At 37.4% G+C, this 144,179-nt stretch overlaps 5 protein-coding genes, 1 long non-coding RNA gene and 1 other non-coding gene across 9 annotated transcripts; 5 read left to right on the top strand and 2 right to left on the bottom strand.

Annotated features, from left to right (window-relative positions):
• The first annotated feature begins 14,460 nt into the window (after positions 1-14,460).
• LOC111893199 (uncharacterized) lies at positions 14,461-15,947 on the top strand. The gene is made up of 2 exons (XR_006186123.2): positions 14,461-15,400; positions 15,630-15,947. It is a non-coding gene; the product is annotated as an uncharacterized LOC111893199 (long non-coding RNA).
• LOC111893208 (small nucleolar RNA SNORD25) lies at positions 15,040-15,122 on the top strand. Its single transcript, XR_002850837.1, has one exon. It is a non-coding gene; the product is annotated as a small nucleolar RNA SNORD25 (small nucleolar RNA).
• Positions 15,948-43,924: 27,977 nt separating the features above from the next.
• On the top strand, positions 43,925-45,342 carry LOC111893168 (ran-binding protein 1 homolog a). The gene is made up of 4 exons (XM_023889233.3): positions 43,925-44,219; positions 44,299-44,450; positions 44,530-44,655; positions 44,749-45,342. Exons 1-4 carry the CDS (start codon positions 44,074-44,076, stop codon positions 45,000-45,002), a joined length of 678 nt encoding a protein of 225 aa, XP_023745001.1. The 5' UTR covers positions 43,925-44,073; the 3' UTR covers positions 45,003-45,342.
• Positions 45,343-59,335: 13,993 nt separating this feature from the next.
• LOC128127813 (uncharacterized) lies at positions 59,336-60,160 on the bottom strand. Its single transcript, XM_052766512.1, has one exon. The coding sequence runs from the start codon at positions 60,158-60,160 to the stop codon at positions 59,336-59,338; it is 825 nt and encodes a 274-aa protein (XP_052622472.1).
• Positions 60,161-65,601: 5,441 nt separating this feature from the next.
• On the top strand, positions 65,602-67,312 carry LOC111893153 (transcription termination factor MTERF6, chloroplastic/mitochondrial). The gene is made up of 2 exons (XM_023889217.3): positions 65,602-65,946; positions 66,223-67,312. Exon 2 carries the CDS (start codon positions 66,228-66,230, stop codon positions 67,218-67,220), a length of 993 nt encoding a protein of 330 aa, XP_023744985.1. The 5' UTR covers positions 65,602-65,946; positions 66,223-66,227; the 3' UTR covers positions 67,221-67,312.
• Positions 67,313-80,587: 13,275 nt separating this feature from the next.
• LOC111893202 (E3 ubiquitin ligase PARAQUAT TOLERANCE 3) lies at positions 80,588-93,740 on the bottom strand. 3 transcript variants are annotated; one of them, XR_002850835.3, is made up of 14 exons: positions 93,385-93,740; positions 93,125-93,209; positions 92,768-92,820; positions 92,615-92,702; positions 92,378-92,508; positions 92,121-92,291; positions 91,774-92,025; positions 91,614-91,660; positions 91,433-91,523; positions 91,154-91,346; positions 90,922-91,044; positions 90,212-90,828; positions 81,001-90,012; positions 80,588-80,925 (listed from the first exon to the last, which is right to left on the bottom strand). XR_002850835.3 is itself a non-coding variant. In XM_023889270.3 (12 exons), the coding sequence occupies exons 1-12, from the start codon at positions 93,560-93,562 to the stop codon at positions 90,285-90,287; spliced, it is 1,956 nt and encodes a 651-aa protein (XP_023745038.1). In that variant the 5' UTR covers positions 93,563-93,739; the 3' UTR covers positions 90,037-90,284. The 3 variants fall into 3 exon arrangements, 2 of the variants coding, with proteins under 2 accessions (XP_023745038.1, XP_023745039.1); XM_023889270.3 differs by lacking the exons at positions 80,588-80,925; positions 81,001-90,012 and having other exon boundaries at positions 90,037-90,828; positions 93,385-93,739; XM_023889271.2 differs by lacking the exons at positions 80,588-80,925; positions 81,001-90,012 and having other exon boundaries at positions 90,037-90,828; positions 92,615-92,696; positions 93,385-93,739.
• A 6,907-nt stretch (positions 93,741-100,647) lies between these two features.
• Positions 100,648-106,108, top strand: LOC111893206 (F-box/LRR-repeat protein 15). Its single transcript, XM_023889276.2, has 17 exons — positions 100,648-101,471; positions 102,032-102,254; positions 102,341-102,473; positions 102,552-102,651; positions 102,736-102,933; positions 103,034-103,304; positions 103,443-103,541; positions 103,617-103,705; positions 103,794-103,893; positions 103,974-104,144; positions 104,241-104,393; positions 104,469-104,629; positions 104,711-104,909; positions 104,987-105,393; positions 105,487-105,550; positions 105,638-105,724; positions 105,806-106,108. Exons 1-17 carry the CDS (start codon positions 101,119-101,121, stop codon positions 105,884-105,886), a joined length of 2,889 nt encoding a protein of 962 aa, XP_023745044.1. The 5' UTR covers positions 100,648-101,118; the 3' UTR covers positions 105,887-106,108.
• Positions 106,109-144,179: the final 38,071 nt, after the last annotated feature.

Here is a 144,179-nt window from a genome sequence, read left to right as displayed (position 1 = left end):
GAAAGTTGTAGATCTTGATTTTACCTACGCGTTGAAAAAAAGAACGTCGAAAACGGAGCTCGTATGCGAGAGTTATGATTTTTCTAAGTTTGAAGGATGATACGCGATAGGGGGTGACGTGGCACCACCAGAAGGCTGCCACATGCCCCAACTCGGCGAGTAGGTCCTCCTACTCGGTGAGTCCATCAGGAATTCACACAATAAATAGAGGTGTCGGGTTCCATTCATTCTCACACCTTCAAACCCTTCTTTCTCTCTCTAGAACTTCTCTCTAAGCCTCCCTAACCCCCCTAAAAGCCTAGGGAACCTCCCTAGCACCCGAAGGAAGCCACGAGGCTCCTGAAATCCCGAGAAAAGAGCCTTTCGGCTTGAGAACGGCGCTCCAGCGAAGCCCGATTTTCGAGAAAACCCACTGTAAGTGAGCTGTACCTATCCTATCTTTAGTATAGCTTATGTTTCAATATAGTAATGTTATTAGGACCTTATAAGGAGTATTTGGGCTATTATTATGGGTTATATAAGTATTGTTTAACGCTTATATAATAGTAATAATAGATAGACTATTAAATTAGTCTCGTCAAGCGTTAGACTAAACTCTAGTGGTATTGATACTAGGTTTTATCGAAGGAAAATTGTTTTAAGAGTATCGAAGCGCTGTCCGAGTGCTGAGTCACCACCTAATCAAGTGAGTGCATAGTTACTTTCATCTTACACATAGATATGAAGTATTTTAAATAAATTACGTGCTATGTGTGCATACTATCTGTATACTTGCTATCTATGTTGGATGAACGATTTTATACAAGTTTTACATGATTTAAACTGAATATGTATTTTATATCTACAAAATGTGTTGGGTAGAACATGGGTAGATGTAATAGTTTCTGTGTGACCAAATAATATAACGAGAGGCCTCGATATAGATGTTTTGATGATCCAATCATCTAGTGGAGTATAGATGACGACCACGGACTTTTCTAGAAAGTCCAGTGGAACACTAGCAGGCTCGCAATCTGTAAGTGTTTATTTGAACTATGTGTTTATTTGATATGTGTGAAATACTCCATCCCCCACATGGTTGCCTTATTTGACATGAATTGCTAAGGAACCCCCGCAGCATGTGTTGTCACCCCGATGAAAGTCCTTAGACTAGGTCCCTTGTGTTAGATGTCTTAGGGACGTAAAGTGAGGATAACGGGAACGGGTAATCGGGTTTGTTTGGTTTGATAAAATTAATAAACTTATTTATTGTGGGATGAAAACCCTTTGTACTCACCAGGTTTCCCAACCAGACCCACTCAGTTTATTTATATCACAGGTGTTGATATGAAGTCACATTACACTGAGAGATTAAAGAGATGTAGATCACTAGTGATAATGAATGTAAGTTCTGTTTATGCTTATGTATTTGTATTAACGATGACATCCCAAACGTTTTAAAATGAATAAAAATACATTTCTTCAAAAATGCTTTGATAACGTATTTATCATGTTTTACTGGGAACAAATTCCGCAACATTTTTATTAAAAGAAGTACTCTAATTTTTATAAAATATAAACAAAAATCGGTCTTTTCTGGCCCTAAAAAATGGGGATGTCATAGACTTCATCTTATACATTTCTATATAATTAAAATTATAATAATAGTATAAGGGTGTATTTTAAACATTTAAAATACTTGGTGGTTTAATCTATTAATTAAACTATACTCTTAATTTAATTAAACTTAAACCATGTCTTTATGAAATCATTAACTCTTTTAATCAAATACTTTAATTAATTTAATGAAGTCCATAAAGTTTGAATTTTAACTTTAAAAATTCTAAGGGTTCAATTTGGAATTAAAGTATACATTAAGAGTTATTTTACAAATTCCAAAACTTGAGGGCAAGTTTTGAAACTATTCAAGACTTTTCATTTCATAACTTATGAGTTTAATGTACATAAAAATGAAGACTCTTCATTTTTATGTAACTCCTTATCTTTTAATAACAATTTTAAGGAAGTGACTTTTCAACATCCATAACTTGAGGACAAGTTATGGAGTCATAAAACCATTTAATGAAAAGACTCTTCATTTTTATGTAACCTATGACACTTTTATGAGTTTTAAGATTCATAAATATGACTTTTCATATAACTTGAAGACAATTAACAAAAACATATTTTATGAACTAACTCTAGATTAATTTGGATTGAAAACAACTAAAACACAATTTTTTTTCATTAATCTAAACTAACTCATAAATCAAGGAAACACAAAACTCTTGGTAATCCATAACCTGAGGACAAGTTATGGATTCCATACAATTTCATTGAGATCAAGAATTATACTAACAAACAACTTGCACATAATTTCTATGATCTACCAAAACTCATAAGCATGAACATTCATAATCAATATTTTTCAAGAATTACATAAACACAAATAAAACTTAAAACTTTGATTATAGCATTGAAATTGGTTTAGCATAATCATTACCAATTAAAAATAGGTTTTATAAGTCCAAAACAATCAAAGGTAATGATTCTAGACCGATTCCAACATCAAAACTCGAAGATATGTTGTCATGGGGTCCAACTCGTCGAGTGCATGAACAAACTCGACGAGTTGGATGAGTTTACACTTGGACTCGTTGAGTCCCTTTATGGACTCGTCGAGTCTGTTGTGCAGACAGCACCAAAATTCGATTTTCAGTCAATTTGCATCAAGTACAAGTGAAAACAAACCTAGGCTCTGATACCACTGATGAGTTTTGAGCAATCTAACACTCCTATAGTGTACATGCAACCCTAAATACCTTGGATCTATGTTTTCTCTATTATACATGCAAATATCAATTTTCCAAGGTATTATTCTAACTAGCATAATATAAAGTACACATAATATAAATTCTAGTATAATTACATACCTCTTGTTTGGTGCTTGATTCCATGGAGCTCAAGAGCCTAGTGCCCCAAATGTGACACCTCAAATGGTTCACACAACATCATATGCACTTGGAATAACTTAGAGAGAAATCATCACTTCATGAAATCAGCTTGCCCTCCACACATAGACTTAGTGACCGATTTTGACATGAATGATATGTTTATATAGTATGACACAATTAGGGTAAACCCTAATTGTTGGATCCATGGGTTCAAATACACCATGGATCATCCTATGGGTTTTAGCCCAACTTGATAATCCATGGAGCATTAGTCCACTATATAAGTATGGATGATTTATACAATCAACACATATAATTAATTAGTCTTCTTTTGATCATTTAATTAATTCTAGATTAATTCTTGATCAATACTAATTAAATAATCTTATTAATATATTAGAACTTATAATATATTAATAAACCTTAAGTGTTATTTCTCTCATTTTAGTCTATCCAAATGCATGATGTCGTGCAACCCAAATGGACCATGTCGGGTCGGGTCAAGTATATACCAATTATAGTTTTGGACTTAGACACTAATCCAACAGATAGAACGGTTTGATTGGATTATGATGGTTAGATTTTCCATTGTCCGAATGTTGTTTTCTTTGTGCTTTGTGGGACTCTTTGTGATGTGAGTTAACTACTAAGTGAATATGCTAAGTCACATGGGATACAGGCCGGATAATATCAGAGTGATGGACTTGACCCTATTGCATAGCTCTTGTATGAGTCCAACCGTTCTAGGGATGAGTCTCTTACTCGAAGGATTATCATATCTCTGTTGCATGTGGCTATATTAATAAGGTAGCTAGTTGACATTACTGGGAATCTTTCAGCAGTTGAGGACTGGGTAAGTTCGGGAACCTATCAGTGGGTTAGTAGTGAGGAAGCGACTTGGATGATTCGGGAGGATTTCTGAGGAAAGTATGGATAGGTGTGGAAGGTAGTATTGGGCCCGTATTACTGAAAGCACAGGATCCATACTCGAATCGGTAAGAGTCTTAGAGAATCTGAGAAGCTTCGGAGTGAAGTTTGTGATCCGGTTTGGGGACAGAGGATGTTCCAGTTGTTACAGCTTAGTCATTGGCAAGTGAGTTAGTGAGTGTGGCAGGGTGTTAGACCCTGAAGGATATAAATTCCAAGAGGTTGCAAATGCGATATCGATTTGGAGCACTTTGAGAAGAGAGATTCGTGCTAGGTACGTATAGTAGAGGGTCCCGGGAAGAGACCCATGACTTTTGATCATCAGGTGAAAGGCCAGTAGTGTCGGAGTCAGTGCAACACGTACGAGAAAGTGCCCGATGGAGTTTGTCACACCAAGGGTTTAGGCTGCTACAAGTGTGGCAGGGTTGATCATGATAGTTGAAGGTGATCAATATTCTTTCATATGATGCGGGTATGTAATCTTCTACTGCTGCTGGATGGTTGTTGGGAATATGTATCGCTTTGGCATTGTGAGTGAGTTGGATAAGTCAGACCTCGGGTCGGTTTTCTGCTGGTGTCTGGGTTATCAAGGATCATATATGTCATCCTACATGCCGAAAAGTCCTTAATGAACCCACAGAGGGACGCATCTTACGGAGTGGGCTCCGCTTGTACCGTTATCACTCCAGGTCTTTGTCGGGATCTGTGCAGGAGTATTATTTAGAGGATACTCGGTCAGGGTTAGAGCGATAGTTCTTCAGTGAAGTCAGCGTTCAGTGGTTCTATCATAGTTCAGGTATGGTCGATAATTGCCTATGGAGGAACTTTGGAGTTCAAGGCACTACCGTTGCTAGGATAGGATTGATAACATGAAGAGGGTAGTGTCAGCTGCGGGTGTTAGACGCATAAGTGGTTGGTCATTGGATGTTCAAGAGAATTGTATTTTTCGCATGGGTTGTGTTCGGTTAGAGTTTAGTGGTGCTGTGAGATTGGAAGTGGGAATGAGTACTTGTCAGCCAGAGTGAAGATTAAGACCTCTAGTTGTCAGCATGGGAAGTGGATTAAGGTGTCAGACTGGACCAGATTTCAAGAGTACTCTTTGAGATTTCAGAGGATGGGTCGATCTTAAAGTTTGACTGGTAACTAATTGTTAGCATTGGTAAGCTCAGATTGTCGACAGTGGACTAATAAGAAGTAATAAGGATTGGGAATCCTTCAATTCTTGTGTGCCGTGAAGGCTTAGTCGAATCTAAGTGGGGGAGAGACTTTTTATAAAGTTCTCCAAATGTGAGTTCTGGTTGCGTGAGGTGCAATCTCTTGGGCGCCTTGTCAACCAGAAGGGTATTCTGGTCGATCCGACCAAGATAGAGGTCGTGATGCAGTGGGAGATTCCGAGGTCTCCAGCTGACATTCGGAGTTTCCTGGGTCTAGTGGGTTATTACCGGAGATTTATACAAGACTTCTCCGAGATTGCAGTTCCTTTGACCCGACTGACCAAGAAGTCGGTGGCCTTTCGTTGGGAGCTTGAGTAGCATGCAACCTTCAAGACTCTCAGGCAGCAGGTTTCGGGAACCAGGGTAGAGCTCCAATTAGGACTCAAGTTTAGTTGTGTGTTAGGTCGAGTGCGTGTTTGACCCGGTTTGGAAAGTGTTGTAAGACTACGGGGTTAGCCTTTGTTGGATTAGTGTCTAAGTCCATAACTATTATTGGTATGACTTGACCCGACCCGGCATGGTCCATTTGGGTTGCACTTCACCGGAACAATTTGTATGGATAGACTTATGAGAAAGAGGATATTTATGATTTATTAATATATTATAAGTTATAATATATTAATATGAAATCATATTATTTAATTAGTATTGATCAAGAATTAATTTGGAATTAATTTAGTGATCAAAAGAGGCTAATTAAATATGGACTCTTTTATATATATATATATATATATATATATATATATATATATATATATATATATATATATATATATATACAAGCCAAGGTTTATTTAGGATGGGCTAAAAGTGTATGGAAGTCCATGGAGCTTTTAACCCATGGATCCTATGTAAATGAAAGGTCATGGGTATTAGGGTTTACATGGATGTAACCCTAATTCTTCATAATATATAAAGGGGTCCTTGGCTCACAAAATTGGCACTAGTGTGTGTGTGAAAGAAAAAGGTGGCCGATTTTAGTGAGCTCCATATTCTCTCAAGTTCTTCTAAGTTGTTGATGGTTATTTGTGATTCCACTTGAGGCTTCCACGCTATTGGGGATAAGCTCTTAAGGCTAGATACATCAAGACTTCAATCTCCACTATAAGTTATGTTATCCTAACTAGTTTCATTTGTGGTATATGTCAATTGTATGCTAGTCATAGGTTTCATACCTTGGAAACACCATTGCATGTATAATTAGTGAAAACATAAATCCAAGGTATTTAGGGTTGCATGAACACCTTAGGAGTGTTAGAATACTCAAAACCCAACAGTGGTATCAGAGACAAGACTTGTTTTCAATTATACTTGATGCAAATTGCTGAAAAAGCTGAAAAAAATCGATTTTCTGGCTGTCTGGGAACTGGACTCGCCGAGTCCACTGATGGACTCGCCGAGTCCACTGATAGACTCGCCGAGTCCATGAAGAAATCATCCTACTCGTTGAGTAGGTTCATACACTCGACGAGTAGGAGCCCCTGACAGCATATTTTCGACTTTTAAGGATGGAATTGAACTAGAATCACTACCCTAAGCTGTTTTTGAACCTATAAACTTGTTTTAGATGTGGTAATGTTCATTCTAATCCAATTCAAAAGATAATTGTCAAATGTTTCATGTTTTGTATTAGTTTAATGATTAGGCTGATTACATGAAAAGTTATTTGATGTAAATTGTCTTGTTCATATGAGTTTAATCAAGATTATGAATATTGCTAGACATGTTTGTGATAGTTGTTTTCAATCCAAATTACTCTAAAAGTTATTCATAATATGTGTTTTTTTGTAACTTGTCCGTAAGTTATATGAAAAGTCACATTTTAAAAAAGGTTATTAAAACCATAGGTTAAGAAACTTGAAGAGTCTTTTCCTCATAAATAGTTTTATGAACTCCATAACTTGTCCTCAAGTTATGAATGTTCAAGAGTCTCTTCATTAAAAGTTTTAAAAACCTACATTAAACTCATATGTTATGAATGTGAAAGGTTTTGAATAGTTTCAAAACCCACCCTTAAGTTTTGGAATTTGTAAAGTCTCACACACATTAATGCTTTAATTCCAAACCCTAGAATTTTAAAAGTTAAAATTAAAATTTTATGGAGTTCATTAAATTAATTAAATTGTTTGATTAAAAGAGTTAATAGTTCCATAATGACATGGTTTAAGTTTAATTAAATTAAGAGTATAGTTTAATTAATAAGATTAAACCACCAAGTATTTTAAATGTGTAAAATACACCCTTATACTATTATAATTTTAAAAGTTAATACTTATATATATATATATATATATATATAGGGTTAGGTTATTTTGTTTTCACTATCTATTGTGTGCATGTATGACTGATTCTGGACCAATCATTTTAGTTATTTTAAGAAAGTAATTAATGCATATTACATGTTGAAGATATAATGAATATTAACTACATATTCAACATTTAATATACATTAATTACTTTCTTAAAATAACTAAAATGATTGGTCCAGAATCAGTCATACATGCACACAATAGATAGTGAAAACATTTGAACCTAACTCTCTTTCTCTCTCTCTCTCTCTCTCTCTCTATATATATATATATATATATATATATATATATATATATATATATATATATATATATATAAGAGTAAAGTCAATCTTACCGTTAGTAGGCCTCATTTACGAAGCCAGTCTCTAAGGGGGTTATAAGGTTATTGCCTATCAAATGGCAGTTTAATGGGTGTCCACTCTCACCCACCGCTTCCTTAACTGGTAGAGGGTCGTTAGCCGAACGGGTAGGAAAGGACTATAATTCTCCCTTCATTAAAAGTATAATGATAAATAGTAAGTAACTAAACACTTATAAATTCTCAATCTTAGTTACTTAGGAAAATGTGAATTTGGTGCTAACCCATGAAATTACACTTTTCACCCTTGTTAAGTCGTTAGTGGAGCGTGTGTGGTTAATCGGCACACTAGCATGAGACTAACAATGTGTGGCAAAGGGTGAATTAAGTTTTATCAAAGATCGGTGGAGCGCGTGTGGTTAACCGGAACATCGGTTGGGTGATAAAATTAAGGGTATCAAATCAATTTGCATGGTTATTCACACCTTGTTTGTGATCCTTGACATCCCAGTCACAAACTTGAGAGGGCACAATCGAGATTTAAACATGCCGTTGAAAGTTCAATGAATCTCAAAAGATCTAGGATTTTCAAATCCAATTAAAAATTAATAATTTATTTTGTTTTTCATGGTGGAAATTGGTAAATCGTACTTTACCTACCTTCAAATATTTTGTAGCTTTGATTACGGCATCCCTCTTCCAAGTTATAAAATAGTTTGTTGGGTCCTAGCCTTAATATTTCATATTGGGTGTTATGTTAAGGACTTAAATCAACTGAAACTTGAATTTCTCCCTCATAGATGTCTAAGTTCAGAAAACTATGGTCTTCCTCATCCTTTTGGATAGAGCTTCACTTCCTCCACCTCCTCCAATAATTCTCCCTGACCCACCAGTTCAAGCTCACTCGATCCCTATTTGGCAAGCAAAGTATATATGTGCTTACACCTTGGAGATTAAGTCACATATTGGCAAGCCGGGACAGTTGGGTGTCAAAGTCTTAAGGAAGTTGACTGTTAATTGGGTTCTTCAGTCACTTCCCAAGTCATATAGTGAGTTCTTTAAGGACTGCTATGTGACAGACCATGACATGACCCTTAATGATCTTACATATTTGCTCGATGCTACTGAATCAGCAATGATTTGGAGCAATGGTAAAGCAAATTTGATTGGAAGATCTACTTCCCATGCTTCCATGGACATTGGTAATGGTAACATTGAAAGTCTAGAAAAGCTTTCTCTTCCCAATGGAAAGGGATCGGCCATGGTCAAGTCATTTGACCTAATGGTAAAGAGAAGGCTAACTCTAAGATAGTCTCGTACACCATTTCCAAAGAGTCCATATGTTTCTATTGCCAAGAGAAGGGACATTGGTTGCAAAGTTGCCCATTTTACCTAAAAGATCGTAAGGATGGTAAAGTCAAAAAGGTTTGACTCTACTTCAGGTAAATTCCACTATCTAACTTTATTAAGTTTTGCTTTGGAGATTCTTAATACATGATGTAATGTAATTACATTTTGATGTTTTGAAGAATCTAAGAAAAGTAAGGAAGCCTAAAGAAAGAGTATGTTGATTCTGATCGCGAAAATGGTTCGGTGATCAGAATTTTGAGTAACGGCTTAAGAGTTATGATAAATTGCTTAGGAATAGATATCAACATAGTTTTCATATGTATTTGCATCGTAAGGATAAGAGTTTTCGGCAAGTTTTAAAATAAAAAAAGGTTTTTATTTATTTATTTTAAGTATCCTTACAATGACATTTTTGAAAAATTGTTGTTTATATGTTTCCATCGAAAGCAATATTGGAAAAGAAAATTTGATTCTTTCATTTATGGTAGTGTCATAATTTACCAAATAAGGAAAGATTCTCATCACCCAAGTTTCAGTTGGATAAAAACTTGGAATCATGCAAGTTGTATTGTACGATAAATGAGAATTTTCTTCTTTGGGAAATTAAAACTAAGACCTTGTTCACATGTATGCGCGAGTCAAGTGAAGGACAAGGGGATCAGGTATACTTGGTTGTGCGATGGTCAAGTCCACCACAAGGAATGATAAGATTATTCATCATGATTTGCTAATGTTTAGTAAATCTGGTTATGCTTACAAGTTTAAGTGTAATTCTGAAATATTGGAAAAGTTTCAATGTATGGTAGGACGGATAAGAAGAATCAAATAAGGCAGAAAGATAAAAGTTTCTCCAATCTGAAGAAATGGGGGAGAACTTGAGTATCTTGTTTTATGATTATCTTAGTTATTATGGAACCATACCACAATTGATCCTCTAAGAAAAACCTTAGTACATTTGTTTGGCTAAGGAGAGGAATCGTGAAGTGTGGAAATGGTCAAATCAAAAAATAATCATACTTTGTTCCAAAACAAGTCTTAGAGTCATACTTTAAGACTGTAACTTGAGTGATATAATTTTAAGAAAGGTTTCTAGCACTTATCAAATGTAGAGTAACATGTTTCTTACTCTTGTACATTTTAAATTGGTAAGTTGTGATGTTTTGGATAAAATAGAGACCAACTAAGACCAATTGTGAGAAGTGTTTATCTTGATAAGAATCCTCAGTAACTCTTGAATATTTGTTTTGTCAAGGAATGGTTCTTGACAACAGAATCTCATATGCCAAGAGGACAGTGGGAGTCTTAAAGATCTTTGAATAGTTTCAAGAACTAATCAAGAATAAAACATATTGTTTAATCGCTAGCACACAACTTGAAGTTTGTAACCCATTATGTTGACATATTTATGTTTATGTGCCCATTCCAGATTAAGTTGACTATGCTTGTGAGTTCTATAAGTCTGGAATAACTTGGGCCCCGCCCACTGCATCGGGCCCCACCCGACATCAGACCGAAGTCCGGAATAACTTGGGCCCCACTCGGCTTCAGACCGAAGTCCGGAATAAAGTGAACATAACATAAGCATGAACATATAACATAATCCCATATAATGCATCAGGCTTGCCTGACATTAGACCGGAGTCCGGATCATATACACATAACATAAACATGCAGGAATCACGAAGACATCACGCATTCATAACTACTTCTTGGGACCACCCCGACATCAGACCGAAGTCCGGAACTACTATCATCTAAACGAGTCGGCATTGTGGCCATAGACCTGTTTCTACTGGAAGGAAACTCACCTTGTATGGCTGACTGCTGAAAAAATGGGTGAGGGATCCCTATCTGCTGCTCCGGCGACTCTCCGGCAATAATTCCATAACAACACTTAATCAAAAACTAATAATCCCTCTTAGGGTAAAATGACCATTTTACCCTTCGATCAAAGTCAAAGTCAACTCTTAGTCAACCCAACTCGTCGAGTTCAAGCGGTCATAACGTCGGGACATCTCGATTCTACTTGTCGAGTCTCTCCTTGGACTCGTCGAGTTCTTTTGCTTCCGAGTCTCACTCATTTCTAACTCGCTGAGTCATCTCCTTAACTCAGTGGTTTCACTCACAATCAAAGAAGGGTTTGGGGACATTGATCCGACTCGTCGAGTTCCAAGAACAACTCGGCGAGTCCATTGCATGCTCAGATTATATAATTGATCATAGGTGATCCCACTGCCTCAAATTCATAGATCTGGACTCCTAATGCTAGAATAACACGTAAAGTTGCTAACTTTACGTGCATGCATGATACTATGAAGCTAAATCACCCAAAACAAGCTAGAAATGAGAGTCTAGGGCATACAATAGGATCTTGGCTGAATAAAGGTGGCAACTTTGAGCTTCTGGAGCTCAATAGTGCCTAGATCTAAAGTCCTTACAATCCCAAAAGCTCTCTCTCCCCGAATTTAGCTTGGAAAGAACCCAAAAATTTTCGAGCAGCTCTTATAAAATGAACATTTAAAGAATTACTTCCGTACCAGGGATAGGGCGTTACACATAACTTTATAAGTAGAAGTAAGATATTATTTCAAAATTGAAATTTAGTTTATTTATGATTACACTTTAGGTTTGATATTTATTTAACCTTATTAACTAACTCATAATGATTATTAGAAATGCATTACAATTTATCATTTTAACTATTTATAAAATATTTTTGGGTTGTTTAAGTTAAACTAAAATTTATATTTAGGTTGACCCTATAATGTTATGTTCAAATTAATAAATTAAGTATTTTATACAAATTGTTCCAAAATTGTATGTTTAAAATGATAATGGTTTATATCCAACAATATATTAAAACTAATAAATTAAGTATAATATGTTAAAACTTAAAAAACATCACTTAATAAGTAGAAGTAATATATTATTTTAATATTAAAATTTAGTTTATATATGATTACAATTTAGGTTTGATATTTATTTAACCTTATTAACCAACTTATAATTATTATTAGAAAGAAAGTGACAAGTCATGAAGTTTCAAATGAATTTGGTTAAAAGAAAATTGCATGGGAGTTTCAAATGCATGTGGTGAAAGGAAAAATGATTCTTTTATAATATAGTATGATTAATCGATTCAAAATCAAGTATAATTAGTAATTATCGAATATTAATGCAAACATTTACACTTTAGACCATACTTTAAACAAAAAAAAAATAAAAAATGGTTCGTATAGTCGTCAAAATTATGTGGTTTTGTTCTAAAATCGTTTCGTGATGTCTTGATCGTCCAATTGCGGATACCTTGTGTGATTTTAGTCCCCATGGTTGGTATTTTTGTATGTTTTTTTGTCCATATCCAACGTGAAATGAAGAATATGTCATTCATTAATTCTTTTTTAATTTATTTTAATTATCTTTCTTACTATTTTAATTAAAAAAACACCATAGAAATATCACACCCACCCACCCACCCCACTTCTTAGTAACCCACCTGCCCTCTTTCTCTCTTCCCCATGATCTTATCAATATCTTCCTCTGTGTGTGTGTGTGTGCGTCTTTATCTCTCTATCTTCATTGTTGTCGGACACCATTACTTACCGGACCACCGCAGCCTGTCGGACACCATCACCACTATCAGACCAGCACCACCACCAACTATCGAATTTTCCAGGGAAAGTCCAAAAAAAAACCTACCAATTTTCTTTATTATCCATCTTTGATCAACATCTACGAGAACGGAGTAGGCGGCAGCTCAACAACCGGAGACCTGATCTAATTGTCACTGCACGCTACCTCCGTCGATCTCGTTAAAACCCACCATTATTAGACCTCCATCATTGCCAATTTACACCTACCGCCACCGACCCTTGTATACACTTCTTTCTCCCCCTCTATCATGAGCTTGATCGGATCCACCTATAACCCCACGTACTTCGTTGTAGGAGGCTCGATATGGTGTTGCTCTGTGGTGGTTTTCGGCTGAAGTGGTGCTCAACAGTGCAAAGAGTGTTTTTGGTAGGACAATGAAGGTTTATGATGGTGTGTGAGGCTGTAACAGATGGAGATTGAGGTCGTCGAGGTGATGAATATCATTGTTTTCGGTGTTGTTATAATTTAGTGGCATAAGGATGACGTTTTGTGGTGTATCAAGTAAGATGGTTGATGGTGGATTTAATGGTGGTGAGCACCGACGGTGATTGCAGGTGGTGCGACAAGTAGTTATAGTGGTTTTTAATAGGGGCGAGGGGCTTGATTCTGGCGAGACAAAGGAGAAAGGACGGTATGGATGGGGAGTCTGGCAACCAAATGTGTGGCAGATGTGGTGGCGGTGACGATCTGGGTGAACTCCGACAAGAATGGCGGCTGCCGACAGTGATTCTATGTTATTTTGGTTATATATTAAATGAGATACTTCGACAAGAATGGCAGTTCCCGTTAAAGCCCACCATTATTAGACCTCCATCGCTACCAATTCCCACCTTGTAGTTCACAACTTAACACACTGTTTACATAGTTTATATGTTATTTTGGTTATATATTAAATGAGATACAAGCCCCGAAACGAGGGGGTATTGAAGCTGAGTTTTCTATTTCAACATGTTTGTATAATTTTATGGCAACTTTGAACTGTCATAGTATCTTCATTATTTTTCCAATTTTCCCGATTTTGTTTACAGCTTGTAGGTCATAATTTAAACTATTGTTTAAATAGTTAACATATATTTTTTTTGTTGTATATTCAATGAGATCCATGATCCTAAACAAAGGTTATTAAAGTTGTTGTTTTAAACTAACATTTACATTTCTAATACCTTATCTAGTTACAAAAACAATCCCTAAGTTTAAAGATAAAAGTACCAAACAATAAGGTTTATTTGGTTCTTTTCCGGTTCTTAATCATATTGTAAATATTATCTAGCTTATTTGGGTAATAACCGAACCAGATTGATTAATATTCGAACCGAATTGAAGCCTTATTGGTTTGATTGGTCCGGTTTTCAGTTCCTCCAATTAGTCTTATTCGGTTTTCGGTTTATTCAAGCCCGACCCGGTTTGGTCTAATTCCGACCCAAATTACATCCTTATTATAAAAACTTGATAAACATAAGATGCATTTGGTTGTGGAAAACTGTTTTCATTTCTAAGAAAATGTTTTCAAAAGATAGAGTTGATTTTTCATTTTCATTTTTCAATGAAAATTTTAGAAAATGTGTTTTGTAAGAACCGGTGAAGTTTTATTTTTCATCTTAGAAATTTGGAAAACTAAAAAAATCATTTTTCTAATTTACATACAATTTGAAAAACTTGGAATTTTCAAATTTTTAGTAAACTTTAAAAAACTGAACGAACCAAACGCTTTTCCTAAATTTACGTTTTATCTTGAAAAAATTCCTAAAGAAATAGAAAATTCTTCGCGACCAACTCGACCCTAAAAATCCTTAAAATCTTAAATTAGAAAAAGAATCACACAAAGGCCTACGACTAAAGTCCTACAAATTATTTAAATTGGGCTGTTAAGCCAAAAACAACTAATGGGCCTAATATTGATTTTCGATATACGAATATACGATACCTTAGGGTTAAAGAGTCGTTACAGTATCAGCCGTTCACGTAACGATTGAAGGTGTGAGGCGTTAGATGTGATTGTGTCCAGCTCTACATAAACCCGGACTCCCAATCTTCATTGCCATCGGTTTTGTTTTAAGTTTTCCTGTCATTGAAATTCTTCCGACTTCCGGCCATCTTCCGTCTTAGTGATTACAATTTACGTTTATCTGATTCAAGGCTTCGCTATCTGGTCGGCGTGAATTTTCTCAGTTTCTGCCCGACTCGTTCCCTAGAAGCAAGATCAAGCGTGCTGTTCTAAACTTTTTAATCTCCTTCGGCTTTCATTTCTTCGAGATCACTAGTACAGCTACATTTATTTCTTTATTCTATACATTCTAATTTGCTGTTTTCAATTGATTTTAGTTAGGTGGTATTAGATTTTTTGGAAAACGATCAGCGATGATGAGTCAATACAGACCTGTAATGATTTGCGAGCATGATCGCAATTTATGAACATCTAAGGGACTGAGCTTTATATCGTTCTCTATCTTTCTATAGGCTGCCATCTTTTTATGTTTTCTTATTATGTTTTTTTTTCAAATTTATCTTTTTAGATGATTTGTGAATGTTATTTCTTATTTTTAAGTTAAATTCAGTAACGGAAATCACATTAGCTGAGATTTTGCTATTGAAACCCATTTGATGCAGGTGTCAGTTCAGAACCAAGAACATATTGACATTGTTTGTTGATATCTTTTAGAAGCTATAACGAATTCATGTCAATAGCCATGTCTCCAAATGTCGTACAACTAGGTTTTGTTTTAAAAGGTTTTTTAGGATGTTTATTTGGTTTAACATGTTTTAATGTCAATTAAATCCTTAATAGGGTTTAAAGTTATTACATGTCAAACCTAACTTTGACGACATAGGGTAATATTTATGATATTGAAAATTAAGTTACAAAACATTTTAACCCTTTTTGTTAAAATTTTCGAGACAATTTAAATCTTAACTATTTGTACTATATTGTTTCTTCTTACAGGAAAAGATTGCATCATAACAAGCGAAGCCTATTGAATCAAATAGTTTAGAGTTAAATAGGTCTGATCATTTATGGAATTAGGTGAAGGTGGTGGTGGAGCTGCCATGGGAATCAAATAATTTTGGCTCTTATCTGTAAAAGAGCATGTTTACTCCTTTAATATCATCTTCGGCTGGTCAATTTAATAAAGGAAAGGATAGAAATTGACAGAGAGAAATCCCTAGTTCAACGGGAATCAAATAATTTTATTTTTGTAAGTTTTTGTGTTCTTAAGTTAGTATGAAATGAAAACTAAACGGTTACATACTTACAGTTATACATTATGTTTTTGAATTATATAGTTTAGCAATATGTTTGAGTTGTTGATTTGTTAAATTGAAATGGGAGGTTTTTAGAGAAGCATGTTGAATTTTTTGACCAATATCAACATAACAACTTTAGAAGGCAACACCTGAAATCAAATCTAAATGCTAACTTATCTAAGGATCGAGTATTATTAATAAGATAATAGGAAGAAACCCCTGAAACAAGAAATTAACTAGAAACATGAAAGAAACACATGAAACAAAGAGTATTGTTGATAAGAATTTATCTAGAAAAATGAAGGTAACCCAGGAAATAAGAAATTAACAAGAAACATTAAACACATGTGTTTATTATCACTTGTCAAACATCTCATGAAACATGCCCTCCTCCATATCTACCTTATTAAATTAGAATGATTTTGCCACATGTCATCATTTTGTCATAATTTTGAGATATATTTATTTTTCATCTGTCATTTATTTTAATTTTCATTTTTAATATATCATTAATTTAGTTTTCATAAATCAAACCTACCATAATGACTATTAATTTTAAATTTCAAATTTCAAATTTCAAATTCAACTTCAAATAAATTTACAATTTAAAACTTTGTGTTTACAATTTTCTTATAATTAACCAGTTTAGTACACCTGATAATTAAACTCATAATTTTAATTTATTTATTTTTTGCATGTTTTTTTCTCATAATTTTTACTTATTTCAAAGTTCAAATTTCAAATTCACATAAATTTACTATTTAATCGTACGTAGCATTTTGTTTTAATTAACCCGTATAATATATGGGTCTCACAACTAGTATTTGTTATAGAATCAACTATATTATTAGGAATCAAAATCAATTAAAAACTTTTAATCAAACAATCAAACTAATTGGCAAGAATCAAAACCAATCAATAACTTTTAATCAAACAATCAAACTCAAGTCAACGAAAAAAAAAAAGTGTAAAATTTGAAGAATTAAAAATTATCTAAATCGTCCGCATCTTTATTGATGAACTAAAAATTATCTTTTCACCCGTCTAATTATTTGACAAAAGATAAAAGCATATGCTAAATTATTGTCATCTAAACCCATTGTCTCTAATTATTTATCGATTTCTTCCCTTTATAGTCATGATAGGCTTTCTTTTTCTTCATAACATCAACGATTTTTTTTAAATATATGTATAATATTGTGTTCAAAAGATTTTGGTTGAGGTTGACGGGTTCAACTACTCCTTCATCTTCATCTTGATTTTTTTTATAGTTTTCTAGTTTTAATCTTTTACTTTTGAGCTTCTTGGTTTTGAACTCTCATCGGGTGAAACATGAGTTGCTGACATTATTTGAATATACTCATCATTATCTTTGTATTTGTTATCCAGAATTACCTCAATATTTGTTATTAGTTCATCAACATCATTTTTTTTTAATTTGTATGGATTTGCGTAATTGGGTGTTTTTTCTGTTTTGTTGTTTCTACTTTTGATCCCGATGCTTTATCATTTGAAAATAACATATCCAAGTTGTTGTAGTTTGAAATTTTTTTGGTCTTGAATGCTTCTGCGTTAGGGTTTGCCTATTTATAAACAAACCAAAAAATAATTAGTAAAAGTCAATGGTATAAAACAATCAATCAAACGTAAAACCAACACATACACTAATTAATTGTGTCCACACTTCATTCTCTGTTTCAGTATGTTTTGTTTTAGAATTCTAGGAGAACTCACTCAATGTAGTACCCCGGAACATATCATGCATTACCTTTTAAAGTTTGCATTTGATTTTTAAATGATTTTTTTGGCAAAAGACTTGTTAAACTCTTTACTCATCACTGCAATCATGTTCACATAAACTTCCAAAGTGGATGTACCATTCACTCGATTACCTATTTCATGTTTGTTTACCAGTGCTTCAATGAGAGCATTATCCCTCTTATTTGTCCACGACAAATTTTCTTTCTTCACAACATTTCCATCAGATGTCCTTTTGATCATGATCGCTCTGTACATATAAACATAACAAAAGGAGCCATACATTGTTATAAAATTGGACAAATGTATATAAAAAAACAGGGCTCATAATATAAATAACACCATAAAAAACTAAACACCAAATGTCACTACAAAATTAAACTAAAATAACAAAATGAACTAATATTGATATACTATAAAACTAATTAGACATCTAATTTATTGTTTGGTTTCAACAAGTAATCATCTCACATTTGACTTGTAATAGAGTTCCTAAGTTCCTTAGCCCTGTCACTATGCAAACGTATGTTATTAACATCATGTACTTTATATTAATGTTTTTTGTCACGATCTTCGTCAAGTAAAAAATTGTATAAGATGCAACATGTCACAAAAATGTCTGATTATGTGTCACACGAGTAAAAAAAGTTCATGTGTACTTCTGACGATTGAGAACCTTCTTTTTAGAACACCAAATGCCAGTTCTATCGCATTACGTAAAGAAGCATGCCGAAAATTGAACAACTCTCTTATGTTCACTGGGGGAGAGTAGAATACTATTTCAAATGATACCTAACCCCTCTATATGATGTCATTAGTTCAATGGTATTAGGAAAACCGACGTCTACCAAATATTGTCGGCCTATAAACAACATGTAATTAATTTCAAATAAAAGATTACACACAAAATTAACGTAGTTAATAATAACTACCCATATGAATTAGTAGCTTGTAACGACCCAAAATTTTCATTTTTAATATAGCTAAAACATTGATACCATTTACTTCAAACATTTCATGTCATCATTAAGTAAAACATTTATCAGATTTTATCCCGAAATCATTCATTGCGGAAACCATAGGTGTGTTCACTGCGATTAATTCAAGCCCTCCTCTTCCAAATCGATGATACTTGAAACCAAAACTATGAACCGTAAGCACAAAGCTTAGTGAGTTCCCCATAACATACCCCACACAATCCACATAACCACATAATTCATACTAACTATAACAACTACATAAACCATATCAATCATATAAGCCATGCATACATAAACCTTTAAGGATGCGGCGGGATCCCCCCCAGGGTCTGACACCTTTGCGCCATGGGCTACCCCACATGGTCTTTACCTGGGAATGTCATGGGCTACCCTAGATGGTCTTATATCCAACTGCCACGGGCTCCCCTCGGGGTCTTCCATGCAAGTATCACAAAGACAACTAGCATATCACACATCACATAAACAACAAATATAACACATACCGCATAAACATCTAGTATACTACATATCACATAAACAATGCATATAAACATATAAGGATGTCGTGGGCTCCCCCTAAGGTCTTATACCATCGTGACATGGGCTACCCCACATGGTCTTTACCAGGGAATGCCATGGGCTCCTCCACATGGTCTTATATCCAATTGTCATGGGCTACACCACATGGTCTTTACCTGGGAATGCCATGGGCTCCCCCACATGGTCTTATATCTAATTGTCATGGGCTACCCCACATGGTCTTTACCTAGGAATGTCATGGGCTCCCCCACATGGTTTTATATCCAATTGTCATGGGCTACACCACATGGTCTTTACCTGGGAATGTTATGGGCTCCTCCACATGGTCTTATATCCAATTTCCATGGGCTACATAAACCATATCAATCATATAATCCATGCATACATAAATGTAACGCCCGTAGATCCGGGCTAGCCAATTTAGAGACAATGAGCGTCAAAAATGAGTTTTTAATGGAAGATTATTTAGAATGATTAATCTTAACCAAGTTGTAGAATATATCTCAAGAGTTCTGTACATATAAAGAATGTCGAAATCCGAGTTATAACGAAGAAGTTATGGCCCGTTGAAGATTTTCGGCAAAATCGGCACGTCACTGTGAGACGTAAATAGTGAATTTATGATAGAGGACTTTTTTAGCCTTAGTGATCGAAAACAAAGTTGTAGTATACGTTAAACCGAGAACATCCATAAAAAGAACGCCCAAATCTGACTTCGTATGAGGAAGTTATGCTTTTTCTAAGATTCGGCTTAGCAGTGCACGACTCGAAACTCGAATTTTAGTTCGAGCGGTTTTTGGCTTACGCAACCTAAATGAGAGTTGAAGATCTCATTAATAGGAACTCAACCGTAAAAATAAAGATGAAAACGGAGTCCGTATGAAGGAATTACGAATTCTTCACGGTCATTTAACAGTCTAAACTCCTCCTACTATTAAATTTAAGATCGGTCGAGAATTAGCCGACGGAGTCCAAAAATGAGCATTAAGCTACTAAACCATTAAACCTTAACATGGGGCAGTCTAGAGGGTCTTCCTTGACCCCAAGGGCCCTAAAAATCGAACCTTTCCAGTCACATATGTCCAATATATGACTTAAACACCAACTTGGGTCAAAATGAAGTAAACAAATCAAAGACTCAAACTTAAAGTCCAAAACCATGACCAAAATCCAGATTTGAGACTTATAAGGCTTAAGCTACCACCATGATCCATAAAGTTTCCAACTTTATGGATTCCATGCATGCTAACCAACATTACAAGCCATAAAATGCATGGAAACTTAGATCTAGCAAGCAAGGAAAGGAAAGGCATGAACTTGAAGACTTACAAAGGTCCAAAAGCTCCACAACTCGCTGATGATGAACACAAGAAGCTAACCAATGCACCATCAATGATCTTCTTCTCCTTAATGAGCTTCAAAGCCTCTAAAATCTCTTGAATAACACCAAAATGACCAAGAACTTCAATGGGGTCCGAGATTAGGGTTTCTAGAGGTCTTGGGAGTGAAAGAGGCTGATGAGAAGCATCCCTAATCATCTTATACCTTTAAATACCCAAAAATTAGGGTTTGGTGCATCAGGCGCTCCTCACGTCGTGAGCCCTTGATGTGTGTTAAACGAACTAGTTTTAATTCTATTAACTTAGGCAGAGAATAAACACACGAAAGGTAGTGTACCTATCGATTATTAATATAGTTCAAGCAACTAAGGTATCGAACACAGGGAACGGTAAACAATTAAAATAAATGCTAATATTATCTAAATAAAACAAGTAAAAAAAGGGTTTTCTCTAGTTTTGTAAGACTAGAAATTTAAACACTTTACTAACACGCAAACTAAGCAACTAACAGCTAAGAAAACAAAGATCAACTAAATTCAATGATTAAAAAGGCCTTTTGTTTAGCTTCGAATCATTTGTTCCCATGGATGATTTTATGGTAAATATATCGGATTAATTCTTCATTGGTTATCGACTAAAGTGATTAGATTCACATTCGCTATAACTAATCCTTAGAAAACAGATTAATTCAAGCAATGACCAGTTGTCTAAATTAATGAATTTCCTAGTTTGTTGATTCGGGTTTAGAAAGACTTGTAATTAGCTAATAAAATTGGTGATTCAATTAACCTCTTGTTGACGGTGTATCACACAAGCTCACACATTAACATACCTATCTTCTAGTTAATTCTAGTTTCACATTCGTTATTCCTAGACATACAACTATGTGGTCACGTTAATCATATGAAACTCGCAACTAAGAGATGTTCATACAACTTAATTACTAATTTATTAACAGAGAATAGTTTTTGTTAGCATATGAGGTTCTTTAACAAGCTTAACAAAACAAATATCACCAATTAAAATTAACCCTAACCATAAAATCAAGCCATGTTTACAAATTCATTTACCCTAAACAGAAGTTATGAGTTTTTAGCTCATATCTATAGCAAATAACAAACTAAAAACATAATCTAATGATTGAAACATGGTTCATGCAAAAGATTAAGATAAAAGTAGTGTGTTATTGCCTTTGATCTTTTTCCAAATTGATATCTAAGTTGAAATCTCAAAAACCACAGCTTCTAAGAACCCTTCTGGCCTCCAAAAATCATCCTAAACTTCCCCCATTAGCTAGGGTTCGAATGAGAAGCTTTTCTATATATATATATATATATATATATATATATATATATATATATATATATATATATATATATATATATATATATATATATTCTGAAAACAGGGGCTACTCGGCGAGTCCAGTGACCTACTCGCCGAGTCCATCACTTAAAATCCTGTGTACGGCAAAGCAAAGTCAAGAATCGCGAAACTTCTGACCAACTCGTCGAGTTGATGGCCTACTCGTCGAGTCCGTTTAGAATCAACATTCTCTCAAAACACGAAAGTCGTCCGAAATTATGTCTAGTTTCAGAACATTTTGAATCTCGTCAATCGGAGTTACGGTTCATGAGATATGTCTAAAACACTGACGAGGGGTCAAGCTGTCCAGCAATATCCTTCTTTCTTCAAAATCCAAGATCCAAGCCTCCAATCGCCAATTCCGCTTCATTTTCCTTTCGAGCATGTCTTTGTTGTTGAAAATGAAATATTTAAGCTAATTAAGCACCTTTGGTTCATTATTTGAGATAAATTTAACATAAAGTATTAAGATCATGCATGCATTTTATAACTAAATTTGCCCATATCAAAATACCCCACACTTGACTTTTGCTTGCCCCCAAGCAAAACTGAATTTTTAACACACTAATGCCACATAAGACAATCACAATCGAACCCAGCCATTATGCCAAGACCACAACGCATGCATTTGTGTCTAAATTTTTTCCTAAGGACCCCCTCAATTCTAAATACTTACAATCCTCATAAACACTCGTCCACTTCTTTTGAACAACGCTCATTTTATGCATCTCTCCGAATCCATCCCCAGAAAACTTTTTTAACCTCAAGTCATTTTTGGTTAAATCCCCAAGCACACATACGATAAAATAACGTAGAAAAGAAAATTACTAATTAAAGACAAATACAACTTTTGATTGAATCTTTTATACTTTGTAGCTTTTCTTCATGATATTCTTCTTTGTCTTCATAGCTTTGTAGATTCTTTATTCAAACATTTCATCACTCTTTTTTTTTCAACTTTCTTTTCTTTTTTTTTCTCTCTCTTTTTTTCTATTTTCTTTTTTTCCTTTTTTCAACGCACTTTTTCCACTTAAAACTGAAAACCTAGAAAAACATATGCTTAAGCAAGACAATTTAACTTCATCCTTTATTGGTTAAAGGCATTAGTCTAGTGTGCATTGACTACTTAAGTTTTCCTGGATACATTTCAAGTACACAATGCTAAAAATATTACGATCCTCAAACTAACCGAGGTTGTGTTTTTGTCCCATGATTTCACTAGAATAAAGGGGGTCACAAATGCACTATAACATATATAGGCTCAACTAAACATTTGGGTCTTCGTAGAATCATCAAATATAATACTAGCATGATCCCTAATTGCTTTTTACCAAAGTTTCCTAAATTAATCCTAGCAAATTTTATGCAAAGTTTTAAAAATTAACTAGTGTAACCAACCAACCCCCTACCCCACACTTAATTTATGCAATGTCCCCATTACATATCATGCATGATAAAGAACAATAAAAATAAGGAGAGAATTGGAACAAACTCCCCTGGGATAGTAGTGGCGAGGTTGATATCTCTTCTCTTCAGCTCCATCTTCAAGTGACTTTAGACATGGGAACAACTCATCCATGTCTTGGGTGTCAAAATCTCGTGTGGTACAGTCTTTATAAAAGCTCCAAATATAAGGGAAAAACTCTTGGAAATGCTCGGAAAATGATCTTCAAAGAATAGAACCAATGCCCATATCAAATGTCATCAAATCTTCAGCTCAAAAGTAAGAAGAATGAGTGACTCGTCGAGTAAGTATGTAGACTCGCCGAGTTGAAGCGTAAATGGCAGAAGAATCGTGAATTTTCACATGGACTAGGCGAGTCCATAAGATGCACTCGGCGAGTAGACCACTGTGTGACAAAAATTTTATTCTGCCCAAGTCCGTTTCTAATGTATGGGGGTTATATAAACTAATAATTTCCCTCATTTTTCTTCAGCGAATAAACACTCTATAACCCTTCAATCAATTGGACTCATAGCTTGACTCAAAACTTCGTTTCCTCTCTCGCCTAGACTCGATTTCTCGCTTCATCAACCTTGACTCTAGACCCTCACATGCATCCTTACACTCAAACTGAAAAGATCAAAAACAAAAACCAAGTAATAAAAAAAACATTAAAAAAATCCTAAATTATCCTTAAACACTAGAAGTTTAGAAAGAAAAAGAAAAGAAAACTCTAATGACGGGTTGCCTCCCGCAAGCGCTTCTTTTTGTGCGAGTCTTTAGCTGGACTCTCAACTTAATAAACTTCAAATAAACTTAATGCCAATCCATACGTTGCATTGAATATCTTCTTTGGTGGACCAATTTGTAAAATTTGGCTCTTTGCTTCAAAAATTGGCCAAACGAGCTTCAATTCAGATAACCCAAGAATCTTGATAAGGGTTGGAACCGGTTGGATACTAATCAAAAATGGATCGTGCTTCAGAACATTATCCAAAGTTGGAGTCGTCACCCCATGCTTCAAAATACAAATCGGAAGAACAGGGGGCCACGTCGTGGTAATGGTCAAACCACGGCTTGGTTCCTGCAACTCAGGTTTTTCTTGTTCTTCGTCTGACCTCTCTGCTAACAACCTTTCCAGCTCCTCCAAATCTTTTTCTGGATTAAATTCTTCATCTTGTAACTTTAGCTCTTATGAATCAGATTGTTGTTGATCGTTAGACAAGATGATATCTAACCATCTATCAAATTTCTTCAAATCTTCATCCGATCCACACTCCTCATCTTCTTGCTCAGATTCCTGTACTACTTCCTCAAGAAAAGCATCAAAAGCATCGAGATTTGGAAGATACATAATAAATAAAAATTAAACTATATATATATATATATATATATATATATATATATATATATATATATATATATAAGATAACAATTAGCAAATAAAATTAACTATTTAGAACCGTTCCTCGACAACGGCGCCAAAAACTTGATGTGTGTTAAACGAACTAGTTTTAATCCTACTAACTTAGACACAGAATGAACACACGAAAGGCAGTGTACCTATCGATTATTAATATAGTTCAAGCAAGTAGGGTATCGAACACAGGGAACGGTAAAAAATTAAAATAAATGCTAATATTATCTAAATAAAACAAGTAAAAAAAGGGTTTTCTCTAGTTTTGCAAGACTAGAAACTTAAATACTTTACTAACACGCAAACTAAGCAACTAACAGCTAAGAAAAACAAAGATCAACTACATTCAATGATTAAAAAGGCCTTTTGTTTAGGTTCGAATCATTTGTTCCCATGGATGATTTTATGGTAAATATATCGGATTAATTCTTCATTGGTTATCGACTAAAGTGATTAGATTCACATTCGCTATAACTAATCCTTAGAAAACAGATTAATTCAAGCAATGGCCAGTTGTCTAAATTAATGAATTTCCTAGTTTGTTGATTCGGGTTTAGAAAGACTTGTAATTAGCTAATCAAATTGGTGATTCAATTAACCTCTTGTTGATGGTGTATCACACAAGCTCACACATTAAAATACATATCATCTAGTTAATTCTAGTTTCACATTCGTTATTCCTAGACATACAACTATGTGGTCACGTTAATCATATGAAACTAGCAACTAATAGATGTTCATACAACTTAATTACTAATTTATTAACAGAGAATAGTTGTTGTTAGCATATGAGGTTCTTTAGCAAGCTTAACAAAACAATATCACCAATTAAAATTAACCCTAACCATAAAATCAAGCCATGTTTACAAATTCATCTACCCTAAACAGAAGTTATGAGTTTTTAGCTCATATCTACAGCAAATAACAAACTAAAAACATAATCTAATGATTGAAACATGGTTCATGCAAAAGATTAAGATAAAAGTAGTGTGTTATTGCCTTTGATCTTTTTCCAAATTGATATCTAAGTTGAAATCTCGAAAACCACAGCTTCTAAGAACCCTTCTGGCCTCCAAAAATCGTCCTAAACTTCCCCCATTAGTTAGGGTTCGAATGAGAAGCGTTTCTATATATATATATATATATATATATATATATATATATATATATATATATATATATATATATATATATATATATATATATATATATATATATATATATATTCTGAAAACAGGGGCTACTCGGCGAGTCCAGTGACCTACTCTCCGAGTCCATCATTTAAAATCCCGTGTTCGGCAAGGCAAAGTCAAGAATCGCGAAACTTCTGACCAACTCGTCGAGTTGATGGCCTACTCGTCGAGTCCGTTTAGAATCAACATTTTCTCAAAACACGAAAGTCGTCCGAAATTATGTCTAGTTTTCAGAACATTTTGAATCTCGTCAATCGGAGTTACGGTTCATGAGATATGTCCAAAACACTGACGAGGGTTCAAGCTGTCCAGCAACATTCTTCTTTCTTCAAAATCCAAGATCCAAGCCTCCCATCGCCAATTCCGCTTCATTTTCATTTCAAGCATGTCTTTGTTGCTGAAAATGAAATATTTAAGCTAATTAAGCACCTTTGGTTCATTATTTGAGATAAAATTAACATAATGTATTAAGATCATGCATGCATTTTATAACTAAATTTGCCCATATCAGCCCTTAATGCTCACATCGTGAGCCTTAAATGAACTTGGTCAACAAGTCAACGATCCCTCACCCGAACTACTCCAACTTCAAACGGCCATAACTTCTTCGTTTTAACTCCATTTTTGACGTTCTTTATATCCACGAAAAGGTGGTGAGAAGCTCTACACATCTATCGACTTATCCTTACCTTAAAACCTTCCGAACGAAAATCCAAAATTCATAAAGAGCTCGAACTACCACTTTAGCGATATATACCATTGGCTCCACGGCATAACCCAATTCCCAGATCACCTTAAACACATTATCCGTACCTAAATGGGTCTAGATCTCTCTTTCCAAAGACCCTAAGCCTTATGATAACCCATCTTCAGGCCACAATCCCGAATTAGGAAAGCGATTCGGAACAGGGCGTTACAAGTATCCATTCATGTTTAAATTCCAATTTCATATTTAGAGTGCCAATTCATGTTAATGAATGCCATTCGCTTCTTAGATGTCAATCATTATGTAGTTATCAATAGATTTCCTAAAATGCCCTTAAGGGTACAAACTCCATGGATTCATCCAATAATCAATCACACTAACTGTTTTGCATCCGAATAATTCTAATAGCATCCATTCATAGTTATGAACTTAATTTACTAATTAAAAAATCATACCATAATGCATATAATACATTGACGTCGTCATATTTTTTCCCCAAACCACCTAGAATCCATTTTTATGCAACATTCTACCATCGTTGATGAATTTGGGCATTCTAATTGGATTTGTTGCTAATAAATATCATATAGGTCATAAAATCCAATCCCAATATAAAATATAAACATGAAATCCCCAAATTTTGATTTCTATGGTTCATAAGAGTTTTCACCCAAAATTCTCAAATCAATCAATCGGATGATTAGATTGAGATTGGGATCATCAAAACTACTCAAGGGAGGTTAGAAACCAATATCCTAATCGTCAAATGAGAAGAAAATCGAATATAAATCCAACTCCATAGATGAAACTCGAATTATAAACTAAGGGATAAAGAAAGTATGCCGTGAGCTACTTGATTTCTTCATAACTTGCATCAAATGAACCAAGAAGGCTTGAGTTCGAATCCTATGGTTTTCACTTGAGATTGAAACACCATTTATCTTCCCCGTTCATTCAAAACACGAATAATATGAGTGAGGTAAGAAGGTGTGCATTTTATTTCCTCCGTGTTTCACATTTAGTCCTTCTAGTTTACTCATTTTGCCAATTTCCACTATAAACTCATATTTTGTGATTTTAATTTAAGTTTAGACATATTAAGTCATTCTGCATCCATTATATAACTTTTTGTAGCCCCTTCCATTAGTTGATTCAGCCCTTTAGTCAACTCACTTTTTCAACTTGACACTTTTAGCCCTTGGACTTTAAAGTGTTGTCATTTCCACTTTTAACTTTCTAAATTCCATATCAACCAATGATATGATTATCTCATACTGATTTATTTACATAGATCATCCTTTATTTATTTGATTAATTAATTTTAGAACCTAGTCTTAAATTTTAGAATGTTATATTAAGTCCCTCCTTGGTCCTAACCACTTAGTTGGTCAACTCCTACTCAAAACACAAGTTTCACTAACTTGTCACTTTTGACCATCCCCACTAAAATACTCGTTCGATGCCAAAATTCTATCATATTTTAAATATCATCAAGTGGAAAAGGTTTATTATTACTTTTATCATTTGTTGCCACTTATTTATTATTTAATTTTTCTTATTTATTTTAGTTTAACTTTAAAAATATTTTTAATTTACTCAAAAGTTCTAGCCCCAACTATCAGGTGTTATATATATATATATATATATATATATATATATATATATATATATATATATATATATATATATATATATATATATATATATATATATATATATATATATATATATATAGTCTCAATTCAGTTTTAGTGTATGATTATAATTGAACAGTGTTTTCTGATTATTATCATGTTGTCAACCATGATTTTTTTTAGTAGAATCATCATACTTTCTATTTTATGTGATGATATACTATACAATGATTATATTAAGATGAACTCATGTCAAATATTTTTAATGAGTTTAAAATATATAATTTTCAGTTGTAACATTTAAACAAAAGTTTAATTTAACTTTTTTTGAACATTTATATAGATACAACAATCAACTTAATTTTTTTGAACAAAGTTCAAACTTTCATTGTCAAAAAAATCATGTAAATGTATTGTGATTATTCGTAAGAAGTTTTTATGTATCACAATACATTGGACTATGGTAAAGGACACCCTATGAACATGCAAGTTGTTTTTTTTAGTTTTTATAATAACTTTTTATTTTTCAATACTTTTAGAAGTTGAAACTAAATAGTAAAATCATTTGAAACTATATGATAAAAACATGATTTTATGATAAAATGAATAATAATGGATATTAATAATAGACTTTGAAAGCCACATAATGATCACGATTGAAGGATAAAAGACGCAAACTTGTGATAAGTTTATAAGGCAGAGGGACATCAATACATCATCTTGCTTCACTTGTTCATCCACATCCTCTCCGCATTCAACAACATGTTATTCTTTTGATATAAGCGCTTTCAATGGCATTAAGCGCTACATCAACCCTAAAATAGAACATATTGTTTCCACAAAGGAGTGTGAATATGTCGGCGGGACCTACGAACGTCGAGTCTGGTTTGATTAAGTAATTTGTTTTAAGTTTGAATTAGTTTAATTAATATGATAACTTTGATAATCAGCATATCTTAGCAACCAAATCAACAAAAAAATGACTCATTGTCAATAAAAATTGGCACGGTCCGGCATACACCCCCTCCAAAGTGGTTCGAGTTGACGTGGAGCTCGTGCACCCCTTGGGCACATCACAACGTGAGTTATAACATATCAATTGGACATGAATCTTCCTTTTCTATCATGTTCTCTCTTTCAAGAAGCTTAGGGTGAAAGGAGTGTGCATCAGATTTTTTAAAGCCACATATGATTTTTTGAAGTCACATAGGATAAAGAGAATGGTAGCATCCAAGTTGTAAAATGTAAGGAGTGGCAACATCCAAATGGTGTGTTATTTTTAATAGATTTTATTATGAAAATAAAAATAAAAAAGAAAAGAAAAAACATCCAGCCAATCACAACCCTCTTCTCTTTTTTTAACATTATCTTTCATCTCGTTGTCGAGGTGGCGAGACTTTCTTGGCAATGCTTCTGGCGTGTTTAATGGGAATGATTTTAGTGAGGGTATTGAGCCCTAGCAAGGGTCACTCTCTCCAACCTTTAGAGTGTTTGATAATGTATGATGATGAAATGGTAGTAAACGACCATGTGGGGGTGTGGACAAATCATATAGGATGACCTTAGAGCTTCTCCAACCCACTCATATTTTCCATTATTTCCCCCATTCATCTCCAACACTACCCCATTTATTTCCCCATTTTGGGGGGGGGGGGGGGGTGAATAGTATAACACCATATTTCATTTCCCCCAAAATTGTGATGAACTTTGAGTTGTCGATTTTAATCCCTCTTTTTACATATTTATACATTTCCATTTTTTTATCTACTAATTATAATTTAAATGTAATATTTAATACTTATAATATTGTGTTATATATTAAATTATATTAATCAAATATAAATATAAAGTTTGTTTTTGGTTTATCAAATTCATATTAAAATTTAAATACATATTGAAATTTTAAAACACGATAACAAAATACAGATTATATATATGTAATCAAATTCAATTTTACAAAAGCTTATAATTAAGTGTTATAAATATAATCTTATTTATTTAATATTATTGTAATAAAAAAATATAGATTATATATTTGTTAAAACCAAATTAATAGAATGGGTGTATTTGACAATTTATATAAGTTAGAAGAATGAAATATACTTTTTGGGGGTAAAAATGAGATAAAAAATAGAGTATGGTTGGAGATGAAACACTATTTTACCCCATTTTTACTTCATTTTTTGAGGAAAAAATAAAAGTGGGTTGAAAATGGTCTTAGATACCTCTAAAAACCAATAATTTATTTTTAATTTTTTATGTCAAAATTTTGCACCCAGTAACTTTTCAAGAATTGAGTGATAGTGAAATGGAAGTTCGAATTAGGGATGAGCTTTAGAATCGGATCGGTTCGGAACAGGAACCAGTTTTCCTATATTCTTGTAGCGCCGGTTCTGATCCCGGTTTTTCAGTTATGTTTCAAACTAGAACCGGTTGAAATATTATAGATGATATGTTATCTTCCGGAACTTGTAAATGATTCAATATTTAACCAAATTATGACTTTTTACATTCTAAATTGAAGTACAAACACTAAATTACATGATGAAAAAAATCAAGTAATTCCGACTTCATATGAGTGAGTTATACACATTTTAAAAAACAAGAAAAATGTCAAATTGATTTTGGTTTTTAAAACCGGGACCGGTTTTCATAAAAATTGAGAACCGGTAACCGAACCTTGTTACAAATTTTGGTTCCGGTTTCGGTCTGGTTCCGATTGTTCTAATGCTCTTAGCGCATGTTTGATAAGTAGTTGATTGGGTCCGGTCAACATTTTTGGCTGACTCGGTCCAATCAACTTGTTTGATAAAGGGCTAATAGTGTCTAACCCGATCCAATATTCTGATTCAGTCCTGAGAATTTGTGTGACTCGGTCCATGGCAAAAAGGAAGCTGACTGGAAAAAACCCTCCTTTGCCCTTTGTCATTCTCGTTTCCTCGTTCCTTCTTGTTGCCCACCTTTGCATCAGCGACATCATTTGCGTCGCTCCTCCCTTTTCCTCCATTTGAGTTCTTCGTCCCCTTCCAGCGCAGACTCCTTGAGCTCCGACCTCCTTCCAATTCATACAAGATTGGTGAAATTTCATCTTTTTATCTTATTTTTGATTTCATCTATTGTCATTGGAATTGAATGGTGGATGTGGTATTGGCTCTTCCCACCTCCAACCCTTCATCCTGTGCGTATTTTTGCTGTAATGTTGAAGAATTATGTTCTTTGTTGTTTGATTAAAGGATACGGTCGAGGATGATAATTTATTAGATTCTAATTTTGTTATTTGTTCAGGTAACCATTTCATGAAACTAATCTGATTACTTGATGAATCTGATTTGCTTTCGGAATCAACCCCTTTCAATCGTTTATTCAAGCTTTCTTTATGCATTCGCTTTTTTTTTGGTAATCTTTTAGTTTTTTGTTAACAAAATAATGCTGGTTTTTTTATGGGTAACTGGAAAATTTTAGTATATTATATTTGATTTTGCTTAGAAATATCAAAACCTCATGTGGTTCCTCTGTTTGATTCAATCATATTTTGGTTATTTCAACTGTTTGCCTTTATGCATTTGAAGATTAGATGAGGTTGTGAACACAAAGTTAGTAACCTGTCAAACCATAATGATTTTCTCTAAGGCCACATGTGATTGCTGAACTTGTTTTAGTTGCTTCATGTTCTTACATTTTATTTTTCTAACAGGGAGAGGCATCCTCTAGTTATTGTTGACATTAGTCATCATGATCTTCATCGAGCAAACACTTGCCACTGGCACTAATGAGTACACATTTAACAATTTTTTTATTTAGATTTTAGAACATAATAAATATTTAATTCAATCATATTTAGGTTGATCTTCCAATTGTTTATCTTTATGCATTTGAAGATTAGATGAGAAACTAGAATTTATAGTAACTTTCAAGAGATAAGAAGAGCTTAGGCTATGTGTTGGATCTCACAGACGGCTAGTTAGCTTCACAAATGGTGTAATTTTTAGGGTTTTTGTTGTTGAAGAGCTAAATTATGTAAAAGGTTATACTAATTTTATTGGTCTTTTGTGTTCTTTTTGTAAGGAGATAATCTATTGTTGAATGTTTTTATAAAAAATATAATATTGTAAATTATAACGAAATTCTTATATATATATATATATATATATATATATATATATATATATATATATATATTAAAGATGACCACTTTTTAGGAATAGTGAAGTTGGCAACTTTTTGATAAGAATGGCCCTTGGATGTGTTGTTTCCGTTTTATTCTTTATCTGGGTATTTTTTGGACATATTTACATTCTTTGTTTTGTATATACATGTTAATCATCGTTTGGTTTATTCGCTTCCTAATCTTCCCATCGCCTCCTTATCAAATATTTTCAGTCAATCGTTATCTTGCTTTTCTTCCACAAACCTCCCATCACTCATGCAATTACCGGTGTCGCAGCGGCATATGACCGGTCGTGTAACACCCAAAGTTTTGAAGGTCATGGACTGACTCGACGAGTCCGAGCGGGATCCGGGCCAAGGAGTAAATAACCGACTCGGCGAGTCGGCCAAAGAGACTCGGCGAGTCTGGTCTGTACGAGGAAAACCCTAAATTCGGGGCTTGGAGCCTATTTAATCATCTCATTCTCTCCCCTAGGGTTCCTTTACTGTCTCTCACACCCAGAACACCGCACCCTAAGCCTCTATTGTGCCCATTCAAGCTTTTAGCCATTTTGAGTGATTTAAAGGAAAAAGAAGAAGTGGGAATCATTGAAGCATCAAAGAGTGGCCTTGGATCCGAAGATTGGGGAACCCTTCTGAGATATTGAAAGTATTAAGTCGTTTATCTCCTTTAGATCTTCTTTGGTTATGAGTTTTGGGGTTTTAAGCCATGTTTAAGATCAATCTCGAGCTTGAAGTCCAGATCTGAGGTTGCTACCTCAGATCCATGCTTGCTTTGGTTTAGAATCCCATAAAGCATCAGCCCTTGAGTCGATTATGGAGCTTTCTTGCCTTAAACCCTAGTTTATGGTGTATTTTGCCTAGATCTCCTTCTCTACACGTAAAGTTTGCAACTTTACGTAAGGAATAGGCTTGGGAAGGGTAGATCTACAGTTTGGAGTCCATGCATGACTCAAAAGTCCTCTGCATGTATGTAGATCGGAATGGACTCGGCGAGTCCTTCGAGTGGACTCGACGAGTAGCTTGAAGATGAGGAGGAACTCGACGAGTGGGATGAACAACTCGTCGATTCGGTTGAAGTTGGGCACGAACTCGGCGAGTTGAAAGAACAACTCGGCGAGTTGGATGAAGATTGCCTTGTACTTGGCGAGTCTGTTCTCGGACTCGGCGAGTCAGTTCATGAAACCCCAAACCCTTCGAGTTAAGACTCGAGTCAGAGAATCGAGCAAGGACTCGGTGAGTTGGACAGGACAGGATTCAAGAATCAGTAGACTCGGCGAGTCAGGGGCTGACTCGGCGAGTCAAGTCGCGATTGGAAGGACTTTGAGCATAAGAACTCGGCGAGTCAGTAAGTGGACTCGGCGAGTAGGGTTGACCTGGAAGGTTGACTTTGACCAAGACTTTGACTTAGACCAGAATTGACTTGGTTGACTGTCGGGGGTCAGTTAGACTAAGTGTTGCATTGATATTGGTAGCTCGGGGAGCTAGTGGAGCAGGAGTTCAGAGAGTTGCCGGTCGGCAGCTAGTGGGATCATCAGCAAGTTCAGCCAGTGCAGGTGAGTTTCCCTTTTGTATGAATGGGTCTACGACCATAATGCCGGCCCATGTAGTTATGAGTAGAAGACCCGGGGGTTAGCCCTAGGCATAGTATGCTAGTATGATATTCAGGACGAGGTCCAGTGATAGCGGGCGGGTGCCCAAGGAATGGTTTATGTGATAGTTTATACTTGTTGTCTGTGTGATACTTGTATGTGCCTGGTAGGGAGGTGAGTGTGGGCGAGGTCCCGCATCTCACCAATAGCAGAGTGTGGATGGTGTTCCACATCTCATTAGCAGCAGATCAGGGGCGAGGCCCAAGTTAGGGAAATAATGAGTGTGGGCTGGGCCCGTATCTCACTATCAGTGGGAGCATGGACGAGGTTTCATGACTCATCAGTAGAGATCGGTTGTTAGGACCGAAGGGTAGTCAGACACCCCAGATACGTCTGACAGTATGTGATATTATGTTTACATGCTAGCATGATCTGTTATATGAGTTAGAGGCGGTAGGGGGAGATAGTCCCCCAGACTACCGGTCGATAGGGCCGAAGGGGCGGTCGTGCCCAACCATGCTAGATAGATTATGTGATATATGTGTTATATGGTAGTAGTAGGGGGTGAAATAGTCCCTAGTACCTGGTCGAGAGGACCGAAGGGGAGACCAACACCCAGATATGCTAGTCAGTATCCGGTCGAGAGGACCGAAGGGGAGGTAAGCTCCCAGATATACTAGTTACTATCCGGTCGAGAGGACCGAAGGGGAGGCCAGCACCCAGATATGCTAGCCAGTATCCAGTCGAGAGGACCGAAGGGGTAGGTCGGGCACCCAGATATGCCTAACAATATGTGTATGTTATGTGATTGTATGGTATGTGGTAGGGTGGGGAACTCACTAAGCTTCGTGCTTACGGTTTTTAGTTTTGGTTTCAGGTACTTCCGGTAGCGGATGATGGAGCTCGGGATGATCGCATGGCACACACCATAGATTAGTCAGCCTGGGAATGTTTTACTCTGATAATGAACATGTGTTTTGAAAACTATTAGTTTGATTATGCTTCGAATCGATGATTTTACTTTAAGTAATATTTTATTAAAAAAAAATTTATTCTTGAATTTTAGGACGTTACAAGTTGGTATCAGAGCCTTGGTTTGAGGGATTCAGACATGCTCTTAGGTGTGTCTGAACTCAAACTGAGGAATTGGTATAAAAGTTTTCAAAATGGAAAGACAGTTTTGTAAAAAGAGAGTTTTGAGAAAGAAAACGGTTTTAGAAAAGTAAAAAGAATTTAGAAAGAAAAGAACTTTGAAAAGAGAAAAAGGGTGTGGTGCATGCAATCAGTCGAGCTCAAGTAAGTACCCCAAAATACCCATACAAGTTTATGATTTGATTATCAGTTAGTAGAACAGCATGCTAGAATAGGACTAAGGATCTAGGGAGGATACCTTATGTGCCTGATTATGTGCTTTGAGATGCATGATAGAGCTGATTAGACAGTAGTAGGATAGCCTGTTTAGGTTATGCATGAGTTTATGAGTTTGTGTTGCATGCTAGTTCAGATTCTTGCTATGTGGATATGATTGATTGAGTATGTTATGGTTAGATTTTCCATTGTCCGAATGTTGCTTGCTTTGTGCATTGTGGGATTTTGAGTGATGGGAGTTAGCTATTAGGTGGATACGCCACGTCACATGTGATCAGGGTTGAATAATCTCAGAATGCTGGATTTGGCCCTATTTCGCAGCTCTCGTTTGAGTCCAACCGTTGTAGGGACCAGTCTTGTACTCGAAGGATTATCTGAGCCTCGTCACATGTGATGGTATCCAGGTAATGGCTAATTGGCATCACGAGGAGGCCTTCAACAGTTGAGGACTGGTTTGAGTTGAGTCAGAGGTTTCCCTAGGGTAAGCCTAGGATGAGATAGTGCTGGGAGCAGTAGTAGTGGTTAAGGGACCTGGTGGAGTCAAAGCAATTCCTGAGGAAAGTACGGATAGATGTGGAAGGTAGTATGGGCCCGTACTACTGAAAGCAGAGGATCCGTACTCGATTCGGGAAAGGCCAAGACATGACCGGGAACCTGGTAGGGTGTGTTTGGTCTCGCATCAGTGATGAGTATTCCGATGTGGTTGTGGTATATTTTCAGCATGGTGACGTTGCGAGAGAGACCAGCGGGCGGATCAGGCGCCGGAGAGGGATCAGGCTCGGGTTCAGGGGCCGAGCAGCTCGAGGAGCAAATGAGGGAGTTGATATCCACCGAGGTTACGCGCAGTATTTTGAGTCAGACTCCTGTGATCTTTGGCACGGTCAAGGAGGGTATATTGGAGATCTTGGATGAGAGGCTGGGAGCCTTCCGTACTGAGATGATGGATTTGATGGGAGCGCGTACCTTGACATTTCGGGAGTTCAGGGCTTGCGGGGCACCCGATTATCATGGGGCTAGGGACCCCAACGCTAGCAGCAGATGGTTGGTCGATGTTGCCAACGCATTCCGTACAAGTCGGTGCCCTGAGGGGGACAAGGTCAGACTCGCTTCCTGTCTTCTGAAGGACAGAGCGAGGGATTGGTGGGAGGAGAGTGGTCATGCTTTGGGGAATGATGCCGCGTTGGACGCAATGACTTGGAGCAATTTATCGGCCAGGTTCAGGGCGGAGTTTTCGCCGATTATTGAGGTGCATCAGTTGGCACGGGAGTTTCAGGATTTGACGCAGACCACTGAGACTGTGGCGGAGATCAACGCCAAGTTCAGGGAGAGGGATCTTCTTGTACCGCAGTATGTCGCAGATGAGGAGATGAAGAAGGTCCGATACCATAAGATGTTGAGGGATGACATCAGGGAGTTCGAGAGCAGATCCAACTGTAAAACGCTGGAAGATATGATTTCTCGGGCTAGAGAGAGGGAAATTGATTTGGAGCAGATCCGGAAGAGGAAGTTGGGTGAGGTTCAGGTAGCTACAGGTTCGGGCAAAAGGCCCAAGGGATCGGATTCGAGGTCGAGGGATTATCAGGACCGCAGTCGGTGCGGAAAGTGTGGCAGGGCGCACGGGGGCACGTGCAGGAGTGGTAGCGGTGGTGAGTCTGGTTGCTTCAAGTGCGGTCGGATTGGTCATTTTAGCAGGGATTGTACCATTACCACCACTCAGGGATCCGACTTGATATGCTTTCACTGCAACCAGCGGGGCCACAAGAAGGCCCAGTGTCCCAGTTTGCTTTCGGCAGGACGGGTGATGACACCTACCCCTGCAACATTGAGGATCACGGCCGGCCGGCAGGGCCGTGCAGAGGCGCCTGCGATAGGAGGCATGGCTTTTCAGATGGCCACCTTGGAGACGCGAGCAGCGCCGGACGTTGCAGGTATGCCATTACCGTTTTCAGTTCTTTTATTTGTGCATGATTATATTGTTATGGTTCTGCATCAATTTTGGTATAAGTATTGTATTATGGTGTGGCTTGCTTGTGATTATGTTATATGCCATTTGCATACCTTGGATATTTGTATGGTAGTTAGGGGATGTGCTCTATTGAAGAAGGTTGCAAAGGATGCAGTAACTATAGCATGCTTGGGAGGGACTTGGTACGTCTCGCTAAGTTGGAGTAGCATAGTTTTAGAGATGGATTGGTTAGATCTTGAGCTATGGTAAGCTTAGGTTCCTTAGCAGATTGTCTATGGAATGGTAGCAAGGATTGGGATTTCCTTTGAGTTTTAACATCAAGGGGTAAACAGGATCGAAGTGGGGGAGAATCCTACGAGTGTGCAAAGGTAGGAGCACGCCGACCCAAAATGGGCGTGTGACCTCCGAGAAGGAAAATGAGTAGTTCAGCCTGTGATGGATTGAGGATTCAGGGTTGGGAGTTTGAGAAACTCCCCATCAGCTGGTGCGTGTGATGGTAATGGTTAGTACGTGGTTGGGAATTCAGGTTGTGGATCGCCCTAAGGACTCGAGGGAGTCGGAATGAGGATCTTGAGAGCTAATGGCACATGGGTGCCTTGTATTAGCAGTCAGTGGTAGGAAGTGATGTAAGACTACAGGGCAGCCGTAGCATTCACTAGCAGTCAGTGGTGGAAGTATTGTAAGACTACGGATAAGCCGTAGCATTCCTTAGAAGCTTTGTTAGCGGAGTTGGGGCGAGACCCTTATCTCCTAGTGATCAGTTAGAGATTGGGAATGGGTAGTGGATGAGAATGATAGGGAGTTTGTCTGTATAGCCCTAGAGAGGTGAGACCTTGGGAGAGGCCGCTCCAGGATATAGTAGGGTGAGAACCGTGGGCGAGGCCCGAGCGAGAGTGGTTAGACTAGTGGGACTAGAAGGTTAAAGATGGGTGGGACCCGTGGGCGAGGCCCGAGAGTTTTAGCAGCAGGTGGGACCTGGTAAGGACCTTAGTGTCAAGATAAGGGATTGGGGATCCCACATTTGTAGTGCCTGAATGGCAGATTAGATTGAGCAGTCATAGGTGGTCGAAGTTTCTTCGAAAGTCGCTGGGAGCGATTAGTAGTGGTGTTGGGACTAGCTACCGGTGGGGGCCGGCAGTCCAGGCATTGATAGGTTGGTAGGGACCAGGGTGGTCTCAGTTCATCCGGAAGGCGGATGAGGAATAGCAGAAATTCTCAATCAGCAGCAGTGCGGGTATGCAGTGTATGGTGGAATTCAGTTAGTTGACCGGGAGGTGCTCGACACCAAGTTTCGACAGAGAGGAGAGTCAGTGGTCACTGACGGTGATGACCCGGGCTGGTTATAGCGGGGGTGATGGAGTTCGTGAAGGATAGGACCTTCACAGGGACAGATGAAATAGTTGGTTATGGAGCTTTGCCTCGGTAAGGCAAGGAAATTGCGCAAGGAAAGAAGGGGTGAGTCCCTGCGGGTTCAGTGCAGTAATCAGAGGGTACCAGAAGGATTGTCGGTTGCGTAAGTTGTGCTTTCAGGATGTTCAGAGTCAGGGTGAACCTAGGATTATTATTCGCAGGGATTAGTGTTAGTCGGAATGACCGGGCAGAAGGCCAGCGAAGGTAGGTCGCGGGTGTTGGAATAATTGGTGGGGCATTGGAAGCAGATCGCAGGCGGTGGGCCATAGAAAACTTCGAGGACGGAGTTTAGTTTAAGTGGGGGAGAGTTGTAACACCCAAAGTTTTGAAGGTCAAGAAAGGAAAGGAAACCATAACTTTAAGGAGGGACTCGGCGAGTCCGAGCGGGATCCGGGCCAAAGAGTAAGTAACCGACTCGGCGAGTCGGCCAAAGAGACTCGGCGAGTCTGGTCTGTACGAGGAAAACCCTAAATTCGGGGCTTGGAGCCTATTTAATCGTCTCATTCTCTCCCCTAGGGTTCCTTTACTGTCTCTCACACCCAGAACACCGCACCCTAAGCCTCCATTGTGCCCATTCAAGCTTTTAGCCATTTTGAGTGATTTAAAGGAAAAAGAAGAAGTGGGAATCATTGAAGCATCAAAGAGTGGCCTTGGATCCGAAGATTGGGGAACCCTTCTGAGATATTGAAAGTATTAAGTCGTTTATCTCCTTTAGATCTTCTTTGGTTATGAGTTTTTGGGCTTTTAAGCCATGTTTAAGATCAATCTCGAGCTTGAAGTCCAGATCTGAGGTTACTACCTCAGATCCATGCTTGTTTTGGTTTAGAATCCCGTAAAGCATCAACCCTTGAGTCGATTATGGAGCTTTCTTGCCTTAAACCATAGTTTATGGTGTATTTTGCCTAGATCTCCTTCTCTACACGTAAAGTTTGCAACTTTACGTGAGGAATAGGCTTGGGAAGGGTAGATCTACAGTTTGGAGTCCATGCATGACTCAAAAGTCCTCTGCATGTATGTAGATCGGAATGGACTCGGCGAGTCCTTCGAGTGGACTCGACGAGTAGCTTGAAGATGAGGAGGAACTCGACGAGTGGGATGAACAACTCGTCGATTCGGTTGAAGTTGGGCACGAACTCGGCGAGTTGAAAGAACAACTCGGCGAGTTGGATGAAGATTGCCTTGTACTTGGCGAGTCTGTTCTCGGACTCGGCGAGTCAGTTCATGAAACCCCAAACCCTTCGAGTTAAGACTCGAGTCAGAGAATCGAGCAAGGACTCGGTGAGTTGGACAGGACAGGATTCAAGAATCAGTAGACTCGGCGAGTCAGGGGCTGACTCGGCGAGTCAAGTCGCGATTGGAAGGACTTTGAGCATAAGAACTCGGCGAGTCAGTAAGTGGACTCGGCGAGTAGGGTTGACCTGGAAGGTTGACTTTGACCAAGACTTTGACTTAGACCAGAATTGACTTGGTTGACTGTCGGGGGTCAGTTAGACTAAGTGTTGCATTGATATTGGTAGCTCGGGGAGCTAGTGGAGCAGGAGTTCAGAGAGTTGCCGGTCGGCAGCTAGTGGGATCATCAGCAAGTTCAGCCAGTGCAGGTGAGTTTCCCTTTTGTATGAATGGGTCTACGGCCATAATGCCGGCCCATGTAGTTATGAGTAGAAGACCCGGGGGTTAGCCCTAGGCACAGTATGCTAGTATGATATTCAGGACGAGGTCCAGTGATAGCGGGCGGGTGCCCAAGGAATGGTTTATGTGATAGTTTATACTTGTTGTCTGTGTGATACTTGTATGTGCCTGGTAGGGAGGTGAGTGTGGGCGAGGTCCCGCATCTCACCAATAGCAGAGTGTGGATGGTGTTCCACATCTCATTAGCAGCAGATCAGGGGCGAGGCCCAAGTTAGGGAAATAATGAGTGTGGGCTGGGCCCGTATCTCACTATCAGTGGGAGCATGGACGAGGTTTCATGACTCATCAGTAGAGATCGGTTGTTAGGACCGAAGGGTAGTCAGACACCCCAGATACGTCTGACAGTATGTGATATTATGTTTACATGCTAGCATGATCTGTTATATGAGTTAGAGGCGGTAGGGGGAGATAGTCCCCCAGACTACCGGTCGATAGGGTCGAAGGGGCAGTCGTGCCCAACCATGCTAGATAGATTATGTGATATATATGTTATGTCGTAGTAGTAGGGGGTGAAATAGTCCCCAGTACCCGGTCGAGAGGACCGAAGGGGAGACCAACACCCAGATATGCTAGTCAGTATCCGGTCGAGAGGACCGAAGGGGAGGTAAGCTCCCATATATACTAGTCAGTATTCGGTCGAGAGGACTGAAGGGGAGGCCAACACCCAGATATGCTAGCCAGTATCCGGTCGAGAGGACCGAAGGGGTAGGTCGGGCACCCAGATATGCCTGACAATATGTGTATGTTATGTGATTGTATGGTATGTGGTAGGGTGGGGAACTCACTAAGCTTCGTGTTTACGGTTTTCAGTTTTGGTTTCAGGTACTTCCGGTAGCGGATGATGGAGCTCGGGATGATCGCATGGCACACACCATAGATTAGTCAGTCTGAGAATGTTTTACTCTGATAATGAGCATGTGTTTTGAAAACTATTACTTTGATCATGCTTCGAATCGATGATTTTACTTTAAGTAATATTTTATTAAAATAAATTTTTAGTCTTGAATTTTGGGACGTTACAGGTCGACTCTGCCGCCAACGGAGATGTGGGTCGAGGAACTGTTCTATAACATAGTCGGCGCTATCGACAATCGAAATCGGCGGTGGAGAAAGCAATGATTTTAGAGCACAACTACAGAGACGTTAAGGAATTTCTTATGTTTATGAAAACATCAACAAATTTTGATATGTGGTTCATGGTTTTCAGGTTGCGGAGGTACCGTTGGGAACAAATTTCGTATGTCACTTGGTTTGCCAGTGGCTGCCACTGTCAATTGCGCCGACAATACTGGTGCCAAGAACCTGTACATATGAGGGATGTGCACTCTCAAGGGAGCAGGTCGAACTACTATGCTAGGGCCAATTTTCAATTAACAGCTTTTCGCTTTTTTTTTTTTAAATATGTTTTATTTTTTTTTTTCAAAAAAAAAACACTAACTATGTTGGGGGCCAATTTTCAATTAACAACTTTTCGCTTTTTTTTTAAATATGTTTTATTTTTTTTTTCAAAAAAAAACACTAACTAACAATATACTTTTATTTTTATGTTGTCACTTAAGGGGTAAATCAGTCAGGAAAATAAGACAGGTATGTAAGAAAAAAAAAGATTTTTTAAAGATGTATTTCAATTTTGTTGAAATACCGGTTTTCAATTAATACTTTTTTGACTTAACTGCCCTTATGAAATGTTCTTTTTGTTCATATTTCAGTTTTGTTGAAAGGCCGGTTTTTTATGTTCAAATTAAATGCAATTTTTTTAAATTGACTGATTTTAGCAGTAAAAAAATACATATTCTTTTTATCATTAACGGTTTTGTGACTAAACTACCCTTATATATTGTTTTTTTTTTCTGCAGGTAAAAAACATGAATTTCGATTATTTTTCTGAACAATTTTTTTCCATTATTGGAAAGGGATTCATGAAATTGAAATGGGTTGTTGCGATTGCAGATAACGGTGGTTCAATGGAAGCAATTTGTGCCGCCTGTAAAGACTCTGTAGCAATGTTGTTCATGTTTGATCTTACTAGGCGCTTTACATTGAACAGATGTAAATAATTAAGTTTTTATAGTATTTATTATTATTATTGGTGGTTTTTGAAACGGAAATTGTTAATTGAGTTCAGACTCTTTGATTTTCAGCGTAGTTAATTGGTATCAAGAAGCAAGAAAACATAATCAGGTGAGTGGATGTTAATTTTTATTTCGGTTCAAAAGTCTTCGAAAATTTATTATCAAATTTTTTGTCTAATGATTCCGGTCAAATTTATTGAAGTGATCTGAGTTTTTTATGAAAAAATTGTGTTCATTACCTAATGTAACTGACTTATATGAGAGATTTTGATTATTTCTGAAATCAATTTCTTGTGGCAACGTCACCAGGTAAACTACTCACCGTTTAACAATTTAATAAATATGATTTTTTAATTCGCTCGCTACTATCCCATGGATGTTTGATTATGCCATTACATCATTGCCAGATTGTAAGTAAACTTTATTTAGTCCTTAATCTGTTTCATGTTAATTTGTTCCTTTTTTGTTGTTTCACTGTTTATTTGACTTTCCATTTTTTTTTATTTTTTGCAGGTGATGTGCCGATGGGGAGATCCTCGGTTGATTCAACAAATGGTTTTCAGGATGATCCACAAGAAAGGTGACATATGGAAGCTTTAACATAAACAGTTCACCTGTTTACAGTTGTATGGAAGCGTTTTAACCAAGAAGCTCAAAAGATTAGAATGCAGGAGATTCGTCTTAGGTGTCTTGTACTTCATTTCTTGACTGTATTTATTTGTTTTTCAAAGTTTTTATATGTTTTTTTTCTTCTTTTCTTTGCTCAGGGCTTATGGAATCTAAGAAAGCCGACGATTGAACTTATTAGCATACTGTAACACACACTGATCAACAAATTGATTCTTTTTTGTTTTTTTGTTTGTTGTGGTGACTTTGCTTTTATCAGATATGTGTGTTATCATTTTATCAAATGTTTTTTGAGTTAGCCAATGTTATATTTAAACAACACTTAATGAGGAAAAACCCATGAAATATTTGATCCGTGGAATCCGGCTCTCCAGTTCCATCCCATCAACCAAAGGATAAACCCATGAAATATATATTTCGATAAATAACTTATCCGACAACAAAAAAATTATCCATGACAAAACAATATTACTGTCCCATAACAATACTCAAACTATAAACAGATACTTGATCAAATAGTATTTACAAAGAACAAACAATGGAAAAAATTGTCGAATCCGACCCCGCAACGCGAAGGTTCCCCACCTAAGTATTATAAAAAATGATATTCGAGGATAATATAGTCATTATCGGATACAAAAACAAACAGAAAAGTTTCAGTAAGAAGGTTTACCCTTAGTAAGAAATTCTAACCCTTCTAACCGGTGGGCAACTATCTGGTTCCAATTTTGCTTTGTTAATAACAGGGCGTCTTTTCCGTCTGCTGCGTAACCCTGACGCCTCTCCAGCGTTTCCCATATAAACCCTTTCCCCGCCTTCGATTTTCATCCTAACAGACGCTCTCAGGTCTCAGCATCTTCGATCCTCAACTACAATGGCTATCAATGATCCTGAACACAGAGAGGAGGAGGAAGCCGCCGCCGAGGACGAAGACACCGGAGCGCAAGTTGCTCCGATCGTCAGGCTTGAAGCTGTCGAGGTCATTAACGGTGAAGAAGACGAGGATGCAATACTCGATCTGTTAGTATTCGATCTTGATCCGAGTTTACACGTTTGTATGATTTATTCTATATTATAACTTCATATTTCACGATTTCAGTAAGTCGAAGTTGTATAGATTCGACAAGGACGGGAATCAGTGGAAAGAACGAGGCGCCGGAACCGTTAAGCTTCTAAAGCATAAAGAAACTGGAAAAGTTCGTCTTGTTATGCGTCAATCAAAAACCCTAAAGATCTGCGCCAATCATCTCGGTATGTGTAAATTACAATTGTCGTTTTCCATATGTGGATTTTCATATGCTTATTATGCAATGTGATATTATTGCTCTAGTTCTACCGACGACATCGGTTCAAGAACACGCTGGCAATGACAAGTCATGCGTGTGGCATGCTGCCGACTTTTCTGATGGTGAACTTAAAGACGAACTTTTCTGCATTAGATTTGGATCAGTTGATAGTAAGTTGAAGTTTAATTTCTGTCAAATGTGTTTAATTTGGATCTTTTGCTCTGTCAATGTAATTATGTGATGTTATTTTTTTTTTATTTCAGATTGCAAAAAGTTCATGGAAACAGTTGAAGAAGTGGCAGAGTCACAGCATCCCGAGAAGGAGGAGAACAAAGATGCCTCAGATGCTGCTGGACTGCTGGAGAATTTGACTGTTAAAGATAAGACAGAAGAAGAAGGAAAAGAAGTCAAAGAGGCATCTGCTGATGCACCAAAGAAGGAGGAGAAAGAGCCTGAAAAGGCGGCAGAGTCAGAGGATAAGAAGAAGGAAGAATCTTCACCTGCTTCCTCAACTTAAGATGTAGCCTTATGAGAGGGTAAGTATTCCTTCTTGATCAAGTGTCCAGACAAAGAGAACTTTGATGGGTGGTTTTATATTTGAATTAGGTCTTTTGGGGTTTTGGTGAAAACATTTGGTTTTGGTTTTGATTTTGATTTTGATTTTGTCATCATATTGCATGTGTTTGTTTTGTGTCATTGATATAGTTTGGTTTTGGTGGGTTTTTACGGATGGTATTATTAGTGTACATCTGTTTGAGGGATATGCTTGCATGAGTTTGTGATTTAAGTGTCGTATAAAAACATTTTATCATTTGTTACCTTGATTTAAAACTTTTCAATTTTGATATCTTTAATCATTGTGTGTGTTGTAGTTTGCTTGAATGGCTTGTCAATTGTTTGGTGTATGGTTTGTTGCATTGTATTGTAAAATTTATGGGAGATTGAGTAATCTAACTAATATAAATGTCATTTTGACAAAAATAATCATTTTTTTTTTGTTTTGTTTTGTTTTGTTAATTGGCTGCATTGTTTGGAATTATACATTCCAGAGTTTTCGGAATGGCATAATACCGATCCGAAGTATTTTTGTATTTTTATGTAAGCTTAAATTTATAGTTGGTTAAGTGGTTGTTAACTTTTAGTTTTGAAAAAAAAAACTGTTATAAATAATGAATTGCGTGAAAATACGTAAATATATTGTAAAAAATAATAACTACATAAACTTCAATATGTTTAAATAATAATATAAATGGATTTTTTTACAACTACGCGTTAGTATATGTTTGAGTTTCAATACCTCCTTGATAGAACCAATTTGTATTTTTTTTTTCTTTGTATCATATACAATTTTCACAAATCACCTTCGATATGACTTGATTCAGATTTGGGTGTAACCCTCTATGCTCAAAAAATTGCCACCAATCAATTGATCAAGCTCTCTAGAAAGTAACACAAGAACACTCCACGATCTCTTTATCATGAGATTGTTGTGGTACGTATTTACAAAGGGGTGTGTAAACTCCATTATATCATTTACAAAAGGGTGTGTAAACTCCATTATATCAATGAGTTTGATACCACAATAGTTGATATCCACTAACAGTTTGTAGATAGGGCTCACATAACTATAAAGCAAGATGAAGATTCAAAAATGCGGAAATTAAAAGAGTGTTTTGAGATAAAATTATCTCTGTGTTTTTTTTTTCTTACTGAAATGAAAACATACAGGGAATATATACAACAAGTTTAGGGCCGGCTACACTAATCAGATCTTAGATTAAAGGAATCTCAAATCAATTCTAATCCTATCTAAAAATAAATACAAGGAATAAAATCTACTAAATATAACTTCGTAATATTCAACACTCCCCCTCAAGCTTGGTTGTAGATATTGAACAAACCAAGCTTGGAAATAAGTTCTTCGAAGTAAGTCCTTGGCAAAGCTTTAGTTAAGACATCAGCTATCTGGAGACGAGATGGAACATGGCTTAGATGAACAGTTCTGTTATCAACCTTTTCAGAAATGAAATGTCGATCAATTTCTATGTGTTTTGTACGATCGTGGTGAACTGGATTTTTTGCTATGTCAATAGCAGGCTGACTATCAGTGAACATCTTTACTGATTCTTCCTTCTTCATTCCAAGTTCCTTGAGAAGTCTTTGAATCCACATTCCTTCACAAATTCCTAGCGTAAGAGCTCGATACTCAGATTCACCACTGCTGCGAGACACAACAGATTGCTTCTTGCTCCTCCATGTAACAAGATTGCCCCATACATACGAGTAGTAACCCGTAGTAGATTTTCGGTATGTTTCCTTACCAGCCCAGCTTGCGTCGGTATACACTTGAACATCACGAGTATTGGTCCTTTTGAACAGTAGGCCCAGACTTGGAGTCATCTTAAGATACCTTAAGATACGATTCACGGCTTCTAGATCACCTTCGGTAGGTTCATTCATGTGTTGACTAACAATGCTTACAGAATACGCAATGTCAGGACGGGTGTGAGACAAGTAAATGAGTTTGCCAACAAGCTGCTGATACCGTTCTTTGTTCACAGGGGTTTGTTCTTCTCTGTTACATGCTTTCTTGTTGGGATCCATGGGAGTTTCTGTTGGCTTACATCCAAGAAGGCCGGTTTCTTTTAAAAGATCCAAGATATATTTCCTTTGAGATATAACAATACCTTCCTTGGACCGAGCAACTTCCATTCCAAGGAAGTATTTGAGATGTCCAAGATCTTTAATTTCAAATTCGGATGCCAAGTTTCTTTTCAGAAGATTAATCGCCTCAATATCGTCTCCTGTTACAATGATATCATCAACGTATATGATTAATATGGCTTTCTTCCCGGTAGAACCAGTCTTGGTAAATAATGTGTGATCAACTTGGCATTGAACATAACCATGGGAAGTGATGGCGCGACTGAATTTTCCGAACCATGCGCGAGGTGATTGTTTAAGGCCATAGAGAGATTTTTTTAATCTGCACACCATATTGCCTTTGGAGTTTTCAAACCCTGGTGGCATTGACATATATATTTCTTCTTCCAGATCTACATTTAGAAAAGCGTTTTTTCTATCAAGTTGTTATAGAGGCTAATCGTTATTTACAGCTAGAAAGAGCAATACTCGAACCGTATTCAGTTTAGCAACAGGGGCATATGTCTCTTGGTAATCAACACCATAGGATTGAGTGTAGCCTTTAGCGACTAATCTCGCTTTGAATCTGTCTATACTCCCATCAGCTTTGTATTTGACAGAGAATATCCATTTGCAACCTACAAGACATTTCCCTTTAGGTAATTTTGTAACTGTCCAAGTGCCATTGGATTCAAGGGCTTTTATTTCTTCTTCAACTGCCAATTTCCACCTTGGAAATTTGAGAGCCTCATGAATGGAGTCTGGAATATGTGTTTGATCGAGATTAGCCACAAAGGATGTATAAGAAGGGTGAAGCTTACCGTATGTAACAAATCGTTCAATAGGGTGTTTGGTACATGAGCGAACACCTTTCCGTTGAGCAATTGGTAATTCCGAATCATCAAGAATGGGTTCAACAGTGGAATTACCGTCATCAAGTGAGTTCGTATGTTGTTGAGTATCATCGGTGACAGAGATCGGGATGGAATCATGGTCATTGCTTTGTGGTGTAGTGGCTTCTACTTGTTGTGGCAGACAATTCCTTCTAGAATAGACACGAAGTGGAGCAGAAGTGTTTTCAAGAGGAGAAGTGTTTTCTGGAATAGAATAATTCTCCTGTGAGGATTGAATAGTTTCCCAGACCGGATTTTGTTCTGCAATAGGATAATCCTCCTGTGAGGATTGAAGAGTTTCCCAAAACGGATATTCATTATTAGAAGTTTCCCCCTGAATATTGGTTTTAGGGAAATATGACTGATTTTCAAAAAATGTAACATCCATTGTTGTGTACATTTTCCGAGTGAGTGGTGAATAGCATTTATAGCCCTTTTGACGAGAAGAATACCCAAGAAATACACATTTGAGTGCCTGAGGGTCTAATTTTGACCACCGTTGTTTCTGGATATGGACAAAGGTTGTACACCCGAATATTTTCAATGGTAGGTCTGATGTAAATGAAAGAATGTGGGAATGAGATTTTTACAGAACATCTCATGGAGTTTGAAACTTTAGCACTCGACTGGGCATCCTATTGATAAGGTATGTAGAAGTGAGTAAGGCTTCTCCCCAGAGATACTAAGGCATGTTGTTAGTGAACATAATAGCCCGAGATACTTCAAGGAGATGACGGTTTTTCCGCTCAGCCACCCCATTTTGTTGGGGTGTGTCAACACAAGAACTTATGTGAACAATGCCTTTTTCTGTAAGGTAATGTCCAAGGATGGTGTTGAAATAATCACGAGCATTATCAGTTTTCAAGACTTGAACTTTTGAGTGAAATTGGGTATGAATCAAATTGTAGAATGACTGAAAAATAGTAGATGTTTCGGATTTCTCTTTCATGAGATATGTCCAAGTCATTCTGGTGTGGTCATCGATAAAGGTGATGAACCACCGAGCCTCATTAAGATTTTTGACTCGTGAGGGTCCCCATATGTCACTATGGATCAAAGAAAAAGGTTTTGAGGGCTTATACTCAATTTTAGGGTAAACATTTCGAGTGTGTTTTGCAAACTGACAAACCTCACATTGATAAAATTGTGGCTTTTTATGTAACGACCAATTTTCACGACCAAAAATTTTGTTTTAAAACATTACTTTAGAAAATATTAATAACTAAAAACATTGTTGATCAAACCATAACACAACGTGAACCATGTTTAAAAGCCAAATCATACAACCAATCAAAATATCAGAGTACAAATCCCAGTGAAGCCCGTAAATGCGGAAACCAGAGAGTGTGTGTGTGACATGCTGCTACCGCGCCGACTCCTTTCCCCTAGCTGAGGAGGTACTTGAAACCAAAACTGAAAACCGTAAGCACAAAGCTTAGTGAGTTCCCCCATCGTACCACATACCATACAAACACATAACATACATACTGCCAGGCCATTCTGGGGTGCCTGACTACCCAGTACGGCCATTCTGGGGTGCCGTCCTACCCGTGTCAAGCCATTCTGGGGTGCTGACTACCCGTGTTAAGCCATTCTGGGGTGCTGACTACCCATCGGTCCTAACAACCGATCCTCGAGGACTAGTCCCCTTTTACTACCTTTATCGCATATAACATAACAAGCCAGCATGCAAACATATCATCACGTACTGTCAGACATATCTGGGGTGTCTGACCTACCCTTCGGTCCTAACAACCGAACTCTACAACTATCACATATACATATCATGCCAGCATATAACATATCAGGTAGTAGCAAACCTAGATGATATCACAAAGACAATCATCTAACATACAACTCCTACCAGTGGGCCGACATTGTGGTCGTAGACCCACCGCTACTGGAAGGTAACTCACCTCGAAGTAGCTGCTGATTTGATCGGGAACTGACTGTCTGCTGCTGCTGCTGCTGCTCCGGAAATCCTCCGGCTGCAATTCCCACAACGTACCCAATCAAACACTGCTAACTGTCCTTTGGGTAAAATGACCATTTTACCCCCGATCATGCCCTAAGTCACAGACAGAGTCAACTTTCAATTGACCCGACTCGCCGAGTTGGCTTTCCAACTCGCCGAGTCCCTACCCAAACGATTGTCCTGGATCCCGTTTCTACTCGTCGAGTTAGGCGACGACTCGACGAGTTCTCCTTCTAAACTGATATTCAAGTCCTTCATCCTACTCGTCGAGTTGTATGAACAACTCGTCGAGTTCATCTTCATCCGATGAACACTTATGCTAAGACTCGCCGAGTTGTATGAACAACTCGCCGAGTCTGTTCTTGGTCTAAGGAGATTGCCTTGAACTCGCCGAGTCAGGGCATTGACTCGCCGAGTACCTCCAAAGATGAGTTCAGCTTCCGATTCACTGAGTCACACCCCATGACTCACTGCTCACTCGACACTACGAAAAGGGGACAAACTCGGAGACTCGCGAACAGACTCGCCGAGTCACATGAGCGACTCGCCGAGTCGTTGCCATGCACCCACTAAATACACGGATTTGCTCGATTCCAGTCCATGCCATTCACAGATCTGGACTTCTAGGACACGAATCACACGTAAAGTTTCCAACTTTACGTGTAGATATTCACCAATATGGATTTTAGGGCTCAAAATGCCTCAAAAGGGTAGATCTAGGGTGGACAAGCAACATGGGGCCATAAAGCTAACAGATCTGAGCTCCTGGAGCTCAATCTTGCCTAGATCTAGAGGCCAATCGACTTATTGCAAACCCTCAAGCATGCACAATCTTGGAAATGGCTCAAAAAGGACTTTAATGGAGCTATAAGGGACAATAAGCTTAAAAACAGAGGGGAAACGAGCTATACCTTAGGGGAAACGTTGGAATGACACAGAGATGCTTGGCCTCCTTCTCCTCTTCTTGATTCCCTCTTCTTTTCCTTCAAAGAAACTTCAAGAACACCACAAAACACTTCAAACTCACAAGGAAGCAAGGCTAGAGAGAGATACAGGGCTCTGAGGGTGAATGGGGGCGAGGTTGGGGCGGATAAGTCGTTTAAATAGGGTGCAAATCCCTGAAACTTAGGGTTTCATCCAACAGCTGTGACTCGCCGAGTCCAGGATATGGACTCGCCGAGTCGCCAACTTAAACGTGTCCCGGGTCCCGCATCCACTCGGCGAGTCGGACCTATGACTCGCCGAGTCCAAGGCTAAAAGAAGGGAAATACTCAAATAAGATTTACGTACTAGGAACCGGGTGCTACAAATCTCCCCCACTTATTTTAGACTTCGTCCTCGAAGTCTGCTGCTCGATCCCGAAATAGCTCGGGATAATGCTCCATCATCTTGTCCATCGGCTCCCAAGTCCATTCCGAACCCTTGCGGTGCTGCCATTGCACCTTCACTAATTCCACCCTCTTGTTCCTCAAATCCTTCGACTTCCTGTCGAGGATTGCGACTGGGCGCTCAATGTAATTCAGGCTGTCATCAACCTGAATATCCTCCAAAGGCACTACCGCTAAATCGTCCACTAAGCACTTCCGCAACTGGGAAACATGGAAAGTGCTATGGATCTGGCTGAGCTCGGCTGGCAGATCCAGTCTATACGCCACCTTGCCCACCCGGGCTACGACCCTGAATGGTCCGATGAACCTCGGACCTAACTTGCCTCGCTTCCTGAATCGAATGACGCCCTTCCAAGGCGACACCTTCAGGAGGACCATATCCGCGACTTGGAATTCCAAGTCGGATCGACGCTTGTCGGCATAGCTTTTCTGCCGACTCTGAGCAGTCTGAAGCCTGCTCCGGACCTGCTGGATCCTCTCAGTCGTCTTGAGCACCACCTCGGTGCTCCCCATGACTCTCTGGCCAACCTCACCTCAGCATATCGGGGTTCTGCACCTCCGACCGTACAACATCCCAAATGGGGAACGGTCAATACTCGCGTGGTAGCTGTTGTTGTAGGAGAACTCGGCCAGGGGAAGATAGGTATCCCAGCTACCACCGAAGTCTAGCACGCACGCCCGCAACATATCCTCCAGAGTCTGGATGGTCCGCTCGCTCTGACCACCCGCCTGCAGGTGGAAAACGGTGCTAAAATGCAAACGAGTGCCCAACTTGTCATGAAATTTCTTCCAAAACCTGGAAGTAAAACGCACATCCCTATCCGAGATAACTGAAACTGGCACCCCGTGCCGCGCCACAATCTCCCTGATATAGATGTCGGCCAATTTCTCGGCTGATATGCTCTCCTGAATCGGGATAAAGTGAGCAACGCTCAACGTACCATGCCACATCCCGCTTCATGCAGGGCCACCAATAATCTAAACGAAGATCCCTATACATCTTCGTCGCCCCGGGATGAATAGAGAATCGGGACTTGTGCGCCTCCTCCATCAAAATCTGGCGCACGCCTCCGTGATACGGTACCCACACCCTACGGTGTAGTGTCAAAAGTCATCAGCTATCATAATCAAAGGAGGAAACCTGACCCACAACACGCTCACTCTTCCGATGTTCCTCCTTGATAGCCTCATGTTGGGCCCCTCGAATCTGCTCCAACAGGGGAGTCACCACGGTCATCCTCATGCAAACGTCCCTGATCGGCGCCGCCTTGTGGCTAAGCGCATCGGCCACCACATTGGCCTTGCCCGGGTGGTAGAGGATCTCGCAATCATAATCCTTTACCACGTCCAACCACCGACGCTGCCTCATATTCAGATTCGGCTGATCCATGAGGTACCTCAAACTCTTGTGGTCCGTGTAGATGGTACACCAAACCCCGTAGAGGTAATGCCGCCAAATATTGAGGGCAAAAACCACCGCCCCCAACTCCAAATCATGCGTCGGGTAGTTCGCCTCTTGAGGCTTGAGCTGCCTCGAAGCGTAGGCAATGACATTCCCCCTCTGCATCAGTACCGTGCCCAACCCAGAAATGGACGCGTCGTAGTATACCATAAAATCCTCCACGCCCTCTGGCAGGACTAAGATCGGCGCCTCGCACAGTACTGTCTCAGCATCTCAAACGCAGCCTGCTGCTCAGGTCCCCACCGAAAGACCACGACTTTCTTCGTCAGCCGCGTCAGGGGTACGACTATCTTGGAGAAATCCTAAATAAATCTCCGATAGTAGCCTGCTAATCCCAAGAAACTCCGAATCTCAGATGGAGACTTCGGAACCTCCCATCTCATCACGGCCTCGACCTTGGCCGGATCGACCAGGATTCCGTTTTGGTTGACAAGGTGTCCAAGAAATTGCACCTCGCGCAACCAAAACTCACACTTGGAGAACTTGGCATACAAGCTCTCCCTCCTCAAGGTCTCCAGCACCTCTCTCAGATGCTCCTCATGTTCCTCCCGAGTCTTGGAATAAACCAAGATGTCATCGATAAAGACTATCACAGACCGATCCAGCATCGGTCTGCATACGCGGTTCATGAGGTCCATGAACGCGGCAGGAGCATTGGTGAGCCCAAACGGCATCACCACAAACTCATAATGGCCATAGCGCGTCCGAAACGCGGTCTTCTGCATATCCTCCTCCCCGACCCTCATCTGATGATAACCCGAACGCAAATCAATCTTGGAGAACCAAGATGCTCCCTGAAGCTGGTCAAAGAGGTCATCAATCCTCGGGAGTGGGTAACGGTTCTTCACCGTTACCTTGTTCAGCTCCCGATAATCTATACACATCTGATGCGACCTGTCCTTTTTCTTCACGAACAAAATCGGGGCTCCCCAGGGTGAACTACTCGGTCGAATGAATCCCTTGTCTAGCAGCTCCTACAACTGCGTAGACAACTCCTGCATCTCGGGAGGAGCCAACCGATACGGCGCCTTGGCTATCGGAGCCGCACCAGGAACAAGGTCAATCCTGAACTCCACCTGTCGCTCCGGAGCTATCCCAGGAAGCTCCTCCGGGAAAACATCTGCAAAGTCTCGAACCACCGGAACCTCGCTCACTGTCGCCTTACCCGCCTCCCGGGTATCCATCACATACGCGACATATCCTGCGCATCCCTGCTGAAGGTAGCGCCTCGCCCTCGCTGCTGAACATATTGTGGGTCCATACTGCGGCCTCTCGCCATGAATTACTAACTCTCCCCCACCTGGGGTCCTGACCCGCACTAGCTGTTGCGCGCAATCTATAACCGCCCCATTAGGGCTCAGCCAATCCATGCCTATAATCACCTTGTTCCCACGCAACGGAATAGGAACCAAATCTACCAAGTAGCGCTCCTCAAACAAACGCAGCACGCAATCTCGAAATACCATCGATGCTCGCACCGATCGATCATCAGCAATCTCCACCTCCAAAGGGCAATCTAACTCGCCTGATGACTCATGAAACTTCTTGCTAAGCGGAAGGGAAACGAATGATCGGGACGCACCCGAGTCGAACAACACCTGAACTGGAAGGCCGTTCACATGGAACGATCCTAATGCATACATATACATACGGAGCACATATCAATAACATAACATCATAAAAATAAGATAGAGGGAAAGAATCATACCCGTCACCACATCGGGTGTGGTGCGTGCCTCCTCGGTAGTCAGCTGAAATGCTCGGCTCCTCACCACTGGAGCCTCTGCCTTGCCCTGCCGGCCATTCGTGATCCACAGGGTCGCTGGAGCTGGCGCCTTTACCGGCGCTGAAACTGTCAACTGGGGGCAATTGGCCTTCTTGTGGCCCCTCTGGTTGCAGTGGAAACACAACAACTCTGATGTCTAAATAACTGCTGCCGGAGCAGTGCAATCCCTGCTGATGTGCCCAGTCTTGTCGCACTTGTAGCAGCCTGATGATCCCATCCTGCACGCCCCCTCGTGCGGCCTGCCACATTTCCTGCAGCGGCTCGGTCCTGACTGGCCTTTCGGCCTACCATCCGATCCCTTGGGCTTCTTCCCCGAAGCCCCTCCTGTCTGACCCTCCTCTGATTTCCGTTTCCGGATGTGCTCCAAATCTATCTCCCTCTCCCTTGCCCTGGCAATCATAGAGTCCAAGGTAGGGCAAGCCGAAAAGCTAACATGCTCCCGGATGTCAGCTCGTAGCATATCATGATAACGATTCCTCCTCATGTCCTCGTCACCAGCATACTGGGGCACCAACAAAGCCCTTTTCCGGAACTTGGCGGTGATCTCCGCCACAGTCTCCGTCGTCTGTCTCATGTCTAGAAACTCCCTGGCCAGCTGCTGAAGCTCGACAGCCGGCGCAAACTCTGCCCTGAACCTGGTCACAAAGTCCGACCAGGTCATAGCCTCGATAGTTGAGGCTCCCAACGAGTCACCCACTGACTCCCACCAATCCCGGGCTCGATCCCGTAAACACCCTGCTGCATATCTCACCTTCGACCCCTCGGGGCAGAAGCTAGTCAACTGTGCAGACTCGATGTCTGCAATCCATCGCCTGGCAGCAATGGGGTCCTTCACCCCATGGAAGTCCGGCGCACCACTGCCCCTGAAGTCCTTGAAGGACAGTGTGCGAGATCCCGACTGGCTAGATGCCATATCACTCCGGAATGCCCGAAGGCGATCCTCCATCAACTCCATGATCCCTTCCTTGATCGACCCAAAGAGGATGGGGGTCGACTCAAGGATGCCTCTGGTGATCTCTGACGCGATGAACTCACGTAGTCCCTCATCAACCGGCTCGGAACATGATCCCGAACCTGACCCCTCTCCTAAACCGCCATCTACCGGCCTCGATCGAAGTACCACCATTCTGTAATACATCACAACAAACATTAGAAATATTTATACTTCCTGAGGGATCACTGCTACTTACAAGTTCCCTGATCTTATCTTGGCCTTCCTTGGTTCGGGTACGGATCCTCTGCTTTCAGTAGTACGGGCCCATCCTACCTTCCACATCTATCCGTACCTTCTTTAAGGAATGCCTCGACTCCACCAGATCCCTTTCACTACTGCCGATCACTGCTATACTCATCCTAGGCTCGCCTTAGGGAAATCTCTGATTCCACTCTATCCAGTCCTCAGCTGCTGCAGGCCTCCTTGTAATGCCAATTAGCCATTACCCGAATACCATCACATGTGACGAGGATCAGATAATCCTTCGAGTACCCGACTCGTCCCTACAACGGTTGGACTCAAACAAGAGCTGCGCAGTAGGATCAAACACGGCACTCTAAGATTATTCAACCCTGCACACATGTGACGTGATGCATTCGCCTAATGGCTAACTCCCACTAACCAGAGTTCCGCATAGCACGAAGCAAGCAGCATTCAGACAAGGGTAACAACCTCAATCAACTCTTTCTGCTTACAGGAACTGAGCTAGCATAAAGTGCTAAACTCATACTATCAGGCATAACCTAATCAGGCTATCCTACTTACTGCCTACTCAATATCTAGCATGCAATTCTCATACAACTGAAACACATAAAGCAGGCACATAAGGCATCACTCCTAGACCCTTAGTCCTATTCTAGCATGCTGTTCTACAAAAGCTGATAAACATAACATAAACTTGTATGGGTACTTTGGGGAATACTTACTTGAGCTCGGCCGGTCGCGCACATCACACACTTCGTTCTTTCTCGAAACTCTTTTCTCAATTTTTAGAAAACATTTTCTTTTAGAAAATCTTTTAATCCCTCGATTTGAGTTCAGACACTCCCGAAGGTGTGTCCGAATCCCTCAAACCAGGGCTCTGATACCAACTTGTAACGACCCAATTTTCACGACCAAAAATTTTGTTTTAAAACCTTACTTTAGAAAATATTAATAACTAAAAACATTGTTGATCAAACCATAACACAACGTGAACCATGTCTAAAAGCCAAATCATACAACCAATCAAAATATCAGAGTACAAATCCCAGTGAAGCCCGTAAATGCGGAAACCAGAGAGTGTGTGTGTGACATGCTGCTACCGTGCCGGCTCCTTTCCCCTAGCTGAGGAGGTACCTGAAACCAAAACTGAAAACCGTAAGCACAAAGCTTAGTGAGTTCCCCCATCGTACCACATACCATACAAACACATAACATACATACTGCCAGGCCATTCTGGGGTGCCTGACTACCCGGTACGGCCATTCTGGGGTGCCGTCCTACGCGTGTCAAGCCATTCTGGGGTGCTGACTACCCGTGTCAAGCCATTTTGGGGTGCTGACTACCCATCGGTCCTAACAACCGATCCTCGGGGACTAGTCCCCTCTTACTACCTTTATCGCATATAACATAACAAGCCAGCATGCAAACATATCATCACGTACTGTCAGACATATCTGGGGTGTCTGACCTACCCTTCGGTCCTAACAACCGAACTATACAACTATCACATATACATATCATGCCAGCATATAACATATCAGGTAGTAGCAAACCTAGATGATATCACAAAGACAATCATCTAACATACAACTCCTACCGGTGGGCCGGCATTGTGGCCGTAGACCCACCGCTACTGGAAGGTAACTCACCTCGAAGTAGCTGCTGATCTGATCGGGAACTGACTGTCTGCTGCTGCTGCTGCTGCTCCGGAAATTCTCCGGCTGCAATTCCCACAACGTACCCAATCAAACACTGCTAACTGTCCTTTGGGTAAAATGACCATTTTACCCCGATCATGCCCTAAGTCACAGACAGAGTCAACTTTCAATTGACCCGACTCGCCGAGTTGGCTTTCCAACTCGCCGAGTCCCTACCCAAACGATTGTCCTGGATCCCGTTTCTACTCGTCGAGTTAGGCGACGACTCGACGAGTTCTCCTTCTAAACTGATATTCAAGTCCTTCATCCTACTCGTCGAGTTGTATGAACAACTCGTCGAGTTCATCTTCATCCGATGAACACTTATGCTAAGACTCGCCGAGTTGTATGAACAACTCGCCGAGTCTGTTCTTGGTCTAAGGAGATTGCCTTGAACTCGCCGAGTCAGGGCATTAACTCGCCGAGTACCTCCAAAGATGAGTTCAGCTTCCGATTCACTGAGTCACACCCCATGACTCACTGCTCACTCGACACTACGAAAAGGGGACAAACTCGGAGACTCGCGAATAGACTCGCCGAGTCACATGAGCGACTCGCCGAGTCGTTGCCATGCACCCACTAAATACACGGATTTTCTCGATTCCAGTCCATTCCATTCACAGATCTGGACTTCTAGGACACGAATCACACGTAAAGTTTCCAACTTTACGTGTAGATATTCACCAATATGGATTTTAGGGCTCAAAATGCCTCAAAAGGGTAGATCTAGGGTGGACAAGCAACATGGGGCCATAAAGCTAACAGATCTGAGCTCCTGGAGCTCAATCTTGCCTAGATCTAGAGGCCAATCGACTTATTGCAAACCCTCAAGCATGCACAATCTTGGAAATGGCTCAAAAAGGACTTTAATGGAGCTATAAGGGACAATAAGCTTAAAAACAGAGGGGAAACGAGCTATACCTTAGGGGAAACGTTGGAATGACACAGAGATGCTTGGCCTCCTTCTCCTCTTCTTGATTCCCTCTTCTTTTCCTTCAAAGAAACTTCAAGAACACCACAAAACACTTCAAACTCACAAGGAAGCAAGGCTAGAGAGAGATACAGGGCTCTGAGGGTGAATGGGGGCGAGGTTGGGGCGGATAAGTCGTTTAAATAGGGTGCAAATCCCTGAAACTTAGGGTTTCATCCAACAGCTGTGACTCGCCGAGTCCAGGATATGGACTCGCCGAGTCGCCAACTTAAACGTGTCCCGGGTCCCGCATCCACTCGGCGAGTCGGACCTATGACTCGCCGAGTCCAAGGCTAAAAGAAGGGAAATACTCAAATAAGATTTACGTACCAGGAACCGGGTGCTACATTTTATTTATGAATAATTGAGGAAACAACTTAGCTAAATACATAAAATTGGGATGACCTAGGCGAAGATGCCATAACATGACTTTATTTTGTATGCTGGAATCTGAAAATGAAATGGAATTAGAGACAAAAGCTGAACTTTTACTGGACTCTGAGCCACAATGTGAGTTTTCTTGGAGCAAGTATAATCCCTTTCTCTGCTTAGCAATGCCAATCACCTTCCCCGATCCCGCCACCTGAAAATCACACCAGTCATCAGAAAAACGAATTATGCATTTCAAGTCTCGTGTAAGTTTACTTATTGAAAGTAAATTGCAGTCCGGTTTTGGTACAAAAAGGACCGAGTGAAGAGTGATATTATTTGACAATGTAACAGATCCGATTCCTTTTACAGGAGAAAAGGATCCATCAGCAATTCGAACATGGGACTGGTGATGAGGTTGAAGAAATGTGAAAAGGCTCATATCTGATGTCATATGGTTGGTAGCCCCTCAGGTTGCATTGCCATTTCCATAAGAAGTATGAAGAGCATAAATGATTTTACCTTTATGAACTAGTAAGCTGGTGGACTGTTCAGTAGTACCTGTGGTGTTTGGATCAGAGGTTGAGTTATTTTGCATCATCTTTGTCAATGCCTCCAACTGATTTTTGATAGTCTGGATCTCATTGTTGTAAGGCTCGGGATAAGTAGTAAGATTGGCTCTATTTTCTTTATTGAAACGAGCACTTGAGGGTTTCCAGTCTGCTGGCTTTCCATGGAGCTTCCAACAACCATGTTTCCAATGACCAGGGACTTTACAATGTTCACACCATGGACGCCCTTGAGATTTCTGGGATTTACCATGATGAGTAGAAGTGTTGGTGAAGAGGGCAGATCCCTCGGTGATAAGATTATTGGACTGGGGCATCATAAGTTTTTTACGACTTTCTTCTTGACGGACAGTAGAGAAGGCTTCACGGGATGTAGGTAGAGGATGGGTTCCCATGACCTGACTGCGAACACCGTCTAAATCTTTGTTGAGGCCAAGTAAGAATCTGATAGTTCTTTTCTGATTGACTACAGAACGATAACTGGCATCATCATCAACACACTTCCAGGGATGGGTCTCAAATAAATCTAGTTGAAGCCAGATTCGGGATAGAAGATGAAAGTACTGAGTGACAGAAAGATCACCTTGGCGCAAATCATACAACTTAGTCTCGAATTTGAATAGTTCAGAGGAGTTTTCAGTGCTTGAGTAGGTTTCTTTGGCTACCTCCCAGATCTCTTGAGCAGTCTTGTAAAGAATAATGTTTTCTCCCACTTCTGTTGTCATAGAGTTGATTAACTAGGACATAACCAAATGATCATTGGTTCTCCAGGTCCTAAATTTTGGATCCTTAGAATCAGGAGCCACAGTTTCTCTGGTAAGATGACCATCTTTATAACGACCACAGATAAACATAAATATTGATTGAGACCATTGGAAAAAATTCTAACCATTGAGTTTATGACTGGTTGTAGGAGTTGTATCAGGATTTCCTGTTAATCCTGGTACTAACGTGATTGTGCTGGATTCAGAGTTTGAAGATGTGCCCGTCATTGTGAAGACTTGAGTTTAAATTTGAACAATGAAGATCGAGAGAACTATGAAATCTCTGATACCATGCAGAAATTAAAAGAGTGTTTTGAGATAAAATTATCTCTGTGTTTTTTTTCTTACTGAAATGAAAACATACAGGGAATATATACAACAAGTTTAGGGCCGGCTACACTAATCAGATCCTAGATTAAAGGAATCTCAAATCAATTCTAATCCTATCTAAAAATAAATACAAGGAATAAAATCTACTAAATATAACTTCGTAATATTCAACAAAAAAATAATCATCGTCCAAGAAACTATCATATATAGTAAATGTGAAGTCTGGAAATCCAGAACTCCCAAAGACTGTGTAATATAATTGAAATTATCTATAGTTGCATAAAGGTAGGAATTATCTAATCAATAGATAACATTTTCTTTGGGAGAAAATTTTCCAGGAAATTAATCGAGATGTATAGTTACATAAAGGTTGGAATTATATAATCAATAGATAAACATTTTCTCATAAGTGATTGTTACTTGTGTAATATAATTGAAATACATTTATACCGTATCACACTCATACCAAGCTCGTAATAGATCCATCAACCATGTCACTCCAATCGTTTACATATGTGTTGAAAGCTATCGGTACAAATGTACGCGGAGCATCAGACCTTCGCTCTATTGACAATAAAATCATGTACATATGTGCTGAAAGTTATCGGTACAAATGTACGTGGAGCATCAGACCTTCGCTCTACCGAAAATAAAATCCATTGCATGATATGATGTCAATCAACACATGTATACAATGAAGTAAGTAACCTAACTGAATGTTTAATGTGTAATGATCATACACATATAACTTACATCACATTCCAACCAACCCAAAGTCTATGTCCCAATATATGCACATCCAAAACTCCATTGCCATTATATACGTGAGAAACCGATGAACAAACAATAGCGAAAGGGAAGTGATTCGTACACAACAGTTTTTTGCCATACACAACAATTCATGCATTATATAGTTGTACAATACAACATTTTAAAGCACCAATTGTTGTGCATGGAGAAAAATTATTGTGTACGGATCAACTCCCCTATTTTCATATAGAATGTGAATGTTACGGACTATACAATTGTCTAATGGTGGTGGTCATAGGCGTGCAACGTCTTTCTTTTTCATATGTATCCACGAAGACTTCAGTCGTAAATATGTGATGCTTGATTTGTACACCTAAGAACCTATGGTGACATTTTAAAATCTAATTGGGGAATCACTTTGTAACATCCGGTTTCTAGGTATGAGCTTTTTACTTCAATATTGTGAATTTTTGGTGGCCATGACGTGGTGCCAGGATCACCATGACACGACATCTTATGAGTCGCGATAATTTTTAAGTGGCACATGGTGACGTCTGGGGCTCAAAACCCTAGATTTCGAGCGTTGGGCCCCATTTAAAGTATGCGATGGCTAGGGTTTGTCCACCTTAGCCTCCCTTACTCCCGAAAGACCAGAAATCAACCCTAGCCTCTTTGTGATCATCATGGAGCTGATTTGTGGTTTTATGGCCTTTGAAGAAAGAAGAATGTGCTTCATCAAGCAAGCTCATCTTCATCCCTTGGTGTATCTTTTAGGCTTTTGTAAGTCCTCAAGCTCTTACCTTTTTGATGCAATCTTCTTGATCTAGGTTTTTATGGACATTTCTTCATGTTTATGTTGGTTTGAGTGGATGGATCCAATAAAGTTGCCAACTTTATTGATCCTTGAGGTCCCAAGAAGATTAGATGCTCCAGATCTGAAGTATTATGTAATTTTGAGCTCATGCATAACCCCATTCCTTTCATTTTGACCTAAGTTGAGTAAAAGACATGCATTATACGTGCATGTCCTCAAAGCAAGGATTTTTATGATACATATGAGTCTAAGGAAGCTTTCTGGAAGGTATGGATATGGGGCTTAATGGATTAAGGGATTAATCCGTTGAGTTGATTCTGATGAGATACAACGACGTGGTGACATGCTCATCATGACGTGGCGGTGGAATCCGTCGTGATTTTTTTGTGCTTACGGTTTAAGTTTAAATGTTTAAGGTATCTCTAGTAGCAGGGGAAATGAGTTAGCTTGATTGCATTGCATCCACCGATGATATCCGCACTACAAGATTGTGGGATTTACTCTGATATTTTTATGAAAATAATATACTCATGTTTTGGATTACTTGACTTGTGATGTTTATGAATGAGTTTTATTACTTAAAAAATGAAAACTTTTTTTTGGTATTTTTGGGATGTTTCACACTTCTATCACAGGTTCGTCATCCGACTACTTTACAGTTTTAATAGTTTCATCCTACAAAAAGAAAATATTAAATATAATTAAATTTTTAACAATACAACAACGTATAATAGCACATATGTAGTTATTTATGTACCTTAAACTTATGTGTCCAAAAGTCATCATCTTGTAAAAGAACACAATCCTCTATGATAAATTGCTCTAAGGGGGGTAACCTTGTCACCCTATAATCATTTAACAAATCCATACTATTAAAATATCAATGATGCAATAACGGGTATATACCATAAAATTAAATAACAATATGCTAGAGTTAATTAACAATATACCTCGAACCCTTGTGAGGTATCATCATCATGTGTGGCACCCTTATTACTATGAAGTACGTGTATACCTACCACAACTTCGAGTTTTATATTACACATTTCATGTGCCACCAATTGACACCGACATTCTTAAAGCTCCTTTTGCAAATCCATAACGAGTTGGTCCTAATTTATTGTTGGTCCAGTTTGTGGTGGTAGGTCGGATGCATATGAACCTTTGTTAGTATCGCGTCGTACCAATTTTTTGGAGGTTCATAATTAGGTGACATGTGAGGTGATGGTGTGAGAGATGGTTCCCTTTGAATGTAGGTAGTAAGTAAAGCATTGAGATCAATCCATGCAGAGCTAAAAGACCACCATGTCGCATGACTCTCATCTATTGTTGACCGCAACTTCTCTAAAAGCTTATTATCCTCCTAACATAATTGTACATTAACTGTTAACATCATTATACATACGGGGAAAATGAGAAATTTATATAAATAAGCATCCTCGCTCAACATCAAGAAACATATAACATTGATGTTTTTGTAATTTCCTAAGCCTGGACCATTCAACAGCATGAGGGATCACATTCACTTGGCGCACACCAAACAAAATGTTGACCAGAAAACTCTCTAGAATCCATATCTAAAAGAATCATATATCAGGATACTAGCAAATAGAAAACGTTAAAATGATAATCATGTATTTTACCTTAAAAGCGTATGAAAACCCATCGAGGTTGTACATTAACTTTTGACGATTTTTTCTTTGACATGATGAATAAGCCTATAACGCCTATTGAATAACATCTCTAGCTGAGTGTACAATTGATCCTAAATTATCCCCCGACTACATGATACATGTTGAATCATCAAAGTTGGATACCAAACCCAAATACTTCTCCTTCACATATTGGTGAGCTAACTGACCATTAACCCCTTCTAAAACAAATATAATAGACACACAGACTGCATCATCGTCTGATTATTCATAAAGAGATGTTTCAAATACATTAATAACATGTTGCAATTTTATAGATTTAGTTGTCTTCACCATAGGAAACATATAGGAAACACATGTAATCGAAAAGCATAACCATAATTTGAGGCAATCAAATATTAACCAAAATGGAAGCCGGTCACAAAGCATAATTCCCTCTTCCCAAATGTCAACTTGGACTCCTCGATTTCAAAAAACTATTTCTTGCACTTTGCTTCGAGGGCTTGTCACAACTTTCTTGCTGAATACGTAATGTAAAAGCAAATGATCCCCTTCTATTACTACTTGAATATGTAACCATCTACCAAAACACATCGCATGACAGTCGGGTCATGAGTTTAGCAAGAATATCTACAACAATGTCAGGTTTGCACAACATTGTAAGAGAATGATAAAAAAATAAATAAATAAATAAATAAAATAAATAAAAAACGTTGTGATGTCAACGTCGAACTTGTTCCTAAAATTTTAGAACTACCTTAAGTAGTTCCGGTTTCTGTTTTCCTTATCTTAGAACCTCTATCCGTTGGGTAACCGCCTGTCACGGACCAAGTTTCTGGAAAATTCCAAGGACGTCTAGAGAACTCTGGAACGATCAAGTATACTCGAGAAATCTCCGGAGAGATCAAGAATGCTCTACGAAACCCTGGAAGGTGCTAGAATATTATAGATGTCCGTGGAATAAAGGAGAAAGATCCGGAATAAATGAAAAAGGCACTAGACGAAACTAGAACGACCCGGAAGACTTTGGAAGGATCTAGAACACGCTAGATCATACAAGAACGATTTGGATAATATCGGGAAGACTTAGAGATTTCTAAAGCATCGTATACAAGTTTACAATATTCTAGAGTCTTGTAAAATCCATGTATATAATAGGAAGAGTCTAGATTAGTCATGAATGATCGGGACCTAGAAACTTCCATTTGAGGAGGTGTAAGGTTCCTATAATAATATTATAATAGGAACCTTACACCTCCTCAAATGGAAGTTTCTAGGTCCCGATCGTTCATGACTAATCTAGACTCTTCCTATTATATACATGGATTTTACAAGACTCTAGAATATTGTAAACTTGTATACGATGCTCTAGAAATCTCTAAGTCTTCCTGATATTATCCAAATCGTTCTTGTATGATCTAGCGTGTTCTAGATCCTTCCAAAGTCTTCCGGGTCATTCTAGTTTCGTCTAGTGCCTTTTTCATTTATTCCTGATCTTTCTCCTTTATTCCACGGACATCTATACAAGTTTACAATATTCTAGAGTCTTGTAAACTCATTTGTCCAAACCATCAAGAAGTTGCCTTGTAAAGAAGTTTAGTTATATAATAGAAGCTTTCTTGAAGTGTCCCTTGTCGTAACTCTTGCTTCCTAAGTTCGTTAATACATCTAGATCGCTGAAGTTAGTCTGACTTAGTCAGAGAAGCACTAAGCGGCACATGGTATTGACTAGTCTAAAAGAGTCATTCCGTGACAAGCCGGTCCAGTAACTTAGCTGGTCTTTTATATATTTAATATATATATTTTATATATGTTTTTTGAAAAAAAAAATTATATACAAAATTAAAATAAACTTAGCTAGGTTTTATCTCTCAGCCGACATCACAAACACACAAGACAACCAGGGTACAATCCATTCTCTCTCGCTCACTCGTTCAATCGCACGGACGAACCCACCGTTCAATCGCATAACGTCACAGTCCACCGGCGAGGCCTTAGCCAGCTCCTGCGCAGCAGCGACGGCATCGCCGATAATCACAATCCCATTCTCATTTTTTCTGATTCTGCCAAGTCCCAAATCGATCGACGACACATTCAATCGCTTCCACCATCTAGAATCGCACACGGCCACCTTCCACCGGCACACCGTGACGCCCTTCTTTGAATCCGGCACACCAACGACGCCTTCCCCGACTCTACAGGTCAGAACTCATAACTCAGAACATCTTTACTGATTAATGATGACATTCTGTTTACTGATTTAATGATGCCGTTTATGTTTACTGATTGTGAATTTGTGATTGTTTAGTAGCTGTTTACAATGTGCTGATTCTTTGAAATGAATTCTAAACATTTACAGTGTGATTGTTTAATGACCCATTTTCACTTAAACGGGTTGAATTTGTGATATTATTTTTAGTTTGATTTAAGGTATAAACGCTTTGTTGATTTCCATTTCCCTCTACCCTAAATTTCAGGTCTTATGGACATCAGCAACAGCAACAGCCACATATTATGGTTCTTCAAGCAGAAAGGTTTTCATGAGAAAGGCATTAACGAAATAATGAGAAAATGCAAACGCCTCGAATCTGTCCAAAAACAAAACCTATCAGAAAACTGGGATTACTTAAAATCCATCGGCATCCAAGAACGAAAGCTTCCATCAATCATCACAAAATGTCCCAAAATCATGACCCTCGATCTAAACCAAAAACTCATCCCAATGATCCAATGCCTCACAACTCTCTCAACAAAACCCGATGAAGTCCCTTCCGCCATAACCAAATTCCCCCACATTTTAACCCACAGCATCGAAGAAAAACTTTGCCCACTCCTCGGTTTCTTCGAGTCACTCGGTGTGTCAGGAACTCAACTCGGTAAACTCATCCTCCATAACCCTAGAATCATAAGCTACAGCATCCATTCCAAGCTTTCAGGGGTAGTTGACTTTCTTGTAAACATCGGTTTGACCAAAGACGGAATGATCGGGAAAATCTTGGTTAAATACCCGTCCATTATGGGGTACAATGTTGAGAAGCGGCTACGGCCCACAACCGAGTTTTTACTTTCGTTAGGGTTAACGAAATCAGATCTACAAAAGGTAGTGATTAATTTCCCTGAAGTTATATGTAGAGATGTGGATAAGATTTTGAAACCGAATCTTGATTATTTGAAAACCCGCGGGTTTGGTTCGGGTCAAATAGCGAGTTTAGTGGGGCGATATCCACCGGTTTTGATTAAGAGTGTTAAGAACTCGTTGGAACCGAGGATTAGGTTTTTGGTGGAGGTGATGGATCGAGGAATTGAGGAAGCTGCTGATTATCCTGAGTTTTTTCACCATGGTTTCAAGAAACGACTTGAGAGACGTGAGAAGCTTTTGAAACAGAAGAATGTTTCTTGCAGTTTGAGTGAAATGCTTGATTGTAATCATAACAAGTTTCTTTCAAGATTTGATCTCGTTGCCAAAATTGTTTAACTTATTCCTTCCATCTTCTCTATATGTAATATGTATGTAGTTGTTTTCAAGTTTTAATTATATATGAGAGTTTTAACGACTTAATAGAGAAAGCCGAGAACAAGAAAATGAAGTTTCATATGTTAGATTCTTTTATCCAGACAAAGTAGCAGTTTGATTCTGTTTCAGATCCTCATTATTCTCATCCTTAACTATCGCAAAGATAATCAACTATCAAGTTAACAAAGCGGCTGCCTCGATTAGTCAATTTTAAGTTGATTTATATGTATGTGGGAGAAGGCTCAGTAGGTTCATTCTTAAAAGATTAACGATATGTTTTTAACCATAGTTTGAGTGTTAAAAGATGGAAACTTCAATTTGATGCTACTTGGATTTCAATTCTTATGCAAGACTGCAAGTTATCCAGCTCAAAATCCCCTTGTAATGCGCATTTAGCAACTACTAACTAAGCATTTCAAGATTGTAAGGAATTAGCAGCAAATAGCGATTGAATGTATGTGGTTCAACTTGTATTTTGTACTTGAACTTATTAAATTAGATTCGAACGAGCTCTGAGTTTAAATCTCTATAAAAGCTCGACCCATTAGAACTCCTACTTAAAAAGCTTCAATCTGTTTTATAAGTTGAATTTTGATAATTGAATTGATAAAAGTTAGGTATCTTCTTGCATTTGTTGACACATAAATACAAAAGGTTGGTACCACTGAATAACTTCAATTTATAGCGCCGTATGAAAATGTATTATATGTAACTAAACTCATGTGTAAAAACACACACAAAATTCACATCAAAACGTAAACAAATTCGAATTTATACTGAAACGTACATAAAAATATGTAAGATTATTTTTTTAAGCCAACGAACGGAAGTTCAAATAATCAAAAATGTATTATATGTGACTTGAGTCATACGTAGGAAGTGTATATAAAATTAAGCACGAAAACATAAAATATATATATATATATATATATATATATATATATATATATATATATATATATATATATATATATATATATATATATATATATATATATATATATATATATATATATATATACACACATCGAAACGTTTGACGTAAACAAACTCGAATTTATATCATGTACATATAAAAAAGCAAGTAAGTTTAAAAAATTAAAAAAATAATAATAACAACGAACGATTTACGTTGAAATATTGACCACCTCGAATTTATACCGGGACATACATAAAAATAAGCACGTAAATGAATTAGTTTTTTTTAAGTTAACGAACGAAAGTAGAGAAAAAATAAAATGATGAAAAATGTCATTTTATAAAGTAGATGTGTAGGAAATATCGACGGAAACATGGAAAGATGAAAATGATATTTTATAAACGTCAAAATTAAAAAGGATCAAAATGACATTTTAAATAGTAGAGGTGTATAAAATATCATTTTACAATGTAAAGAAAAAATATATATAAAAATATCATTTTATAAGGTATAGGGATAGGAAATGTTAGTGGAAATATCTACCGACATTACCTTTTAATATATAATTAACTTTTTCACGAACTTATATCGGAATAAATTATTCAGAACACAAACTTTGAATGAAAACTATGTTATTTGATAATAATCAAATGTTGATGGACATATTTGCTAAATGACAAAAATTATGATTTTAATATTCTTAACCATTTTGTACTAAATGAATTATCCCTGTTTAATAAAACATATAAATAAATTAGTTGGAAAAATATAAAAATTACAAGACATCATATAAAATCTTATGTTAAACATAAAAGTTGGCAATCCATAAAATCATACTAAAATTTAAGCATAACTAGGAAAATGTCTGTACGTTGCACGGGTCATTTTTTTTAGAAAAAAAAATAAATGATAGAAGAATATGTTAGATGAAAATGACAAAAAATAAAGGAAAAGAGGGTTGAATTTAGCAACCTTTTAGAAAACATATGGCGGAAGTTTGAATGTTAAAAAGTTCATGTTGGTAATAGAAGATGGAAAAAGTATCAAAATAGAAGAATGTTGAAAAATGAGAGGCTAAACTATAGATGGCTTAAATAAATGGAACACTTTTGGGAAAATATAAAAAACATATGAGAAAAAGTCACAAATGAATCGTCTTAGAAAAGAAATAAAGGGCAGAAGAATATGATAAACGAAAATGACAAATAATAAAGAAAAAAGGTTGAATTTAACAATTTTTTATAAAACATGCGGCAAAAGTCTGGATGTTAAAAATTTCTAAGCACTTTTGGAAAAATGTAAAAAAATATGGGAGAACAGTCACAAATGAAGAAGGTTATTGTTCAAATGTTGTAAATTGTCAAAGTTTAGTGGCATTAGTGTAAAGAATCGTCAAACTTTAATGTCAAGAGTGTAAAGAAGTAAAAGTGAAAGCTTTGTGACAAATGTGTAAAGAAATAAAAGATAAGTGGTAAAAATATGAATGGATATATATATATATATATATATATATATATATATATATATATATATATATATATATATATATATATATATATATATATATATATATATATATATATAGTTTGCACATTTTTTTAAAGTTGAAACTTTATAAATAATTGATTAGCAATATGATCATGCAAATTGTCTTTATATTCATTGCCATAGTGTAACACCCTTGCTAGGGCCCAGCTGAATCACACTTCAAAAAAAATGAAAAACATTTATAGAAAATTTCCCAAAAATTCATAGTTAATGATTAACGGAAAAACACTTTGGTCCCAAAATAGTTTACTTAATCAAGTTTGAAAACTAGCGAGATTGTTAACAATAGACATCAAAACAAGATTCAAGTTCACCACACATTTTGTGGTCTTCTTAAAGTCCAAGTTAAAGCCCCTGACTACGCCGGGGAATCTGCCCTTTGGGGGTGTTTCCCTTAGATTTACCTAAGGGCGACGACCCTTGGAACACCGCCAGGTACGCTGCCTCAGACCCCCGTCTTCTCGATTCCTCTTAAGTTATCCGAGTGTGCACTCCACACCTCCAATCTCAAAGGTACTCGACTTCTCTCAAATAGAATGTTGACTACACTAAAATATCGATGATACTAAAATCACCAACATTTCTCTCCCATTATAGTGTAATCCTTGATTCCACAAAATCAAACTCATGGATAAATGAAAATCTCCTGAAGAGTGAATTTTCATATTAGTATAATACACATTTCAAACACTCGAGAATTTAGGTGTCCTGTGGATTGAACCCTCAACTCATTTGAGTAACTGAAGATATTATACACATACGCTTTACACAAATTCTAAAGTTTTATACTTGACACTATTACAAGTCATGTGTCCAATCCATTCATGAGTGCATAAAAGCTTAGCCCAAGTTTTCTGAAGTGGCAAAACATCACACTCACATAGGTAACTTTCCTAAATCATGCACCTATATATGCATTTTTCAAATGAAATATTAAGAAATTACTTAAACCTAACGTAAGTCTTACATATTCAAGCACATACATTGAGATGTTATAAACGAATGCGCTTCAATCTCCACAAGTAAGCTTTCCACATTGATTTCATCATCTAACATTGTATTATAAGGGAATTGGGTATCTTACTCATACAGATTTCAAGTGGTCCTTAAACCCATACCTATCACTGACTTTCTTACCAAGTCTCTACCTAACCCCTTCGTCAAGTGATCAGCTTAATTCTGTTAAGATGGAACAAATTCAACATAAACTATATCTTGAGTTATAAAATCACGTACCATATTGTGTCTAACACCTAAATGTTGCGACTTTCCATTATATACGTGGCTATAGGCCTTTGTCAAGGTGGCAACACTATCACAGTGTATAGAAATGGGTTATATAGGCTTTGGTCACAAAGGGATTTCAAAAATAAAATTCATTAACCATTTTGTTTCCTTACTAGCGGCTACAAAGGCTACAAATTCAGATTCCATAGTTGAGTTTGTGAGGCAAGTTTGCTTCTTTGAGTCCTACAAAATCTCACCTCCTCCAAGAAGGAAAACACAACCATTTGTAGACAATTGGTCCTCGATGTTTGTAATCCAACTAGCATCAGAATACCCTTCTATGACTGAAGGAAACCTTACATAAGTCAAACCATAATCCATGGTTTTATTAAGATACTTCATCACCCGCCTTGCTGCTTACTAGTGGTAAGTACTAGGATTGCTAGTAAACCTGTAACACCCAAAGTTTTAAAGGCCGAGAAAGGAAAGAAAACCCTAACTTTAAGGGGGGACTCGGCGAGTGCAAGCGGAATCTGGGTCGAGGAGTAAGTGATCGTCTCGGCGAGTCGGCCAAGGAGACTCGGCGAGTCAGGTCTGTTCGAGGAAAACCCTAAATCCGGGACTTTGGGCGCTATTTAAGCTCCTTATTCTCTCCATTAGGGTTCCTTAGAGCCTCCTTCATACAGAAAACGAACCCTAAGCCTCCATTGTTGTGCATTCAAGCTTCCAAGCCATTTTTTGGGTGATTTGAAGGAAGAAGAAAGAGGGGAATCAGTGAAGCTTCAAGGATTGGCTTCAGATCTGGAGTTTGTGGAGCCTTTCTGAGGTATTGAAGGTATTAAGTCATTTCCTTCCTTTAGATCTTCTATGGTTGTGAGATTTGGGGATTTTTAAGCCATGATTAGTTGTCCATTTGAGTTAGAAGCCGGATCTGGAGTTGCTACTTCAGATCTAAGCCGATTTTGGTCATGGGAAGCATAAAGTTTCAGCCCTTGAGTTGATTATGGAGCCTCCTTGCCTTAAACCCTAGTTTATGGTGTATTTTGCCTAGATCTCCTTCTCTACACGTAAAGTTTGCAACTTTACGTGAGGAATGGGCTTGGGAAGGGTAGATCTACAGTTTGGATTCCATGCATGACTCAAAAGTCCTCTGCATGTATAGAGATCTGAATGGACTCGGCGAGTCCTTTGAGTGGACTCGGTGAGTAGCATGAAGATGAGGAGGAACTCGACGAGTGGGATGAACAGCTCGTCGAGTCAGATGAAGTTGGGTAGGAATTCAGCGAGTTGGATGAACAAATCGGCGAGTCTGTTGAAGGCTGTCTTGGACTCGGCGAGTCAGGTCGCGAAACCCCAAACCCTTCGAGTTGAGACTCGAATCAGTGAGTCGAATGGAGACTCGGTGAGTTGGACAGGTCAGGACTCGAAAATCAGTAAACTCGGCGAGTCATGGACTGACTCGGCGAGTCGAGTCGCGAATAGAAGGACTCTGAACATATGAACTCGGCGAGTCAATAAGGTGACTCGGCGAGTAGGGTTGACCTGGAAGGTTGACTTTGATCAGGACTTTGACTTTGACCAGGGTTGACTTGGTTGTCTTTCGGGGGTCAGTTAGACTCAGTGTTGCATTGATATTGGTAGCTCGGGGAGCTAGTGGAGCAGGAGTTCAGAGAGTTGCCAGTCGGCAGCTAGTGGGATCATCAACAAGTTCAGCCAGTGCAGGTGAGTTTCCCTTTTGTATGAATGGGTCTACGGCCATAATGTCGGCCCATGTAGTTATGAGTAGAAGACCCGGGGGTTAGCCCTAGGCACAGTATGCTAGTATGATATTCAGGACGAGGTCCAGTGATAGCGGGCGGGTGCCCAAGGAATGGTTTATGTGATAGTTTATACTTGTTGTCTGTGTGATACTTGTATGTGCCTGGTAGGGAGGTGAGTGTGGGCGAGGTCCCGTATCTCACCAATAGCAGAGTGTGGATGGTGTTCCACATCTCAGTAGCAGCAGATCAGGGGCGAGGCCCAAGTTAGGGAAGGAGTGAGGGTGGGCTGGGCCCGTACCTCACTATCAGTAGGAGTATGGACGGGTTCCATGACTCATCAGCAGCAGGACAAGGGCGGGGCCCAGAGATAGGCGAGGCCTTTGGACAAGATCCGTTAGTATGTGTTTAGCTTATGTGATGAGATATGATATGTTTATGTGCTATTATATGTTAGTGGGCGAGGCCCTGTGACAGGCGAGGCCTAAGTGAAACAGATCTGTATCCGAGCGGGGCTCGAAGCCAGGCGGGGCCTGGAGCGGCGGGGCCGTTGTAGCGGGCGAGGCCTGAGGTAGGTGGGCGAGGCCCATGATAGCGGGCGTGGCCTAGTATGTGCAGTATGTGGTTATGCATGGTATGTGGTAGGGTGGGAAACTTACTGAGCTTCGTGCTTACGGTTTTCAGTTTTGGTTTCAAGTACTTCCGGTAGCGGAGGGAAGAGCTTGGGGTGATCGCATGGCACACACCATAGATTAGACAGCCTGGGAATGTTTACTCTGATAACGAACATGTATTTTGGAAACTAATACTCTGCTTATGTTTTGAAATGATGAATTTGCTTTAAGTATTGTTTTATTAAAAGAAATTTTTAGTCTTAAATTTTGGGACGTTACAAGTTGGTATCAGAGCCTTGGTTTGAGGGATTCGGACATGCTCTCGGGTGTGTCTGAACTCAAACTGAGGAATTGGTATAGAAGTTTTCAAAATGAAGAGGACAGTTTTTTAAAAGAGAGTTTTGGGAAAGAAAACAGTTTTAGAAAAGCAAGAATAATTTAGAAAGAAAAGAACTTTGAAAATAGAAAAAGGGTGTGGTGCATGCAATCAACCGAGCTTAAATAAGTACCCCAAAATACCCATACAATTTATGTTATGATTATCAGTTGATAGAACAGCATGCTAGATTAGGACTAAGGATCTAGGGATGATGCCTTATGTGCCTATTATATGTGTTTTGAGTTGCATGATAGTGCTGATTAGACAGTGGTATGATAGCCTGTTTAGGTTATGCCTGAGTTGTTGAGTTTGTGTGGGTCTATGAGTTTGTGTTGCATGCTAGTTCAGTTTCTTGCTATGTGGATATGATTGCTTGAGTATGTTGTGGTTAGATTTTCCCTTGTCTGAATGCTGCTTGCTTTGTGCATTGTTGGATACTAACTGATGGGAGTTAGCCATTAGGTGGATACGACACGTCACATGTGATCATGGTTGAATAATCTCAGAGTGCTGGATTTGGTCCTATTGCGCAGCTCTTGTTTGAGTCCAACCGTTGTAGGGACGAGTCTTTTACTTGAAGGATTATCTGAGCCTCGTCACATGTGATGGTATCCAGGTGATGGCTAATTGGCATCACAAGGAGACCTTCAGCAGCTGAGGATTGGTTTGAGTTGAGTCAGAGGTTTTCCCAGGGTAAGCCTAGGATGAGATAGGGCTGGGAGCAGTAGTAGTGGATAAGGGACCTGGTGGAGTCGAAGCAATTCCTGAGGAAAGTACGGATAGATGTGGAAGGTAGTATGGGCCCGTACTACTGAAAGCAGAGGATTCGTACTCGATTCGGGAAAGGCCGAGACAAGACCGGGAACCTGGTAGGGTGTGTTTGGTCTCACATCAGTGATGAATATTCTGATAGTGGTTGTGGTATATTTTCAGCATGGTGACGTTGCGAGAGAGACCAGCGGGCGGATCAGGCGCCGGAGAGGGATCAGGCTCGGGTTCAGGGGCCGAGCAGCTCGAGGAGCGAATGAGGGAGTTGATATCCGCCGAGGTTACGCGTAGTATTCTAGATCAGACTTCTGTGATCTTTGGCACGGTCAAGGAGGGTATATTGGAGATTTTGGATGAGAGGCTGGGAGCCTTCCGTACTGAGATGATGGCATTGATGGGAGCGCGTACCTTGACATTTCGGGAGTTCAGGGCTTGCGAGGCACCAGATTATCATGGGGCTAGGGACCCTATCGCTAGCAGCAGATGGTTGGCTGATGTTGCCAACGCATTCCGTACGAGCCGGTGTCCTGAAGGGGACAAGGTCAGACTCGCTTCATGTCTTCTGAAGGACAGAGCGAGGGATTGGTGGTAGGAGATTGGTCATGCTTTGGGGGATGATGTCGCGTTGGACGCGATGACTTGGAGCGATTTCTTGGCCAGGTTCAGGGCGGAGTTTTCGCCGATTATTGAGGTGCAGCAGTTGGCACGTGAGTTTTAGGATTTGACGCAGACCACTGAGACTGTGGCGGAGATCACCGCCAAGTTCAGGGAGAGGGCTCTTCTTGTACCGTAGTATGTCGCGGGTGAGGAGATGAAGAAGGCCCGATACCATGAGATGTTGAGGGATGACATCAGGGAGTTCGTGAGCAGATCCAGCTGTAAGACGCTGCAAGATATGATTTCTCGGGCTAGAGAGAGGGAGATTGATTTGGAGCAGATCTGAAAGAGGAAGCCGGATGAGGTTCAGGTAACTGCAGGTTTGGGCAAAAGGCCCAAGGGATCAGATTCGAGATCGATGGATTATCAGGACCGCAGTCGGTACGGGAAGTGTGGCAGGGCGCACGGGGCGCGTGCAGGAGTGGTAGTGGTGGTGAGTCTGGCTGTTTCAAGTGCGGTCGGGCTGGTCATTTCAGCAGGGATCAGACTTGTTATGTTTTCACTGCAATCAGCGGGGCCACAAGAAGGCCCAGTGCCCCAGTTTGTTTTCAGCAGGACGGGTGATGGCACCTGCCCCTGCAACTTTGAGGATCACAGACGGCCGTCAGGGCCGTGCAGAGGCGCCTGTGATAGGAGGCAGAGCTCTTCAGATGACTACCTTGGAGGCGCGATCAGCACCAGACGTTGCAGGTATGCGATTTCTGTTTTCAATTCTTTTATTTGTGCATAATTATATTGTTATGGTTCTGCATCATTATCGGTATGAGTATTTTATTTTTGAGCAGTTGATTGTGATCGAGTTATATGCCATCTGCATACCTTGGATATTTGAATGGTAGTGAGGGGATGTGCCCTATTGGAGAAGGCTACATAGGATGCAGTAACTGTAACATGCTTGGGAGGGACTTGGTATGTCTCGCTAGATCGGAGTTGTATAGTGTTAGAGATGGATTGGTCAGATCCCTAGCTATGGTAAGCTTGGGTTCCTCAGCAGGTTGATTATGGAATGGTAGCAAAGATTTCTTTTGAGTATTGAGCAACGAGGGGTAAGCAGGATCGTAGTGGGGGAGAATCCTCCGAGTTTGCAAAGGTAGGAGCACGCAGATCCTGAATGAGTGTCCGATCTCCGAGAAGGAAAAGAAGTGGTTCAGCGTTTGATGGATCGAGGATTTCAGGGTTGGGAGTTTGAGAAACCCCCATCAGCTAGTGCGTGTGATGGTAATGGTTAGCACGTGGTTGGGAATTCAGGTTGTGGATCGCCCGTAGGACTCGAGGGAGTCGGAATGAGGATCTTGAGAGCTAATGGCACATGGGTGCCTTCGTTTTAGCAGTCAGTGATGGAAGTGTTGAAGACTACGGGTAAGCCGTAGCATTCCTTAGTAGCTTCGTTAGCGGAGTTGGGGCGAGGCCCTTACCTCCTAGTGATCAGTCAGGGATCAGGAATGGGTAGTGGATGAGAATGATAGGGAGTTTGCCTATGTAGCCCTAGAGAGGTGAAACCTTGGGAGAGGCCGCCCCAGGATATGGTTGGGTGAGACTCGTAGGCGAGGCCCGAGCGAGAGTGATTAGACTAGTGGGACTAAAAGGATAAAGGCGGGTGGGACTCGTAGGCGAGGCCCGTGAATTTTATCAGCGCAGGTGGGACCTGGTAGGGACCTTAGTGTCAAGCTAGGGGATCGGGGATCCCAGGTTTGTAGTGCCGGAGTGGCAGAATAGATTGAGGAGTTATAGGTGGTCGGAGTTTCTTCGGAAGTCGCTGGGAGCGACTAGTGGTGGTGTTGGGACTAGCTACCGGTGGGAGCCGGTAATCCAGACATTGATAGGTTGGTAGGGACCAGGGTGGTCTCAGTTCATCAAGAAGGCAGACAAGGAATAGCGGAATTTTCAGTCAGTAGTACTGCGGGTAAGCAGTGTATGGTGGAATTCAGTTAGTTGAATCGAGGGGTGCTCGGCACCAAGTTTTGACAGAGAAGAGTGTCAGTGGTTACTGACGGTGATGACCCGTACTGGAAATAGCGGGGATGATGGATTGGTGAAGATAGGATCTTCACAGTGACAGAGGAAATAGTTGGTTGTGGAGCATCGCCTTGGGAAGGCAAGAGAATCGTGAAAGGAAAGAAGGGGTCAACCCCTATGAGTTCAAGTGCAGTACTCGGAGAGCACCAGAAGGATGGTCGGTTGAGTAAGTTGTGTTTCTAAGTTGTTCAGGGTCAGGTTTGACCCGAGGTTTTTATCCGCGAGGATTATGTTAGTCAGAATGACCGGGTGGAAGACCAGCGAAGGTAGGCAGCTGGTGTTGGGGTAATTGGTGGATTTTGGAAGCAGAGCGCAGACGGTGGGCCATAGCAAACTTCGAGGACGAAGTTTAGTTTAAGTGGGGGAGAGTTGTAACACCCAAAGTTTTAAAGGCCAAGAAAGGAAAGAAAACCCTAACTTTAAGGGGGGGCTCGACGAGTCCAAGCGGGATCCGGGTCGAGGAGTAAGTGACCGACTCGGCAAGTCGGCCAAGGAGACTCGGTGAGTCAGGTCTGTTCGAGGAAAACCCTAAATCCGGGACTTTGGGCGCTATTTAAGCTCCTTATTCTCTCCATTAGGGTTCCTTAGAGCCTCCCTCATACAGAGAACGAACCCTAAGCCTCCATTGTTGTGCATTCAAGCTTCCAAGCCATTTTTTGGGTGATTTGAAGGAAGAAGAAAGAGGGGAATCAGTGAAGCTTCAAGGATTGGCTTCAGATCTGGAGTTTGTGGAGCCTTTCTGAGGTATTGAAGGTATTAAGTCATTTCCTTCCTTTAGATCTTCTATGGTTGTGAGATTTGGGGATTTTTAAGCCATGATTAGTTGTCCATTTGAGTTAAAAGCCGGATCTGGAGTTGCTACTTCAGATCTAAGCCGATTTTGGTCATGGGAAGCATAAAGTTTCAGCCCTTGAGTTGATTATGGAGCCTCCTTGCCTTAAACCCTAGTTTATGGTGTATTTTGCCTAGATCTCCTTCTCTACACGTAAAGTTTGCAACTTTACGTGAGGAATGGGCTTGGGAAGGGTAGATCTACAGTTTGGAGTCCATGCATGACTCAAAAGTCCTCTGCATGTATAGAGATCTGAATGGACTCGGCGAGTCCTTTGAGTGGACTCGGTGAGTAGCATGAAGATGAGGAGGAACTCGACGAGTGGGATGAACAGCTCGTCGAGTCAGATGAAGTTGGGTAGGAATTCAGCGAGTTGGATGAACAAATCGGCGAGTCTGTTGAAGGCTGTCTTGGACTCGGCGAGTCAGGTCGCGAAACCCCAAACCCTTCGAGTTGAGACTCGAATCAGTGAGTCGAATGGAGACTCGGTGAGTTGGACAGGTCAGGACTCGAAAATCGGTAAACTCGGCGAGTCATGGACTGACTCGGCGAGTCGAGTCGCGAATAGAAGGACTCTGAACATATGAACTCGGCGAGTCAATAAGGTGACTCGGCGAGTAGGGTTGACCTGGAAGGTTGACTTTGATCAGGACTTTGACTTTGACCAGGGTTGACTTGGTTGTCTTTCGGGGGTCAGTTAGACTCAGTGTTGCATTGATATTGGTAGCTCGGGGAGCTAGTGGAGCAGGAGTTCAGAGAGTTGCCAGTCGGCAGCTAGTGGGATCATCAACAAGTTCAGCCAGTGCAGGTGAGTTTCCCTTTTGTATGAATGGGTCTACGGCCATAATGTCGGCCCATGTAGTTATGAGTAGAAGACCCGGGGGTTAGCCCTAGGCACAGTATGCTAGTATGATATTCAGGACGAGGTCTAGTGATAGCGGGCGGGTGCCCAAGGAATGGTTTATGTGATAGTTTATACTTGTTGTCTGTGTGATACTTGTATGTGCCTGGTAGGGAGGTGAGTGTGGGCGAGGTCCCGTATCTCACCAATAGCAGAGTGTGGATGGTGTTCCACATCTCAGTAGCAGCAGATCAGGGGCGAGGCCCAAGTTAGGGAAGGAGTGAGGGTGGGCTGGGCCCGTACCTCACTATCAGTAGGAGTATGGACGGGTTCCATGACTCATCAGCAGCAGGACAAGGGCGGGGCCCAGAGATAGGCGAGGCCTTAGGACAAGATCCGTTAGTATGTGTTTAGCTTATGTGATGAGATGTGATATGTTTATGTGCTATTATATGTTAGTGGGCGAGGCCCTGTGACAGGCGAGGCATAAGTGAAACAGATCTGTATCCGAGTGGGGATGTGATATGTTTATGTGCTATTATATGTTTGTGGGCGAGGCCCTGTGACAGGCGAGGCATAAGTGAAACAGATCCGTATCCGAGTGGGGCTTGAAGCCAGGCGGGGCCATTGTAGCGGGCGAGGCCCAGGATAACGGGCGTGGCTTAATATGTGCAGTATGTGGTTATGCATGGTATGTGGTAGGGTGGGAAACTCACTAAGCTTCGTGCTTACGGTTTTCAGTTTTGGTTTCAGGTACTTCCGGTAGCGGAGGGAAGAGCTCGGGGTGATCGCATGGCACACACCATAAATTAGACAGCCTGGGAATGTTTACTCTAATAACGAACATGTATTTTGGAAACTAATACTCTGCTTATGTTTTGAAATGATGAATTTGCTTTAAGTAATGTTTTATTAAAAGAAATTTTTAGTCTTAAATTTTGGGACGTTACAAAACCGATTGAACTTTCCTACAACAAATGCAATAGCAGGCCTTGTGATGGTCATAACATACATCAAACAACGTTTTACCTTTGAATATTCAAAATTTGAAATTGTTTGACAAATATTAGGCATAAGTTTCACACTTGGATCAATAGTACTCATTCGTGAATACTCTGAACAATTGAAATTCTTAAGAACCTTCTCAATGTAAGTAGATTGTGATATAGAAATTCATTGGTGTTCACGTTTGATTCTTATTCCAAGAATCACTTCTGCCTCCCCAGTAACATTTATAGATAATTAACATGATAAAAATTCTTTAGTCATGTCAACTTATCATTGATCAGTTCCAAAGATCAACATATCATCCATATACATGCAAATGATTACTCCTCTACCAGTGCAAAGCCTTTTTTAATAATTAATTTTGTTGCAACTCAACTTAGTTTTATAAATTTTAAATTTATCAAGGGTTTCATCCTTAGAATGTAATAAGTATACAAAACAAAAACGAGAATAATCATCTATAAATGTAATAATGTATTTCTTATTACCTATGGATGGAGTTGCATTCAAATCACATAGATCACTATGTATTAATTGAAGCATAACATAATTCATTTTTATATTTGGAAAATCATGTCTATTAATCTTAGTTAGCATACAAGTTTTGTACTTTTTTATGTTTATGTCAAAAGTTGGTATTTAGCCATTTTCAGACATTTCAAACATTTGTTTATAATGTACATGTTCTTAGCGAGCATGCCAAAGAGAATACTCATTAATACTAGAACAAGCCATATATATCGATTCTACAACATTGTCATATAAATGTATCACACTTTAATAAAATATCTAAATCCTACAAATGTACCACGCTTTGATAAGATATACTTATCATATTAATACACTTGTTTATAATCATACTTATTTAATACCAAGTTCTTCCTAATCTTAGGAACATATATAATATTTCTAAAAATAAGACTTTTTCGAGAACTTAAAACTAGACACACTGAACCACGACAAAAAATCGGAGCTTTATTATGGTCTCCCATATAGAGCACCGATCCATCATCTACTACTTCATAATCTTTGAACAAGTGACAAACTTTACATACATGACTCGTCGCCCCCTAGTCTATCCACCATGTGTGATCATCATCCTACACATAATATGCTTCAAGAATCAATGTTACATGATATATAAAAAAAAGTAGTTCTAAAAATTAAATTCTAACCTTGTTGTGGTTGTAGACCTTAATCTTGAGATCATTGTCCTTATGTGCTTGCACAATTCTTGTTCTTTCTCAAACCACAATCATGTTTCAAGTGACCAGGTTCGTTGTAATTCCAACACACGAGTTTTGGTTTCTTGTTGGAACCTTTGTGATGGTCATCTTTCTTCTTTCTCTTTCCTTTGTTATTTTTTTTTTCATCTTCCATCATATTAACAAGAAGATCCATGATCATCCTTTTCTTTTAATTTCTCCACTTTCTTAAACCCGAAGGCCCTATTCAATTCATAAGTGGTTGCCAAGTTGTATAACAGACAACTTTTCCTTTTATAGTTTTAGAATGTGCTTGAAATCCTTCCATGATGGGGGTAACTTGTCTATAACACTTGAGATAAAAACGAACTCATCCATTTTCATCTTGTGTTGTTCAAATTGTCCCAGAATTTGCATGAGTTCATGTGCATGTTTGACATTTATGCTTATTATGCATGCTTATGAGTGGTTTATTATCAAGATTATTGATATGGATGTATATGATTTCACTTTTTTTGCATAAATATTTGCAAAATGAGTTTTTTTTAATTGTCTTTGGGAGTTGGTTATTTTTCAAAATGGTGAAAGACATGTTTATATATGATCTCCTTGATTGTTATTTAAACCCTGCATACTTCTATTTTTATTACATCATCATTGTGAGGTACTCCATTTGAGGGTAGGCATATCTGTATAAGGTGGTAATTTTGTACACAACACTTTTTAACCATAAACGAGGGTGATAATTTTGTGCACAACACTTTTTAACCATAAGCAACAATTTATGCTTTATAGTAGTACAATACATTCCTTTAAGCATAAATTGTTGTGTACGGCTAAAAAGTGTTCTGTACAAATTACTCCCGTATAAGGAGTATGTTTCCCATATTTTGGGTTCAACAAGGGAAGTTAAGTGTCATCTTATTATTTTAATGTTTTCGGTTGTGGTTGATGTTTTTATAAAATCATTTTTATCAAAATAAACATAATGATATTTGTCATCGTAAAAAAATCGAGGGCATTTGATGCAAGAAATTAATACTAAATGTGTGTGTGTTCAAATTACGGTCAAATAAGCAAACTAAATATAAACAAGTATTGAACTTGTCTTGTGCATTGTCGCGGAGAACTCATTTGCACTTATAAAAACAAAAACCATAAAAAGAAATTATGTAACAGACAAAAAAAGTTAGCTTTAATGTGTAGGGTTGTTGGGGGTATGAAGTCGTGTCCAACACATGGAGCACTTGGAGTTGCAAGTGAGCATCAGGAATCACAAGTAAGAACTTGGAGGTACATGGAGTACTTGGAGTTGCAATGGAGCATCAGAAATCAACATGGAGCACTTGGAGTTCATGGAGCATGTGATAAAGGAACGACCCATTTAAGAAGGAAATGGGTCATCAGACAAAGGATGAGATCTTCTAATAAGGGGTATGGAGCACCTAAGAATGGAATGGAGCATCTTGTGATGTTGCATGATGAAGGTGTGTCACATGTGTTCTTTGTTTAGCCATGATATCATTTGATGAGCCACTCCTAGAAGATGCTCACGAGTGATGCTCATGGAAGATGCTCGCGAATGATGCTCAAGAGATATGCTCACAGGTGATGTTCATGGAAGATGCTCGCGGATGATGCTCGTGGGATGATGCTCACTAGGGATGCACATGTGATGATGCTCACGAATGATGCTTATGGAAAATGCTCATGTGATGATGCTCACGAGTGATGCTTATGGAAGATGCTTACGGATGATGTTCATGAGGTTGAAGATTCCAAAAGCGTCTACATGGCCTTCTGTGATTGGTTGAAAATTAGGGTATCCCCTTTATGGGCTAATTATGGATGGCTTGGCCCGTCAGAATTAGGGTTTTCCATGATTGTCTATAAATAGGCACATATCCCCATTCAATATTCTTTGTGCGAGTGTGTGTGAGTGCTTGTATACAATAAGTTCAAAAGAACACTCATTGTGAGGTTGAGTTCACATCCTTCTGAGTAGTTAGTAATCGAGAGAGTTTCTTTTGTTTTGAGAGCTCAAATGAGGTGTAACATTTGTGTGTGATTGTAATTGTCCTTGGAAGTTTAATAAAATCATCTCTCTCTCTCTCACACACACACACATATGGATATAGATCACCTTGACCAAACCACATTAAATATTGTGTTCAGTTTTTTATTTAAGTTTTTAAGAAGTTTTATTCTGCAAGTTTCATCAAAGTTTGTTTGATGTTTGTCAAAAGTGCATAAATTGTTTTGTTGTCATCCCAACAAACAAGGGTAACCCTTTTGTTATCGTCTACATGGTGCGATTTACAAATATCAACAGTCTACATATAGCATGATGGCGATACCTCGAAAATATAAAAAAAAAAAAAAAAAAAAGCTTCAATCAAAACAATTATCTACAGAGGAGGTGGGCGAAAATAAGGAACAAGTAAAACATTTTTTAACCTAAGATGTTCTTGTTTTGATATAGAAAAACAGATAAATATGACTCGGAAAAAAAAATCTTATAAGTTACACGATTAGCTTTTTAAGAAGTTAAAATTATATGGTTTTAGCTCAAATATCTTTTTTATTATTATTTATAAATTTCATATTAATTCGATTACAAAAAAATATCAACAATAATATACATTTAAGACAACCTCATAAATGGTAATTGTGGTTTCTCGAAATCTAGGATATAGTCTAAAGTTTAAAAAACCTTATATAAATGGTTTTGTGGTTTTCAATTTATATCACGGTTGGTCCCTCACCCACCTAAAAAGACTTTTATACCATTTTCATTCCTTTTATCTTTTTCTTTAATTAAAATATTTAAAAAGAAAAAATAAAATAAAATAAATAACACCGCTACCAATCTTCTTCCCTATCCCCTTTCTTCCCCCACATCGGAATACATTTTCTTATATTTTTCTAGTAGTATTCATCTAGTTTTCTGAAATCGTTCTATACCGATTGTTAATATACAAGAGAAGTTAGGAATTTGTTGTTAAACATGCTTTGAATTGTATGTATGTAATGCGTGATCGTGTGATGGAGTTATTGGTTTCTGAAATTTTTTGAGAATTGTTTAGCTACGGTTTTACAAGATAACTTTGTTTTCGTTGTATAATTTCAGGTAAAATTGAGTTATCTGAAGTTGCTTGCTTGTTCGTGATGGTTATTATTCGTCGATAGAATCAATTTAGCGATATATAATTGAAATGTTGTGTACAAGAAGATCTAGTATGTCGTTTGGAGCATTCCGATCAATCTTGGGATTTAGAAACGATCATTATCAAATTTCATACGGAGGAGGCGAACGATTCTAAATCTCCACTGGATCGTGAACTTGAAAGGTTCCTAGATCAAGTATTCAGTTAGTTCATGCATTTTCATCTTCTTCTCTCGATGAAATTCTCTCCATTTTTTAGGATATCCAATAGATGCATTCATTGCTTGAGGTCCTTGGTTATGGCTAGTGATGAAAGTATTTGCATGTAAGCAAGATTCATTCAAACCAATCTACCACCTCCTTGGGGTTCATCAGTTCTCTTATGAGAGAGAGAGAGAGAGAGAGAAAAAGAGAAGTCTTTTTAGGTGGATGACAGACCAACCATGATATAAATTGAAAACCACATAGACCATCTATGGGATTTTTAAAATTAAGGATTGCATCCAAGATTTTAGAAAATCACATGACCATTTATGAGGTTTTGTCTACATTTAAATAAGCAAACACAGAAAATTATTGAAAGTATGATAGAAATTTCCAACCCATAAAAAAACATGAACATGCATGGGGCCACATCCTTTTTTATATAAATTATGTAATACTTACAAGACAAAATTGAAAAAATGGTTATAATTGTCCAATTTTGGATACCTTGTGCAATATTGGTCCCTACCACGTTAACTTTAACAGCTTGGTTATTAACTTTTTTAAAAAGATAATTTTACCATAAGGGGCCACTTCTATCATTTTATCTTTTTGACAAACTATAACGACAATTTTTGCATTACACTGAATTATTATATATTAATTTTTTTTAATTGCTTATTTTTATAAATTCTTTTTATAGGATTATTATATATTAATAAATATTATTTTATTGGATAATTATATATCAATAAATTTACTTTTAATATATTATATTTATATTTTAATAAATAATACTTTTAGCATATAGTATTTATATATTAATAGATATTACTTTATTGGATTATTAATTGATTTTAGTTACTTTTTTTAATTCATTTTTATTGGATTAATTATTATTATATATTAACAAATATTTATTTATATATAATATTTATATATTAAAAATATTATTTTATTGGATTACTAATTTTTTAAATTTATTTTTTAATTTCTTTTAATTGTTTTCTTTATAAATTTCAAAAAAAAAATCTCATCCGCCCCATCTCTCCTAAATTATTTAAATATTTGATAGATAACATATTTTGGACAATACCACCATCGTAATTTATTTTAAAAAATCTCACCAACTACACAATTGTCGGACCAATGTTGGTGGTGGTGTTGTCTAAACTAGGTTATCTTCTAAATATTTGAAATAAAGTAAGAGAGGTAGGTGGGTGGGATTTAACTAAAAGAATTTATCCAATAAAAATAAAATTTTAAAAAAAAATAACTAAATGAAATTAATAGTCCAATAAAGTAATACTCACTCTATACCATATCTTTAGTTCACTTTTAACTTTTGAAGTCTTTATTCTTCAACTTTAACATTAAATATTTTTGTTTTTGATATATAATACCTGATGCAAAAGTTATTAATAAATTGCATTTTAAATGTCTTTTCATTGTTATAAGTTTCATTAAGTAATTTATAACACAAATAAAAATATTTAAGGAAAAAACTGAAAAAAAAAAAAAAACATATTTCAAAAGTCAAAAATGAACAATAAATATGGAACCAATGAAGTATTTATTAAGTTATAAATAATATTTATTAATATATAATAATCCAATAAAAAACTTAGAAAAATAATTAAAAGAAATTAATAGTCCAACAAAATAATCTTTATTTATATAATAATAATAATAATAATAATAATAATTATTATTATTATTATTATTATTATTATTATTATTATTATTATTATCCAATATAAAGAAATTAAGAAATTAACAAACCAATAAATAATATCTATTAATAAAGAATAATCCAATAAAAAGAAAATTAAAAAAAATAATATATAATAATTCAATAAAATTAAAAAAAATAGATACAAAATTGGTCTGTGTAATTTGGTAAGAAGACACAATTTCAAAAATAGTCGTTGACGGTAATTATCATTTTAAAAAAGTTTACACCCGAGTTGTTAAAATTGGCAGGATATAGATAAAAATGCACAAAATATTCAAAATCGAAACACCGATGCACCACCAATCGGTTTTTTTACCTAAACCACATATTTTATTTTTAACATGACAATTTTTGCAATTTTGTCAGAGTTATAATAAGAAAAATAAGAGATTAACAATGAAAATTATATTTAGGTTTTTTTAAAGCACATTGTTAAAGCAAATAACAATCTCACAAACCATATATATATATATATATATATATATATATATATATATATATATATATATATATATATATATATATATATATATATATATGTGTGTGTGTGTGCGCGCGCGCGCACGTGCGGTGCGGTTCGGTTTTTTGCGGTTTTTGCAAGAATAGAAACCGCATCATCGGTTTTTATTTCGGTTTAGGTTTATGCGGTTTTTTCGGTTTGCGATTCGGTTTTTGCTCACCCCTAATTATAATATTAATATTTTTGCGGTGACTCGTCAGGTGAGGGTTAGGCGTCCCATATAAAATGTCTCAAGTTCATGCATTGTGGTTCAATAGGAAAATGTGTGTGACACGGTCTAAAAAGAGTTGTGCCTAGTAAAATCACCAAAGGTGATCCCTTACTTCAAAACCTCATAATATAGGGGGAGTCGCGAAAGTCACTTTCCCCTTTTTGTATACCACACGATGAAAAGGGAAAAATAATCAAAAAGGAATAAACGTGAGAATTATTTATTTTTTGTGCTTTATGACAATAACAATGCACTCATGAATAAATGTGTGAGAATTTTTTTTTACGTTTGTGACAGTTGGAAAAAGGTTATCATTGCATCTCCAACCAACCCCACTACAAAGATTGTTTTTCACTCTATTTTGATTTTCTACCTCGCTCTATTTTTCACACTATTTTGGTATAACACCAATTTTGATATGTTACGCTATTTTGGTATAAAAGAATACTATAGCACCAATTTTGATATGTTATATTGGTACTTTGGTTTTTGGTTATAAGTTTTGTGATAATATATTTTAGAAAGTTATAGAACAAAAAAGATATAAATAAGAATGTAAAATCAAATAAGTTGAAAAATGTTTTTGACGATCTATAAAAAATTGGATACACCGAGGAGGCAAGGAATATACTTTAAAATGGTGTGGGATCAAAGATGAACATTATTTGCATCATTTTTCACATTATTTTGGTGTAAAAATATTAAATAGTGTTGTGTGGGCGATGGTCTTATAGGCCCTTTACTAAGGTTTTAAACCTATCTTTAAGGGATTCATCTTTTTTTATTCATGTATCGAATAGCAAGTGATTTCCTACTTATGCAATGTGATTAGACAAAGTAGTTTTCCCTTATAACTTAAAATTCCAAACATTTGTATTTAGTTGTTGAAAATACAAAAACTTGGTTAGTATTACCAATTGCTTATGTTAGTCATTCATTTTTTATAACAACTCACATACCTCATGCTATACTCATAAATCCACACCTTTTAGCTTAAAAGGGACTTGAATCCTCAACCCTTTGGTGGTAACTGAGGGGTATATTTTTCAACACCCTTTGGTGGTGCAATTAGTCCATAACAATTTAGATGTTAATAACAATATTATATATTTGTGTAAGTGGATTTAACACATATAATAGTGTTTTTCAAGCGAAATTTTGTGGTAATGATTTAACTTTTTTCTATTTTGTGCAAAAAGTAACCCCTCCCCCTCCCCTTCCCCGTGACATCTCTTACCTAACAACCCTCTTATCCATGCTCATATTAACCCCAAATTGTTTTCAGTGTTATGAAAATAGTTTCGAATCTTGAACTGAAATCATTCTATCTCCATAATCATACCTTGATTTGAAAACCATAATAGGCTTTTTTGAAGCACCAAACTCAAATGTGGCCTCGTACTCATGAATATGCTTATTTTTTCTATCAAAGAGCCTACTCGCTACTCGAGGGTTTCTTACACACAATCTAAAGTCACAATAGTATAGAGAAAAACTATTTCTTGTACTCTATAACAAACAATACTTCTAACCCCCAAAATAATATTTTTGTCCGCTAGCTAAACAACATAACTACAAGCACGAATTTTGTACACAACCTAAACTTAATGTTATGATACGTTAAGCATAGCTTTCTCTCCTCCAAATAAAGGGCAAATCTAGAAAACGTTTCATTATTCCTAACATCATATACTCCAAAACGTTTCAAGATTCAAGAAAATATGATTGCATTTTCCAAGATAATACATGGCATGATTAAAATCTTCACATCTCACAACAAATAAAGGAGTCGCACAAAGTAAACTAACGTCACCTTAGCTAAAAACTACCCATAATAGATAGGTATGGTTAATTTGCAAGCTATTTGTAAAACTTTGAAATTGATATCAAAAACGACATTTGTGAGAGGGAAAAGCCATCAATGCCTCTTTATTTTGGTCAATTTTTTTACTCAATATTTAGTTTTACTTCATTGACCGTTTACAATATAGCAAAAATCAGAATCAACTTACTTACAGATAAGTTGGTCAAAATTACTCTTTCTACAAGGTTGATAATATGGTTATTTTTTATTTTTATTTTTTTTGCAAAAACATAATTTATAAATCAAAATGAATATATGTGTACATCTCTATAATATTTGTTAATAAAACTGTTGTCATTTCTGGTTGATAAAATCTTAAGTATCACTTTCATATTAAATTGATGTCACTATATAGCCATGAGGTAATACCATTTTGTTGTTTAAATGATTCATAATATTCATCGATTTTAACCTAACCTAATAAACCACTAATAAATTTGATGTGGTCCCTACCCAAAAACATTTGTGTGAAAGATAAGCATACGGGTATATATGTACACTCACACATATATGTATGCAGATTGCAGACAGATACATACGGTAAATATGTGCGCACATCACACACACACACACACACACACACACACACATATATATATATATATATATATATATATATATGTGTGTGTGTGTGTGTGTGTGTGTGCAAAGGCATGCACATGGGTGAACTCAAGTTGAGAACTTTTCCCCCCAATTAAAATTTTGAGCTTCATTTTAAGTAGGTAAATATTAAAGTAGATATAGACCTCCCAACCATTATGCCCCATAATATAATATTATGAAATAAAATGATTAGAAATAACTATTTGTTAACAATATAAACTAAGTTGATTTACCTCCATTTTATAGTGTTCCAAAACAGAGATGGCAAAATGGCCAGGTCAAATGGGTAATTTTTAATACTGGTCAAAAGGGGGTCTTTTGGTGATTCATAGACATATAAGGTCAAATGGGTAATTTTAAGTTTCTACATTTGACCCATCAAATATGTAACCCAAAACCATTTTAGAAAAAAGAGGATATGCCAAGAAAGCTTTAAGAGATGCATATTATATAAAACATACCTCAATCGGCTCCAATAAGTCTTCACTTCAGAATGTTTGTCCAGCAATGCATAAGTGCCTCATCCACACTTCATACTCAAGAATATGAAGAGGGTCTAAAGTTTTTTTTTTTTTTTTTTTTTTTGTATTTGTGGTGAAGGCATCAAAAGCGTTAGTTAACAAAAGTTAAAAAAGCTAGTGATGGCTTTAATGTCCAACAGCTCACCACACTATTAAATCTGTAGCATCAAAGCAAAACAAGATTAAAAATCAGCCTATATATATATGTATGTCTCTTCTGTCCATTGGTCGACACAACCAACTGTTTATACTTTATATTATTGTTGTATGAATATAAAATTATAAAATTATAAAATCATAAACCGCTAACCAAAACCAGGTTGATACAAACAAAAAAAAAAGCAAATAGAAGTGTACCGGGTAAGATTGCCTAAGTGGGCCCATTCTGCAGCTTCAAATTCAAATACATATTTACCTTCAACTTGTTCTTCTAATGCACCTTTTTCCTCTTATTCTGATGATGATCATAGTCATTATCTGAAGAACCATTCACCATCTGCCACGTGTCCTTCCTTTTATCATCCCTTCTTTTTCTTGAATGACGGCTACAGCTACAATCACTGTCTGATTGATCCCTGCTACTATGATGATGATGATGATGATGATGCCTTTTGTCATTTTTATGCCTCGCTTCATCATACCTATGGTTACCACTATGCACATCTTCTACTTCTAGTTCTACCCCTGAAATCGATCTATCTGTATGATATGATCCATGTTCTCGACCATCGTTTGTGGAATGAGAACGTTTTTCATATCTTTTATTATGACTAGATCTGATGTTTAGATCTTGATGTTTGTCATAGTGATGATCTTTTTGTAACTTTCTGCCATGGCTTTCTTCTGAATTGCTCACAGCCTTTCCCCTGCTTCTATGGGATTTATATTCTGATGATCTAGAAAGCTCATGGGAGTGAGACTCATGGCGCTTTGGGATTCCATTTCCATCATCTTCATAATCAGAAGACCTTTGTCTATAATAATTAAAAAAAAAAGCTCTTATTACTTCTGATTGTTATATTTGATCCCAATAGGCCAATACTTATGTTATATGGCTAAAAAGTTACCTCTTTTCATGGCCATATTTCATTCGGTTATCAATGTTCTGAAAATCCAAATTCTCAGGGCGTCTTGTGGAATGTTCAGCTCTGGGTCCTACAGGTGCCATACCTCCCATTCTTGTAACTCCACTGCAACCAAATAAGGTAACATGAAATTGTAGAGTGATCTTGAATATAATGAATAAAAGTAAGAAGTAAGAAGTAAGAACAACAAAAATGTTTATATAAGAAAGTTGACCTAGGGACAGGAAAGGCGGCATATGTAGATGCAACATAAGGTGGAACTCCATAAGGTGTGACAGGACTAAAAGGGAGCATCCCTGGATTTCCATACATATTCATGTAAGGATTGAATGGAGGAAACATGGGAGTGGGAGTGTTCCAGTAGGGCATCGGGTAGCCTGACACACCTCCTTGAAACATATGATCTCCTGAAAATGAAATTCACAAAACTAGATCATCAAAAGATAGTCTTGAAAAAATTTAACATGTTAAAGAAAAAAAAAAAAGAATTTACCTTTATGATACATATGATGTTCATTGGAAGCAATAGGGCAATCTCTTATGAAATGGGTTGGAGAGCCACACATGTAGCAAGTTCGCCCTCCCTGATTTCAACAAGATAAGATTTCATAATTCATATCGTATGTATGATTATTAATTGTAAAATGAAAAATCATGGATTTTGAAATAAGTACCATATTGATGTTGTTTCTATTGTTAACTGCATAGCCTCGATCTCCACCTGACAACGTAAGTCATTTCAGGAAATTTTGTTAAAGATGGGGGTTGAGTTAATACTAATAACTTAAAAAGTCGGTGTTTTGAAATTGTGAACATATATGGAATGAGAAAAACCTTCATTTGGCATGCAAACTTGAGGCATAACAGGTTGGTTTTCACCTTCAGAGTCCACAGAAGGTGTCAAATCTTTATGAGCATCTCTATTCTTAACTTTAAGCAAAGGAGTTGAATTCAAGAAATCATTTTTCTTGTTTAGTGACTCGTACACAGACTCTCCCATATTCTGATTTGGTCCTTTCTCAGAATAAAGCAAATCCAATTTCCTTTTAGTGGAAACCTCTTTTCCTTGAATACCAGATTCTCCATCTGAAATAAAATTTCAAAGAATCATATATAAGCTATAGAGGATTTTATTTTTATTTTTTTATTATTTTTGGCCAGGTAATATCAGAAAGTCTCACCTGGGACATATTTCTGCAAATCATTTTCTGGAGCAGTGGCAAGAATCTGGGATTCAAGAAAATGCTCAATCGCATGCCTGAGGGATAAATTTGGTAGCAAGTGTTCTACCCTATACTTAGTGGAAGAACATTTAGGGCACCTTGCCTTCAATGGAAGTACATCACAGATGCCTGTTCAAGCACAAAAATACATGTCAAAAATATATGGAATTAGTTCCAGCAATAATATCAACATAATTAACAACTTAAGGGCTTACATTTTTTACAAAAGCTATGCTGACAGCATGGTATCATCACAGCATTCTTGAAATATGTGTTGCAAATAGGACATCTTAGTTCTGATGGCAAGTCAACTTTTTCCAAATCAATACCCTTTGTGTTCGCCACTCTATGATGTCAAGTCAAATTTTGAAAAGGAAACAAAAAGATTGTTTAGATAATCTGAAGGAATTAGTTTATCAGAAACTAAAAAAATCATATGGCACAAACTTTACTTTTCCAATTCCATGTGTTCAACATCTACAGGTTCAGGCTTCTTCTCTAGAATTGTTTCTTCAGGTTTATTGCGATTGATACCTGCATCTGTGATGTTAGTTAGAGCCACCCATCAAAAAAATTATAATGTATTGCTTTAAAATGTTATATACCTTTCGGAATATCCTCACTAAGCTCACTTGCTTCAGGTTTATGATGTCTTAACCTGAAGAAAGTAGAATATCAGATGCCAAGTTGATAACAAGAAAAGACAAGATGATTTAGAGTATTAGTTAATCAACAGTACATATCAATTAATGAAATAGAAGACAGTGTGAAACGCTTATCACTCATACATAATTACATATACTCCCACAGCTTCCAACAGAACAATCCCACACACCCACATACACCAAAGAAATCATATTGTAAAAACTCATCAAACGATTAACTGATATCATATAGCTAAAAGATATATTAACAGGGTTTTATGAGTTAGATTCAATTCAATAGAAGAACGTAAAACTTACATAGCTAAAGGCACCGGTTCTGCTGGAACTCTCTTTATGATAACACTCGAACCACTAGGAATCTTGAATTCATCGTCATTGTACTCTAATAACTCAAAAATAAAACACGGAATCAAAAATAAAAAAACGAAACCAATTAATGATACATGAAAACACACTATTCTGCTGCACCTGTACACCAACACAATTTACAGAAGAGGACTTGTAGCTCAAGAATATGAAAACTAAAAGCAGGTAGACTAATAGAATTAGAAAATAACCTTGACCAGTGAGGTCATCTAAGAAGACGAGATCAAAGTCTTTATGGCATATGCCGCTTAACTTCTTCTGACACAGAATTTTAGATCTGAGTTCTCCCACCGATATGTAGGGTTTACCACCATCGATTTCGATTGTATCGAAATTGACAGAGCTTCTGAATTTGAATCTGATAGACATAATCTATATTGTTTCTGATGAGTACGATTCGATGTCGCTATACGATTTGGAATGAGAACTTGAGAAAGGAGGAAAGAAGAAGGAGAAATATGAAGAAGAGGAACTGTTCAGTTTGTCGATAGAGGAGATGGGAACTAAGGTGCGTTTCACGTGACACGTGCAACATGTTGCACCTTATTTCGTCAAACAAACATTTGACCAACTATACTTTGGCATTCCATTTAAAAAGATAATGACAAAAATATCAAAGCGAGATTGGTGTCATAATCGTTTTTGAAGATTTATATATCAAGATAATTCACATCCTTAAAGATATTTGTGATTTGCCAAATATGTACAAAGTAGGGCTTAATGCAAGGTTAGTACAACAACTAATATGTATAGTATGAGTTTTTATAGTAGTAGTATTAGATTGATGTTGATATAGAAATGTATTTATTCCATGAGAAGCAATTGATTCGGTCTTTAAAATCGACTTGGATGTTGAAAGTAGTAACAAATCGGTCTAATTAAGATTAAGAATCCATTTCTAGAAGAAACTCATGTCCATATTAAAATTTTAAAGATAAATTATTATCGTAATATTTTCATATAAAGTTTCTTTATTTAATCTGTATCAATAAAAAAGATGTTGAGTTGAAAAAAAGATAAATACAGACAAAAAATGAAGGGGATAAAAAATACCATTGGAAAGAAAGCATGGAGAGTGACAAATATATATATATATATATATATATATATATATATATATATATATATATATATATATATATATATATATATATATATATATATAAAGAAGTGTATAAAGAAGATTATTGGAGATAAAGCATAAAAACATACAAAAAAGATACACAAATAAGTTAAAAAACATGTTAAGGTTGGAATCCCGCCCTTGATGGTAAAGAAAACAGACGCAAACATTAGGGCGATCGTGACTAATAATTTTAAAATGACGCACAATACTTGTAAAATGAATAGGAATGTTGTTGTTCATACAAAAAAAAAAGATTGAGAAGTTTAAAAAATGAACGATGAGAGCGGAATCATTGCCCTTAATGGTAATGAAAACACACGAAGTCATTAGGCATGGACACTATTGTCAATGTGTTGATAATTGTTTGTGATAAATGATGTATAATCTGATCAGTTTATTTCGTCGACCATATTTCATAAATATCGTCTTTTTGCCAATATCTACAAAAAGAACTATGAGTTGTCGAAAATAACAATTTTTTAAGGAATCATATTGACCTAACAATATTTTTTATCAACCATAAAACTCATCAAAAATAGAGGTGTGCCTATACTAATTAAGGGCATCTCCGATTGTTAAACTCAAAAAAAGAAAAAAAAATTGTGACATCATCTTTCCGCCAACTTTTATTTTACAAAATTTTTTATCAAATTTCATCTCTAACTCTTAACCTTGAAAGTTCTTTTTTTTCTAAAATTATCTAATTTATCATTTATCAAACTTAAATGTTTTATTAAGTGTCGTCGTATAATTTATCATTATACTAACATGACATATTTTTTTTGGTATTGGGTAAGTTTTCCAAAAAAAATCTTGTTCGATACTTGTCATTTTACTAATATATGTAAAAAAATCGCATCTTAATTTAAACAAGTGGTTATGTCAACATATACATAGCACATCATAAGTTGAGTATTCATTAATATCTTCAAGGTTTTCAAATAATAACAACACATTTGAGATTTATTTAACAATAATGTTAAAAATCTTTGACCACCAAATTTTTGAACATAAAATACCAATTTCTTAGTATGGGCTATGATAGAGTCTAAAAGGCAATAAAATTCAACATGTAATAATCTTATCCTCAAATTACATCTTTTTTTTTCAAAACAAGCTCATTTAACATGTTTGTTATATTAATTTAGAGGTTTTCCACATTTAATTATTTCTCCCATGGTTAAATTTCATTTAAGTGGGTAAAACATTTGGTTAAACAAAACCAAATGAGAATACCAAGCTATATAGCTAAATCTAAATTGTTCAATTAATTAGACAACTTAGTTTTATCTAATTAGTGAACACCTATGGCCACCGTCATCATTCTTTCGTTACGTCGCCACCACCTTAATTGTTTCCTTCTATAAACATCTCAGTTGTTTCATATCGTTGTGTGGTTGTTCTAATTTGAAACTTATTAATCGTCACATTAATTGCTTTCTTCCATCATTGTCTTATATGTTTATTCCACAATCGACTTTTTGTTACCGATCTAAAACTTAAAGACATTGTGCCTTTGTTTTTGTACTAGATTTTGATGAATAGAATCCCTTAATATTTTCTAGGGTTACTCACTGTTACGTATCTTATCCGTTGTTGTTCCAACGTCCGTGTTTGTGAAGAATATATTGAGTGGGTCGAGCTTATGAGTTTGATGAGCACATAGGGTTTTCAACCTACAATAATATAATTGTAATCTTTTAGATATATAGTTTTCTCCCAACAAATAACCCAAATACCCATTCCATATAGTCTCACTCCATGATCCTAATATGATGATCTCAACAGACCTACCCTAAAGGATCACTACAAGCAATGAGTAGACAATGATGCTTTGTGGATTCTATAGCAACATGTGTTAATGAGGATGAAGTACATGTATGAACGTTCTTTATTTTTTCTGAAAAAAACATGATCATTGATACCTACGGGTGACAAGTCTGTTTGTGTTCCACCAGACTGTCTGGAATAGTCAGTGGTCGTCATTTATACTCTCATAAATGATTGGTCTCAATTGTACAATAGTACTATGCATGGCCTATCACCATTATTTTATTTTACCACAATCATTCACTACCCAACACAATTTAAATATAATAAAAATAAATATACAAGTAAATCATATCAAATTATTGCATCTAGCACGTGTATCAAGAACATAGATAATAGGCACATATAACATTTAATTGTCTAAATACATTGTATTTATGTGTAAGATAAAAGTAACCTCGCATTCACATGATATAGATGAAAGACTCACAACAAAATTAGATCTTTGACTGATACTTCACACTCCCTTTTAAAACGACATAAACACAAATATTACTAAGCATTTAGAATTTGTTCGTATTTATAAAGTTTAATTGTTATAAAGTTTTTATTAGAGTTATTATTAATTTTAAACGAAACACTGTCGTGTAGCTGATAAGAAACAATCAGGTAAGATCGTATCGGAAGTAGGGTCCGTTTGGTATATAAATATATATTGTTTGAAAAATCCACTTGAAACACCTCGCTTATCTAGCCTTATCATCATTACCGTAAGTAGATCGATCAATATAATGACTAGTATTATTGATAGATATTGTTTATAAGTTCGTAATAACAAATATAAACATAAATATAAGTTATACTTAAAGTACAGTAAGCATAACTCAACTTACAGGTTGTCTGATAAAAAACCGGACATTACATGGGCAGAACTTCGAAACTGATACCTCCATTTTCTCGGGGCTCTTTGGCCCTCCAGAACTTTGCTGCTAAGACCCAAGAACTACTAAGAATGGGCCTTAGGGCCTCGGGAAAGTTTGAGAAAGAAAGGAATGAATTAAACAACGAATGAACAAGAAAATTGCTTCTATTTATAGCAATTCAAGAGGGGTGCATCGTGTCTGGTGACATGGCAGCCTCTCTTTAAGCTATGTGTCGCTATCTTCTTGCAAGACTTAGGGAGAATTGGTTCAACCGGATCTTGACGCGTGTTATCATTTGGGTTGTCCAAATTTAATATTTTTCTTAAAATCATAACTTTCGCATACAAACTTCATTTTCGATGGTTTATATCCATTAGAGGTGGCAATGTCAACCCAAACCCGCCAACCCAACCCAACCCGAACCCAACCCAATAAATAACAGGTTGAGCTGAGATTTTGAACCCATTTAATTAAATGGTTCAACCCGTTTAATTAATTGGGGTGGGTTATGGTTGAAATTCCTAACCCATTTACAACCTACCAACCCTTAAAAAAATTTAAATACTTTTAATTTATATTTATTTAATATTAGTATTTAGTTTATCATTATATTTTGATTATTTTTTATTTATCAAAAACCATGGGTCAAGGATCTAACCCTTAGATTTTTCGGCCCTATGCCTAAAAACCCTAGTGGAGCCGATTTTTCTAAGTATACCTACCTTTTTCCTCTCATCCTCTTGCTAGCGGTGCTTGTAAGCCATTAGAGGTGCAACATTTTAGACACTAAGATTTCAAGAGTCAAGGATCTACAACGTGTTCTTGTTATTACTACATAACAAGCGAGGTAAACATCAAAACCCTTTTTATGATGTAATTTTCGAATTATATATGTTAGATCTAGGGTTTAGTACTTTGGTATTCAATTACATTGTAGCACCCGGTTCTTGGTATGAATTTCATTCACGTATTATTCATTTTTTTGGCATAGAACTCGGCGAGTTGATGGCCAACTCGACGAGTAAGAGCGACTTGGACCCGAGAGTTTAATGACCTACTCGACGAGTCGGCGGCCAGACTCAACGAGTAGGCCCTGACTAGACAAAATCCTAATTTAAGGGATTGCACCCTATTTAATCATCTCATTCAGCCTCCCTTCGTCCCTATTGCTCTCAATAACTCTCCATATCAAACCCTAATCATTTGTGTAAAAATCTAAGGCCTTTGTGGTGGTTTTGGTGATTTTGGAACATAAGAAGGAAAAGAAAGGCTTGAGGAATCAAGAGGAGGCCAGAGGAGTTCGATTTTGTGCACCCTCTGCAGTTCTTTAGAGGTATAAAGTTGATACCTTGCTCTTTCATGGTTTAGATCCCTTTTGGGGGTGATTTAGGGCTTTTAGGAGCCATTCTTGGTGACCAATCATGAGTGCAACATGATTGGGGGCTCAAACTTCAGATCCAAGGTCTTTGAGGGGTTACAAGCCAGAAAGGGACTGATTTTGGAGCCTTAGAGAGCCCCATGCATCGTAAGAGTCTCATTTAGGGCCATTTAAGCTCATAATCCCATGCATGCACGTAAAGTTTGTAACTTTACGTGCTAGATCGATCTTAGAAGCCTAGATCTATCTTTTGGTCATGTGTTGTACATCAGAAATCGAGAAATGAGACTTGGTCATTCTCAACTCGACGAGTCCTGGCTTGACTTCCTTTTCTGTTGTGGTTCGAAGGAACCCAGTGAGTGTTAGAGTGGTCTTAGAGGGGTCCGGGGGAGTGACCCAACACATTAGACTTAGCCATAGACCTGGAAATCATAGAACTCGACTAGTTGTTCATACAACTCAGCGAGTCAAGGGCATACTTGATCATAGGATGGGGATGAACTCAACGAGTTGTTCATACAACTCAGCGAGTTGGATGAAGGTTCATTCGAGGATGTTTTAGAAGGAGAACTCGTCGAGTCGTTCATAAACTCGACAAACAGGAGTTCGAAGAAGGACATATGAAAGGATAGGGACTCAACGAGTTGGCGGCCCAACTCGACGAGTCAGGTCAACTGGAAGTTGACTTTGACTTTGACTTGGTCAGGGGTAAAATAGTCATTTTACCCTAAGAGTATTTATCAGTGTCTGATTAAGTGTTTTATGGGTTTATAGCCGGAGGATCACCGGAGCAGCAGTCAGACATCTGCCAATCAACTTTCCAGCAGTCAACCTTACGAGGTGAGTTACCTTCCAGTAGAAGTGGGTCTAAGGTACCAATATCGACCCACCAGTAGGAGTCGTATGTTAGATGATTGTCTTTGTGATATTCATCTAGGTTTGCTACTACCTAATATGTTATTTGATAGTATGATATAATGTTATATGCTAGTAGCAGTAGGGGAGATAGTCCCCAAGATTTCCAGTCGATAGGGCCGAATGGGGTAGTCATACCCAATCATGCTAGATAGAATATGATTATGTGTTACATGTTATGTGGTATTAGTAGATGGGTGAAATAGTCCCTAGTATCTGGTCGAGAGGACCGAAGGGGAGGCCAACACCCAGGTATGCTAGGCAGTATCTGGTTGAGATGACCGAAGGGGAGGCCATCACCCAGGTATGCTAGGCAGTATCCGGTCGAGAGGACCGAAGGGGTAGGTCGGGCACCCAGATATACCTAACAGTATGTCTATGTTATGTGATTGTATGGTATGCGCTACGATGCAGGAACTCACTAAGCTCCGTGCTTACAATTTTCAGTTTTGTTTCAGGTACCTCTTCAACGGAGGGGAAAAAGCTGGTGCGGTAGCTGCACATCATACACACACGTTGGATTTCCGCATTATGAGATTCTTGGGATTGTACTTTAACATTGTTATATTTATGGTTTGGTTTCAGACATGATATATTAGTTTTATGAAATGATATGTCTTCACTATGTTTTCTTATGGAAGTTTTATAAATCAATTAATTAAAAATGAATTTTTTGGACTCGAAATTTGGGATGTTACATACATGTTCAACTAGTGAAAAACTTTGATTCAAAACAATTAGGGTTGGATGAACACATAGGTTGTAGTTATGCCCATAACCCTTCAATATGTTACAAAACTTTTTGTACAATTCAATTATACATAAATAATTTATTAATACATGTCAAAAGTTTGAAGACTTGAATTAAGAAAAATAATTAAGAAATTCAATTTGAAGCAAAATAAAGATTATAAAATAGTAAATTCATATGCATAAATTAATTTATATTTTCTTAAACTAAACACCAATATTAATTAATTTACATTAATAGTATAAACAAACAATATAAACATAAATGTTTTATATAAAAGTTGTAATTTTTTATTACATAATAACTAATAAAAAATATAATAATTATTTCTATGTAAGAAACTATTTGCCTAAAAATTATTTATCACCGCGCCTGTGCGCGGGCACATATCTAGTAATATTTAAATAAGTTTAATTAAAGTTAATAAAATTTATAATTTTTTAAATGGCTATTTGTTCTAAACCACATAGAAATAAAACCCACAAAATATAAACATAATATAGATAAATATTTTAATTGTGACCGAGGATAAGATGGATATTTTGGACAAGTTCTTTCCATTTCTATATATAAATGTAAGTAAATAAATATTCGCGAGTATTCGCTTTTGGATTCCATCAGTCTTCTCAGCGACATACCCGAAAGCCCGAAATCAACGTAGAAAGTAACGAAGTTCTCACTTTCTCTCTCGCACAGAGAAAGCGAGGGGGATTCAACCTTTTCATTTCTATTTCTGGCCGCCGATCGACCGTCAACGACGAGGAGCAACTACCGGAGGAAGATCCGATCTGATCTGATCCGATCTGATCTCACCTGGAAATTTCTCCCTTTTTACATATGTTTGAATACATTTCTCCATTTATGTTGCAAATTCAATTCTCCCGATGGAATGAGTGAAGCGTGTCAAAAAATTTGATTTTGGTTTGTGTAATGCAATTTCTGTGCGTCTTTTAGGTTTAGGTTAATTCTGCAAGAAATTTGGATTATCCTAGAAAAACGTGTAATACCTTAACCTAGGGTTTATAAATTCAAGCTGCAAATTTGGGGTTTCTTCGGTTGTGCATGAAGATTTGGTGTTGTTTATGCTTCGGCGAAGAAGAAGAAGAATATAAGAAGCGAGAGACGATGGGGGAAAGGAAGGGCATTTTGGGAAATCTTGATTTTGATGAGGGTAAGTCTGAAGAAATAAGACACGACGAGGAATTAGGGTCTGGTAAACCAAGGGATGAAGATGACGGAGGAAAGTTTCGATTGCAGCCTGGGGAGGGCACTTCTAGAGGTAGTAACGTGGATGTCAATTTGAATTTGAGCTTGGGAGGAGACCCTTCGTCTTCATCAGCTGCTGCAGTGCTTGAAAGAGATGGTCTTGATCGTGATAGTCACAGTAAACGTCCCAAAGTTCATTCTCTTGCACTGTGAGACCATCTTTCTTTTTCTTCATTAAGAAATATTTGTTTTTAGTTGATCAATTAACTACTCAATCACCATTTGGTACTGGTAGTAGGTTTTCTGATTCTTCTATTAAATCTCGTGACTGTCTTTTGCTTTAGTGGGATGAAGATAAGTCATATGCGTAAATGCCTTTTTCAGATATTTACTTCAGTTAGTGGATGAAGCACTGAAAATATATGAAAGAATAAACAAAATGCCATTTCTGATGGTCAAGTCAAGATCTTTTTTGTCAATTGAAAAGCTTATTCTTCTATCCTACTGCAGGGTTTGGTTTTGGCTGGTTTGAGTGGCAATTATTTTTTCAAATTTGCAAAGCTTAATTTGACAAATTTCCAAACCAAACAGACCAAATTGTTTTTGTTCTGTCAAGTCAGCGTTTTGGGCCTATTTGAATTTTCTTTTTACAATTTTCACGAAAAGAAAATCACATTCAAAAAATACACATTTAACCTTACTACACATGTAAACCTTAGGGACCCGATGATATTTAATAAATCATGGGGTCTTTTTTTTTTTTTTTCAGGGATTGTGATAGCTTTCTTCTATCTATGCCTTTTCAAGAAAACATGAGTGATGAATATGAGAGAATGCATAATAGCTTAGGTAACTACCTTTGTTCAGCATCTGAAGACGAAGGAAGTCCTTTAATGTCTAATATTTGGAGAATGGAGGAAGATGAAAATGTACAAGAGGAGATGGATGATCGAGAAATTCGAATGGATCTTACTGATGACCTGTTGCATATGGTATTTATTCTTCTTTCTTCACCTCTACTTTTTTGTTTTGTTTTTCTTTCTACTATATGTTGATGGCTGTTGTCCTGGCTTGTTAGGTCTTTTCTTTCTTGGGCCACATTGATCTCTGTAGAGCAGCTGAGGTCTGTAGGCAGTGGCGCATGGCTAGTGCACATGAAGATTTCTGGAGAATCTTGAACTTTGAAAACCGAAATATATCTCCACTACAATGTAAGATGACCTTTTTTTTTTCTTCTATAATTTCCATATCCAAATTCCTACTAAACTTTGCTTCTTGACTTCTTTCAGTTGAAGATATGTGTCATCGATATCCAAATGCTACTCAAGTAAACATTAACGGGTCTCCTGCTATACATACACTTGTCATGCAAGCAATCTCTTCCTTAAGGTGATGATTTTTTATTGCTCAAGAACATATCCAATACCTTCATGAATTGTAACATTAACCGGTTATGCATTCGACTGTTTTCAGGAATCTTGAATTCTTAACTTTGGGAAAAGGACAGTTAGGGGAGACATTTTTTCAAGCTTTAACCGATTGCACTATGCTAAAGAGTTTGATTGTGACTGATGCTATTCTTGGAAATGGCATTCAGGAGATACCCATATACCATGACACTTTGCGACACATTCAAATTGTTAAATGCCGCGTGGTCCGTATTTCTGTCAGGTATTATTATAATATACTCTTATAGCTTGTATTAATAAGTATTTTATATGGCTTCATGATATAATTTTGCTAAGAATGGGTAAAAATGTGTCATTTACAGGTGTCCCCAACTTTTGACATTGTCATTGAAGAGAAGCAGCATGGCACATGCTGTACTAAACTGTCCTCTTCTTAATGATCTTGATATAGCATCTTGTCATAAGCTTCTAGATGCTGCAATTCGGTCAGCAGTAACATCGTGTCCTCTTGTGGAATCCTTGGACATGTCGAACTGTTCTTGTGTTAGTGATGAGACACTTCGTGAGATTTCATTAACTTGTGCCAATCTCCATATCCTGAATGCATCATACTGCCCAAACATCTCCCTTGAGGTAATTTCTGTTGATTATTGGTGTTATCCCATCAATTTGTTAACAAAGTTGGAATCTTTACACTAGTTTCATGAATTCAAATCATAAATAATCATGTTTTTTTTTCTTCCTAATATGCCCTTTCTTGGTTTCTTGAAGTCTGTAAGGTTGCCAATGCTGACTGTTCTCAAGCTTCATAGCTGTGAAGGCATAACTTCTGCTTCTATGGCTGCTATTTCTCATAGTTATATGTTAGAGGTAATCACCTGTTTTTATCTTTTCTCATAATTTCTGCAACTTCAATAAATCCTTTAATTTAATGTATCCCCACAGGTTTTGGAGCTTGATAATTGCAGTTTATTGACATCAGTCTTCTTGGATCTTCCTCGTTTGCAAAATATCAGACTTGTACATTGTCGCAAGTATAATTCTCCATTCCAAACTATAATCCCTCATTAAAAAAAAAAACTCTTTTGGAATCATTAAATTGATTGCTATTTTTGGGTGCAGATTTGTGGACTTACGTTTAAGAAGTGCTGTATTATCATCCATCAAAGTCTCGAATTGCCCTTCACTGCAGCGAATCAACATCGTATCAAACTCACTACAAGTATATGATTTAGTCTTTTGGATTTATAGTTTTTATATAATGTTATTGTAGTTGCTTTAATTTTTGTTATTTGTATGCAGAAACTAGTCTTACAAAAACAAGAAAGCTTGACTTCCTTAGAGCTGCAATGTCAACGTCTACAAGAAGTTGACCTCACAGACTGTGAATCTTTGACCAATTCAATCTGTGAAGTTTTTAGCGATGGCAGTGGATGCCCCATGCTCAAATCCTTAATCCTTGATAACTGCGAGGTTCATATTTTATAAACATATGAGGTCTTTTACTTTTTTTTTTAACTACCAGTTTGAGATTTTCAAATGTTTATATAATTTAAAAAATTGTTTCAGAGCTTGACAGAGGTGGAATTCTGTAGCAATTCTTTAACAAGTCTCTCACTTGCTGGATGTCGTGCCATTACTTCACTTGAGCTAACTTGTCCTTATCTAGAACAAGTCTCTTTAGACGGATGTGATCATCTTGAAAGAGCCACCTTCAGTCCAGTAAGTAAACCAACCAATAACTTCTCTTATCTATTAAATTTTATAGTAATTTATAATTTCTTTTTTCTTTGGTAGGTTGGCCTTCGGTCTCTCAATCTGGGAATATGTCCAAAACTAAACTCCCTGAAAATCGAAGCACCAACAATGGTGTTACTGGAACTCAAAGGATGCGGTGTCTTATCAGAAGCTTTAATAAACTGCCCTTTATTAACTTCTCTCGATGCCTCCTTTTGCAGGTCATTTAAATAATCAAATGTACTTTATTCTTCACCTTATTAATTAAATATACTAAATTTTTATTTTTAAAAAAAATTCAGCCAACTGAAAGACGACTGTTTATCCGCAACCGCTGCTTCATGTCCTCTGATCGACTCACTAATCTTAATGTCATGCCCATCCGTGGGCCCCGATGGCCTCCTATCTCTTCGTTGGCTTCCAAATTTGACCTCACTCGATCTCTCCTACACCTTTTTAACAAACTTACAGCCTGTATTCGATTCATGTCTGCAGTTAAAGGTGAGTTTAATACAGTACTTTTTATATTTGTATTGTGAATTTATGATGATATGTAATTTAAGTTGTTGTATAAAAAGGTTTTGAAGCTGCAAGCGTGCAAGTATCTGACTGACACGTCACTGGAGCCGCTTTACAAAGATGGGGCCCTTCCTACTTTGCGTGAACTGGACTTGTCATATGGAAGCTTGTGTCAGGCTTCCATTGAAGAGCTTCTTGCTTGTTGTACTCATTTGACTCATGTCAGTTTAAACGGGTGTGTCAATATGCATGACTTGAATTGGAGTTTTAGTACTTCTCAAGATGAACAACAGCAGCCTGAACGTTTGCTACAAAATCTTAACTGTGTTGGGTGTCCGAATGTTAAGAAAGTCTTGATCCCTTCAGTTGCACGTTTTACTCATTTGTCATCTTTGAACATTTCACTCTCTGCAAACTTGAAGGAAGTTGATGTCGCGTGTTGTAATCTATGCTTCCTCAATTTAAGGTATGCCTTTCTACTTTCTCTTGTTAATAATTTATTATTGTATAATAAAATGCTCATAACTTAAAATAAAGTTTATATTTATTGCCACCTCAGCAATTGCAGCTCGTTGGAAATCTTGAAGCTCGACTGTCCGAGGTTAACTAGCCTCTTTCTCCAGGTATCAATCAAATGTTCATATTTCTATTTAGATTTCTGATATATTTTTTTTTTAATTTAACCTTTTTTTTTTCTCTCTTTCAACCAGTCTTGCAATATTAGTGAAGAAGCGGTTGAATCTGCTATATCACACTGTAACATGCTGGAGACTCTGGATGTCCGCTTTTGTCAAAAGGTGAATTATATTTTTTATTTTCATACTTAAGTTTAATGTATTTAAAATTATGATATTGAATTGTTTAATATTTTTTAACAGATAAGTCCATCGAGTATGGGAAGATTGCGGGCAGCCTGCCCGAGCTTGAAGCGCATATTCAGCAGCCTTGTGCCAATTTGAGCAGATTACAAGATGTCTGGAACTCTGGATTCTGGAAGAATTATCTCTACAAACATTCTAAGTATTAAATTAAGGATGTTGCAAGTGTTGTGGTGTTGTTTGTTTCAAGTATGTTTTTTTTTTCTTTTTAATTTATTAAAGCATATAAAAGCTTTGATGTGATGGTTACCTAGAGTGTTGTAATAAACGGTTTCCGTATTTTAATGATTTTAAGTTTTGTCATGTCTGAATGCTTATAAAGTTATAATCGATGTTCGGCCTAAAAGATCTATCAAAACTATATTTTAATCTAAAGTAGTATTTTCTGAAAAATCTAATGTGAAATGCAATGATTGGAATAGATAGAAGCAGAGTATGAATAAATGCGGGGATATAATTGGTGTTAAATGGGAGAAATAATTTGTAGGGGACCAAAAATAAGTTCTATACGGTTTTCTCACTTTAAATGCTTAAAATTAATATCATATAATATTTTGAGGGAGGCCTATTAATTTGTCGATTCATTAGAATTATAGGCCATGAGAATATTTTGAGGCTTTATAATATAGATTTAATCGCCTTTAATTAGATAAAAAACATAGAAACATATTTGTATTCATGTACATATGGAAGGAGACAGTTTCAATCCACACAATATGTAGACAAAACCTCCTAAAAACATCTAATTGACAAGACGTATCGTCTAAATGTTCCAATTATTGCATCCAAAATGATGTTAAAATTTCCTTATGTTGGTATAAATAAAATATTGATATATTTTTTTTCAACATAAATTTTGAGGACTTGAAGTTTTTATCCGGCTTGAGCCTTGAAGGGAGTGGGGTGAGACAAACTGGCATGGCTGATGTGGATGTGGCGGACAACGTCCCGGTTTGTGGCATGAACGTAGCTCGGCATCCCCATGGCAGGCTTCACTCCTTTCTTCTCCATACTCTCTTAATTATTTCAACCTCTTTCTATTCTCTCTTATCATGACATCCATAGGCACCCACTCTTTCTTTTCTTCCTCTGCCATGTTAAGTTTACGTGGAGCTGAGGTGGAAGATTTTGCCTTATCATAATTTTCTCCACCCTTATGGCTATGCAACTAGTTCTATTATGTTAATTTTTTAAATTGATATTTTTCTCATGCAAAATGCTAAAATGTCACTATTTTAAAACAAAATAAAAGACCTGAATACTTTTCTTGACAACATGACGTGTTTAAATATGTTTTTTAAAACATACAAATTATGTATATATATATATATATATATATATATATATATATATATATATATATATATATATATATATATATATATATATATATATATATATATATATATATATATTGTAACATCCGAATTCTGAGGTATTAAAAATATTAATTTAAATTGCAATTGGAAGAGGCTCACAACGTGAGCCATAGTCGTCACACTCATGAGTAGGACCCTTGACTATTTGATCCGTGTTCTCGGACCTTACAACATGAGGCATAAGACCTCACGACGTGAGTCATGCCTGATGGTCCTAAACCCTAAAAATCGGGTATAAACGGAATGAGGAGGCTTGGGTCATCCATCCTTAGCCTCTTTCACTCCCAAGTCACTGAAAAACCCTAGATTTGGCCTTCTTGAGCCCTTGAGCCATTGTTGGTGGTATTGGTGGTGGATTTCCTTGAAGAAGAAGAAGAAGAAGCTCTTGTGGAGGCTCCTTTGGACGAGATAAGCTCCTCCTGGTGTCATTTCTGAGCTCATAAGCCTCTGTAAGTCTCAAAGATTCCACATTTCTCTTCTAATCTTGCTAGATCTAGGTTATGGTTACCTTCTTTGCATGGGATCTTGAGTTATCATGCTTGAGGTTCATAAAGTTAGCAACTTTATGGACTATTAAGTCATTATCCATGGTAGGACCTTTGGATCTGGATTTTGGTGCAAGTTTTGGACTCAAAGTTTGAATCTTGATGCTTATACCCATCTTTTGACCTAACTAGTGTTTAAGCCATGCATGGGTCATGCATGACTGAAAAGATATGATTTTTATGATCCTTTAGGCTAGATATGGTATCCTGGAAATCCCCAACGTGCATCAAAAAGGATTAAGAGCTTAATACTCACAGAACAGTTCTTATGACGTGAGATGTATGGTCTCACGACGTGAGCACGAGCTTGCCCCGATCTAAAACCCTGAAATGAGTGAACCGATTCGACTCGCTGTGTCGACCCAAGATGAGTTGACTCTCACGACGGGAGCCAGGGAAGGTCACGACGTGAGGATGGAATAATGAGGAAAGTTGACCATTGACTTTGACCGTGTACTTTGACAAAGGGTTGACCAGTTTGGCTTCCGAGGGAATTATAGTAAATTGGGAATTTATGGGAGTGGATTGTTGGTGGTTATAGGTGTTGGTGTTTGGAACCGTGTTGCGGGAGTTTGATATTTCAGTTCCGATCAACATTGTGAGGTGAGTTCTTCTCACCATATCAACAAGGTCTAAGGCACCAATGCCGACCCTTTTCGGATTTGTATCCGGGTTATTGCATGATATACTTATTGATTTACATCTTGGTAGTTAGGATGGTGATATGCTTAGTGACCTGGTTAGGTCGGTATCCTGGTATATAAGATGATGCTATATTAGTGACCGATTAGGTCTGTATCCTGGTTATAGAATGTTGCTCTGATTAGTGATTTGTTAGATCGATTTAACTGTTATATATGCTAGCGTATGATATTTATGTGCACATGATTGTTTGATTGGGGGTTGGGTTGAGGCGATCCTGCTTTGTGCTGAAGGCCAACATACCCAGGGCGGTCCGGATAGACTATAGGCCCTGCGAGGCGGTCCATTCAGACTGAAGGCCCGACGAGCGGTCCGGATAAGCTGTAGGCACTGCGAGGCGGTCCAGACGTGCAAAAGGCTCGAAGAACGGTCCATATAGGTTGAAGGCCTGTGAGGCAGTCCAGTCAGGTTGAAGGCTCATTATGCATGTTGTTTGCTTATATGTTATTGATATGTTTTTATGGTGTTGGTATTTTGGGGGAACTTACTAACTTCGGGCTTACAGTTGTTGATTTTCTTTCAGGTACTTATGATGATTACGGGAAGGCGAAGGCGTGATCATACACCTCCTTATGTTTTCATGTTTTGATTCTGGGATACTTTGACACTATACTATTTTGAAAACAAGTTTTGTAATAATCATTGGTTTTGAAGTGTTTTAAAAAGTTTAAAATTAGCATGATTTTTATAGATGTGTGTATATATATATATATATATATATATATATATATATATTAAATTACATGAATGGTCCTTATGGTTTGGGATAATTTGTACGTTTGGTCCCAAACTTATTTTTTTAACTCAATAGGTTCCCTGTTTGTTTTTATTGTGCATTTGGTCCATGTCTTACTTAAAAAAGACTATTTTGCCATTGATTTTTAAGTTATTTAAATAAACACATCCCAACCCCACCTGCACCTCACCTTACATTAACTTACCTAACCCACCTTATTTAAATAAATTAAAAAATCAAGGGCAAATAGTCTTTTTAGTTAAAACAGAGAACAAGCGCGCAACAAAAACAAATACTAGGGACCTTCCGAGTTAAAAAAAAATAAGTTAGGGACCAAACGTGCAAAGTAATTAATATCAGTGTGTTTATTTAGACTTTATATTTATGTTGTATGTTTATACGGTTAATATAAAGTAATTAATACCGGTGTCTTTTTTTTTATCAATAAAAAATTAATACTGATGTCTAGTTTAAGAAATTTAAATTAATTTACATACATGAATTTAATAATTTTATATTATCATTTTGCTCCAAATTAAATTTCTTAATAACCTTACTTAATTCAAGTCTTCAAATTTGTTTGCATGTATTAACGATATTTATACATAATTGATTTGTACACAAAACTTTCTAATTTATACCTCTTAAAATTCGAGATATGACTTATATGCTTTATAATAGAGTATAAAGCATATTATATATATATATATATATATATATATATATATATATATATATATATATATATATATATATAATATTTTATGGAGAAAACACAAACTTACATGACATTTAGCCATTTTCAAGAAACCCTAGCTGCTCTTGAAACCTACACCTACCTCGAGTTCTCATCTTAAGATCCGACTGCAAGGGGCACCAACCCTTCCTCTTTTATTTCACTCGAAGAATGCTATGGGATCACCAACACTAAAACATACATTCCACTAATTCTTGATCTTGAACACCTTAACTACGACGCTTGGTAGGAACTCTTTGAAACTCACTATATCAGATTTGGGGTATTTGATCACATTGAAAACTCCTATGATGCCTCCAAACATAAAAACTAATGGTACGAGTGGAACAAAATTGACTTTGTCGCTAAACTATGTATCTATGGTATAATTTCCCAATATTTGCTCCATATGATTCTCAAATGAAACGCCATAACTCACAAGTATGGACACATTTGAAAAAATTGTGACAAGGAATACGTAAAACTTATTCAATTCGATAACAAGTTCAAAAATATTATAATTTTTATTTCTTGATTACAAACTACCGAATTTGAATTAATACAATATTAGATCTCTTAAACAACATCGGGTATCCAATTCCTAAAAAGAATACATTCACCTATATGATCAATAGCTTGTCCCTTATGTATAACTACATCACAAGACTTATTCAACATCGATCCACTTGTCCTACATTCTTGGAAGCCCATTCTACTTTAATCCTAGAGGAACAACAGACGTGTCAAACATGTGTTATCAATTCAACCATTTATCTGTAACATCTCGATATAGAGGTATTTTCATTTAAAACCCTAAGCATGAGAATTTATTTCATTTTAGACCTTGGATGTGATTTGATTGCAAAATTGGGCCAAAATGGCATTTTCGTAATTTTGGGAGTTAGGTACGTTCGCTGGGCGTAGGTGGCCAGAGTGCAAACCCTAATTTTTAGGGTTTGGAACCTATTTAAGAAACTTTATGTCTCAAGGTTCTCTCATTTCCTAGCCTCCATTGTCCTTTTGAGCCTCATTTCGAAACCCTAGCTCATTTAGAGGGATTTGACATCTTTATGTGTGTTTTAGTGAACCTTGAAGAAGAAGAAACATGGAGAAGGAGCTTTGATCAAGGGGAAGCTTGTAGATCAAGATTTCATTCATCATTTCCAACTTCGTTGAGGTATAAAGCTTGGAACTTGCTCATTCTATGCTTAGATCTAGTTGTTGTGAAGTTTTGGACACTTTTTGGTTCCATGAAGGAGATGTATTGGGATTCTTTCACTCCAAAAGTTAGGAGTTACTCCGATTTATGTTTCTGAGATCCTTAGTCCATAAAGTTAGCATCTTGATGGTTGAGGATCAACCATGCATGAGTTTATGTTAATTTGGTGAAAGTAGGATGCTAAATATAGGGTTTGAGTCCTTCTGTGCCATGCAAAGGCATAAAGATAATAACTTTATGGGTTAAGAGGTTCCCCAAGGTCTGGATCTGAAGTTTGAACATTTGGTCTTAAGCAATTAGGACTTAATGGAGGAAATGCCTGAAAGCAGTGTACATCGGGCGTACGAATGCGTACGTTATACGTACGCGCCTGGATCCCCGAATCGGTGTAGCGAACTAGTATGTCGGGCGTACTAGGGGAAGCTTAGCGTTCACGACCAGTCCATGGGATTTGATGTTGGGTCGTCCTTGGACTTTAGGGTTTTGGGCCCTTGTTGGGGCACAAGTCTTTCTTATTATGGGCCACTACTAGGGCTGGGAACTTCTTGGAATTGGGCCCATATCAGGCCTTGATTGTCTTTTGGATTTGGGCTATTATTGGGCTTTTAGTGCCATTGAGTTTGAGTCTCGATTATTAGGCCAAGTAAGGGAAGGGTAAAATGGTCTTTTACCTTGGGTGTTGGGTCTAATGAATTAGATTCCCGGTTATGGTTTATGGCCCAATTATTAATTGAGATTTTTATTTGATTGGTTAGTGTAGGGATTCTCCGGTTCAGCAACCTGAACATCTATTTGATTGACATCAGATTGACGTGAGTTTGCTCACTATACTATAGGACAATAGGGATTGTATGTGCTTGTAGTCTTTATGACACATGATGTATGTGTTGTGACTGTTTGCTATATGTATGTGGGGTGAAATAGACCCGTTACAGACTTGTGCTGACATATGAGTTGAAATAGACTGAGGAGTGAAATAGATCCGATACAGCCTTGGGTCGACACATGAGTTGAAATAGACTCCGGGTTGAAATAGACTCGACACAACCTTGAGCTGCCATATATGTATGGTATGTGGTACTCTGGGGAACTCACTAAGCTTTGTGCTTACGGTTTTTAGTTTATGTTTCAGGTGCTTCCAGATCGAAGGGGAAGGGATCAGAATGATCGCATTGCACACACCATGATTTTACAGCTTATTGACTCTGATGTACTTTTGGGATGATATTTTATTTACTATGAATACTTTATGGTTTTGACAAACATGTTTGGTTGATGGTTTATTTAATATAAAAATGAAAATTGTTGGTTCTGCGTTTTGGGACGTTACAAGTTGGTATTAGTGCCTTAGTTTGAGGGATTTGGGCATACTCTCGGGTGTGCCTGAACTCAAACTGAGGATTTGGTAGATTTTAATAAAAAGAAATGTTTTATAAAAGAGTTTTATAATAAAATAAAGGGGTGTGGTTCATGTAATCGACCAAACCCAAGTAAGTTTTCCCAAAATACCCATACATGATTTTGTGATATGCTTTGAATTGTGAACTTGTGAATCGCATGCTAGATTAGGGCTAAGGATCTGCTTAGGATTACATGATAGAATGCTAGGAGAGATTCTTTTATGTGCCTACTGTATGAGCTTATAGACTTGCATGCTAGTATTGATCAGTCGGTGATAGGATGACATGTTTAGGTTATGCCTTGATTCTGATTACTCAATGTTCAAATGTTGCTTGCTTTGTGCTTTTAGGAGTTCCCATTAGCATTAACTAACTAGTAAGTGAATATTCTAAGTTACATATTAATGAGAATAAATAATTTCAGAAGGTTAGGTTTAAACCTATTGCACATCTCTTGTTTGAGTCCAACCGTTGTAGAGTGAGACCTTTCATTCGAAGAATTATCTGGTTTTGGTGGTGTGTAATTTTATTCGTAATCTAGTTAGAGGGTGTTAGGGGGAGTTCCTTCTGCAGCTGATGATGGGAGTGGTGTGGTGGTAGCCCTAGGAAAACCTAGGAGGTGATTCGGTGCCGAGAGCTTTGCTTCGCTAGAGGTCGTTTGGATTAACGAAAGTAACTTGGGGGATTCGGGGAGATCCTTGAGTAAAGTAAGAATATATATGGAAGGTAGTATGGGCCCGTACTATGGAAGCAAAGCTTCCGTACTTGAGTCAAGGAAGGTCACGATGATACCAGGGAGCTTGTAGAGTGTGAGATTTTTCGAGTGTATTCTGATGGTTTGTATGGTTCATGTTTCAGTATGGTGGTCACTCGAGGAGGTTCTAGTGCAAATGTGGGTGCAGGTGTTGTTACCGATGATGGTTCAGGTTCGGGATCTGGGGCTGAGTGTGTGGATGATCAGATTCGGGAGTTCATTTCATCAGAAATTACCGGTAATATTCTTGATCAAACTCTTGTGATCTTTCGTACGATACAGGGGGTATCATTGAGATTCTAGATGAGCACTTGGGCGCTTTTCGTTCTGAGCCACTGGCGATGATGAGAGCTCGCACTTTGACTTTCCGTGAGTTTCGTGCATGTGGGGCCCCTGAGTTCTTTGGGAAGAAGGACCCAATCGTGTGCAATCATTAGTTAGCAGATGTCATGAACGCCTTCCATACTAGCTGCTTCCCCGAAGAGGGAAAGGTCAAACTTGCTTCCTGTCTTTTGAAAGACTGAGCTCGAGAGTGGTGGGAGGAGGTCGGACACACCTTGGGAGGTGAGTTGGTTGAGTCGATGAATTGGGAGGATTTTATGACTAGATATCGGGCTGAGTTTGCACATGTGATTGAGGTCCAAAAGTTAGCGAGGGAGTTTCAGGACCTTTGACACACTACTTAAACGGTGGTGGAGGTCACCACTATGTTCTGTGAGAGGGCGTTATTGGTTCTGTAGTATGTGGTGGATGAGGAAATGAAGAAGGTGAGATATCACGATATGCTAAGGAGCGGCATCTGACAGTTTGTGAGCATATCTAGTTGCAAGACATTGGATGATATGATAGCGAGAGCTAGAGAGACGGGGATTGACTTGGAGATGGAGAAGAAGAGGAATCCAGATCAGGTTCAGGGTTCTGAGGGTTCAGGAAAGAGGCCCGGGGTTTTTGATTCAAGATTGAGGGGCCAGCAAGGTCGGGGCCGCTGTGGCAAGTGCGACAAGACGCACGATGGGGCTTACAGGGGAGGTGGTTCAAGCTGTTACTAGTGCGGAAAGATTGGGCACTTTAGTCGGGATTGCATAGCCACTCCCCAAGGATTGAGTCTGATTTGCTTTCATTGTAATAAGAGGGGCCACAAAAGGCCGATTGTTTGAGTTTAGCAGCGACAAGACTAGTTGCAGCGCCCACTCCGACGACCTTAAGGATCACGGATGGCTGCCAGGGCAAGGAGAAGGTAGGGCTGTTCACTATTTGGTTATAACTGAAATTTTCAATCGGATAATTTAGATTGGACTATTTGGTTCGAATATTCTAATCTTTGGATTGATTTTAAGCTAAACCGAATTATTATTTTGGATTGGTCTGGTTTATAAAATAAGAACCGAATAATCAATAAAAAACGAATAACAATCATTTATAAGTTTACTAACTTATTTATTTTATTATTAGAAACTTTCATCTAATGTAATACCTTATATATACATCTTTTCAAACGTTTTTAGTCAATGAAATATTAAACTATAATTATTTTTTCTTAATAGTTGTTTATACATTATAACTCATAACTAAAAAGTTTTGTAGTAACTTTTATAGAGTTGGTAAATATTTAAGTTATATAATTTTTAAAATGTCTCGCCTTTAAAAATCCGATTCAACCAGATTGTAATTTGGTTGGATCAGATCAGATTTAAATATGGTTTGAACTATTTGGATCCATGTTTTGAAAACCGAAATATATTTAGATTTACTTGATCGGATCGAATAAAGCCGATCCATCGAAACGAACACCCCTAAGCGATGACGTCTGTTGTGAGGAGCAAGGCATTTCAGCTGATAGCCGAGTAGGCTCGTGCAACACCAGATATGGTGACGGGTATGTATCTTCTCCTCATCTCTTTATTTATCTTGATTTTCCTGCTTATGTTTTTGTTTTGCTTTTAGGGTCGTTCCTTGTGAACGATATCTATGCATTGGTATTGTATGATTCGGGGGCTACCCGATCCTTTGTATCTCTTGCACTCAACAAGAGTTTTGTCGATACTCCAGGGGAGCTAGATTGTACATTAGAGGTTGATATTTTTGATGATCGTCATCTGCAGGTATTGAGGGTTCATTGGGGATGTATATTGGAGTTATTCAATGAGCAATACTCGATTGTTTTGGTTCCTATACCTATGTGTGAGAGCAAGGTTATTGTAGGGATGGATTGGTTGAGCCCCAATGGGGAAACGATTGACTGCGAACATCAGTTGGTACGTGTTCGAACCCCAAGTGGGGAAGAGTTAGTGATTCAAGGAGAGGGTGTTTAGCATGGGCCGGTTCTTTGTTCAGCAGCTAGGACCAGACGTTATCTTCAGCAAGTTGTTCTGGGTTTGTGATTTAGGTGATGGATACTTGGGAGAAGGGTGAGGCGGCGGTGGGAGAGGTACCGATTGTTCCGGAATACTCGGATGTGTTCATGGAGGATTTTCTTGGAGTGCCACCAGAGAGACAGGTGGAGTTTCAGATTGATTTGGTCCAAGGTGTGGCTCCGATAGACAAAGCACCTTATCGGTTAGCACCACCAGAGATGTATGAGTTGTCTACACAACTGTATGAGTTGTTAGACAAGGAATTCATTCGGCTAAGTAGTTCAACATGGGGAGCATTAATCTTTTTTGTGAAGAAAAAGGATGGGCAACATCGGATGTGTATCGACTACCGAGAGCTGAATAAGCTAACGGTGAAGAACTGTTATCCAATCCTAAGGATTGACGATTTATTTGACTAGCTTCAGGGTGTATCTTGGTTTTCCAAGATTAATCTGCGCTCAGTTTATCATTAGATGAGGGTCAGAGGGAAGGATATGCAGAAGATAGCCTTCTGGACTCGTTATGGTCATTACGAGTTTGTGGTGATGCCCTTCGGGCTCACCAATGCTCCATATTCATGGATCTCATGAATCGCGTATGCAGGCCTATGCCGGATTGGTCTATGAATGTGTTTATTGATGACATCTTAGTCTATTCCAAGACCCAGTAGCAACATGGGGAGCATCTGAGAGAGGTACTGGAGACCCTGCGGAAGGAGAGGTTGTTTGCGAAGTTCTCTAAGTTTGAGTTTTGGTTGCGTGAGGTGCAGTTTCTGGGGCACTTTGTCAACCAGAATGATATTCTAGTCGTCCCAGCCAAGATTGAGGCGGTGATGAGGTGGGAGGTTCTGAGGTCTCCATTTTAGATTCCGAGTTTCCTTGGATTGACGGGTTAATATCGGATATCCATTCAGGATTTCTCCAAGATATCGGTCCCTTTGACTCGGTTGACGAAGAAGACTGTCACTTTTTGTTGGGGGGCCTAAACAGTAGGCAACTTTTGAGACTCTGAGGTAGAGATTGTGTGAGGCGCCGATTCTGACCCTACCGAAGGGTGTTGAGGACTTTTTGGTATATTATGATGCATTAATCATGGGTATGGGTGCGATGCTGATGCAACGGGGTCATGTGATCCTTTATGCTTTGAGGCAGCTGAAGCCTCATGAAGAAAATTATCCTATGCATGATTTGTAGTTGGGGGCTGTGGTTTTCGACCTCAATATTTGGCGACATTAACTCTTTGGGGTCTGTTGTATTATTTAAACGGACCACAAGAGTCTGAGGTATATGATGGATCAGCCGAATCTGAAAATGAGGCAACGTAGATGGTTGGATGTGGTGAAAGATTATGATTGTGAAATCCTTTATCACCCAAGAAAGGTTAACATGGTGGCCGATGCTCTTAGCCGCAAGGCAGTTGCTGCCCCAATGAAGGATGTGTATTTGAGGATGACAGTGATTACCCCACTTCTTGATCAAATTCGGGTGGCTTAGGTCGAGGCTATGAAGGAAGAGAACCGGAAGAGTGAGTGCATAGTGGATGAGTGACTTCCTTTGATTATGATAGTTGGGGGTTATTGACCCTTCATCGGAGGATTTGGGTTCCATATTGGGGTGGCTTGCTTCAGGTTTTGATGGGGGAAACACACAAGTTGAGATTTTGTATTCATCCCGGAGCAACAAAGATGTATAGAGATCTCCGACCTGATTGTTGGTAGCCATGTATGAAGCTAGACGTGGCCTGGTATGTGGAGAGGTGATTGATTTGCAGGAAAGTCAAGGCCGACCATCATCGAGCCCATGGAAAAATGGAGCCGTTGAAAGTCCCTATTTTGAAATGAGAGGATATTAAGATGGATTTTATCACCAAATTTCGTAGGATGGCGCGCAGTGTGGATTTGATATAGGTCATCGTGGATCAGTTGACCAAGAGCGTGCATTTCTTCCAATCCAGGAAAGTATTTCGGCGCAAAAGTTGACCGATATCTACATTCGGGAGGTGGTGGAATGACATGGAGTGCTAGTTTTTGTGGTCTCTGATAAGGATGTTCAGTTTACTTCCAGGTTTTGGAATAGACTCCACAAGGAGTTGGATACTCGTCTACACTTCAACACGACTTTCCATCTGCAGATTGATGGTCAGAGTGAGCAGACTATCCAAACATTGAATGATATGTTGTGGGCATATGTTCTAGATTTTGGTGGTAGTTGGGAAACGTATCTTCCTTTGGTGAAATTTTCATATAACAATATTTATCACGCCAACATTGATTGACCTCATTTTGAGATGCTCTACAGGAGGAAGTGTAGGAACTCGATATATCGGGGTGAGATTGGTCAGAGGGTCATGGGGAGTACCGTACCGAGGTGGTACTGAAGATAACATAATTAATTCAGTAGGTTCACTATAGACTTCAGGCAACTCAGAGCTAACAAACGAGTTACACAAATAGATGCCGGCCAGACTTCGAGTTCCAAGTTGGGGACATGGTGCTCCTAAAGGTTTCTCCTTGGAAAGGTGTCATCTGATTCAGGAAGCGGGACAAGCTAGGCCCCATATATATTGGTCCTTTCAGGGTGTTAGCCCGAGTGGGCAGGTTTGCGTATCGTTTGGATTTTCCATTGGAGCTCAGTCAGATCCATATCACTTTTCATGTCTCTCAACTCCGGAAATGCTTAGTTGATGATTCCGCAGTGGTTCTATTAGAGGACATTCAGGTGGATGACCGCCTGAATTATATAGATAGACTAGTGGAATTCCTTGACAGGAGGTCGAAGACTCTATGAAACAAGGTGGTGGATCTTGTGAAGGTGAAGTGGTAGCACCAAAAAGGTTCGGAATGAACATGGGAACTCGAGTCAGAGATGCGGGAGCATTACCCTGAGGTGTTCACAGCAACAGACTTCGAGGAAGAAGTCTAGTTCAAGTGGGGGAGAATTTTAACATCTCTATATTGAGGTATTTTCATTTTAAACCCTAAGTATGAGAATTTATTTCATTTTATACCTTGGATGTGAATTTATTGCAAAATTGGGCCAACATGACATTTTCGTTATTTTAGGAGTTGGCCACGTACGCTAGGCGTAGGTGGCTAGAGTGCAAACTCTAATTTTTAGGTTTTAGACCCTATTTAAGCAACCTTATGTCCCAAGTTTCTCTCATTACCCAACCTTCATTGCCCTTTTGAGCCTCATTTTGAAACCCTAGCTCATCTAGAGGGATTTGACCTCTTTGTGTGTGTGTGTGTGTGTGTGTTTTAGTCGGTGTTTAGCGAACCTTAAAGAAGAAGAAACTTGGACAAGGAGCTTTGATTAAGGGAAAGCTTGTAAATCCAGATTTCACTCATCATTTCCAGCTTCATTGAGGTATAAAGCTTGGAACTTGCTAATTCAATGCTTAGATCTAGTTGTTGTGAAGTTTTGGACACTTTTTGGTTCCATGAAGGAGATCTACTGGGATTCTTCCACTCCAAAAGTTGGGAGTTGCTCCTCTTGATGTTTTTGAGATCCCTAGTCCAGAAAGTTAGCATCTTGATGGTTGAGGATCAACCATGCATGAGTTTATGTCCATTTAGTGAAAGTACGATGCTAAATCTAGGGTTTGAGTCCTTTTGTGCCATGCAAAGGCATAAAGTTAATGAATTTGTGGGTTAAGACGTTCCCCAAGGTATGGATCTGAAGTTTGGACATTTGGACTTAATAAATAAGGACTTAATGGAGGAACTGGTTGAAGGGGGAGTACGTTGGGCATACGAATGCGTACTTGTGGGTACGCGTGTGGATACTCGACTCAGTGTAGTGACGTAATATGTCGGGCGTACTAGGGGAACGCTTAGCGATCTCGACCAGGTCATGGGCTTTGATGTTGGGCCGCCAGGGAGCAGCATGAGTAGCATCTCCAGAAGTTACTTCGCTTACTAAGGCAGGAGAGGCTATACGACAAGTTCTCTAAGTGTGAGTTTTGGTTACGAGAGGTTTAGTTCTTGAGATACCTCGTCAATCAAGATGGGATTATGATCGATCCTGCCAAGCTTAAGCCAGTTATGCAGTGGGAGGTCCCGAAGTCCCTATCTAAGATCAGGAGTTAGCATGTAATTATCGGAGGTTCATCAAGGATTTTTCCAATATTGTTATTCCCCTGACTCGCTTGATGAAGAAGAGTGTAGATTTTTGTTGGGGGCTTAAGCAGCAGGCTGCATTTGTGTAGCACCCTATTTCGGTTTGTTTGATAATTTGAGGCCGCGACCCGAATGTCAAGTATCATAAGGCTTCGGGCTTTGGTAACGAGAGTTTTAGACCCATTTGGATGTGGGTAATGTAGATTGCGTGAACAAAGTGTTCGGTTTGTGATTTGGAGTAAAAAGGTATATCTAGAGGGAGTGCTAGGCTTCCTTGAGGTTAAGAAGAATCCAAGATAGGTCAGGATTGTGAACATGGAGCAGGCTACCGTTTGGGCAGCGGGGCCTTGAACGGCTAATCGGGTGGTGCAGATAAGATATTTTTTGATTAAGGATTAACTGGAAGGCCAGTCAATTAGAGAGCCAGTTCTGGTTGCAAGAGGGATAAGAGTTAAGCAAGAAGTAGTGTTCTTTGGTCAACGATGAGCATCAGAGAAAATGATATGGATTCGTTAGGGCTTGTGATTTCCACTATTTTGGGTTCGATAATATTTAGGGTGGATGGTTATCAAAGTGAGGTGACTTTCCCAGTCATCTTCGTGGTTTAGGGAGTTTAGTCTAGATCGTTTGGTTCAAAAAAAGAGATAGTAAGGAATAATTTAGAGGATGAAATTTAATTTAAGTGCGGGAGAGCTATAACACCCTATTTCAGGTCATTTCGTAATTCGGGGTCATGATCCAAAGATCAAGTATCATAAGGCTTTGGGTTTTGGTAACGAGAGGTTTAGACCCATTTGGATGTGGGTAATATAGATTGTTTGATCCAAGCGTTCGGTTTGTGCTTTAGAGTCAAAGGGTAAAATGGGAAAATAGTGTTTTAGACTTCTTTTATGAATTATGGATTTTAGTTCAATGTGTTTTAAGTCAAAAGTAATTAGATAGGGTAGTAGAGCTTCTCAACACCTTTCCGTGGATATAAAGATAGTCGAAATCGGAGTTGAAACAAAAAAGTTAAGACCGTTTGAATTTTGGATGGTTTTGGGTTAAGCTGAGTACGTTGGGCGTACAAGGGAGACTACGTTGGGCGCACTAGGGTATCTTGAGTACGTTGGGCATACCAGGAATACGTTGGGTGTATGCGATCATTGCCCAAACTCTATTTTCGTGGTTTAAGCCTTATTTAAGCTTCTTAACTTCCCCAAACCCATTCTATTCTCAGCCTCCACCTCTCTAACACCCTTCCATGAAACCCTAACCCTAGTTTGAGACTTGTAAGCTAAAACAAGGTGTTTTTGAGTGCTTTGGAGTATGCATGGTGAACCTTAGATAAGAAGGAACTTCTTGGAGACGTGTTGGTCGCATTGGGGCTTGTAGATCCGGACCTTCTTCACATTGATCTATCTTCTAGAGGTATAAAGTTTGAATCTTGATGATGCATTTGTTGATGGGTTATGAGCATTCTAACACTGCTAAGTGTACATGCAACCCTAAATACATTGGATCTATGTTTTCTCTATTATACATGCAAATATGAATATTCCAAGGTATTACCCTAACTAGCATATAATCATAAGTACTAGTATAACAAAAACTAGATAGAATACATACCTTTTTAATGTAGCTTGAATTCATGAAGCTCGAGAGCCTAGTGCCCCAAGTGTGACACCTCAAATGGTTCACACAACATCACCAACACATGGAATAACCATGAGAAGAAGACACTCATGCTCAAATCAGCTAGCCCCCATAAATGTATTACTAGTGCCAATTTCTTGAGCTAAAGAGGTCTTTATATAGTGTGGCTATTAGGTTTACACCGTATAACTCATGACTTTACCCATTCCTTATGCTCCATAGGTTTTAACCTCCATGGAGTATCCATGGGTCACCATATGGGTTAAACCCAACATAAGGAATCTTGGATCATAAGCCTGCATATATAAGAATTAATGATTTACACAATCAATCTCCATATATTTAATTAGTCTCTGTTTGATCACTAAATTAAGTCCAAATTAATTCTTGATCAATACTAATTAAATAACATGATTTCATATTAATATATTAGAACTTATAATATATTAATATGTCACAAATGTCCTCTCCTCACAAGCGGTTTATTCAAATGTTCCGATGTCATGCAACCCAAATGGACCATGTCGAGTCGGGTCAAGTACATACCAATTATAGTTATGGACTTAGACACTAATCCAACATTTGCTAGATCTTGCTAGTTTTGGATGCTATGAGCTTTTGGTCATTTTAGTGCATAAAGTTTAGATCTTGAAAGTTTATGACCTTGTTATGGATAAATTTGTAAACTTTATCCATCTTAACATCATTATGATTCATATCTGAAGGTTGGAGACTTGGACATAATGGATTAAGTTGAAAAAGATGCACTTTTTGGTCCCTTTGATACTTAAATGCTAGCTCTTGGTGGTTTGGACCATTCTAATGGATAAAGTTGGAAACTTTATCCATTGTGGAGCTATTAGGATCCATAAAAATGTGATCATGAGCCTTCTATTTGTTCCATGAAAGTGTCATGATGTCTTAACGGATTAATAAGTTAAGGTTTTGACTTTTGGACCTTTTCTAGACATGGAAAGTCATAAAGGTGGAAACTTTATGACTTAGAATGATGTTGTGGGATTGGATCTAAGTGTTGGATGAAAGCGCTTAAGAGATTAAGCACCTAATGGAAAAGCGTCTTTTGGCCGAGTACATTAGGTGTACCTTTGGGTACGATGCGTGTACCCGCGAAGAGTCCTGTCTCTGGTTGATGAGTATGTCGTGCGTACGATGTCAGACCCCCAGCCGGCGGCGGAAACACCGGGCGGTATAATGGTTCGAGAATGATTATAAACTACGTACCTTTATTGGTAATAGAAAGTTATATTATTCCAACTTACACTTGTTGATTTCAATGTTTCGGGTACTTCTGATGATAGGAGCATGGAAAATGCATGATCATACACATCCTTATATGGTCTTATGTTTTGAGAGATTGACTTGATGCTCTGATTTTCTTGGATATGATTTGAAAACATTGGTTGTTCATTTATGAAAAAAAAACTTACCATGGATTTTGGGATGTTACACGAAGTTAGAATTATGTGTTTTTTTATATGCACAATCTCGCTTTTATAATTACTACAACTCTCATCAAGATTATATATCCTAAATAATCTTCTATAAAAAACGTTAATTTATCGCTCATTGATAAATTCCCTAAAGAGCTTATATTATATAGTCAGCAACGCACAAGATTAGCGATTATCCTATTTGAGGATTTAAATTATAAAAATTTATTACTTATTATATCTTAAATGTCTAGGCATGGTTGCGAGCGTTATAAAAGGGGAAGAGGGGATGTTACTAGGGTTGTAAACGAACACGAACGAGGCTTGTTCGTGTTTGATAGTTTAAGTTTAACCGAACAAATGAACGAACACGAACAAATTTAAGAAATTACTTTGTTCATGTTCGTTTATGTTTGTTCATTAAAATGTTAAGTGAACATTAATGAACTAACATAAAAAAACGAATATAAACGAAAGTAAATGAATGAATAAAAATACACATAAACAAATGAACATAAACAAAGATAAATAAAGATAAACAACCATTAACATCCAAACAAAGAACCATGCATAAATACATGTATTATAGCAAACCATACGATAAAAACTATGTAGTTGTAAGTCAAAACGACGTAGTATTATTAGTATACGTATATAACAACTATATATTTATTTTTCCACACACACCTAAACGAACGTTCACAAACGTAATTGAACGAATAACACAAATGTTCACGTTTATTTGTTTAATCAAACGAACAAACAATCTTGTTCATATTAGTTCATTTACTAAATAAAAAAGCATCAACAAACTTCATGCCGAACAGACCATAAGCTGTTCATTGAACATCCAGTTTGTTTATATGTTACCATACATATAAATGATGTATAATTAGACTCACTTTAAACATTTTTTTGTTTATCCTGTTAAAACTCTTATAGTCTTATTTATATAATGGTTTAATGGAATATTGATTCTTTTTAAAAAAAAAATACAAACTTACAACTTACATAGTTCTCTACAAACTTTTATCATAATCAAGTTTTAACTTTTTATCATTCCAATCATGTTTCAGTTTTGTTTAGAAAAAATTATCATATTGAAATTTGTTGTGAGATTGTCCACATTTATCATATGTTATCCAATACTAATAATTTTTAATGGTGTATAGGTATTGGATCGATTTATTTAATATCTAATTGTTTAATATCCATCAGTGTAATACAAGAACGAATAAAATAATAGGGATGACATTCTCATCTATTTTGATGAGAGATGCAATCCTTAGATAAAACTATGAAGGATAGATTTTGCAAATTGATAATATTTTTTAATTCATATAAATAAATAAACAAAAACTCTGTTATCTTATACAAGTTATACGATCTACATTTTTTAAATAACCAAAATAATGTAAAACTGAATCTGGTAAATGTCCTAGTAAAATTTGGTTTATAGTGAATTTTTTACGTAATCAATTTAGTACGTTCAATGATATCCAAAAATTCACAAGTGACTTTGTTGAATAAGACAGACTCTTTGATATGATTTTACTAATCTAATGAAAGACTAAGCCCAAATCAATGGGATTCAAATCCTTTGAGACTACAATTAAAAATATCTCATTTCGGTTTTAAACATAACGTACACTAACTCGATAGACTTTTAGCTCAACCAAATCTGATTCAATTATAAACTATCAAATAAAGGTTTATTAAATTAATCACCTAAGTAAAAGCGAAAATTATTTTGATAGTATTAAATTAATAAGACAAATATGATTCTCTATCCTTAAATACGGTCATTCAATTGGTAAGTAATGGGGAAGAATGACATACACGCCAGGCACGTGATTGGTGGGTCCCTCTGTTTCTCTATTCTTTTCTTCTACAACAATTCATAAAACATACATATCATTTTATCTTTTTATACGCAATATTACATCGATTATCATCGGTTATGGTGATATGGGCATTATGTTTAATATTACGCCGTAACTAGGGATAATGACTTGAAAAGGTAACGAACTTTCGACTTTGTTCACATTTAGTCACTAAACTTTTTTTCGTTATCTATTTGCCATTTAACTATTGAAACTGTTCACATTCTACCCTTATGACCGGCTGTTACCGGTCATAAGGGTAAAATATGAACAGTTTCAATAGTTTAGTGGCAAATAGATAACGAAAAAAAGTTTAGTGACTAAATGTGAACAAAACCGAAAGTTCATTTCCCTCTAAAAAGTTCAATGGCTAAATGTGAACAAACTTCCTATTGTATTATGTTTTAGCAAATTATTTATTTTTGTTTAATTGTAGCAACATTTGTTGATGAAAAAATCTATGAAATAAAAAAACAAAATGTAACATCCGGATTTCCAGGTATCATAATTTAAGTATTTTTCTTTTGACTTAAGAAGAAAGACTCGACGAGTTGACGCCTCAACTCGTCGAGTAAGGTCGCGAATGATGACTCGGATTAATGAATGGACTCGACGAGTCGGTTAGGCGACTCGAGGAGTCCGCGCTGTTGGCAAAAACCCTAAATCTTTGGGTCCGAGCCATATTTAAAGGCACTTATGACCTTCAATTGCGACTACCTTTCCCATAAGTGAGAACCCTAGCGAGCTTGAGTGTGTAGAGTGAGAGGAAGAGCTATCTTGAGCTTTTTGGTGTGATTTTGCAAGAAAGGAGAAGAGTTCCAGCAAGAGGGACCAAGGAAGGTTATTGTTCTGAGTTATTCAAGCAAGGAGCTTCATTCTGAGGTACAAAATTGAACCCTTTTCCTTCCCTGTTGTGTAGATTCCATTTTGGGGTTAGGGCTTGAATCACTTCATCTTTGGGGTTTTGAATGCCTCAAACCCCTCTTGCAAGTTTGTGTTATAGATCTGGACCCTTCTAGGTCCAAAGAGCCGAGAATATGAAGCTTTAGTAGAGTAAACCTTGGGGTTTGATGTTAGGAATCTGGACCCTTCTAGGTCTAGAGAGCCGAGAATATGAAGCTTTAGTAGAGTAAACCTTGGGGTTTGAAGTTAGGAAGCATTTATGGGATTTTTATGGTATATATAGTTACTTTCATCTTACACATAGATATGAAGTATTTTATATAAATTACGTACTATGTGTGCATATTATTTGAATACTTGCTGTCTATGCTGGATGAACGATTTTATACATGTTTTAAAAGATTAAACGGTATATTTATTTTATATCTACAAATATGTTGCGTATGAAACATTGGTAGATGCAATAGTTGGTGTGTGATGAAATAAAATGATGAGAGATAGGTGATGATAGAAAGGTGATGATAATTAGGTAAATGGATGATGATGAATAGGTGATGTAGGATGAAAGGAGATACCATAACCTTAACCGGCAATGTGGCGATGTAGTCATCTACCAGAGTATAGATGGCGACCACAGACTATTCTAGACAACCCAGTGGAAACACCAGCAGGCCCATAACCTGTAGGTGATGAATTACGAGTTTAGGCGATGTTGTAACTACGTATTCATGCGATGATACTCTAACCCCTTACTATGAATTACGAGTTCAGACAATGTTGTAACTACGTATTCATGGGATGTCACAAATTCCGCATGCCAAACCAATGGTCATAATTCACATCAGTGAGAATTGTTCATTTTTTTGTAAAACCAAAATCAGATTGAAAATTTTGATTTTTAATTTTGGAAAATGTCAAACCATTGGTTTTTTATTTCGGTTTCAGTTTTTTGTTTTCTTTAAATATATTTTCAGGGTTTTGTTTTGTTATTTTTTTTTATTTCATAGATTTCTTCATCAACAAATGTTGCTACAATTTAACAAAAATAAATAATTTGCTAAAACATAATACAATAGGAAGTTTGTTCACATTTAGTCATTGAACTCTTTAGAGGGAAACGAACTTGCGATTTTGTTCATATTTAGTCACTAAACTTTTTTTCGTTATCTATTTGCCACTAAACTATTGAAACTGTTCACATTTTACCCTTATGACCGGTAACAGCCGGTCATAAGGGTAAAATGTGAACAGTTTCAATAGTTCAATGGCAAATAGATAACGAAAAAAAGTTTAGTGACTAAATGTGAAAAAAATCGAAAGTTCATTACCCTTCCAAGTCATTATCCCCCGTAACTATTATCTTGACTATTTTTATAGTTTTATGACGTTGCCTTTATAGCCATTTGATATTCATATAGATGTTATCTTCTACTATAATAAACGAAAGTGCTTCTTTCTTCTTCTTCTTTTTTTTTTTTTTTTTTTTTTAATTTTTTTTTATCATTTGTCATATTCTTATTTAATTTATCAAATGTCATTTTGTGGTTATTTTGAATTAATTTCTTTCCATATATATCATTTTATAGGTTTTTCTATTATATTAAATTTTACATAATATTTTAATATTTTAATGTAATAATTAAAATAAATATGGTAATAAATAGATATTAAATTTTATTAATCAACTTACTTTTTAATTTTAAGATTTCTAAAATTAAAGCTCATTAGTTTTTTTTTTGTTTATTTATTTAAATTCAAAAGATATAAAAAACATTTTCATTGTAATTATTCATTATTTTTTTTATTTTCTTATAAACTCAAAGTTTTCAAATATTTTGACATTTATATTTAACTTTTTTAATTAACTCATGTAATACATGGGTCTCACAACTAGTATATATTAAAGCAGAAACCTAATTACATCACCAAAAACAATCTGGCCTCTTCAATGTGTTTCATTGATTATTTTAAACCACTTGATCAATTTCACTGATGTCATCGTAACAAAAGGGAACTACAAATACGCATTTGTTACCGTCTATAACCATTTTCCCTCCAAAATAGGGATTGCACTCTTCCTCTTTCTCTCTCTGATGAAGATAATATCAAGAGCCGATGATCTCTCTAATTTCTATCCATGTTCTTCCTCCTCAAGAGCCGATGATCTCTCCAATTTCTATCATTGTTCTTCTCCATCAATGCATCTCTTGCATCGTGTTTGTCACCAACAAATTGAAATTGAGATTCACTACCAAAGATTATTCTCATTGTGCTTTTTTTCTTCTTAAGGTATTTGAATTTTTATGAATCTGCAACTGGTTTTCCATTTTGATTATTCTAACGGGAATTTTGATTTGAATCACTCTTATTTGGGTTTTAGGTTTATATTATGTGTATCCGATTTATATTTCTATCTATGGTTTTTAGTAATCAAATTAAAATGGTATTGATTCGTTCTGGATTTGACTGCGATTAACGAAATCAAACAGGGTGTTGGATGTGAAGCAAGGTGTAAACAAAGATGGGAAGATAGCCCTCTTGGGTGAAAATTCTTAAAAAAGTACCATTTCGATTGACAAAATGGTTACAATTCTTAAAAAAAGGTAAATATTAAGATTGCTAAATAACTTGTATCATTTCAGATATCGACCCTTTGGTATAGAGCTCTAGAAGTCCTTTTGGGTGCTACTCATTATTCAACAACTGTTGACATGTGGTCTGTTGACTGCATATTTGGTACTCATTCTTTCTGATTTAATTAAGTCCGTTATGTATTAAGTAAAAAAACACTAATATATGCTTCAAATTTGCAGAAAGCAGTAGTCAGAACATAGTCGATGACATTGTTACCACCTACACATATTATGATTATACTTCTGGATTTATCCATCATTGTAATCACTGATTTGGAGGTACTAATTTTGATTTCTACCACCAAACTTTCTTATAATTCGTCAACATTTAGGATACTTACCATAATTAAAAGAAAATTTTGTTTGGAATCATATTGATTAGTTATGTTTTGCAGCATGATACAATTATATTTCAATTATTTTTTTAAAAGTATATACACATTATATCATCCTACTTTGCAAATCTGCAATAGTATCCCAATATTTGACTTTACCGGTTAGACTTTGGCCAAAAAGTTACTTCTTCATCCCTTAATCTTTGACTTAAGCCACTGAGTTTGTTATTCCACAAACAAGATTTTATAACAATAATTTTTTTAATTGTTCGTAACAAACTATGTTGACCAAGTCTATTATTGTCAATTTGTTTTAAATTCAAATGTAATCTCCTTAATCTTTTGCTTAAGCCATTCCACAAACAATATTTTATAACAATAATTTCTTTTATTGTTCGTAACAAACTATGTTGACCCAGTCTATTATTGTCAATTTGTTTTAAACTTAAATAACAAACTATGTTGACATGTGGTCTGTTGGCTGCACATTTGGTACTCATTTTTTCTAAATTAATTAAGTTCGTTATGTATTAAGTCAAAAAAACACTAATTGTGTTCTTCAAATTTAAAGACAACAGTAGTCAGAACATAGCCGATGGCATTGTTACCACCTACACATACTATGATTATACTTCTGGATTCATCCATCATTGCAATCTTACTGTTTTGGAGGTACTAATTTTGATTTCTACTACCAAACTTTCTTATAATTCGTCAACATTTAGGATCTTTACCCTAATTAAAAGAATTTTTTTTTGAATCATATTGATTAGTTTTGTTTTGCAGCACGATACAATTATATTTCAACTAATTTTTTAAAAGTATATACATATTATATCATCCTACTTTACAAATATGCTATAGGATCCCAATATTTGACTTTACTGGTTAGACTTTGGCCAAAAAGTTACTTCTTCATCCCTTAATCTTTGGCTTAAGCCACTGAGTTTGTTATTCCACAAACAAGATTTTATAACAATAATTTTTTTAATTGTCCATAACAAACTATGTTGACCAAGTCTATTATTGTCAATTTGTTTTAAGTTTAAATAATAAACTATGTTGACCAAGTATATTATTGTCAATTTGTTTTAAGTTTAAAGATAATCTCCTTAATCTTTGGCTTAAGCCATTGAGTTTGTTATTCCACAAAAAAGATTTTATAACAATAATTTATTTTATTGTTCGTAACAAACTATGTTGACCAAGTCTATTATTGTCAATTTGTTTTAAGTTTAAAGGTAATTTCCTTATGCCCAAGGGTATAGTTGTCAACACGAGCACATACTCTACAAATTTTAATTTCTTTCATGAATCTTATATTCTTATTTATGCTGATTATCTTCCAATTATACCGTCAATCATAAACACTTTCCAAAATAATTATATGTATATTTATCATGTTTTAATATATAGAATGCAGACATTTATGATTAAATCGTTTAATAAGTAAATAATATCTTTAAATCTTTTCAAAATCATGTACCCTTATCAATTTAGAAACAATCATTTAATTTAATCTTATTAAAAAGGATTTAATTCATCTATTTTTATATATATTTTTATTTAATATAAAATCACAACACATGTTTTCCAATTATATCTCTATATTTGTTAACCAACTTTAATTTGCTATTATCTTCACCAATATTATTTAATTCCATTCTTTGTATAACCGTGAGGACTGTTATAGATGCTTCAACAACTCTATTTGCTAGAGGTGTTGGCAAAACTGTTATTTCCATATGTTTAGCAAATGGACATTGCTTACTTTTGGTTTATTACCATATCACATTAGACAAACCTCACAATTGCAGATGCGTTCATTAAAATCAATAAGATATAAGTTTTTTTAGACTGTTATACTAATTATTTTAAATTAATATATACTTTTATTTTAATATTTGATATATGTTATGTATGTTAGGACATTTAATATAATTATGCCCTATAGAACATAATATAATTTTAAGATCCATGTATAGGTTAAAATGTGTGTAATACATATGTTGATAACATGAATGAGCAAAAATAACAACGTACTTTGAAAGTATGTTGCTATAAATAATAGAAATTTTCATGTTACTATTTTTTGTTAATAATTTTTTATAGTTTTTAGAAATCAATAAAATTATATATTTCGGGACATAACCCTAAAATGACAATCGAAATTATATAGGTTTTGTTCATAACCTTAAAATAACAAAGTATACTTCGAAATTAAAAAAAAAACAAATAATATTTAAATAATAAATTCCAAAGACGTTTGTAAGTTTTTTATGCGTTCCTCCGCGTTTAACGCTGATTATAATCTAGTTAATAATTGAAAAGAAAAATAATTTACTTGTCTATCTCTATTTATATTTAACTCGTCTATCTCTATATATATGGTCTTATAATTGTTTTTTTTCTAAATAATTATTTTGTTTGTTTTAAGTGGACAATTAACAGATTCTACATTTAAAATGGTAACCAAGTCAAATTGTTTGTATGTATGTTTACCTCATCTCTAGGTTGAAATGTCATCTATCTCTATATATATATATATATGGTCTTATAATTGTTTTTTTTTTCTAAATAATTATTTTGTTTGTTTTAAGTGGACAATTAACAGATTCTACATTTAAAATGGTAACCAAGTCAAATTGTTTGTTTGTCTAGATTTTAAATTTTATTACCTATTAATATGAACATTAAACTTTATTATGAATTCGTCACAAATTTAGTTTAATTTACAAATTATTATTTCTTGAAACTTTTTAAAAATACTTTTACAACTTTTTGATTTTTTTTCCTTTACAAGTTCTTTTAAACTCTTTTAAAATATTTTTAAAGCTTTTTATTGAAAAATTTAATGTAATTTATACTTATTTACACACAAGTTATAAATAGGGTTGTTCACTATTTAGATAAAACCGAATTGTCAAATTGGACAATTTGGATTGAACAATTTGGTTCGGATATTCGGATTTTTGAATTGGTTTTCAACAAAATCGAATTATTATTTTGGATTTCGGATTGGTTTTGGTTTATAAAATAAGAACCGAATAGTCCAAAAAAAACGAATAACAAATTGTTATGTATTTGTTTTCAATATATCTATAATTATTTATTAATTTTATAATTTTTTTAAATAAGTTCAAAAGGTTTTACCCAATAAAAGACATTAATATGTGCTTTCTCTCAAAAGTTTTTTTATCTATTAAATAATAAACTATAATATGCTTTCTTAGTGGTTGTTTATAAATTTAAATTACAAGTTAATAATTTGTTTTTGCTTCTTCTGTAAAATTAGATCATATTATAATTTTATGTCAATTTAAAATGTTATGGTTTTTGAAGATTGAATTATAAAAACCGATCCAACCGAATTGTAATTGGATTGGATCGGATCGGATTTGAATTTAATTTAGACTATTTGGATCCATATTTTGAAAACTGAAATCAATTTGGATTTACTTAATTAGATTGGATCGAACTGATCCATCCAAACGAACATCCGTAGTTATAAATTGGTTTTTCATTTTCTTAACAGAACGTTTAAAACTTAGGTGATAATTTTTTTTTAATTCTTTTACACTCTTATACAATTTTAATATAACTTCTTTTAAACAAAAGTATTTTATAAATGTTTTGATAAAATTATAACTTTTGCATATGTTTTAACTAAAAGTTTATAAGCTCTTTTATAAACTTTTAATACACCTTTTTAAGCTTATTTTACTTTCTGTAAAAAAAAATATACATTTACAGACAACTTATCTTCAATGAAAATATTTTTTTAAAAAAGATGTAAAATCTATGAAACATTATAAAAAATAGAAAGAATGTATGAAAATTATATAATTTTTTTACACGGTAATGTAAAAAACAGTTATAATTTATTTTAAAACATTTACAAATGCTTGATTTAAAAACAAATTAATGGTGTACCCTTACTACCTCAGGTCGACTTAACAAGAAAAGACCGACCCGGGATCCTTCAAACCTAATGGTGAGAAAGTAAGCCCTGATATGCAAGAATAAATAATGGGTCAAAAACAACACACGACAAGTATGGATCTTTAAGGAGACATATCCCGGGAAAAATGCAAACGTACAAATACTTATAATAAACAAATACAAAACGGTACAATCCAAATAACTATCTTTACCTGGATTATGCAAGAATCCGGGTAACACCCCGAATTGATACACTTCCGCCTATGAAAGCCAAACATCACCGAAAAAGAAAGGTAGAAAAACTTTCACACCTTAAAATTTTTGGTAATACTCCTAACCGACAACTAACTTAGGCATCGGAGAGCAATACCGAGTTCCATCCCTTGGTATCGTTTTTCTAACCTAGCATATGTCTACCTTTTACAGCGCACATTCATGTTTGTATATTAGAAGATGGCACATCCAATGTGCCATCAGGCATCCGAGAGGCTACGTAGCAACATTAACGTCATTTGTTTTATCATACTGAGTAATGCATTCACAGAAGCAACAAGTAACCCTCACGAACAAAAGAAAACACAATAGAATGACTAACATCAACACAACCATTAAAAAAATCGCCTACTGGAAACTGCAATTCAACATCGCTGCAAGCAAAAACGCAATAAGAACAGATATAAGACGCATGGAATTGCAAACCATTGCAGAGGAACAATCAGACAAAAAAAAAAACAAAATGAAAAAAAAAACAGATCAAAACATGTATTGAAGAAAACGACAGAGCAACATTGGACAAGTTATTCATCGAACAACAAAACCGTAAATGACCAATAACGTGAGGTGAACCAATCCTAATATATAGACACATTCATGTTGTATGTACTCATCAAATATATTGTGACAGTGGAAACTTAGAAGAAATAATGTACAAACATTTTTTTTCAAACTACCAGAGGCAATGAGAAAGGATAGAAAAGAATGTGAGTCACACTTAACAAGCTTCGTAGGAAACTTGGTGTGGCCCCTAGGAGTAGTATCGTTACCATTAACATTACAAGGCCATGAAACATGCGTAAAAAATACGTAAATGTAACATCCCAGTTTTCATAATATTTTTGAACTTTTATTTTCATAACATCAACCATAGTAAATATAAAAATCCCAATACATATCCATGTTATTTTGAAAATTCAGAGTACAAAGAGCTAAATGTGAAAACACCGGAGAATACATATCTCGTCATCAAGTCGGGCCCTTACGCTTATCAATAGACGTACCTGAAACATAGAAATATAATGTAAGCACAAGCTTAGTGAGTTTCTCAATCACACAAATAGTAGAATTACATAACATCATACTCATAGATATACATACAAATTTCCATGGAATCCCTCCATGGTCTTCAATGGAATGCCATGGGCTACCTTCATGGTCTTATATCCTCATGCCATGGGCTCCCCCATGGTCTTGACAAGTGCCATTGACTCCCCTGTGACATCCCCATTTTTACGGCAAGAAAAGACCGATTTTTTTTATGCTTTTTAATAAAGATCAGAGTAACTTCTTAAGAAAAATATTGCGGAATTTGTTCCCAAAACAAAATATGATATAAATTTATCAAAGCATTTCTAAAAGAAATGTATTTTTATTAAATTACAAAACTCGGGATGTCAATCATCGATACAGACCATAAGCATAAACCAAAAAGAAATAAACATCTTAGGCCACAAAACATAATCTGGCCTCAATTCCATAATCTCTCGTCAAGTCATCCAACTATGCTTTTGCCACTAACTGTAATACAAGAAACTGAGTGGGTCAGGCTAGGGAGCCTGGTGAGAATATAGGGTTTTTAACCCACAATAATTATGTTTGTTATTTTCAACAATCATTAAACCCGATTACTCGTTCCTGTTATCCTCACCTTACGTCCCTAAAGCATCTCTCATAAGGGACCTATCCTAAAGAATTTCATCAGGATGGACACTATTGCTAAGGGGATTCCTCAGCCACACATGTCCGTAAGGCGACCATGGGGGGGGGGGGGAGGGAGGATGGAGTACACCGGTGAACACTTCGTTCACAAACACCTACAGGTTGCAAGCCTGCTAGCGTTCCACTGGATTTCCTAGAAAAGTCTGTGGTCGTCATCCATACTTCGGTAGATAACTGGAACAACGTCAACATTAAGGCCTCTCATCATTTTTTTTCACCACACACCAACTATTTTATCTACCCATGTTCTAACCAACGTATTTGTAGATATAAAATACATACATGGTCCATATCTATAAAACAAAACTTACATCTTTTATCCAACATAACTTTCAAAGCATAAAATACATATACAATATAGATCTGAAGAAAAAGTTCAGATCTGAAGGAAAGAAATTCAGATCTTTCATCCAACATAAATCTCAAAGTACGCAGTTTAGATATGAGATGAGAAAGTGTAGATCTGAAGGAAAAAGTTTCATATCTGAAAGAAAAAAGTATAGATCTTTCATCTAGCAAACATCTTAGGTAAACAGATAACATATATATACACAGAGGACATAATTTATATAAAATACTTCATATCTATGTGTAAGATGAAAGTGAGTATACACTCACTTGATACAGAGTGATTTGGACAGCACCTCGCTTCTAAAAATAACCTTCTTTGATGAAATCGGGAAGTTTGCTTGAAAACCGGGCTTTGTGCGGGCAGAGTTTCAGACCGAAAAACTCTTTTTCTCGGAGACTCCGGGTTCTCCGAGGTTTTCTTCTAGTGCTAGGAGATTTACCTAGAATTAGGAGGGATTAGGGAGGTAGTGAGAGAAAATAGAGAGAGAAAGTAGTGAGAAAGTGAGCAAAAATCTTGGGTGCCCTCGGTCCCCTTTTATAGGCGAGACCTCGGACGTACGTTGGGCGTACCGAGGCTTCTACGCGGGGCGTACTCCTCGCTCTGTCCGACTCTCGGTGGTGGTGCGTAGCTTATCTCCGACCGTAGAAAAAGCCAATACGCGGGGCGTAGGATCTTCGTACCCGGGGTGTACTTGGCACGCGAGGCGTAGCCTCGCATCCAGCTTCGTAAATTGCACCTCCGACTTCTAAAATTCATATCTTTCGCATACGAGCTCCGTTTTCGACCTTCTATATATCCACGTGTAGGCGGGACCATACTCTACGACTTTCGTTTAGACTTCGTTGGCTAATTCACGACCGATTCTAAATTTAATAGTATTAGAAGATTACACTGTTTAACGATCGTGTAAAACTCATAACTTCTACATATGGACTCCGTTTTCATCTGTCTTTTTACCGTTGAGATCCTATTGACGAGATCTTCGATTCTCGTTTAGGTTGCATTGGCTAAAAATTGTTCGATCTACAATTTGAACTTCGGGCTGTGCACTGCCGATCCGAAACTTAGAAAAATCATAACTTCCTCATACGAAGTCAGATTTGGGTGTTCTTTTTATGCACACTCTCGGTTTAACAAACACTACGACATTCATGTAGATGACCAAGGCTAAAAAGTCCTCTATCGTAAATTCACTATTTACGTCACGTAGTGTCGTGCCGATTCTGTTGTGAAACTTCGACAGACCATAACTTCTTTGTTATAACTCGGATTTCGTCGCTCTTTATATGTCCGGAATCTTTGTCACGACCACTACAAATTTCTTCACAAATATCGGGTTTATCTAACATTTTATTTTTGACGCTTATTTTTACCCTTATTTATTATATAATTATAAAGAAGTAATAAACACACATAAGCACATAATTCACGTAATATTCAAGTAATTCATCTTTATTAATTTAAAATGGGTTACAATTGTTGACCTAGACTATTACATCATTGCATCAATGCTTAGCCTCGAAACACGGATGTTACAATTCTCTCCCCCTTAGGATGATTCCATCCCGGAATCATGCATCAGCAAATAGATGCGGATAGCGACTCATCATGTCACTCTCCGTTTCCCAGGTGAGATTTGGCCCATTCAAATGTTTCCATCTCACAAGCACTAAGTCGACCATCTTGCATCGCAACTTCTTCGTTTTACGGTGAACAATCGCCTCGGGCTCTTCGATTAGTCTCTTATTCTCAAACAGCCTTATCTCTGAAATCGGAATTATGTCGGGAACTTCTCCCGTGAACTTTCTAAAATAACACACATGGAATGTGTTATGAATACCATCTAGTTCTTTGGGTAATTCAAGCTTGTAGTCTTGGTTCGCAATCCTTTGAAGAACTTTGAACAGTTCAATAAACCATGGACTCAACTTTCCTCGTTTCCCAAATCTTATGAGTCCCTTCCATTGTGAGACTTTAAGCAACACTGAATCCCCAACTTCGAATGTCACCGGTCGCCTCTTCTTGTCAGCATAGCTCTTTTGACGATCCTGAGCTGCTAACATCCCTTCCCTGATCATTTTCAGCTTTTCAGCAGTCTGATTGACTATCTCGGGGCCCATAAACTGATTTTCTCTGGCTTTAAGCCAACAAGACGGTGTGCGACACATTTGTCCATATAAGGCTTGATAAGGTGCCATCTTGATGCTCGAATGGTAACTATTGTTGTAGGAAAACTCTACCAGAGGCAAATGTTCATCCCAGTTACCTTGAAATTCCAGGGTACATGCTCTTAGCATATCCTCCAACTTTTGGATTGTTTTTTCACTCTGACCATCGGTTTACGGATCATAAGTTGTACTTAAACAAAATTTCGTACCCAATTCCTCTTGCATACTCCTCCAAAACCTTGAAGTGAAACAACTATCACGATCTGATACAATCGTTAAAGGAACACCGTGAAGTCTTACTACCTACTTCACGTAAGCATTTGCGAGCTTATCCGTCGAACATCTTTCATTAGCTGCTATGAAGTGTGCACTCTTATTGAACCGATCAACAACCACCCAAATGATGTTGTGACCATCCCTTGTTCTTGGCAGTTTAGTGACAAAATCCATGGTGATGTCTTCCCATTTACCCATGGGTACAGGTAAAGGTTCTAAACTCCCATATGGTTTCTGATGTAGTGCCTTAACTCTCGCACATGAAACACACTCGGCCACATACTTCGCAACATCGAGCTTCATTGTCGGCCACTAGTAATAGGGTTTCAGATCCCTATACAGTTTTGTGCTGCCGGGATGAATCGAGTACATGGTCTTGTGAGCTTCTTCCATCATAAGATCTCTTATTCCTCCCGTCTTAGGTACCTAAATCCTATCTTGGAATACCTTTAATCCTTGATTGTTCGTACCGAACACCATCGTTTTCCCCAAACGCTCTTCTTTTCGGTCATTTTTCTCTGAAGCTTTTTCTTGAGCTTTCTTAATACTTTCCACGATTATTGAGACAACTTCAATTCTTAACGCTCTTGGCCTTCTCGTTTTTAGGCTCACTTTTCGGCTCAAGGCATCAACTACGGCATTTGCTTTACCAGGGTGGTAAAGCATCTCGCAATCGTAATCCTTAAGCAATTATAGCCAGTGTCGTTGCCTCATATTCAACCTTTTTTTTATCAAAGAGATACTGAAGACTCTTACGATCAGTGAAAAGCTTGCACTTTGTGCCGTAAAGATAATGTCTCCATATCTTTAGTTAAAATACTACCGTAGCCAAGTCTAGATCATGAGTGGGGTAGTTCATTTTGTGTTCTTTCAATTGTCTCGATGCATATGCTATCACCTTATCCCTTTGGGTCACAACACAACCTAACCCAATTCCAGATGCATCGCTATAAACTGCAAAGTCTTCAACTCCATCGGGTAGAGAAAGAATCGGTGCTTCACACAACTTCTTCTTTAACTTCTCAAATGATTCTTCGTGCTTCTCACTCCAGGTATATGTTGCTCCTTTATGGGTCAAAGTTGCCAATGGAGCAGCTATCGAAGAAAAGCGTTAGATAAATCTTCGGTAATATCCGGCTAATCCTAGAAAGCTTCGGATCTCCGTGGTACTTTTTGGTCGCTCCCACTTCATCACATCTTCAATCTTCGTTGGGTCAACCATGATCCCTTCTTATTTAACCACATGATCCAAGAATTGGACTTCTCGAATCCAAAAATAACATTTGGAGAACTTTGCATACAACTTCTCCTTCTTCAAAACTTTTATCACTTCTCGTAGATGCTAACCATGCTCCTGCTCGCTTTTTGAGTAAACCAGAATGTCATCTATGAACACTATCACGGATTTATCGAGGAATGGTTTACAAACCCTGTTCATCAAGTCGATAAATGATGCTGGAGCATTGGTCAGTCCAAACGACATAACCAAGAACTCATAGTGTCCATATCTTGTTCTGAATGCGGTTTTCTCAATATCTTGTTCTCGCACCTTCAGCTGATGATACCCTGACCTAAGGTCGATCTTAGAGAAATAACTTGAACCTTGCAGCTGATTGAAAAGGTCATCAATCCTAGGCAATGGGTATTTGTTCTTCACCGTTGCCTTTTTAAGCTCTCTGTAATCTATGCACATCCTCTTGCTTCCATCTTTCTTCTTCTCAAATAACGCCGGAGCTCCCCAGGGTGATGAACTAGGTCTAATGAAACCATTGTCCAATAACTCCTGAAGTTGTGTCATAAATTCCTTCATCTCCGTCGGTGCTAATCGATATGGTGCTTTTGCTATTGGTGTTGTTCCTGGTAACAAGTCTATTCGGAACTCCACTTGTCTATCAGGGGGAAATCCAGGAAGATCGTTGGGAAAGACTTCCGGATAGTCACACACCACTGGAATATTTTGCATCTTCGTCTTCTTCTCTTTCTTAGTATCGATCACAAATGCCAAGTATGATGTGCATCCTTTGGACAAACATTTTTTAGCTTTCATTAGGGAAATGATTCCAGAATTCACTCTACGTTTGTCCCCATAGACCACAAATGAGTCCTTCCCAGGCGGGTTCACTCTTACTATCTTCTTCTTACACAGTATCTCAACATCATTGTCACCAAGCCAATCCATTCCCAGTACGATATCGAAACCATTTAGCTGAATAGGCAACAACTCCTCGTGGAATTCATTTCTGTTTAGGTCGATAATGATATTCCTAATGCAATCAGTAACATGTTCGAATTTGCCACTGGCAACTTCTACAACTAGAGCATCATCAAGTTTTTCTATATGCAATGATAGTCTTCTACCAAAATTATGTGATATAAAGGAGCAATTTGCTCCAGAATAAAACAATATATTGGCAGGCAATCCATTTACAAGAAAGGTACCTGAAGCGGCGTCCGCAGCTTCCTTCGCGACTTCCAGTGTCATTTGGAAAGCTCTGGCTTTTGGCTTTGGTGGGACATTAGGCCTTGCTGCCTCATTCTTCTTCGGGCAGTCCTTCAAAATGTGCCCTTCCTCGTTACAACCATAACAAACTTTCTTGTTGAAAATACACTCGTTGGCATAGTGCCCAGGCTTCCCACATTTAAAACAAGTGACCTCCCCGTCACATTTCCCATGATGTTTCTTTTTGCACTTTTCGCACCATTTCGCTTCGCCTCCCCCTCCTCTCGAACCAAACTTCGAGGATTTACTTTTCTTGTTGGATCTCGAAGATCCCTCGAATTTCCTCTTCTCACCCACCTCAGATCTTTCCAGACCCCTTTCCTTTAACTGGGTCTCAACATTCTTGGCTGCTCTAACGGCTGCCTTCAACATGCTTGCCATTTTGACTGTTGGTCCAAAGTCTGACGACAATCCGTTAGCAAAATTTTCTATTTTAGCGAGCTCAGTCGGCACCAGTTATGGAAATAACTTCATCTTTTCGGTAAATACAGTAGCATAGTCATCAATGCTTATTTTCCCTCTCTTCAAGTTTTGGAACTCATTGTTTAGATCGATCAGATCTATCTCGGAGCAGTACTGCATCTTCAACTGCTTCAGGAATGCTTCCCAAGACATCTTCAAAGCTTCTTCTCGTGGCATCGTATCCGCCAACAATTTCCACCAGCTCAAGACTCCGGTTTTCAGTTGTCGAACCGCAAAGACGGTTTTCTGCTTATCACTACAGTTGCAGCTTTCAAATACCATCTCCATTTTGGAGATCTAGTCCATGATTTCCATATTCTTTAGGTTTCCGGAAAGAGTTGGTGGTTTGGCACCCAAGAAGTTCTTATACATACATCCATCTCGGTCGATTTCCCTCTCCGGGTCATTCCTTCTCACCACTGGGGGTTCCATTTGACTGATAGTGCGGTTGTTATTCCCTTCTTTGGAGTCCCTGTCATTCAGTTCTGGTTGTTCAACAGGCATTGAAGGTTCATTTCTATTATTCTGAAACAGTTGTCTCATTTCTTCCCTCTGTTCAGCCATCATAGCCCGAATCATGGCTTGAACTCCAGCCATTGTGACTGGCATGTGTGCAGCTTCTACAATTGGCACCTGCTCAATCCCTTTGGGGTTGAGGCTGCTGATTCCGTTTCCATTTGCGTTTCCAGCTCCACTTCGGGTTCTTTCCATCTCGATCTACACACCAAAGTAGGGGAATGTAGATCTTTATTCATGATGGACGTTTAAATTTCCCTTGTCACTCCGAAACGTTACATGCTAGGTCTAATATCGTAATTGAATGCTTAGAATCCTAAACACATAAGGTTTCCGGATCCCGTCAACAACAGACCATAGATCCAAACATAATAGCACATAAGGAAAGCATTTAGCATTTAGCACATAAAAGCATTTTAGGCATCTTTCCTAAAATAAATTAGTGCTCGTGTCTAAAATATGGAAGACACTCATCTCATGATCATTGCTTAGCATTCGAAGTTTAAGTCTAGAAATCCTACAAATTCCTAGTTTGCTTAAACTAATGCTCTGATACCGACTGTGACATCCCCATTTTTATGGCCAGAAAAGACCAATTTCATTTATACTTTTTAATAAAGATCAGAGTAACTTCTTAAGAAAGTATTGCGTAATTTGTCCCCAAAAAAATATGATATAAATTTATCAAAGCATTTGATAAAGAAATGTATTTTCATTACATTACAAAAACCCGGGATGTCAATCATCGATACAGACCATAAGCATCAACCAAAAAGAAATAAACATCTTAGGCCACAAAACATAATCTTGCCTCAATTCCATAATCTCCCGTCAAGTCATCCAACAATGCTTTTGCCACTACCACTAATACAAGAAACTGAGTGGGTCAGGCGGGGGAGCCTGGTGAGCATATAGGGTTTTCAACCCACAATAAATAAGTTTCTTATTTTCAACAATCATTAAACCCGATTACCCGTTCCCGTTATCCTCACCTTACGTCCCTAAAGCATCTCTCATTAGGGACCTATCCTAAGGAATTTCATTGAGGTGGACACTACTGCTAAGGGGATTCCTCGGCCACACATATACGTAAGTTAACCATGGGGGGATGGAGTGCACCGGTGAACACTTCGTTCATAAACACCTACAGGTTGCGAGCCTGCTAGCGTTCCACTGGACTTCCTAGAAAAGTCTGTGGTCATCATCCATACTCCGGTAGATGACTGGAACAACGTCAACATTGAGGCCTCTCATCATTTTTTTTACCACACACCAACTATTTTATCTACCCATGTTCTAACCAACGTATTTGTAGATATAAAATACATACATGGTCCAGATCTGTAAAACAAAGCTTACATCTTTTATCCAGCATAACTTTCAAAGCATAAAATACATATACGGTCTAGATCTGAAGAAAAATTTCAGATCTGAAGGAAAGAAATTCAGATCTTTCATCCAACATAGATCTCAAAGTACGCAGTTTAGATCTGAGATGAGAAAGTGTAGATCTGAAGGAAAAAGTTTCATATCTGAAGGAAAGAAGTATAGATCTTTCATCTAGCAAACATCTCAGGTAAACAGATAACATATATATACACATAGGACATAATTTATATAAAAATACTTCATATCTATGTGTAAGATGAAAGTGACTATACACTCACTTGATACAGAGTGATTTGGACAGCACCTCGCTTCTAAAAATAACTTTCTTTGACGTAACCGGGAAATTTGCTTGAAAATTGGGCTTTGTGCGGGCAGAGTTTCAGACCGAAAAACTCTTTTTCTCGGAGACTCCGGGATCTCCGAGGCTTGTTTCTAGTGCTAGGATGTTTATCTAGACTTAGGTGGGGGTTACGGAGGTAGTGATAGAAAAGAGAGAGAGAAAGTAGTGAGAAAGTGAGCAAAAATCTTGGCTGCCCTCAGTCCCCTTTTATAGGCGAGACCTCGGACGTACGTTGGGCGTACCGAGGCTTCTACGCGGGGCATACTCCTAGATCCGTACACACGTGTCTGACTCTCGGTGGTGGTGCGTAGCTTATCTCGGACCGCAGAAAAATTCAATACGCGGGGCGTACTTGGTATGCGTGGCGTCCGAAGTCTACGTTGGGCGTAGGCTCGTATCCAGCTTCGCAAATTGCACCTATGACTTCTAAAATTTATATCTTTCATATACGAGCTCCGTTTTTGATGTTCTTTATATCCACGCGTAGGCGGGACCATTCTCTATGACTTTTGTTTAGACTTCGTCGGCTAATTCTCGACCGATTCTAAAGCTAATAGTAGGAGAAGATTACACTGTTTAACGATCTTGTAAAACTCATAACTTCTACATATGGATTCCGTTTTCATCTGTATTTTTACCTTTGAGCTCCTATTGACGAGATCTTCGATTCTCATATAGGTTGTGTCGGCTAAAAATTGTTCGATCTACAATTCGAACTTTGGGTTGTGCACTGCCGATCCGAAACTTAGAAAAATCATAACTGCCTCATACGAATTCAGATTTGGGCGTTCTTTTTATGCATGCTCTCAGTTTAAGGAACACTACGACTTTCGTGTAGATCACCAAGGCTAAAAAGTACTCTATCCTAAATTCACTATTTACGTCACGCAGTGTCGTGCCGGTTCTGTCGTGAAACTTCGACAGGCCATAACTTCTTCGTTATAACTCGGATTTCGGCGCTCTTTATATGTCCAAAATCCTTGTCACGAACACTATAACTTTCTTCATAGATATCGGGTTTATCTAACATTTTATTTTTGACACTTATTTTTATCCTTTATTTATTATATTATTATAAACAAGTAATAAGCACACAAAAGCACATAATTCACGTAATATTCAAGTATTTCATCTTTATTACTTTAAAATGGGTTACAATGGTTGACCTAGACTATCACATCATCGCATCAATGCTTAGCCTCGAAACACGGGCGTTACATCCCCCATGGTCTTCATATAAGCCCATACATAAATCAAATAACATACCATTTCCCATTCAATACAAACATATCATATCAATAATGAGCCGAATTTGGTGCCTTCGACCCATGAATGTGGTGAAAAGACTCACCTCAATACTTGCACGGAAGCTGACTAGGTCGAGATTCCAATATCCGCTCTACACAGCCCTAAAACATAAACAATTTCCTTAATTGCAACTTAACATGCCCCAAAACCCATAAAGGTCAAACTTGGTCAAAAACCAAGGTCAGATGTCAAAGTCAACATCCTGAGTTGACCCAACTCTCCTAGTTGTCTCTTCAACTCGTCGAATTCACCAAGGAACTCACCGAGTTAGCCAGGAATCCATCCTCTTAATGCATTAAGTTGTTTCCAACAGATCCAAGGGCCCCAAACTGATGGGTTTTGGT

Source organism: Lactuca sativa, chromosome 8 (genome assembly GCF_002870075.4).
Source record: "Lactuca sativa cultivar Salinas chromosome 8, Lsat_Salinas_v11, whole genome shotgun sequence".
Lineage (NCBI taxonomy): Eukaryota > Viridiplantae > Streptophyta > Magnoliopsida > Asterales > Asteraceae > Lactuca > Lactuca sativa.
The sequence above is the reverse complement of the archived record's forward strand: the minus strand, read 5'-3'. Positions and strand labels throughout refer to the sequence as shown.

What these genes read in the sequence shown, in the direction of transcription:
- LOC111893206 (XM_023889276.2), top strand. Translation starts at nt 101,119, where the DNA reads ATGAAGATTTGGTGTTGTTTATGCTTCGGCGAAGAAGAAGAAGAATAT. An exon ending in GTGGTCCGTATTTCTGTCAG is followed by an intron (nt 102,934 to 103,033) that starts GTATTATTATAA and finishes TGTCATTTACAG; the next exon opens with GTGTCCCCAACTTTTGACAT. An exon ending in ATTCATGTCTGCAGTTAAAG is followed by an intron (nt 104,910 to 104,986) that starts GTGAGTTTAATA and finishes TTGTATAAAAAG; the next exon opens with GTTTTGAAGCTGCAAGCGTG.
- LOC111893202 (XM_023889270.3), bottom strand. Translation starts at nt 93,562, where the DNA reads ATGTCTATCAGATTCAAATTCAGAAGCTCTGTCAATTTCGATACAATC. An exon ending in AGATGACCTCACTGGTCAAG is followed by an intron (nt 93,210 to 93,384) that starts GTTATTTTCTAA and finishes TTGAGTTATTAG; the next exon opens with AGTACAATGACGATGAATTC. An exon ending in GCCGCCTTTCCTGTCCCTAG is followed by an intron (nt 91,045 to 91,153) that starts GTCAACTTTCTT and finishes ATTTGGTTGCAG; the next exon opens with TGGAGTTACAAGAATGGGAG.
- LOC111893168 (XM_023889233.3), top strand. Translation starts at nt 44,074, where the DNA reads ATGGCTATCAATGATCCTGAACACAGAGAGGAGGAGGAAGCCGCCGCC. An exon ending in GATCTGCGCCAATCATCTCG is followed by an intron (nt 44,451 to 44,529) that starts GTATGTGTAAAT and finishes TTATTGCTCTAG; the next exon opens with TTCTACCGACGACATCGGTT. An exon ending in TAGATTTGGATCAGTTGATA is followed by an intron (nt 44,656 to 44,748) that starts GTAAGTTGAAGT and finishes TTTTTATTTCAG; the next exon opens with ATTGCAAAAAGTTCATGGAA.
- LOC128127813 (XM_052766512.1), bottom strand. Translation starts at nt 60,160, where the DNA reads ATGACAACAGAAGTGGGAGAAAACATTATTCTTTACAAGACTGCTCAA.
- LOC111893153 (XM_023889217.3), top strand. Translation starts at nt 66,228, where the DNA reads ATGGACATCAGCAACAGCAACAGCCACATATTATGGTTCTTCAAGCAG.